Source organism: Fundulus heteroclitus, chromosome 2, assembly GCF_011125445.2.
Source record: "Fundulus heteroclitus isolate FHET01 chromosome 2, MU-UCD_Fhet_4.1, whole genome shotgun sequence".
Lineage (NCBI taxonomy): Eukaryota > Metazoa > Chordata > Actinopteri > Cyprinodontiformes > Fundulidae > Fundulus > Fundulus heteroclitus.
In genome coordinates, this window is record NC_046362.1 from 16,446,040 (window position 1) to 16,585,935 (window position 139,896).

The window sequence follows — 139,896 nt, forward strand, 5'->3', positions numbered from 1 at the left end:
CAGTTTTGCCCCTTCCTCTAGAGAAGAAATCATACAGCGTAAGACATTAAGCATGGAGGGCAATGATGTTCTGTCTGCCACGTCACAGCTAAGCAAGACCTGACTGGGGCTGGAAGGGGGGGGGGAAAGGAGCATCCCAAAATCCTTTAACTCCATGCAGACTTAATCATACGTATGCAGTGGCATGCAAGCATAGATGTCCAAAATGAGCCACAATACAACCTCACTAAAACAAAATGGATGACGAGAAGCGACAACGAAGATCCTTTGATGAGAGGTCCTATACTCTTGAGCCGTACTCATCTCTGTCTCCGATGTTGTATACAACACTCTTGTTTTTACTCTGGTCACCTGCAGATCTAAAAGAAAAATCAGAGATAAATAGATGACATAGTTATCCATATGAAAACATTAAATTATTAGCTCTCTTTCTAGGCATTAATTTGCCATCAAGATAAAGTTTAAGATAATGCTTATAACATGTATTCAAATCCCATGATGTTGTTCCATAATGTTGTTTTGTAAAATAAATCCTGGTCAAAGTAATTTGTCTGTTTCTTTCATTAGAATTTGCAAATAAAACCATACATTATGTTGATTTGAATAAAACTTTCCATAGACAAATTTCAATACACTAAAAAATGCATAGCATAAAAAGTCTTTAAATACATTTTCTTTAAAGTGACTGTCCTAATTGAACAGAGGCTATTTGATGCCAACAGTGTCACAGTTATTAAAATGCAGGTCATCTTAGTGCCGTTGGTGAGTCTCAAGAGACCCTAAAATAAAACAATATCTGTCTGGGAGGTCCAGTCTCAGGTTTGTCTGTTTTACTTCACCGATTTCCCAAGAAAAGACAAAAGAACACTACAAGTAACTCAGAGAAAGTGAGAAACTGAGAAGTATAAGTCAGGAGATGGCTACAAAAATATGTCCAACTGGCAAAATCCATCATGTATAAAATTGCACAAATGGGAATAGGAACAAAGAAAAGTGGTGAGAGAAGTCAGAAAGACACATACGATCACTCTGAAGTAGTTGAACACTTCCATGGCTCAGATTGAGATGACTGTGCATACAACGATTAGCCAATTTCTTCACTGATTCAAGTCGTATTTGAGAATAGCAAAGAGAAAGCAACCGTTGAAAAAAAGGTTCAAGGGAAATTTTACCAGTATTTCATCCCAAATGATTTTGGAGACTCTAATGTCAAGGTTATTTTGTCTGATGGGACAAACATTCACACTATCTTCACCTTTAAAGCATGGTGGTTGCAGCATCATCCTGTGGAGATGCTTATCATAGTAGGTCCTGAAAGGCTTGTAAATGTTGAACATCCTGGAACATAATCCGACTCAGTCGGCAAGACTGATCAAGAGTAATTGATTGGCAATATTTAAGAAAGAATCTGTTTTCATTTTGACTTTAAAAGTTGTTTTTTTGTTCAGTTTTTTTCTTGTGGAAAAAACTGAAATTGTGGTTTTATGTTAAAACCAATACAAGGGTCAACATCTAAGGTGCTGAATTCTTGTTATGGGCATTGTACATCAGTGACTTCTCTGACAAAATGCAGGAAGCATTACAATCAATTTCACATGAGACGGTGTGTCTCAGAGCTCGACATCGAAACAAAATTGAGTCATCAGCATGGAAAGACACTGGTTATAAATGTGAAATGTTTCAGTTGCATTCATATCATAAATATTGTGCCAATTCGCAACATATATGTCAAGGCAATTGACAAGAAAAAAAACATGTCCAATTAATTTCCAGTTACACAATGAATAAAATTAATAACAATGTGATTCAGACTTAATGACACATTTGATCTTTACAATAATACAAAGCAATCTAATTCGGATTATTCTGCCATATGGTAACAGTGAACAGACAAGTGACAACAGTTGATTACGTCAACCCTACTCCTGTACTACCATGTGATGACACTGAAAGGAATGGCTCCTTTTCTACTGGATTAAATACCCCATCACTACCAGAACTTGGTCTTAGTGGTAGTTGTCATCTGCTGCAACTGACTGGGGTAATTAGGAGACAATAACACAGAAAAAAACACAGAATACCGATGTGGGGGCATTTTGAAAGGAAAAGAAAGTCTGAGTACACAAAGGTAATTGCTGCAGTTGCTCCATTAGCTGCTCTGTCGAGGAAGGAAAACAAGTTAAACAGAGAATTGTTTGGCTCAAAGATTTATGGGAAGAAAAACAGAAAAGAGTATATATCCGCAGCATTAACTCCATCAATGGCTCTGAAATAGACAATTTCAAATAAAGAGTTGTTGGGGCAACTATATCCTCCATAGAAAACAAAGAGAGGGAACAGAAGGTTTAGTACAGGCAAAAATTCACTTCATGGCCTTGTCTCTGTTAGGTAATTAAGAAAGGACTGATCAGTGTGCAATACTTCAGTCTGCCAGTAACAAACACATTAAGTAGTCTTGCTGTAACATGTTTTGCTACCTTCCCAAACCTGGGTGAATTACGGCCCATTTTGAAAAACATTTCAATGTGGGACTAAGACAGCTTCGGGCCATTTCTGTGGGTTTTCTGAGGACCGAGGTAAAAAGAGGGGATGAAGTCAAAGCACTCTGTTACACGTCTGATACCGCTTGCGAGGGTAGTGATAACCCCGTCAACTCATGTAAGATTTAACTGGCTATGTGGCTTACCGGTTATTTCTGACAATGACGAGTGATTTGCATGAAGATCTGTCCGGCAGATTTAAGGTGAAAACACACTGGACTATTGGGATGTGGCGCTTCATCATTTATTTATTTTTTTATTTGGCATGATGACATACTGAAATGCATTGAGACGAAACAGGTCAGTGAACTTTGACCAAAGTTAGTTTTTTGAGTAGGTGATTTTTGAAAGTAGAACAAAATTGAGGCGGGAGGGCACATGCCAGTGACGGGGAGACTTTGTAGAATGAGAGATGTGCATAATACATTGCCTCGAAAAAGTATTCCCCCACCTGGGTTTTACATTCCAACCTGTATTTGTGAATGGTTGTTAATCTTATTTATGTGATGGACCTGCAGTAAATGGTTTATATATAAAATAAAGAGTTCAAAGAAAGTACAAAACTGAAAATTGGCACGTGGATATGTGTCCACCCCCATTGTTATGAAGACCCTAAAAAGTTGTGGCGCAACCGATTGCCTTCAAACGTCACATAATTGGTGAAATGAAACCCACTAGTGTGCAGTTTAAGTGTCGCATGATCAGTCAGCATGAAGACACCTTTTATAAAAGGCTCCAGAGGCTGCAGCACCACAGTACAGAGATCAAAAGTAACCCTGAAAGAGTTTCAGAGCAACTGTCCATAAGTTTACAATAAGCCGTACACTAATGGCTCCATAATTAGTTCATGGGGTTTAACAGTTTACCTTACCTAGCTATCATTCATGTCTTCAGTTTAAACTTGTAGCTTTATGAAAACAGAATCAGGACATCTATCCTTCCAAGCCTGAACACAGCTGGAAAATAAGGACATCCTGTTTTTTTATTGTGTGCATGAAAGGGTGAAGTGATGCAGCTACATTAAAAATAGCTCCTGCTATTGTCTGCGCGGTTAGGTTTACCATTTCCACCCATGTTCCTCCAACGGGAATGAACTGGCCTTTCTTCACGTAATCCTGAATCTTGGAGAAAAGTCCTGGATACCAGCTCTTTACCCACTGAAACTGCTGAGCCTGAGGCAAAGAAAAGGGTGAACATTGGACACAATCCCAGATATTTGGAAAATTTCATAAAACTTTTTTTTTTCTTTTTTTTAAATCATGCACGCATGCAGAAACCTGAGAGCAAGTGAAAACAAACTCCGGGTTGCTCTCCATTAAACTGACGGCCGTCACCCAGCTTCGGCCACATTTGCGAATAGTCTCCTCGTACGGCCACAGCCAGGCTGTGGACGAAGACGCAGTAGTATTAAATATATTTACTGGAAATGTGCTTTTTCTGTTACATTATTTATTTATTTATTAATTTTCTTGAACTACTAACAGCTTTATGGCACTACAGTACATTTTCAATAAATGGGGAACAATATGTAACAAGTTAATCAAAAAGATATACATAAATAATAACGCAGTGATAAATAATGTATACATGATTAACAAATATATTTTTAACACACTAAAAAAAATATAGTTTGACGTTATAAAATGGTTATTCACTTTTTCTCTCTTACATGAAAACCTCAAGAATTCAAGGGTAATCGCAATAAAATAAAAATGTTAAAAAGTAAATTAATTTCAACAATTTAAATGAAAAACTGATATTCAATAGTATTTTAATTTATTGAAATGTACAATTGTGCAAAAAATCTGAAATAATTCATGTATCAACGTACACAAAAATCTGTATATACCGTAAATAGAGCACCGAGGAGAGGTTATCTTGTAAAAGTAAGGCTGAGGAATGATTCACCTGCTTGTTAAAGACAAAAAAGTTCTGTATTTTTCACACTATAAGGCACACTTAAAATCCTTACATTTTCTCAAAAATTTATAGTGGGTCTTATAATCCGATGCGCCTTATGTATAATTACTGTACTAGTTGTGTTACTGACCGATTTTATGTGGTACAATGCGCTAAAAAAAATCTGTTAAAATGTGTAAGTATGACTTTGGTTAGCAACAAAGCCGCTCCACCCAATGGATATTCGAAGCATTATGGTACAGTGTCACTACCTTATTGAGCCCCTGAGCAGTCTACAAGACTGCCTGACTGTAATATCTAAACTAGAAGTGCATTCATGTAAGGCAACCTGTGCCTGGAGCACATGCTAGCAATAATAAACCTAGAAAGTAAATTCAATATAAAAGTTACGTTTATTTTGGCCTTATGTTAGAAACTACTCTGTCCTCCCGGCAGAGACGGATAGCTCTCCCTCTCAGGAGAGAGCGGCGTAAGGAGCAAAGTTTGTCGCTCCAGATTTAAGCAGAAGCAGAAAACTGTCCTGTAGATATGCTAAAAGAGAGAGTACTTTTTTTCAGATTGTGACAATGTCTTTTCTTTGTAACATTTCTAGTTACTATTGAAAAAAGATCCTCTGAAAAACATTTTCAAGAATATTTTGAAGTAAAGAAATAGTGATAGGAGTATCAGCACCTGTTTGCTGGACTGCTAAAGTTACAGTTGAGATTGAATCAGTAAAAAAAATAAAATACCTGAATCTATGTGGCAGTGACCCATTGCATGGACGGTGTGCTGGCTATCCCCGTTCCGCTGGTTAAAGAACTTGTGGGCCAGACTGTGAGCTTTGGAGAAGGTGCTGGGATCAAACGGGTCACAAAGATTCACCATCTCATTAGCAGTGAAGAGAGCCTGGTAGCCCCGTTGCTCCCCCTCTCCAAGCTCCTGTTTAAAATGGGGGCCAGATTTCAGGTTCGCCCTCATTAAGCACTATCTCTTTAAATGACTCATGCATTGTCCTGCTGTTTTAATCAAAATTACCTTAACAATGTCAACAAGCATCTCAAATTCAGTCAGCAGCTTCTGCACATCCCTGTTGAATATCACCAACTCTGCTTTCTGTACAGAAAACATCCTGTTTGGGTCTGGAGCTGCGATCATGGATCCTTGACCAGCGCCGAAAAGCCCATTACAGGCTACTTCCACATATAGGGTGACGCTTCATAGAAAGAGAGGAATATGAGAACAAGCCAAAACAAATGTCGAAATAGTATTTCAATCAGATTTCAGCCCTGTGCTGACCTGTGGGGCTCTTCATTTTTCAGACTGTCAGACAGGATATAACTTGTCTTTTCTCCCTCTTTAGTTAATCCCTGTAAGGAAAAAAATAAAATAAATATATTTTAGGCATATTATGTGGTTCAGGTGCATTTTTACTTAGGTTTAACATAGTTTGATGCAAAAAAAAAGAGCTGCAACATTACCTGAACTGGCTGCCCATCTCTCCAAACCATTCCCTCTCCATCACTTTCCCAGAGGAGATGGACCTCTTTTCCTCTCCAGGGTTCAGGGATCGTCAAGGACACTTTGAACCAGCAAGTCCACCATCTTCAGCAATCAAGCGTTGGTTAGTTTTGCATTTAAAAGATAACAGAAGCTAATAAAAACTAAAAGAGATCAGAGATGCATCCCTTACGTAGGTCCAAAGGTATCACCGACTTTATAAGGTGCAAAGTTCTGCTTGGAGGCTTCGGAAAATGGGATTCTGCTTTGAGACAGGAAGAAGCTGATGGTTTCCAGCGGACAGGACTCCCCATAAAGTCTGCAAAGATTGATCATTTATTAAGGAAAAGCTGACTTATTTAGACAGACATAAAGAGGCAGTCAAAAGCTCTCAATCTATTTTTTTTTTTTTTTTTTTTGCATTTACTATTTGTGACGTCCAGGTAATTTATTGGGACTTTACAAAATACTCCATTTCCATTTTTTTCTCAAAAACAACAAGGAAACAAAACAAAAATTGACAACCAAGCCATATTTTTTGTATCCCACTTTAGTCAAATACCTACAAATAAAATCTTATGCAGCCAATAGTCTTCAGAAGTCACCTGATTACATCTAAAAGTTTTAATGGATCACTGCTCCATCCATATAGCATAACTGAAAACCTGCCAAGACTTGGCTGTCCAAAGGAGAACAAGGAGAACATTAATCAGAGAGCCAAGAGGCTCATAGTAACTTCACAGATCACTCTGCAAATCTGGCCTCTAATGAAGAGTAGCAAGAAAAAAAATGAAAAAGGACTTACATTTGCAGTTTGCCTCAAGACAAAGTAAATGTATTGTTAGGTGCTCTGGTCAGACACACTATGACTGAAAAATACCTCTTTTGCAAAATAAAATAAAATAAAATTAATAATGTCTAAATCTGGATGCGTCAAGTTGATTAAAGTTGTAACAAACAAACAACAACAATGTCATGCAGCTGTAGCTACAGGAAAAGAAGATTTAAGAAAGTATTGACTCATATGGGCATAATGCATGTTCACGCCACACTGTTCAGATTTTTAGTTGTGAAAACAACAAGACGCTATAATTTCCTGCCACTTCCCTATCAGAAGCCTCCATCACAAGGAATCCCAATAAACTACAGTGAGGCTCGTGAGCGGAAAGGGACACAAATATGGGAAAACGTTCAAGGGGCGAGATTACGTTTGCAAACTCACTGCATGCAAACAAACTGAAATGAAGTGTCCGGTCTCCATTGTGATTGTGCAGAGACAGTCAGTGCAGCCAATGAACGAAGCCTTACCGTCCTCTCAGGTTGCAGTCTGTAAAGTAAACATCGGATATAAACTTCTCCGCTCTCTCCAGGAGAGTGCGCCTGTTCTTCAGTACAGGCAGGCGATACATCGCGGATCAAACGCATAAAACTCACAAAAAACGGTAAAGCTTTTCTAACAGGATTCCAGCTGGACGTGGACACACGCGCAACCCGGAAGTAAAAAGTACAGAAATTGGATTTTTATTCTTGCAAGTGCACACGTTGGCCGCTAGATGTCAGTGTTGTTCAACAACAAAAACAAGGCGAGATGACCGTTGTGTATTGTCACGGATAAGGCGTAAACAGCCGTAAAAGTATTTTTCTCTCTATTTTATTTGTATCAGCGATTTCAAAAATATGTCTGAATCACCCAAAGATCCATTTAGTATTACTGAAGTAACGCTCTCTCTGCAATGCTAACTCTAAAACAGGAGTGATTGCTTTAACTTAGAGAAGAAAAATTCCATGGAAACCCATTATTTAATTTGAAAAGGCGTTCCGACTTTATTTTTTGTATCTTTTTCTTTTCTTTAATTTTTTTTTTACAGAAGTTATTTACACTTAGCATGGCTTCACAGAAAACCCTGCTTTGGACAACAACTGCATACATTTAGCAAGAAACAAATACGTCTTGACACATGTCATGACACATCATTAAAAGACAAACATAGCAACAGGATATTAGCAGTGATATGTTGGCAACCGTAGCAACAAGGAGAGAAAAAAATCTATCAGATAGCTGCTGAATGATGCTTTGCAGAAAACAACAGAGTGCACTTGTTAGGAATTCAACTTATTTTATCAAATTTATCCTCTCGTGTTTGAGATACAGCAAAGATACAACTCTTGGACATGGTCTGTACTTGGAAAATGAATGCAGAGGTTACAAATTATGTCACCAGGGGTCAAACTGTAAAAGCTACAGAAAAGCTCTTTAATGAGCTGGGAAGTTAGTCTTGTGATCGGTCAGGGGTTAAAAGTCAGCCCACATACAGCCTGAAAACACAAAAGCCTTTTTTCCCCCCTCAGTGTTATTCACAGGGAAGAAGCTGTGTTTGTATCGAGCTGAGAACCCTTTTATTATGAAATCCGTGGAGCAATTCTAAGTACAGGGTTGGTGGAAATGTGGCACAGCCCATCCCTCTCAGGCCATGTCTGCCGACTCTTATTCTCCTATTGTTTGGGCAGCGGTTAGGCTTTCCACCATGTCGGGACAGCCCTGTGGAATAAATGTCTTGATCTGACTTGACCGGAGATCCTCACCAGTTCAGTTAGGGCCCCAGTCCCTTTGCCTGGAAGCTTCTGTGTTGCAGCCGCCCCTTCAGAAAACAGCCATACTGTGTCACGCAAATAAAGTGGGGGATTTGCTTGGACAGTTTTGCCCCTTCCTCTAGAGAAGAAATCATACAGCGTAAGACATTAAGCATGGAGGGCAAAGATGTTCTGTCTGCCACGTCACAGCTAAGCAAGACCTGACTGGGGCTGGAAGGGGGGGAACGGAGCATCCCAAAATCCTTTAACTCCATGCAGACTTAATCATACGTATGCAGTGGCATGCAAGCATAGATGTCCAAAATGAGCCACAATACAACCTCACTAAAACAAAATGGATGACGAGAAGTGACAACGAAGATCCTTTGGTGAGAGGTCCTATACTCTTGAGCCATACTCATCTCTGTCTCCGATGTTGTATACAACACTCTTGTTTTTACTCTGGTCACCTGCAGATCTAAAAAAAAAAAAAAAAAAAAAAATCAGAGATAAATAGATGACATAGTTATCCATATGAAAACATTCAAATATTAGCTCTCTTTCTAGGCATTAATTTGCCATCAAGATAAAGTTTCAGATAATGCTTATAACATTCAAATCCCATGATGTTGTTCCATAATGTTGTTTTGTAAATTAAATCCTGGTCAAAGTAATTTGTCTGTTTCTTTCATTAGAATTTGCAAATAAAACCATACATTATGTTGATTTGAATAAAACTTTCCATAGACAAATTTCAATACACTAAAAAATACATAGCATAAAAAGTCTTTAAATACATTTTCTTTAAAGTGACTGTCCTAATTGAACAGAGGCTATCTGATGCCAACAGTTATTAAAATGCAGGTCATCTTAATGCCATTGGTGAGTCTCAAGAGACCCTAAAATAAAACAGTATCTGTCTGGGAGGTCCAGTCTCAGGTTCGTCTGTTTTACTTCACCGATTTCCCAAGAAAAGACAAAAGAACACTACAAGTAACTCAGAGAAAGTGAAAAACTGAGAAGTATAAGTCAGGAGATGGCTACAAAAATATGTCCAACTGGCAAAATCCATCATGTATAAAATTGCAGACTGTCCTCACAAATGGGAATAGGAACAAAGAAAAGTGGTGAGAGAAGTCAGAAAGACACATACGATCACTCTGAAGTAGTTGAACACTTCCATGGCTCAGATTGAGATGACTGTGCATAAAACGATTAGCCAATTTCTTCACTGATTCAAGTTGTATTTGAGAATAGCAAAGAGAAAGCAACCGTTGAAAAAAAGGTTCAAGTGAAATTTTACCAGTATTTCATCAGAAATGATTTTGGAGACTGTAATGTCAAGGTTATTTTGTCTGATGGGACAAACATTCACACTATCTTCACCTTTAAAGCATGGTGGTTGCAGCATCATCCTGTGGAGATGCTTATCATTGTAGGTCCTGAAAGGCTTGTAAATGTTGAAAATCCTGGAACATAATCCAACTCAGTCGGCCAGACTGATCAAGAGTAATTGATTGGCAATATTTAAGAAAAAAATCTGTTTTCATTTTGACTTAGTTGTTTTTTTTTTTGTTCAGTTTTTTTCTTGTGGAAAAAACTGAAATTGTGGTTTTATGTTAAAACCAATACAAGGGTCAACATCTAAGGTGCTGAATTCTTGTTATGGGCATTGTACATCAGTGACTTCTCTGACAAAATGCAGGAAGCATTACAATCAATTTCACATGAGACGGTGTGTCTCAGAGCTTAACATCGAAACAAAATTGAGTCATCAGCATAGAGAGACACTGGTTATAAATGTGAAATGTTTCAGTTGCATTCATATCATAAATACTGTGCCAATTCGCAACATATATGTCAAGGCAATTGACAAGAAAAAAACATGTCCAATTAATTTCCAGTTACACAATGAATAAAATTAATAACAATGTGATTCAGACTTAATGACACATTTGATCTTTACAATAATACAAATCAGTCTAATTCGGATAATTCTGCCATATGGTAACAGTGAACAGACAAGTGACAACAGTTGATTACGTCAAACCCTACTCCTGTACTACCATGTGATGACATTGCAAGGAATGGCTCCCTTTCTACTGGATTAAATCCTCCATCACTACCAGAACTTGGTCTTAGTGGTAGTTGTCATCTGCTGCAACTGACTGGGGTAATTAGGAGACAATAACACAGAAAAAAACACAGAATACTGACGTGGGGGCATTTTGAAAGGAAAAGAAAGTCTGAGTACACAAAGGTAATTGCTGCAGTTGCTCCATTAGCTGCTCTGTTGAGGAAGGAAAACAAGTTAAACAGAGAATTGTTTGGCTCAAAGATTTATGGGAAGAAAAACAGAAAAGAGTATATATACGCAGCATTAACTCCATCAATGGCTCTGAAATAGACAATTTCAAATAAAGAGCTGTTGGGGCAACTATATCCTCCATAGAAAACAAAGAGAGGGAACAGAAGGTTTAGTACAGGCAAAAATTCACTTCATGGCCTTTTCTCTGTTAGGTAATTAAGAAAGGACTGATCAGTGTGCAATACTTCAGTCTGCCAGTAACAAACACATTAAGTAGTCTTGCTGTAACATGTTTTGCTACCTTCCCAAACCTGGGTGAATTACGGCCCATTTTGAAAAACATTTCAATGTGGGACTAAGACAGCTTCGGGCCATTTCTGTGGGTTTTCTGAGGACCGAGGTAAAAAGAGGGGATGAAGTCAAAGCACTCTGTTACACGTCTGATACCGCTTGCGAGGTAGTGATAACCCCGTCAACTCATGTAAGATTTAACTGGCTATGTGGCTTACCGGTTATTTCTGACAATGACGAGTGATTTGCATGAAGATCTGTCCGGCAGATTTAAGGTGAAAACACACTGGACTATTGGGATGTGGCGCTTCATCATTTATTTATTTTTTTATTTGGCATGATGACATACTGAAATGCATTGAGACGAAACAGGTCAGTGAACTTTGACCAAAGTTAGTTTTTTGAGTAGGTGATTTTTGAAAGTAGAACAAAATTGAGGCGGGAGGGCACATGCCAGTGACGGGGAGACTTTGTAGAATGAGAGATGTGCATAATACATTGCCTCGAAAAAGTATTCCCCCACCTGGGTTTTACATTCCAACCTGTATTTGTGAATGGTTGTTAATCTTATTTATGTGATGGACCTGCAGTAAATGGTTTATATATAAAATAAAGAGTTCAAAGAAAGTACAAAACTGAAAATTGGCACGTGGATATGTGTCCACCCCCATTGTTATGAAGACCCTAAAAAGTTGTGGCGCAACCGATTGCCTTCAAACGTCACATAATTGGTGAAATGAAACCCACTAGTGTGCAGTTTAAGTGTCGCATGATCAGTCAGCATGAAGACACCTTTTATAAAAGGCTCCAGAGGCTGCAGCACCACAGTACAGAGATCAAAAGTAACCCTGAAAGAGTTTCAGAGCAACTGTCCATAAGTTTACAATAAGCCGTACACTAATGGCTCCATAATTAGTTCATGGGGTTTAACAGTTTACCTTACCTAGCTATCATTCATGTCTTCAGTTTAAACTTGTAGCTTTATGAAAACAGAATCAGGACATCTATCCTTCCATCCATCCATCCATTTTCTGACCCGCTTAACCCCTCAGGGGGTCGTGGGGAGAATCAGGACAAAGTGAGAAATGTGGGAAAATGTGGGAGGAAACAAAAAACTACAAAATGCACTCCATGATTGTGCAAAGCGATTTTCTGTGGATGTCATAAAGTTTGATGTCAGAAACAGATTTAAAAAACCTCAGTTTCTGACATCAAAAACTTGTCTGCGAGTGGACGAGAGATCCACAAGCAGAAGAACATCTTAGTTTTGCAAAATATCTGTACTGTTTAGATCCCACAGTTTATGAACTGACATTTACAACCGTGGACTTAATGTCTTCATGTGTTTGAGGAGGACCCATATGCATGCTCAACAGAGGCTGTCACAAGGTGAAGCTGTGTTTATTGATGAACAAAAGGTCCAGTAACTTACAAAATAAAAGGGGAAAATCATCAGGGTAGCAAAAGAGGCAGAAATCCACAAAAGAACGGAAGAAGTAGTAAGGCTAAAACTGAACCTTATAAACTGAGGAGCAGCTGTCCGTCATCTGAAAAGAAACTTCACACAAATCATTTCAAAGCATGTTTCCAAACAGGAAATTGACAGCTTTCAGTGGCCACATATTTATGATTTCTCAACTTCTAAATGCAGATGAACGTGACATTCTGCATGAATCTCAGAAACGGATCTAAATTCAGCAATAACACAGACATCACTCTGCTTCTGGAGGCCAAACCAAACTCGGAAAGTTTCCTATGACCTGTGTCAGAGGAACATGTTCTTCTCAGAGTGTAGAAGACTTGTCTTTCTTTTATGTTTTAGATCATTTAATGAACATAAAGGGTCTTTGATAAAAAACAACAGCAGCTGTAGTTGCATAACAGCATAACAGAAGAATATCTTCAACCCCCCTCCCACACTCCCATCAGGTAAAGAGAGTATGGGGTGGATCTAGGCATTTTTAATTGAGATTTCAGGTGTTTTTGTTTGTTTTTCACCCCATTACTAATGCAACACTCAAGTTGAGGTTAACTCTCAAGTCTTCTGCCTCAAGTCAATAAAGACTGAAATAAACGTTTTAATCCAACAATGTTGTATAGAAACTGAAATCTAAACTGTTTTCCACAGACCTAATTTAACACAAAAGCATTTAACAATTACCTTGTAATCTTTAAATACTTAATTTAATATGCCAAATGATGATAATAAAACACAATTAAGAACTATAAACAGCACATTTTTCCAGCAAGAACACTGCTCCTGTCCGTTATCCTAATACCGGAGGGAGTGGTTTGGGAGAGGAAGGTCTGGGTGTCTCTGCTTTGAACCGTTTCCTCATGAGCAACAAGGAAAAATGGATGAATGACTCATTGATATGGATAAGGACCATCTTAATTGCCTGTGTTTGGATGAATGGTTCATGTTTCTTTCCTGTTTATTATCCAGTTGTTTAAATCTTAGCTTTTGCTCCCTTACACCATTTGAAGTGTCAATAAAGTGATAGTTGTTTTTTTCAGTTTCTCATCTCCTCTCACATCTTTAGTCCCAGGTTTTTATTTGCTACTTATCAAATTGTTGTTCATATCACATTGTGGGTTCAGGTCTTGCTGCATCTGTAGGCGTGTTTTTTTATGTTGTACCTTTACTTTTTTAATTCCCTTTTCATATTTAGTTCCTCCAATATGTGGAAGTTAATACAAATGTTCGTTGATTGTAAATAGTTTGAACTTTAGCTTTTATTTCCATCCCCAATGTAATAAAACTAGAAAGGAATAGCATGATGTTTACTCAGTTTCAAAATAAAATCCCCAAGAATGAGAACCATATTTCAGTCCCTATTAAGTTCTACTGCAAGCAATGAATTTTTTATTAGTCCTATTTTTGTTGTTTTTAACTTTTTTCTTCATTTCTGCTTTTCAAATGAAGATATGTTGTGTATCTTATGACAAAATGCCATATTTAAAAACTTTACATAGTTACTGAATGAAAATTGTCCATGATTTATGTGGTGTCTCATGGTCGCGTGACGCTGCACAATTAACGACCATTTAATTTAATTAACCATTTAATTGGAATTCTCTTCCAATTAATGTTGTATAAAGTGTTTTGTATGCTGTACATATATCTCTAAAAAGGCTTTTTGCTAGTGAATGAACCTGGTAAATTTAGACTGCAGATTTTTTTGGAGTTGAAGATGCACCAGGTCTGAACTACTTTGCAAAAGTTTGTGTTCATAATTGGAATGATAATAAGTAAATTAATAAAACTTCATCTCAACAAGTATGCATAGTTTGTATTTACTTTGTTGGCCATCACTTACCTTTTTCGCCTTAACAGGCAGCATATTAAAGCGACAATGAGAACAACTCCCAGTATGGAGCAGCTCAACAATATGGGAACCAGTAAACCTGCAGAGCAGAGCAGAGAGCAACAGAAGCAGAGTGGTTTGTGTAATAGTTGTGGTGTTACAGATTGTGTTTTATGTGTTTATATCTACAGCTTAACATGGAGGTTGATTATTGCCTTGACAGGGTTAGTGGTAAAGTGTCCTTCTGTAGCAGCATATCTAAAATCCAACAGTAGAACTAATGTGTTACAAAGATAGGATTGTCTATTTGTTAAATGTGATATTTCATTCAAGACAGCATATCAAAGAAAAAGAAAAATCAACATGTAAAAATCAACATACCGGTGTTTATCCAAAAAGAGTCGTCTGAGTGCCAGAGAGAAAAAAAAGCAAAAGAGAGAGAGCGAGAGAAAAGAAGTAACGGTAAAATACTAAAGAACAGACACACAGCAGCATCACAGAAAAAATAAAAGCAATAAGGTTGATGATATTATGAATATCTTTTTTGTATAAGAAAAAAAAAAAACTTATTGCAGCAAAACCTGCAGCCTGATAAAATGTGACAAAATGTGGGAAAATTTAATGGGTAGGAATATTTTTTTTCAAGGCACTGTAACTTAAATGAGACGTCCCCTAACTGTGGAAGTGAATTTGTTTGAAAGTTATTTATGAAATACGTTTTTTCTGCTATGATGTAATGTTTATGTGAAATAAATTGTACAAAATATTTCTTGCTTTTTAAACTTTTTAAACTCAGATTTGATAAAACTGACTCTGTCCAATCTGCTTTTTGTAAAACACCTTTTTATTGTGTTATTCAGTGATAAACTGTGAAATAAAGGAACAGATTTGTCATTTTTCATCTGAGTGTGGAGCTTTTATTGAGAGTAGTTTTCCACTGTATAACATTCGCTTCTTTGCTGCTAAGAGGAAACTGAAAAGTAAAAAAAAAAAAAACATGACAAAGTAAAAAAAAAAAAAAAAATTGGGAGAACACCAAAAACTTACATGAAGTGCAAAAGTTCCTTTGGCATCTCTATATGCCATCCTCACAAACACAGGTGCAAAGTTCTTACCCAAGATCCTAACCCAACACACACACACGGACACGCACACCAAAGGGCAATTTAGAGAGACCAATTATAGTCATGTTTTTTTTTGGACTGTGGGAGGAAGCCAGAGTATCCAGAGAGAACCCACATATGCACAGGGAGAACATGCAAACTCCATTCAGAAAGACCCGAGGCCAGGGATGGAAACCTGGAACCTTCATGCTGCAAGGCAACAGCGCTACCAACTGCGCAACTTTGCAGCCTTTAATAGAAAATGTCAATCAGATTTAGCCTGGTAAACCAGACCCAAAATGCTGATGTTAAAATGCAACAAAATAATTCACACCCTGTCATGTCCTTAATTGGTTTGCAAATATTAATCATCATTTGCGAGTGCATAATAAGTTATTTATAAATACAATGAGCAAAGTTGGGCTTGGAGAAGAGGAATGGGTCAAAAATCAGTCTTTCGTTGTGGACACTATTGTTGTTGGCTACAAAAGTGGCTGTGTGAGCCATGTCCGGAATCTCTCTAATCTTCCCACTCCATCGGCAAAAGCCAGGGGTGTGGATGACGTTGGCTGAGAGGTTTCGGTTGAGCGGCAGAGGAAAGGCGGTCATGCTTTGTCCTTGATCCCACTTGTTTCGTTGCAGTGGAAGTCTTGCTCTGATTGACCAGGGCTTTTGTCAGAGAGCGGTCCAACTCCAAAGCCTCATCAGCTGGACGTCTCCTGAGAATGTGTCTGATGGTAGAGAGAGCTAAGTCTGACTTGCAGTCCAGATAGCTCTTGAGGTTGAGCTCTGGGTAAACGGAGTCCCTGAGAGCTTCGACCAGCTCATTTTCAGCGTGGGACTGTTTGAGCTGATTGAAAACCCTCTGCTCCAGTGAAGTGTAGCAAAGCGTGTTTTCACCCATTCCTAGCTTTCCCACATAGCGGTTGGTCTGGCTCTTCCTCCAAAGAGATGGACTCTTAGTTTGCTGTTTTGGTTTGGCCAGAGTCACACTCTGCCGCTTCATGGGATCTTTCTTCTTGCCAGCCCGGAGTGTCTGTGAACCACTTGGTAGGAGCTGATACAGCCCTTCGTCTGCCAAGTCTCCTAGGTCGCCAGCCAGCAGCTGCTGAACAACTTGCTTCCTCGTGATTGGTGGTGAGACTGTAAGAGTACCATGCAGTCCTCTGCCTGCATCAGATACAGAGCCAATATTGTTAAAATGGCGCAAAATATTGGATATACTTTGTGGCGACGTTGGCTTTTCAACCCTGCCATGCAACAGCGCTGCTCAAAGCAATGCAGAAAGAGTGAGGGGTGTCTATTCCTAAATGCCTTTCAGGACAGGATTTTGAAAAGTGCCTCTAGGATAGTTTTGCCAAGAAAGAGAGAGAGAGAGAGAGAGAGAGAGAGAGAGAGAGAGAGAGAGAGAGAGAGAGAGAGAGAGAGAGAGAGAGAGAGAGAGAGAGAGAGAGAGAGAGAGAGAGAGAGAGAGAGAGAGAATCACTGCAAAGATGAGGAAATCATGCACATTAATACCCCACTTTATGGAGCTCATTGCCATAGAATCTGGTAAACCAGGCGGCCGCATGAATGTCGCTCAGTGCGTCAGAGCGATGGTTCATTCATATATCATAAAAACACTTTCATTATAAGCATAAATCATATTTAACATTCTTAGTATAAAACACAGCCAGAAGCAGGTGATGCCACATAAGCCACAGCCATTGGGGTAGGCTTTTACAAACAACCAAAAGCTGTTTTTTTAGCCATGTTAAAAGCAGTGCAATGTCTTTTTTCTTTCTTTTTCCCCCGATTACAAAGCATAAAAGATTGTATTTACCTTCCTTAAACGACACCAGGACTACTCGGCTGTCTATTAGCTGTGTTTTTCTGAAGTTGCTGTGCAGTGGTATAGCCACTGAGTCCTGGGCATTGGACGAGTAGAGGGCTGTTGTTAACGCCAGGAACTAAAAAAACCAAAAACATTTCCAAACAAAAACAAGTTATGAAAAAAAAATACATGAGTTAAGATCTATATAGTGTTGACTTTTCACTTTTACGTTGGATTTCATTCTAAAATGTCTATTCTGTAAACTGTGGAATTACCTGTTTCTGAGAAATGGTGACATGGTTTTTGAAAACTGTCCACAGCACGCTCGGATAACACGGCGGGGTCGTCAGTGACCCATCGTAGCGATAATACTCATCCAAACGTGTGGGTAGCAGCGCTCTGACGTTGAAACCTGGCACCTGCACTTTATGATCTGAGAAACAAACAAAACAAAACATCTAAAAAATCCTCTTTACTTTGTGTAAAAACCCCATCATGGTCTAATAGATGAGCTCATGGGGAGTTGCTTGAGCTGAAATGGACAGATCCTCCAGTCTCTGCTGTGGAGCTCTGCAGCTCCTCTCTGGGTTACCTCGCTGCTTAATGCCCTCCTGGCGGCCCTCTCTTAGCAAATTTGTTGTGGTACAATGTGCTTCCATTTGAAGATGGTGGACGTGATGGTGCTCCGGAGAAGCATGAAAGATTTCTATATGTCTTTACAACACTATCCTGACTTGTACTTCTCAACAACTTTGTCCCTGACTTGTTAAGAGAGCTGTTTGGTCTTCAAGGTGTGACTCTATCTTAGTTGCATTGCAGCTTCTGGGGCCTTTCAGAAAAGGCGGTTTTATACTCAGAGATCATGTGACACTTAGATTGCACACAAGTAGACTTCATTTCACTAATTATCGGACTTTTGAAGGTCCTTAGTTTCATATCAAAGTGCGTGGATACATGCTAATTTTCAGTTCACCTCCCCAACACAGACTATTTTATGCAGATCCATCAGATAAAATAAGATTAAGAAATATTCAAATTACTGGATGGAATGTAACAAAAATAGGTAAAAGGCCTTGGGGTGTTAGATATGTTATTATTAGACATTACATACAAAGATGTCTAGTGGATCAAGGATCTTTAAGCGCAGAACAGCTTTTTTATTCAGATAAGCAGACTCCATATGAATGTAAATACTTTTCCTGTTAGTTTGTTGGAAGTTTTTAACATTTAAAAATAAATTGACCTGAATGCACTGCACTGCTAGAGCAATGGTGAGCACTATAATATCCTTAAACTTGACATTGTTAAATTCGTTAATGTGTAAGATGACGATTTGACAATATAAAAGGTTAAGAAGTCATATTACAATGGTTTCTTTTAACAAATCTAATTTTGGATTTAAATTACCCACCTCTGTACTTGATACCATTGATAAACTTCAGAAACTGCTCGTAGGCAGGATTGAAATCCCCAACCTATAGAGAAAGCATAGTTAGACGAGTCAACCCCTCAGAAAAGCTAATCAGCCTCACTTTAAAAAGATCCACAAATTCTCACCTCAACCAGTACACCCAGCACAGCCAAACCATCAGACTTGTCTACTGCCATGGAAATGTTGGGGTACTTTTCCGAGTTGTAATGTACGACATGCATCTGTGGGAGGAAGACAATTTAAAAATCCAATGAAAAGAAGTGACTAAAGAAGACATTGGAACAGAAGTATGTGCTGCTACCTTTTTACTACAGTAGTGTTCTTGTTCAACAGGAATTATTTGCTTAATTTGAGTGAAGTGAATTGAGAAGTTAGTTTTGTGTAAATCGATGCTTTATAAATGGAGCAAAAGTAAACTAAACTGCTGTCAATTTTAATAGCTAAAACCAGAAATATGTGCTACAAGTTTTTGGACACAGATTCATGATCCTTGGGATGTTTAGTTTCGAAAATAAGTAGAATATCAGTAGCACACTGTAAAAGCATTCTGCTCGAAATAAAAGTGTTGCATGTCAGCTGCACTGCGCAGGACTGAAAGGACTTGGCAGGAGTGGTGAGAACCGCACATGGGATAGTGGTAAGTCCTCTCTCAGATATGGGCTCCGTATATGTTGAACGGCTACAGAAGAAGCCAGATGTGCGACCGAAGATCACACAAGCCCAGGACATGTACTGTTTGCATCACTGTAAATGGAATTATTAAAGCTTGGGGTCTAAAATCACCCCTGGCCTATCTTCCTCGACACATGTAAGCAGCCGTGCTCAGGGAAAAGACAACTTCACTCTACCCTATTTAATCAAGGTCAATGCAATTGTGTTTTCTGCATGAGACTATAAATGTTTGGGTTTGCGATGTCTGTTTAACGCCTGCTCTGGTCAGCCATTGAAGCAGAGTGTGAGAAGGAGGTGGGCAGATTCGGAGGAGAGCAGAGCTGGGAGGAGACAAGAGGACAGGCTGTGGCATAGCCAGAGGTGTGATTACTTTGTCTCTGCTCCTCTGGTTCTGCTCTGGTTCTCAATAAAGTGCTGGATCTCGATGGAATCACACTCTCCTTTTATTCCTTAAGTAACTGGGGAATCATGTCACACTATTTCCCACAACAATCAGAACAGTAGAAATATTAAAATATGCCCCACCAGGCTGAAAGACAGCTTGTTTCCCAGAGCTGTGCAATCCAGAAACATGCTTACACATGCACTCCCCCAGCGGAGAGACTATAGACCACAGGACCCCTGCAGGCTGGGGTTTTGCACTATACTGCTTTTTTATTGCACCGATATATTTACTATTTTATTGTTGAGTGTTGGTTAAGGTTTGATTAAGTGTCGTGCCATTTTTTAACAAGATTATGTCCCGTTTGCGGTAATGGCAATGACATATTTATTCTATTCTATTCTACTATGGAGAATGAACGCCAGCCTGTAATAAGTTACTGTCATTTCCCGTCTGTTTGAACACAAAGACAAGTTTGGCATTGAGGGCAAATGTAATGATAATGTGTATGTAGACTAACGTATGCATTTTTCACTGTTTCTGGGAAATGTTTCATTTCTCTTCATTCCATCCCATGAAAACGACCTGTCATCATGGACTTGTGGTCCTGGAGCTTGGAGAGACTTTAAAAAGATACATGCCGGCAAGAAACTGAAGTCAAACCTCAACACCTTAGATGTGGCTGCCTTGTAAAAGAGGCGGAGTAAAATAAAAAGCACACAGGTATGGTATTGTCCACCCACTTTAAAGCAAAGAAGGTGACGTATAAGAACGTTGTTTCTTTCCCCCACTAATCAAGCTGTATTGTCAAACTCGTATGCTTGACATAAACTGTCAGATTAAGCTACCATAAGAAAACTGAACAGACGGTGACTCATTTCTAGATGTGGTTAAAAACCACAACATATAATTGTCATCTACTCTAAACCTTTTAAACCCTGCTGGGATGAAACACTGGCATTCTGGAATGCAAGCGGACTTCTCTTCTGCTTGAGAATAAAAGCAGCAATGGGATACAATATGTGAATATTACTTCTAAAAATACAAGTTTTAGAGGAAATAATAGTTTTTTTTGTTCTAGTCCTACCATTTACATTTTTATTTAAAGTTTTAATGAGGTAAGATGCATAATAAGCTAGATTTGACACTGTCTTTGAGACTGCCAGATTGAAAATGTACAATGTCAGGAAACTGCAACAAAAGCAAAACGGGACGTTTCTTCAAAATGAGCCGCATCAACAATAAATGGTGTCATCATCTCTGATGTCAGTGCCAATCACAAGGTTATCTTTTTTGTCAAGAAGCATTAAATCATTTTCTAAGGAGATGTTGTCACCTGAAACATTAGTTAGACAAAGGTATTTTATGTGTACATCATGTGTTGTAACATCACACCAACATGTCTTAGTCCCTGTTTTGTTTGAAACATTATAACTGTCGCTAATAATTAGACTTCTTCTGTTCTGTTTGAAAAGTAAACTTTATCAGAATCAGAATCAGACTGATTCTGATACTTTACATTTAGAGCCTACTGAGAAAATAAGGTTGATGTGACACAATGTTTTGCATCTTTTGCTGTTTTGTCGTACAGTTTGTGTGAGAAAAACTCTCTCAACCAAAACGTTCCAATGCTGTTGAAAACTAACCTGACTCCGCCAGATGGATTTGCTCCGCATATACATCTGGAAACCTTCCGTTGAAGTAATTTTGGGAAGGGGAGAAAATACTGGTTAGCTATGTTGGTGATAGACGGGCCAAATAAACCAATCATATCAACGAAGCATATGACGTACTAACAGCGACGACAAAAACACAACCACAAGCTCTTGCCGAAACCAGTCGGGAGAAGAGCAAAAACATCTTTTCCTCTGAGAAAAGCCTCCAGAGCAGTGTTTTGCTCTTCTTTCAGCAAAGAAATACTCTGTAATTCCGATAAAACTTGCTCGATAGCCACGCTAACGCTAGTTTCATCGGCTGAAGCCGCCATGTTCTTTAGACTGAACTGTCGCGCTTTTCGTTGCGTCACACCTCAACCCGCCTCAAAGCCAACGCTGATTGGACGTTCGTTTGGTGAACTGCTCCAAATTTTCTTTAACGAAAAGTAGCCAGATTGATCTGCGAGTGAAACCTTGAAAGCTCGCGAGATCAGGATGGTCTCACGAGGCTATTTGAAAACCTGCTTTTCTTTAAAACCTAAGCTTTTTTTTTTTGCCATTGAAAACTTTAACCCAAAACTTTCTGTCAATCTGCTAATTGTTCATCAATGATTTCTTAGCAGAGATTCAGCCTTTAAATAATCCATACATGTTCAATAGATTTTACATCGGGTTTTTTGGCAAGACCCAGTTGCGACCATGTTTATTACACGCTGCAAATTGCTGGAACAACAGTGTAACTGTGCCCTATTAAATGAGGTTTAAAATGAACCGAGAGGGCGGGGATTAGAAAAGAAGAGCCTGCTCCAAAATCAAAACCTTCAAGCTTAAAGTCACTTTAATTAAAAAATATTACAAATAATTTAGGACTATTAGAAGTGGTACATTGAGCTTTGAAGCTAAATGTGAGGCTCTGTGCAAAAAGGCTCATCACCTATTTTGTTTAAGGAAACTCGGGCATTTTATAATTAGCCTCCTTCATCTTGTTTTTAGCAAACCTGTTTTATCTTTTTCTTTGGTGTCATGGTTTAGTCCTACAACTGCTCATACAACTTTGAAAGTATTGTCCAGACTGATTGGAGAGTCCCAACAATAAGTCTCATCCCTGTACAGCAGATTACCTCTTCTGATTTAAACAACAACTCCCATCACCTTCAGAGTTGTTCCCCTCCTCTGTGTCCTTTGATTTAATCTGATTTGAGTCTTGGGCATAGCCATATTTCATGGCTTTGGTTATGTTGAGATCCAAGACGATAATCCAAGACGATAATCCCCAAAACCCATCATTTCCTACATTTTCTGACCGCAATACCATATCAAAGATCTGTGGTCCATGCTTAAATGTTGGGACCATACAAAAAAAAAAAAAAAAACTATCCAACCTTTAGAATAGAGGCTCTATCTCAGTTGTTCTTTATCTACACGACTAAGGCCTGGAGTTGATTCTCTAAACAAGTTAGTTTAATCAAATTTAATTCATTATTTAACAAAGGGGCCAATTACTTTTTCCACATAGGGCCAAGTTGGTTAGATTTTCCCCTTAACGAATGAAAACACCAATTGATAACCAATATTTGTTCTCATATTATTTTTATCCAGTGGTAAAATTAGTTTGATGATATGAAACATTTAAGTGTGACAAAAAAAAAAGCAAAAACAGAATAAATCTGTAAGTGGGCAAAATACTTTTTCTGTATACTGAAGTCGACCACACCTGCTAAGAAGAGATGTCAAATTTATGTCTGAAACTTGTTGTTGGACACATGCACACACACGCACACACAAAGCGTGATCAAGGTGTAAATAGCTACAGGACAGTTAAGTATATAATGGTAAGAGTACATATATGTTAGCCTGTGTGTGTAATTATTACCCACTGTGGATTAGGGAAAATTCATGAAAAATTCAAATTAGTACACCAAATTTTTGTTTCAAATTCATTGAAGTTGTTTTTATCAAAAGGCCAAAATTAATATGACATATCACATTAACAAATTGCCGTCTGCCTTGTTGATAAACACTGAGAAACAGGAATTGCTGTCAGTTTACCTCCGCTGCGTACTGCCTGCTGTTCACCATGTGTTCAGATCCTGCGGGCCGACTGGAGGAGCCCCAGTGGAAGTGGAGCTGTGCGGCAGTGTAGCGATGACGCAGGCTGGAGAGATACATCTTCGGGGGTAATGATATTTGCACTGCAATTCAATTAAAATCAACGGAAGAGTGTCACCGCTGCTTTACCACAACAATCAAAAAGCACTTGTTCTATCCTCCTCCAAAGTGAGAAGGTCAACGCGGCCCCGCTCTGAGCCGTCGAGGTCGTAAGACTGCATCAGACGCAGTTAGCGCTGGAGTGATGCGTGTTACACGCCGCATGTTCATCTGTGTGTCATGACTGCTTAAGCATGAAAAACCCGCGTCAGCTCTTTTCCAACATGCGTCAGACAAGCATGTCACCCAGCTAGTGGTGTGAAGGTCCATCACACATGCAAACATAGGCATTTGTCTGCTCTCTGCATTCTGTCACCTGTTTGAAAGAAAAAGTTCAGCCACTGAGGTTTCTCGCGTTGAATCATCGCTGTGAGCAAGCAGACGTCACCTGCATGTTAAGCACAACTGTCACTGAAATTCCTGATGAAATTCCTGATGGCCGGTGTCAGACGTGTATCGAACCAGTCTTACAGAATCCAGCTCAAAGCGGCAACACCGCACAAGAACGTTTGTCGTCGAATTGAATGTGATTACCTTTAAGATTTTGTTAAAAATAGAGATCTATTATATAAAACTGTTGCCATTGCTGTGGGCTAAACTAAAAGGCAAAGCAGAATTTTTCCCTGACTAAATCTGGAGCTCTTTCTTTGGACGAAAGGACAGTTAAGATAATAAGAGAGTGATTACAGAAAATTACCGGGGCTGATTTGAAAGGAAGATCATCCCTTCATTTTCTTTCTGTTGAACCAGAAATTAGCTCTCCACATTTATGTGGGGCCATTTCCAATGAATACCCTGTCTAGTCCATCACTTTCACTTAAAGAGCTTCTCAAAGCAAACTAAGCAACAATTTTTTTGTCTGTCTTCATTATAAGTTGTTCCACTGGATTCAATGCAAATTTTAAACTGTTGCATACTTTATGCTGCTTTCTGCAGATTTATACTCACAAGAGTGTCCATTATTTCCAAGAGTGAGTTGTTCATCCGGTGCCAGGTTGTAGTTTTGAACCTCAATCGGTCGTAAAGCAGGATCGAACCTCAGCAGCTCTGACTTGATGTCTATTGGAGACTGGAAAGTGCCGCCACAGAAAGGGTAATGCTTGGACCAGTGATGTTCTCCTTCTGGTCCTGCAACAACAGCAACAACAAAACAGTCACTTGGGACTGGAAAAGCTCACAGCTGTTTCCATTCAAAGGACCAGTTGTAAGCGGAATTGGAATTGAAGTGGAATGAGACTCAACTTTTGTCTTTTTCTACTACATTTTCAGTTTAGGGATAGAAATTGTGACACTGTCGTTGAAACACACAGCTAGATCTGCACCGGAATGGTTTAAATCAAAGCACATTTCAGTTCAGAAACTCTCCATCCAAATTTTGATGCACACAATGCTCTTGCAGAAGCTGACAGATGTGCAAAGCTGGTAGAAGCAGATCCCAACAGAGCTGCAGTATGGGGTGGTTCTATCAAGTATTGACTCACTGGGGAGAATTTTATCTTCATCTAATAAGAGGTTTCTATTCACCGCAAGATGGCAAAAATGCTCATATTTTTTCCAGTCTTGCACTTTTACAAAGTGACCTCAGCTGCATGAGTAAGTCTCTGTGTGATGGCCCTGCAAAAGTAATTAGTCACGCTGCTTTGCAAAATAAAGTCTTGGATGTTGTGATTTCAAAGCTCCTCAAACTAGATCCTCAATCACAACTAAGGCCGACAATTTAGGATGAATTAATCTATACAGTGATATGAAAAGCCTTGAAAACCTACTCCCCTGCTCGGCTCAAAATTATTACCCATCAGGAATTATTTTGATATTTCACCATTGAGCACATGCCAGCTGACCATAGTTAATGATGAATGACGCAGCATGAAGTCTGCCGCCTAACAGACATCCGGATAAATGCGCATTGACTGTAACTGACGTGCCAAAGAGCATCAAACAAAAACAGTGAAATCACTGAATACGGGTTTTACGCAACGCTCAAAGTTCAACTGAGGCAATTCCACCCAACAATAAGTGAAATAATGCACAATTATGTTTTCAAATACTCCCTCTCCACCTCATTTGCGCTTTAATTTGTGACACTCAATCTGATGGTCCCTCGGCAGTGCCTGTTAGATCATATGTGCTTGTGGGTAATTCCTTAAATACAGCCTTTTCTGTGCAGAAGGAACCATAAATTAGAAGAGTTTGAACAGTTTTTTTTTTGAACAATCTATTCAGAACGATCACAATCAACGTCCCAAATTAAGATTTACTGTCGTCTGCTAGAGGGTGAAGTCGGTGTTGAGGTTTGGATAAATTGCATGACTCAGCAGCGGCTATGTTAACAGAGAGCGCTACCAAGCCTCACAAATGACTACACTGTTATGACAAAAAGCCTCTCAGGGCTCTGGATACAAGTGAGCGTGAAAAGTAGCAGCAGCAGTCCGAAAACATGTTGGAGTTTTTTTTATTGTTAATTGCTAATTGTTAAGTATTATTTAGTGGATTGGTTGCATAAAAGCATTACTGCACATTTTAAAATGTTTTACTTAAGCGTGTAGGTTTACACAGACTTGTACAACACACTTCAGGCCATTCTGCCCTGTCGCTAACACTAATTAGATCAGTAGAAATTATTTTTTTTTATCCCAATAAGCCCCTGGTACAATGAAAAATAAAGTGTTTCCTAGAGTTCGTTTATGCAATGAAGTGTAAAATGCTCTTGTTGTTCCTGAAAAGGTTAAGAATATTAGCCCCACTGAACAAAACTGTCATCCTTATATGATTTGCATGCTAAAATGGGGTTTCCTGTAAGTTTCATTGCCTGATTGCAAAAGATTGTTCAGACGCAGTGATACAGAGACAAGAGGTCATGACATGACGACAGTTTATGTAACAGAGTCATGGTCGAGAAGTCCTTATACGTTAAGGCATGACACAAAGGCAAGTCAACCACTAATGCAACGTTGTGAATGCAGAGTTTGTATAAGAACCCTACAATAACATGACGTGACGACGTTGATGTCAGTGGTTGTCTTGCTATGTCACAAGATGAACCCAGAAGGTTTTACTTTCCTTTGACCACAAAGCACTGCCTTTGACACGTCCAGTGGAGTCCTACCATCTATCGGTGAACACAAAACAAAAATTACCCTGCTGGAATAATCTTAGCACACGGTGCTGCGTGAAACAAAATTCTGAAACTCAATTGTCTTCCTGCTTGAAACAACAAAGAAAGTTGCAAAACTTAGAAGTTTACGTTATTTTATTAACTTGTTCTATTATAGTATATTATATACTGTGTTTTCATTCCACATAAAACAGATAACTTTTAATATCTTTTATTTTGTTTATTTTGTATAGAATTTAATTCTGATACATGCTATTTAATGTTTAGGTGTCACAAAAAAAATTAGATTTTTTTTTTATCCAACTTAGCTTAAAACTCCACAGAAGAACCAAGTTTAACACTTTTAAGCATTTTTAAGGAAAAAATGATTGCGATAAAATTAATTTGGGCCAGTAATCAGTTTTTGGATATATTAGTGATTCATGAACATTTACATATTCACTATAATATTGCAGAAGCAGATATAACAGAACAGAATAAACTAATCAATAAATGAATGCATTTGGATTTAGTATAGGCTTATCTTTTACAAGACAAAACAGACATTAAATGTGGGATTTCGTGCAACTTGTTGCAAAAATACGATCAGACTGACCTTTGTACGTCCATTTGACACCTGAAACAGACAAAAATAAATACATAATCTTATCTAACTTTTTGTAAAAAAAAATAATAATAAAAAAATTACAAAAGCGCAACTGGCAACACTGGAAACTGAAATAAGAATGGCAACAAAAATCAATCACACAGTCAAGCAACGACATTTCGTCTCACTTATATTGGTGGAGCAGAAGGATCCTCAGCTGTTGCCCATGTCGGACCTTACCGTGCAGGACGCCGAGGGAAGCCAGCTGCAGGAGCACGCAGGCGGTGAAGCTCAAAACGCGCATCTTGACCACCTCCAGTCAAGCGGCAGCTCCGCACAGCTCCGGGATCTTGGAGCGCCCCTCTCCGAGATGCCCTTTTATACCCATGCTGTTGGCGCAAACTGACGTCAGAACACCAACGAAACCGGCCGTCAGAGTCATCCAAGTCACCCGGAGGCTGACAGCCAGGCAGCGGCCACCACACAGGCAGCAGCGAAAGCGCTCATTTGGGTCTCCACCTCATTCTCCGTCTGAAGGAGCGCCGGAATGACGCCTGTCAGGTGCGGCGTGAGCGCACCGCACCGTCTGCAGCAACCTGTTTGTGTCAACGCTTCCAGCCACATCGCCTACTCTCACTGTATATTAAAGATTTCTATTCCAGCTTTGTTTTTTTTTCTTCTTCTTTGAACTGTTTTGCTTTTGACTGCGACCTGCTCTTGCAGATTATAGCTTTGTTCTCTAAGCAGAATCAAGATTTGTACTGTGCAATAAATATTTGACAGAAACCTGCTGTATGGTGCATCCTGTGGCCGACAGTTTATTTTAAGGTAAAAAAAAAGAAGAAAAGGTAATGTTCAGACCTGTATGGTTTCCACATGCCTGCTCAAAATGGACAAAAGTGTTTAACCTTTATCAGGACTTTGATGATATTCCTTTTTTTATATCTGTAGTAACCTCAGTACGAAATGACACTCAATAAAATTCAAAATAGAACAAGTCTTTCATAATACTATAAGAATGACCATGAATTGTGTCTTGTAACGAGTTTTCATTTTCGTTTTCCACATTTTGTCTTGTTGAAACCACAAACTTCAATTTGTTTTATTGGGATTTTAGGTGATGAATGAATGCAATTTGAGTGAAGTAAGGCTGCATGGTAAATGGAGCACATCACATCATGATATTACAGTTTAATTTTGCAATGGTCATTTATCATTCCACTTTGCTCTTCGTGTTCCATGTTCCCATTAACCCCAAAACTCTCCTTGGACTTTTAGCATCTTGATCACAAAGCAGTAGAACCAATGCTGGGATAAAAGACTAATAAATATCCTCTTAGAAGCCAAATATTGGAAAGTGACAATTAAATGCATGGTACCTGTAGCGCTAGTTGGAGAACAACCATATACAACCAGAGCTACAGTGTAAAGTGTTTAGAGCAATGCGTAATCATGTGTTAGAACAGCCCTCAGTTCACACCAAGATACAAACTAAGCAAGACCTGAAAGCCGATGGAAAGAAAAATGGGCAAAGATTTTAATTTCCAGATATACAAAGCTAGTAAAGAGACCTGCTCCAAAGGGCTGATGTTGAAGCAAAAACGTGGTTCTACAAAGAACTGGCTCTGTGAGGTATGTACAAACGCTGGCCACACTTTCCAGGTTTTTATTTGAAAAGCGGTCTTAACAATCATGGATCCATTTCCATCTACTTCACAGCTATGTAGTTTTTGTACATAGCTGTGTTTTAGTGTTTCGCATAACATACAAATTAAATGAACTGCCCTTTGGGGTGATAATGCAACTCATGGGAGGGTGTGGGGGGGGGGGATTCCAGAGATATAAATACTTATAAAAGTATCATATGTATGCATGTTATTGTTAATGATTTTGTGTGTTTGGTTTTCAATACCAGCTTCTCTTTTCCATTGAACATTCGGTCATCTTGCACAGTGTACTTTCGTTTTCGCTTTGCAGGACTTCTTTTATCCATTCTTTCATGTCCACTGCCTGCATCCATGAGTTTTGTTCACTTTTGACAACAGAGGTAAATTAAGGATGGGGAGCTTGAATGAAAAATATGTTTCATCAGGCCATTTTTCAAAGTGTGTCAAACACAACGGGACACTGGAGCTCTAAGAAAGTTTCGAACACGTCCCACAACAAAAAAACAATACGTTGTTGCTGTTAAGTTATAATTAGCCTCAGCCCACTAACTTGTTACAGCCCCTTAAGACATTAAATTTTTGTGGAATTTTTTTTGTGTGTGTCTCTTCAAAAATAATGGGGGAAAAAATCAACAAATAAAAACATGGTTTTATGTTCCTGCATATTGAACACTGTTTTTCTTCTGTTTATTACTTAGTAAATCAAACTGTGCATTGGAATGAAACCAAAAGTAAAATGGTGGTTCACCAAAAAAAAGTAAGTACAGAGGACTCCTTGTGCTTTACAGCCTTCACTTACGCCAGACAGCACAGCGCAAGGACAAGAGACAGGATGAGGAGCCTTGTGGTTTTGGAACTATTTTCTCGGCGTATTACATAAGCTAGTCAATAAGGCAAGGTATAAATTTATGTTTAATAACCAGCTTACCTATTTTATTCTTCTTCTGTAGTGGTCTGCACATTTTTGATCAAACAGAAAGAAAAAAAAACTGCTAACCAACACATGAACTGTTTGAATTGAAAAAAATGTTTAGAAGGATTAGCAATAATGACTGAATTTTGTCCATTTTTAATTGCTACTCATTTGTTAGAGCTAACAAGAACTGTTCAGAAGAAATACCAAAAAAACAAAAAAAAGGGGGGGGGGGATTGAGAATTTGTATATACAGCTGTGTATTCTAAGCCAGAAATATTATTTACTCTCTCCAACTTGTGCTGAGCTGACTGAATAATCTGTTGCACTGTAATTATGAACATTTTATACTGAGCTCATTCTGTCTGAGTCTGACTGCTGTAAGCTACAGCTGACTGGCAGCTATGCAAAACAAGGCAGTGTTTTGGAAAGAAGCTGAAAATATTTATTTTGGTTGGAATCTAAATTGACTATAGTCAAAAGGAATAGAAGTTCACACATTTTATAATTCATTATTAAAGGGAGTAGGTCTCTCGTAAAAAGGTCAGTTAAATATTTGGTGGATTTTATGATTCTCTTTATAGAAGCTATTTTCACACAGAAACTCTGTAGGAATTAGGAGACCTCATCTGACGACTAACTGAGGTTTTACTTTAAGGACTCTTATTTGCAGTTGATTTTTTTTTCTTTTTTGTCCAAGAGACTCCTGCAACCTGCCCAGTGATGGTGGCCATACGACACACGTTTACTGTGTACGATTATACCAAATATGATCACCGCATCCCTTTCAGCTACAGAGGCCAGGGAGGAAACACTTACCATTTTTTTATCAATGCAAAAGGACACATCTGGACCTGTTCACCAGAACACTTCAACCCCAGAAAAGCTCAGAACATTTAATCCATACATATTGGGGAAAATAACAGAATGTTTTATTTTTACTTGACTAATTTTGCTTTGTAGTGTGTCAAATGTAACTTCATAAATATTGCTAAGAGAACAATTTACTTTATTTTTCTTATTTCTATTTTCTTTAGACCTTGGCAAAGTTAGCAAATTAATGTTTTATGCAAAGACCATACAGGTTTTTTTTTTTAATCCAACTGATCCAAGCAAATAGTTATACCAATGAAGGTGCATGAGAAACGTAGTTGTTATTTAATGTCATCATTTCATAATAATAGATATGAAAAAAAAATACTCATCATCATACCAAGAAAAAGTCTAGATCATAAAAACAGATGAAAATACAGTTATTATCCAGGTGTAGACAAAACCAATGTCATTAGAGACCTTTGCTTTTGTACATAAGCACTTTTAATATTGTCGTGGTGTTATGTTTGATACAGTTTCTCTCAGAATGCAAATTTTGTTAATTTGTAATTGTCATGATTGGTTTGTAAAGGACCCAAATGCAGAGGTTGACTGAGGTGAAAATAGTGTTATATAAAGTAAAGGGAAACTTACAGAGGAGGTTTCAGGGTGAACAGGTCATAGAGCATGGGCAAACGGGAAAGTGTGACAGAGCAGCGGAGAAGCATAAAGGTTTAACAGAAGAATCCAACAAGGAAGAACAATGAGAACCAATAAGCATATATACTGAGGGTCAAGTGAAGAATGCCACTGAATGCAGGTGAGGTAATCAGAAGACCATGTGAAGCAGCTGGCACAGACTGAGGAAGAAAGACTAATTAACTTTAATACGGCTGAACTAAGATACAAGGAAATCAGGTTATGGTCAATAAGATTCAGTTTAAAACCTGAGTAGATAAGGGCCAAAGTTTGAAGAGTATACCAGAATGATGTTAGCTGGGAATGATTTAGGAGATTTTTGTTGAGTTCTCTTGCGCTTGCTTCAATAGAGTTATCTATGTGCTTAACATGGGAGATTAGCTCTTCCTAGGACATTGGTACACCTTGTGCTGCAAGTTCATCTTAATTGTTTATTTAGAGAGTGAATGAAGAGACTAAGGTGGATTGGACTGAGAGGCGGAAGAAGCCATTTCATGTAGAAATCCTGTTATAAGCTGATGAGTTTATCAATACATAGTTTAAAAGGACTGTTCACTAAAAGTTTTTAAGACTGATTATGTTGGGAAACCACTCTGGGCTAGTGGGTGGCGGCAAGAAGACAGCACAGGTCAAACAGCCCAAATTTTGGTTTATGGTTGACGCATGTACATTCCGCAAGGAAATAAGACATGCCGGCACAAATTTTCCTGCATTTATATACTTTGTGCGGTTTTTCTCCACTCTAGCCAACATTCTCCCAGACTCTGGGGGACAGTTTAGGATTGCCTACGACACTACACTGATGTAACAGTAGAAAACATAGGCATTTTTAATGCCCCCTTGTGACTTCCAAGAGCGACAGCAATTTCTTTCCATGAATTGTTTACAATCTGTTGATTGTGGTGATCTTTAAGGGCCGAATCATAATGGCGAATATTCACCAGTACAAGCGTTTGTTCATCTGCCATGTTTTTTTGTGGAAAAAAATAGCTAAATAATTTCCTAGCCCAAACTTTGCAGAAAAGTTTGGAAACATGGGCTCTCCACTGTATCCTATTCCTGTTGGTGTAAATAAATAAAAAATAAAGCACAGCTTCTTTCTGCCTGCACAGGGACCACAGTGGTGTGTGGGGGGGTGACAGAAGTGTAGAAGGGAGATGAGACTGTGATCTGCTCTAAAGTTTGCCTAATGGAGTTAAAATTTAGAGCTATATGACTATATTTTTTCCTCAGCCTTGGCGAGAATGACAAGGAGGATCTTTAGGTAAAATGCCAAAGACTTAATCTCAGCAAAAATATTTTAAAGGGTTGCTCAATCCAAAAAAGTACTAATATTCAGGCTGGGTAGATTTTCTGTATTCAAATTGAAAAATGCAAAGCATTGAGTATTTCAACTGATGACCTGTCTAGCACTGCAATTAACTTCAGTTTCGATTGACAGCGCCATCATTAAGGAGATATGGGTCCAAAGGGCAATAATGAGAATCCACCTCCATTGTGGTTTATAGCCCTCAGCCCTCAGTCCAGGAAAGACAGCACACAGAGCAGCAGCAATATGAAGGAACTTCTGCTTTTAGGGGTTGCTTTGTCAGTACTTCACATCGGCAACTCACAAAAAAAAGGTATGGCTGTATTTTTATTTATTTTTTTGATTAAGATTTAATTTAATTCAACAATTTAATTAGGTTTTCTAGATTTGAAAACTACTTTTTAATATGTAGACCAGGTTATCAGCATGCGGGCACATTTAAGCGAGAGTATGAAAAGGATTTTAAAACTCAGTCTTGTTTATGTTGTTCACGCAAACTAAATGAGCTAAGTTCAACAAAACTGTAATCTAGGAGGTAAATCGTCCCTTTCAGTCATTTCGGTGTGACCTGGGTGTTATTTTTTCTGACACATGGGCCGACTGAAATTGTAGACATGGAGTAACAGGGCAAAACAAGTAAGTTCAGCAAGAATCTGTTGATCTTGCAGTTAAAAACGAAACATCGCTCATTAAACAGCTATTACTAGAGTGTCTTTGTACCTTTGTGTCATGTCCATGTTATGACTTGAAGCTCAAATTATAGTATTTTATGATTGTTTATGTTGCTGGCAAAGTTATAGATATTCTCCCTTCTGTGTTAAGCTGACCAGACACTCATTCCACTGTAATTCAAAACCTTTAGAAACTGAGCTCCTTCTCTTTGCACCTGAGCCTAAGCTGAGCTGAAACTAAACTGCAACTATATTTGAATACATATTGTAAACCATATAGTCCTCAATTTTTCTTATTTTCATTTTCATAAAGTAAGCATGTGAGGTAATTTGGTAAGGATCCCTCCAAAATTCGCTGCAGTTTTGCAAAAAGAACTGCTTGAAACACACTTCCTTTCTGTGAAACTCATAACGAGCAAGAGGGCTGAAAAATAAATGACGCTTTTTATTGCTGCTGTAAAAGAGGGAGTGGGTGTCTGGTGGTGCATGTTAGTTAAACATTAGTTATAGATCTACTAATGGTTCCTGCTTGAAAGTGTATTATTCTGGAAAAAATAGAACTCCCTTGAAAAAGAGATTGTTAATCTCAATGGTGACTTTCCTGGTTATTTAAAGGTTTAATAACAATAATAATAAAGAATTTGACTGTTTTGTAAATAAAATGATCCTTAAAAACTATTGTTTCCTCATGCAACAGAATTCTGCAGCCTGCCCATGGATCCAGGTCAAGGCACAAACTTCTCGTTTGCTGTGTATTATGACCATAAACAAGACAAGTGCATGCCTTTCTTTTACCAAGGCCAGGGAGGAAATGCCAACCGTTTTAGAAATGAGAGAGAGTGCCTAAGAAACTGCTCGATCAATTCAGAGAAAACCTACCCCATGGATGGTGAGAAGAGTTTTCTATACTTTTAAGTGCAAAATGAAAATTTTTGATTAAAATGTTTTACCCCCCCCCCCCCCCCCACACACACACACACACACTCACACACACACAAACACACACAAAGCTTTCTGACATGTAACCATGAATCATAGCAAATGTAACTGCCAAGATTATCTGTAAGCAGAATAAGAACATCCTTTTAGCTGTTGGTGGACTTCGGAGTAAGAAAGGCCTGATAAGGGTTTTATGGCCTAAAGAGCCATGAATGGGAGGGCCAATAGTAAGACCTCTCAACAATATTCCACCAGAATAATTTTTTTTGCAGCAGGTTAAAAGGTTGTAGGATTTTTCATTTATTTTCTGCAACTAAGCCTTATATCTTCATTTTGTAACATATTTGCGCCACCAAGTGGTGAAAACGTAAATATATATATATATATATATATATATATATATATATATATATATATATATATATATATATATATATATATATATATATATATAATAGATAGATAGATAGATATAAACATTTGTTACTTTTGGATCAATAATATGAATATGTATATAATTAAACCACTGCTGTTATAACAGTAAATCTTGAAAAACTTGAATGATATTTTCTGTTAACAGCAACCGCAGCATGTCATTTTACAAAGCAGATGGGAGGATGTAGTGGGAACTACTTGAGATACTACTATGACTCCGCTAGAGACAAATGTAAAAAATTCATTTGGACCGGCTGCTTCGGAAATGGAAACAGATTCTTTGACTCCAAAAGCTGCAACGACACCTGTCTTGGCATCCATGGTGATATGATTTTTTTCATGCACAAAAATGTGTATTTGTGTAGTTCTCCCTTTTCAACAAATGCTAAACTTGATCATTCTGCTTTTTAGATGATAGTGAGGAACTTGAGGAGGACGAGCCGGACACTCCCATTGGTAAGGGGACACAATGAGAAATATCTTCATCATAACTGAATAAATGCCTGTTTGCATTTAAGGTCTAATTGATTGCCAACTCAGAGCTTGCACCAATATTCTCAATATTTATCCCAATTTACACATCAGTTTAACAGCTGTCATCTCTAACAGCTATCATCTGTGGAGTTCTGCTTGCCCTCGTCGTTTGTTCTGTCATAATAACTGTGGTTGTCCTGGTAGTTAAGTCAAAGTAAGTCTCCTTTTGTTTGCATTTTACAGTGTCTCTTTCATATTCTGTCACATCACAACCACTAACTTCAATGTCTTTATAGAAGAAATTTTCTGAGAGACCAAAGTAGTGCGCAATAGTGAATTGAAAGGAAAACTATAACTGGTTTTCAAATTTGTTTAATTTTTACAAATCAAATCTGAAAAGTATGATGTATTTTTATTTTATTCTATTCAGCCCCATTTACACTTACACATCTAACAGCTTTATGTGCAACAAATTGCCCTCAGATGTTGCCTTAATTATTCAACCTGTTTATTTAAAATAGGTATGAACACAGTCATTCAGTGAAGGTCCTAATTCTCTAACACAACTCTGGGTGTGTTAGATAATTAGTGAACGTCATCATGAAGACCAAGGAACACAGCAGAATGAGAATTGAGCTGACCTTGTGGAGGAGTTCAAAGCATGATTAGGTTATAAAACAATATTCCAAGCTTTGAACATCTCAAGGGAGAATTGTTCAATCCAGTATATGGAAATGGAAAGAAAAAGGAACAGCTAAAACCTGCCAATACATAGGTCAGATCAGATCCAATGCGGGGACGGATCAAGATAAATACACAGCAATCCTGGAAGAAATCTGTTTGAGGGTGCAAAAGATGTGAAACTGGATTGAAGGTCCACTGTGGGGCAGGGCAACAACCTTAACATACAGTCCAGCCGCACTGATTTGTTAGGATGGCCTAGAGCTAAATCTGAGAATCAGAAGCAATAATTGAACAGTTTTTTGACTGGACACTCCATTCAATTTGAGTGAGCTTGAGCTATTTTATATAGAACAATGAGTAAAAATGTCAGTCTCTGCAGACGGTATTTGATTCAGGAGGGCTATTCAGAAGGGGCTAAATATTTATATGCATGCCAGACTTTTCAGATTTTTATAAATAAATAAAATATCCAATACTCTTTTCCTTCCTTTTCACAAATATCAACTTCCATCGTATAAAAAATTATTATAAAATACCAAAAATTTTATATTGAAAAGGTCCATCCTTGTATTTGACCATCTATTGCTATAAAATATCCAATACTCTTTTCCTTCCTTTTCACAAATATGCACTTCTATCGTATAAAATGTTATTATAAACTACAAAAAACTTTATATTGAAAAGGTCCATCCTTATATTTGACCATTTATTGCACTCCTTTAGGAAAAAGAAAGAAAAGAAGAAGGCCGGGGGGAAGAGCAAGGACCCCAAAACCGAATTGCCTCTTCAGGAGGGTGTGATTGAAATGACATAGAAAATCATCTCCACAGCAAACCATAGCATTTTTTTTACCTGGCTGCAATAAAGAACAATTTTTTTGTGTCCTGGAACAAAATACATAATTTTTGTCACTGAGGACTACATTCAAAGTTCACTTTTAACGAGAGAAAAAAACAACTGGTGTTTCCAATTAGAGTTCTGTTTATGTTATGTTATTGTTCTTATTTTAACATGTAAAGGGATATTCTGGATTTAAATTTTCTTCCCACAGATTAAACCATTTTTCCCATTTATAAATCTAGATGTTTACCATGTAATCAAATCAAAATAATTGTAACCTAAACATGACATGCAAAATAATCAGAAATCAGCATACTTAGTAAAACAACAAAAACATCGGCTTTCTTTGAAAATCGCACATTTTACAATGTCTTGTATTTTGTTTTAATAAAACCTTTTCATTCTTGGCAGTTGTTTAAAACACACAAACAGTAACAACCTTACATATATGGACAATGTGTTCTCATGTAGTTTTAAATGTTTGCTGGTACATTGGTTATTGTTTGGATTTGAAAAACTTATTCTGATTTTGCTGAATGTTGTAAAGGTTCTTGCAAACATCTGAATGTGAATCTTTCCATTACTGAGCCAAGATGCTGTAAACATGCAACACTTGTCTTTATTATGAATTTGTCAAAATCTGTATTCTCCGTTTTGTTTACCAAAGTCCACTCAGGACTTGTTTGGGGTGCTTTATATACTGTTTGGATTGCAGCAGGGCTCAAGTTTTCATCTTCAATAAATTTTCTTTTTAAGTTCGTGTTTATGCCAGTGTCAATTCAATCATTATTATTGTTGTATTGTAAATATTATTATAATTACTATTTAAGTGTTCAAAATACCTCTACAATCGGTGGTGTGGTAAGATCAACCATATTCTCTATCATTCCCAAATTAAGAGATAATTTGGAAATTAAAGGTATTACGTTAAAAAGATAACATAAAGAGCTCTTTAATGGTCTGTTTAAATTGATTGTTTTCTCTTTATTGAATTGCACGTTTTGACTTTGCTTGATCTTTCTTAAAAAGATCAAGCATTCATGTATTAATTGAGTGAAATGAGGATTATTTTAGTGCAGTCCAAGTGTCAGACAGGCTAAGGAGAAAATAGGTTTGTGGAAAGAGGAAGTTTCGCTTGGAAGGAGAGCAGCTGCTAGCTACTGGAAATCTGCCGAGAGGAAAAGAGGAAGTGGAACCGGACGGTTTGGTTTAATGACCTGCTGCCTGGGGTCGGAGAAAGAGGAGCGAGGACTTTTGACTCGGCCAGAGAGCTGCGTAGGATGAAAAGGTTATGAGGTGATAAGGGTGCAAGTGTTCGGTGGAGGGAGGGGGAGGGGGGGGGGGGTTGAGGTTTGCAACCTCCCAACGGCTCTCTCAGCACATAAAAGAAGGGTGATTTGGGTACTCGTTGCTCAGTTTCCCTTCTCAGAAGACACGCAGTGTGGAGCAGAAGAAAGGAAGACCCAAGACGGAAGGACAATCGTTGAGCTGTAGGAAGAACACGGTGCCCCTGTCTCTGAGAACAGCCGAGACTGAGTCAGATTATCTATTTTTCGTGTTTTTCCACAAATTGGGGCCAACAATCTGCAAATCCTGTCAAAAAGAACTGCTGTGGTTTTGACCTGGTTGATGAGAAGATCCTAGATTTCCAGAAGATGTGAGTTGCACCCATGAGGTGTCACTTCTGAAGCTAAACCAACTTGTCGAGCAGAAGAGATGGACCTCAGACACAGACATCAAGGCAAAGGGCTCCAGGCATGAGTCTTTGTGAACGGGACATTAGTGGGACATCTGTGCTGCCATCAAGAGAGGACACGTTGTTCGGCTGAACAACTCCTTATCCAGCAATCAAAGTCACTCTGGGATTCCATCTGGGGTTTGAGTCAGTTTGCTCCTCCAAACTTAATATCCTATCCTGAACGTATTAGTAAGCAGCCTTAGATAAGAGATAGGACGTTGATTAAATATTAATTTGTAATCTGTTAAATTGCTTAATGCTGTTTTATATCCCCTGCTAAAGCGTACTAATTAAAGAAGCATATAAAATTTTGTTCGAAGTTGTGGACATTCAATTATTGAGTCAACATTTTTCTGAGTTCTTCTATGATTGTAAAACAGACATGGTGTATGGTTTCTAAAAATATTTTGGAGGTCTTAAAAGGTTACCTGTAGACTCAAAGAAATGATTCAGGGAGCCAGTAAATGTGACAGTAATATTTAGGTATACATACTAAATAAACATGTTGAATATCATCATTATGAGTATTTTAGTTGACTACGTCAAAAATAATGCGTATACCTCCAACATGATTCTTTGTGTAAAATATCGATATGTAAATTAAGTTAACTTCTTCAAAATAAATTGATACTTGACGCACAGATTATATGGTTTAAATATGTGTGATAATAAGTGTACATTTCAATATTTTTTTGAGAATACACTATGAATATCAATTAGTTTTAATAAGTGCAATTATTAAACAATTAATTGCACTCAACTCAATTATTTTGGAGACAAAACTAACCACTTTAAAAAATCAAGTAAACAGAGTGGAACCGACGCAGATAAAATAATTAAAGCACTTATTAAATATTTCAAATGATACAGAATTAGCTGGGAGGATTTAGTGTGTATGTGTGTGTGAGTGTGTAAGTATAGATATGATTTAGTTTCAGTAAGATATAAAGATATATAGGAAACTATATTTCTAAATTACATCTCCGTCCAGTGGATGGCGGTAATGCACACAGTATGTAAACTGCCAGAAAACACAATAGAAGAAGAAGAAGAAGCGTCATTTGACAAATGCATTGTAATTCAGACCTGTTTGATCTTTGATATCCTGAATTCCCTTTCCTGTAACAGCTTTGAATGCTGTAGGTTGTGTCCGCATACACTGTTAAGACAAGTGGGCGTGTTGCTGAGGTATGGTGGACCAACGCAACGTCATATTGAACACTATGGCTTAAGAATGGGATGTCACTTAAGGTCATATCAGAGTCCAGTACTGAGCTGTAAGATCCCTCTGCCTTTTAGATTAAATATGTTAAAACTGGAGGTGGTCAATTCTTAACATCTGTCAAGGCTGGTGAGCGAATCCTCTGGACAATATATATTTCTTGGTTTCAATTTCGACTGTTAAGATTATGAGTTTGACTTGGAAGAACGGTATTATTTATGTTTAAACATGTTAAAAGATGGGAGCCAATGGGTTGATTATATGTCACAACGTGCTGCCATATTATGTCAGAAGGGGAACTTTCAGCTCAAACAAGCAACGTTTTATTTAAATATGGCGCTTACAAAGGTCAGAAAGCATTCATTCTAAATAAATGGTAAGACCTCTTCGACGACAAACCTGGCTAAACAGCCACATGCCGTCCGTCCGTCCGTCTTCTTCCGCTTATCCAGGGTCGGGTCGCGGGGGTAGCAGCTTCAGTAGGGAGGTCCAGACGTCCATCTCCCCAGCCACTTGGGCCAGCTCCTCAGGAGGAATCCCAAGGCGTTCCCAGGCCAGCCGGGAGACATAGTCCCTCCAGCGTATCCTGGGTCTTCCCCTGGGCCTCCTCCCGGTGGGAAGTGCCCGGAACACCTCACCAGGGAGGCGTCCAGGAGGCATCCTGACCAGATGCCCGAGGCACCTCAACTGGCTCCTCTCGACGTGGAGGAGCAGCGGCTCTACTCTGAGTCCTCCCCGGATAACTGTAGCCTCGTGAGACCATCCTGATCTCGCGAGCTTTCAAGGTTTCACTCACAGATCAGTCTGGCTACCCTCCGTTAAAGAAAATTTGGAGCCGTTCACCAAACGAACGTCCAATCAGCGTTGGCTTTGAGGCGGGTTGAGGTGTGACGCAACGGGAAGCGCGACAGTTCAGTCTAAAGAACATGGCGGCTTCAGCCGATGAAACTAGCGTTAGCGTGGCTATCGAGCAAGTTTTATCGGAATTACAGAGTATTTCTTTGCTGAGCTAACGAGCCTTTACCTGCAGCAGCAAGAGCAGCTTGGCTTGTGGTTGTGTTTTCGTCGTCGCTCTGTTACGTGCGACGACGAATCTGATTGGTTCATTTGGCCCGTCTATCACCAACATAGGCCAATCAGCTAACCAGTATTTTCGCCCCTTCCCAAAATTACTTCAACGGAAGGTTTCCAGATGGATATGCGGAGCAAATCTATCTGGCGGAGTCAGGTAAGGATAACTGAGCTCCTCACCCTATCTCTAAGGGAGAGCCCAGACACACTACGGAGAAAACTCATTTCAGCCGCTTGTATCTGGGATCTCGTTCTTTCGGTCACGACCCAAAGCTGGTGACCATAGATGAGGGTAGGAACGTAGATCGACCGGTAAATCGAGAGCTTCGCCTTTTAGCTCAGCTCTCTCTTCACCACAACGGATCGGTACAGCGCCCGCTTCACAGCAGACGCTGCACCAATCCGCCTGTCGATCTCCCGCTCCATCTTCCCCTCATTCGTGAACAAGACCCCAAGATACTTGAACTCCTCCACTAGGGGCAGCACATCCTCCCCCACTCAGAGTAGGCACTCTACCCTTTTCCGGTTCAAGACCATGGTCTCGGATTTGGAGGCACTGATTTTCATACCGGCCGCTTCGCACTCGGCTGCGAACCGCTCCAGTGAGAGCTGTAGATCACGCCCTGATGAAGCCAATAGGACCACGTCATCCGCGAATAGCAGAGACGCAATCCTAAGGCCACCAAAACGGATCCCCTCAACACCTTGGCTGCGCCTAGAAATTCTGTCCATAAAAGTTATGAACAGAATCGTGACAAAGGGCAACCTTGGCGGAGTCCAACTCTCACCGGAAATGAGTCCGACTTACAGCCAGCAATGCGGACCAGACTCTGACACCGGTCGTACAGAGACCTGACAGCCCTTATTAAAGGGTCCGGTACTCCATACTCCCGGAGTACCCCCCACAGGATCCCTCGGGGGACACGGTCGAATGCCTTCTCCAGATCCACAAAGCACATGTAGACTGGTTGGGCAAACTCCCATGCCCCCTCCAGAATCCTGCTGAGGGTGTAGAGCTGGTCCAGTGTTCCACGGCCAGGACGAAAACCACACTGCTCTTCCTGAATCCGAGATTCGACTATCCGACGGACCCTCCTTTCCAGAACCCCTGAATAGACCTTACCAGGGAGGCTTAAGAGTGTGATCCCTCTGTAGTTGGAACACACCCTCCGGTCCCCCTTTTTAAATAGGGGAACCACCACCCCAGTCTGCCAATCCAGGGGAACTGCCCCCGATGTCCACGCAATGTTGCAGAGCCGCGTTAACCAACACAGCCCCACAACATCCAGAGCCTTAAGGTACTCAGGGCGAATCTCATCCACCCCTGGGGCCTTGCCACTGAGGAGCTTTTTAACAACCTCGGCAACCTCAGCACCAGAGATGGGAGAACCCGACCCAGAGTCATCAGGCTCTGCTTCCGCAATGGAAGACGTGTTGGTGGGATTAAGGAGGTCTTCGAAGTATTCCGCCCACCGAAACACGACGTCCCGAGTCGAGGTCAGCAGCACACCACCCCCACTGTAAACAGTGTTGGTACTGCACTGCTTCCCCCTCCTGAGATGCCGGATAGTGGACCAGAATCGCTTCGAAGCCGTACGGAAGTCTTTCTCCATGGCCTCTCCGAACTCTTCCCACGCCCGAGTTTTTGCCTCGGCGACCAGCCGAGCCGCCTGCCACTTCGACTGCCGGTACACATCAGCTGCTTCCGGAGTCCCACAGGCCAAAAAAGCCCGGTAGGACTCCTTCTTCAGCTTGACGGCTTCCCTCACCGCTGGTGTCCACCAGCGGGTTCGAGGGTTGCCGCCGCGACATGCACCGACAACCTTGCGGCCACAGCTCCGACTAGCCGCCTCAACAGTAGAGGCGCGGAACATGGTCCATCCAGACTCAATGTCCCCCGCCTCCCTCGGGACGTGTTTAAAGTTCTCCTGGAGGTGGGAGTTAAAGCTCCGTCTAGCGGGGGACTTCGCCAGACGTTCCCAGCAAACCCTCACAGTACGTTTGGGCCTGCCCGGTCGGACCGGCTTCCTCCCCCGCCAACTCACCACCAGGTAGTGGTCGGTGGAGAGCTCCACCCCTCTCTTCACCCGAGTGTCCAAGACATACGGCCGCAGGTCAGATGAAACGACAACAAAGTCGATCATTGAACTGCGACCTAGGGTGTCCTGGTGCCAAGAGCACATATGGACACCCTTATGCTTGAACATGGTGTTTGTGATGGACAATCCATGACGAGCACAGAAGTCCAACAACAAAACACCACTCGAGTTCAGATCAGGTGGGCCATTCCTCCCAACCACGTCCCTCCAGGTCCCACTGTCATTGCCCACGTGAGCGTTGAAGTCCCCCAGCAAAACGAGGGAGTCCCCAGGAGGGGCACTCTCCAGTACCCCTTCCAAGGACTCCAAAAAGGGTGGGTAATCTGAACTGCTGTTTGGCGCATAAGCGCAAACAACAGTCAGAACCCGTCCCCCCACACGAATGCAGAGGGAGGCCACCCTCTCGTTCACCGGGGAAAACCCCAACGTGCAGGCACCGAGATTGGGGGCAACAAGTATGCCCACCCCAGCTCAGCGCCTCTCACCATGGGCAACTCCAGAGTGGAAGAATGTCCAGCCCCTCTCAAGGAGACAGGTTCCAGAGCCAGAGCGGTGCGTCGAGGTGAGTCCGACTATCTTTAGTCGGAACCTCTCAACCTCGTGCACAAGCTCAGGCTCCTTCCCCACCAGAGAGGTGACATTCCACGTCCCAAGAGCCAGCTTCTGCAGCCGAGGATTGGAACGCCAAGGTCCCCGCCACATGTTTTTTTTTTATGTTTTTCACAAGGACGGAAGCGCTGAGGCGTTTTCCTCTGAGGCTTTTCAAGATGAAAACCAGCGGCGAGCCGGTGCGGAATGTACGTCACTTCCTAGAGTTATATCTGTGGTCAGCATAAGTTACCTACAGGCCAGCTGACAGGTTTGCTAGGGCCTGGGACAACACAGTCTTTTTGGGGCCCCCCTCTACACCTGCCGCCAACACACACACACACACACACACACACACACACACACACACACACACACATAAAAAAGTCAACTTAACTGTATGCTTCATTCTCCTATGCCTTTTATTTTATTCAATAATCTGTTGTTTACACAGATATTGTTTTTGTCCTCCAAACAAGTCTTAGATGACTTCACTTCATAGGTAGGGTTAGACCATTTTGAATCTGCTGGCAGTTCATTTGCCATCTCTGAGAAAGGCTTCTTTTTTTGCCATTAAACACACATAATTCACTCAATCAGAATCAGTCATTTTTGTTGGCCATAACGTGGGGTCATTAAAATTAACTGCATGGTCCATCTCTGAGCCACTATGCTCAGACTCTCCGATCGGGCAGCAAGCCCCTCCACCACTGTCTCTGTTATCGGTAGGGATGGCTCTCTCTGCCTGCTCCTCAAACACACGCTGTCTCTCCCTCTGAAGCCAGATGTTGCGATGAGATAACTGCTACGTTGTCATCCTTTTTCTCTGTCCACCAAGCTCCCTGCCTCAGCTGGCTCCCCTGCTGCACTGTCTTTCAGACTGAACCTGGACCTCAACCATCTCTCTGCTTTCTGCTCTTTTCTTCTAAGTTCAAAAACGCATTGCTTCTTACCAGGCTCTGGATGGGCATCATTCCTCTGCAATTCCGTTCCTGGATCTGTTCCTGACTCATCCTTAGTTTTTTTTTTTTTAAATATGTATTCATAAAATCCCTCAAGCCTTTGTTATCATCTTCTCTTTTTCCCTTTCTCTTTTATTTTCTGTGAGCTGGACTTCTGAAAACCTGACATTCTTAGTTTGCAGCAAAACGAACTTTAAAAGTTGCAGCCAGCTGTTGTCCTAATGGTCAAACCATTTTATGTTGGGGTGGGGGAGTTCTAATGATCCCTTACTTAAAGAAAACATATTACATACACATATTGCAGATATATATCTATATTTAGTTACTCTAATATTAAATATTTTTCACACAAATACTTTCTGAAAAATTACTTCTCCCTGTAGTTTAATGGTCAGAATGTCAGTTTTGGGCCCCCTCTGTCCTGGGCCTGGGACAATTGACCCATTTGCCCCCCCCCCCCCCCCCCCCCCCCGTCCCCCCCGCCCACCTTCCGCACCCCCGTCAGCACGTGTGGTCACCTACAGTGTACGGCAAGAACAACAAGGAGGATCTTTAAGTACAATGCCGAAGACTTGATCTAAGCATAATTATTTTTAAGGGTTGCTCAATCCAAAAAAGTACTAACATTCAGGCTGGGTAGATTTTCTGTATTCAAATTGAAAAAATGTAAAGCATTAAGTATTTCAACTTATGACCTGTCTAGCATTGCAACTAACTTCAGTTTCGATTGACAGCGCAATCGTTAGGGAGATGTGGGTCCAAAGGGCAATAATGAGAATCTACCTCCATTATGGTTTACAGCCCTCAGCCCTCAGTCCAGAAAAGACAGCATACAGAGCAGCAGCAATATGAAGGCACTTCTGCTTTTAGGGGTTACTTTGTCAGTACTTCACATCTGCAACTCACAAAAAAAAGGTATGGCTGTATTTTTATTAATTGTTTTAAGATTGAATTTAATTCAACAATTTAATTAGGAATCGGTTTTCTAGATTTGAAAATTGCTTTTTAATATGTAGACCAGGTTATCAGCATGTGGGTGCATTTCATGCTAGAGTATGAAAAGGATTTTAAAACTCAGTCTTATTAATGTTGTTCACTCGCACTAAATTCAATTCAGTTGAATTCAATTTTATTTATATAGCGCCAATTCATGAAACATGTCATCTCGAGGCACTTTACAAAGTCAAAATCAATCATATTATGATGAGCTAAGTTCAACAAAACTGTAAAAAGGGAGGTAAATCGTCCCTTTCAGTCATTTTGGTGTGACCTGACCTGGGTGTTATGTTTGACACTCGGGAGTACTAAAAGTTCCGGCTTGAAAGTGTATTATTCTGGAAAAAATAGACCTCGCCTGAAAAAGAGATGGTTAATCTCAATGGTGACTTTCCTGGTTATATAAAAAGTTTAATAACAATAATAATAAAGAACTTGACCATTATGTAAATGAAATGATCCTTAAAAACTATTGTTTCCTCATGCAACAGAATTCTGCAGACTGCCCATGGATCCAGGTCAAGGCACAGACTTCTCGTTTGCTGTGTATTACGACCATAAACAAGACAAGTGCATACCTTTCTCTTACCAAGGCCAGGGAGGAAATGCCAACCGTTTTAGCAATGAGAGAGAGTGCCTAAGAAACTGCTCGATCAATTCAGAAAAAACCTACCCCATGAATGGTGAGAAGGGTTTTCTATTCTTTTAAGTGTAAAATAAAAATACTTGATTAAAATGTTTTACCCCCACATTCACAAATACAGAAACAAACACACACAGCTTTCTGACATGTAACCATGAATCATAGCAAATGTAACTGCCAAGATTATCTGTAAGCAGAATAAGAACATCCTTTTTGCAATTGGTGGACTTCGGAGTAAGAATGGCCTGATAAGGGTTTTCTGACCTAAAGAGCCATGAATGAGAGGGCCAATAGTAAGATCTCTCAATAATATTCCACCAGAATATTTTTTTTGCAGCAGGTTAAAAGGTTGTAGGATTTTTAATTTATTTTCTGCAGTGAAGCTTTATATCTTCATTTCGTAACATATTTGCGCCACCAAGTGGTGAAAATGTAAATAAAGTCAAAGACCTTGACATGTATATATATATATATATATATATATATATATATATATATATATATATATATATATATATATATATATATATATATATATATATATATATATATATACTGTATATAAACATTTGCTACTTTTGGATCAATAATATGAATATGTATATAATTAAACCACTGCTGTTATGACAGTAAATCTTTAAAAACTTGAATGATATTTTCTGTTAACAGCAACCGCAGCATGTCATTTAACAAAGCAGATCGGAGGATGTAGTGGGAACTACTTGAGATACTACTATGACTCCGCTACAGACAGATGTAAAAAATTCATTTGGTCCGGCTGCTTCGGAAATGGAAACAGATTCTTTGACTCCAAAAGCTGCGAGGACACCTGTCTTGGCATCCACGGTGAAATAATTTTCTAATGCACAAATTGGGTATTTGTGTTTTTTTCCCTTTTCAACAAATGCTAAACTTGATCATTCTGCTTTTTAGATGATAGTGAGGAACTTGAGCCGGACACTCCCATTGGTAAAGGGACTCATCGAGAAATATCTTTACAGTAACTGAATAAATGCATGTTTGCATTTAAGCTCTAACTGATTGCTAACTCAGAGCTTGCACCAATATTCTCAATATTTATCCCAATTTACACATCAGTTTAACAGCTGTCATGTACTTAAGTCAAAGTAAGTCTTCTTTTATTTGCATTTTACAGTGCCTCTTTCACATTCTGTCACATCACAAGCACTTACTTCAATGTCTTTATAGATGACATTTTCTGAGAGACCAAAGTAGTGCACGATAGTGAATTGAAAGGAAACCTATAATTGGTGTTCAAATTCATTTTTTTTTTTACAAATCAAATCTGAAAAGTGTGGTGTATTTTTATTTTATTCTATTCAGCCCCATTTACACTTACACCCCTAAAAGCTCTCTGTGCAACAAATTGCCCTCAGATGTCGTCTTAATTGGTCAATGCAGGTCAACCTGTTTATTTAAAATAGGTATAAACACAGTCATTTAGTAAAGGTCCTAATTCTCTAAGACAACTCTGGATGTGTTAGATAATTAGTGAACGTCATCATGAAGACCAAGGAACACAGCAGAATGAGAATTAAGGTGACCTTGTGGAGGTGTTCAAAGCATGATCAGGTTATAAAACAATATTCCAAGCTTTGAACATCTCAAGGAGAATTGTTCAATCCAGTATATGAAAATGGAAAGAATAAGGAACAGCTAAAACCTGCCAATACATAGGTCAGATCAGATCCAATGCGGGGACGGATCAAGATAAATACACAGCAATCCTGGAAGAAATCTGTTTGAGTGTGCAAAAGATGTGAAACTGGAGTGAAGGTCCACCTGATAGTTAAACATTAGTTATAGATCTACTAAAGGTTCCTGTTGGAAAGTGTATTATTCTGGAAACAAATACTACTCCCCTGAAAAAGAGATTTTTAATCTCAACGGTGACTTTCCTGGTTATAAAAAGGTTTAATAACAATAATAATAAGGAACTGGACCGTTTTGTAAACAAACAGAGCCTTAAAAACTATTGTTTCCTTATGCAGCAGAATTCTGCAGACTGCCCATGGATCCAGGTCAAGGCACAGACTTCTCTTTTGCTGTGTATTACGACCATGAACAAGACAAGTGCATACCTTTCTTTTACCAAGGCCAGGGAGGAAATGCCAACCGTTTTAGCAATGAGAGAGAGTGCCTAAGAAACTGCTCGATCAATTCAGAAAAAACCTACCCCATGAATGGTGAGAAGAGTTTTCTATACTTTTAAGTGCAAAATAAAAATTCTTGATTAAAATGTTTTACCCCCACATTCGCACACACAAACACACACACACAGCTTTCTGACATGTAACCATGAATCATAGCAAATGTAAGTGCCGAGATGATCTGTAAGCAGAATAATAACATCCTTTTTTCCTATTGCTTGAATTCGGAGTAAGAAAGGCTTGATAAGGGTTTTATGGCCTAAAGAGCCATGAATGGGAGGGCCAATAGTAAGACCTATCAACAATATTCCACACAGAATACCAGAATAATTTTTTTGTTGCAGGTTAAAACATTGAAGTATGTTTTTAATTTATTTCCTGCAATTAAGCCTTATATCTTCATTTTGTAACATATTTGTGCCACCAAGTGGTGAAAACATAAATGTTACTTTTGGATCAATAATATGAATATGTATATAATTAAACCACTGCATGTTTTGACAGTAAATCTTTAAAAACTTGAATGATATTTTCTGTTAACAGCAACCGCAGCATGTCATTTAACAAAGCAGATCGGAGGATGTAGTGGGAACTACTTGAGATACTACTATGACTCCGCTAGAGACAAATGTAAAAAATTCATTTGGTCCGGCTGCTTCGGAAATGGAAACAGATTCTTTGACTCCAAAAGCTGCGAGGACACCTGTCTTGGCATCCACGGTGAAATAATTTTCTAATGCACAAATTGGGTATTTGTGTTTTTTTCCCTTTTCAACAAATGCTAAACTTGATCATTCTGCTTTTTAGATGATAGTGAGGAACTTGAGCCGGACACTCCCATTGGTAAAGGGACTCATCGAGAAATATCTTTACAGTAACTGAATAAATGCATGTTTGCATTTAAGCTCTAACTGATTGCTAACTCAGAGCTTGCACCAATATTCTCAATATTTATCCCAATTTACACATCAGTTTAACAGCTGTCATGTACTTAAGTCAAAGTAAGTCTTCTTTTATTTGCATTTTACAGTGCCTCTTTCACATTCTGTCACATCACAAGCACTTACTTCAATGTCTTATAGATGACATTTTCTGAGAGACCAAAGTAGTGCACGATAGTGAATTGAAAGGAAACCTATAATTGGTGTTCAAATTCATTTATTTTTTTACAAATCAAATCTGAAAAGTGTGGTGTATTTTTATTTAATTCTATTCAGCCCCATTTACACTTACACCCCTAAAAGCTCTCTGTGCAACAAATTGCCCTCAGATGTTGTCTTAATTGGTCAATGCAGGTCAACCTGTTTATTTGAAATAGGTATAAACACAGTCATTTAGTAAAGGTCCTAATTCTCTAAGACAACTCTGGATGTGTTAGATAATTAGTGAACGTCATCATGAAGACCAAGGAACACAGCAGAAAGAGAATTGAGGTGACCTTGTGGAGGTGTTCAAAGCATGATCAGGTTATATAACAATATTCCAAGCTTTGAACATCTCAAGGAGAATTGTTCAATCCAGTATATGAAAATGGAAAGAATAAGGAACAGCTAAAACCTGCCAATACATAGGTCAGATCAGATCCAATGCGGGGACGGATCAAGATAAATACACAGCAATCCTGGAAGAAATCTGTTTGAGGGTGCAAAAGACGTGAAACTGGAGTGAAGGTCCACCTATTAGTTAAACATTAGTTATAGATCTACTAAAGGTTCCTGTTGGAAAGTGTATTATTCTGGAAAAAAATACTACTCCCCTAAAAAAGAGATTTTTAATCTCAACGGTGACTTTCCTGGTTATATAAAGGTTTAATAACAATAATAATAAAGAACTTGACCGTTTTGTAAACAAACAGAGCCTTAAAAACTATTGTTTCCTCATGCAGCAGAATTCTGCAGACTGCCCATGGATCCAGGTCAAGGCACAGACTTCTCGTTTGCTGTGTATTACGACCATAAACAAGACAAGTGCATACCTTTCTCTTACCAAGGCCAGGGAGGAAATGCCAACCGTTTTAGCAATGAGAGAGAGTGCCTAAGAAACTGCTCGATCAATTCAGAGAAAACCTACCCCATGAATGGTGAGAAGAGTTTTCTATACTTTTAAGTGCAAAATAAAAATTCTTGATTAAAATGTTTTACCCCCACATTCGCACACGCAAACACACACACAGCTTTCTGACATGTAACCATGAATCATAGCAAATGTAACTGCCGAGATGATCTGTAAGCAGAATAAGAACATCCTTTTTTGCTATTAGTGGACTTCGGAGTAAGAAAGGCCTGATAAGGGTTTTCTGGCCTAAAGAGCCATGAATGGGAGGGCCAATAGTAAGACCTCTCAACAATATTCCACACAGAATACCAGAATTATTTTTTTGCACCAGGTTAAAAGATTGAAGGATGTTTTTAATTTATTTTCTGCAATGAAGCCTTATATCTTCATTTTGTAACATATTTGCGCCACCAAGTGGTGAAAACATAAATGTTACTTTTGGATCAATAATATGAATATGTATATAATTAAACCACTGCTGTTATGACAGTAAATCTTTAAAAACTTGAATGATATTTTCTGTTAACAGCAACCGCAGCATGTCATTTAACAAAGCAGATCGGAGGATGTAGTGGGAACTACTTGAGATACTACTATGACTCCGCTACAGACAGATGTAAAAAATTCATTTGGTCCGGCTGCTTCGGAAATGGAAACAGATTCTTTGACTCCAAAAGCTGCGAGGACACCTGTCTTGACATCCACGGTGATATAGTTTTCTAATGCACAAATTGTGTATTTGTGTTTTTTTCCCTTTTCAACAAATGCTAAACTTGATCATTCTGCTTTTTAGATGATAGTGAGGAACTTGAGCCGGACACTCCCATTGGTAAAGGGACTCATCGAGAAATATCTTTACAGTAACTGAATAAATGCATGTTTGCATTTAAGCTCTAACTGATTGCTAACTCAGAGCTTGCACCAATATTCTCAATATTTATCCCAATTTACACATCAGTTTAACAGCTGTCATGTACTTAAGTCAAAGTAAGTCTTCTTTTATTTGCATTTTACAGTGCCTCTTTCACATTCTGTCACATCACAACCACTAACTTCAATGTCTTTATAGATGACATTTTCTGAGAGACCAAAGTAGTGCACGATAGTGAATTGAAAGGAAACCTATAATTGGTTTTCAAATTCATTTATTTTTTTACAAATCAAATCTGAAAAGTGTGGTGTATTTTTATTTTATTCTATTCAGCCCCATTTACACTTACACCCCTAAAAGCTCTCTGTGCAACAAATTGCCCTCAGATGTCGTCTTAATTGGTCAATGCAGGTCAACCTGTTTATTTAAAATAGGTATAAACACAGTCATTTAGTAAAGGTCCTAATTCTCTAAGACAACTCTGGGTGTGTTAGATAATTAGTGAACGTCATCATGAAGACCAAGGAACACAGCAGAATGAGAATTGAGGTGACCTTGTGGAGGAGTTCAAAGCATGATCAGGTTATAAAACAATATTCCAAGCTTTGAACATCTCAAGGAGAATTGTTCAATCCAGTATATGAAAATGGAAAGAATAAGGAACAGCTAAAACCTGCCAATACATAGGTCAGATCAGATCCAATGCGGGGACGGATCAAGATAAATACACAGCAATCCTGGAAGAAATCTGTTTGAGGGTGCAAAAGATGTGAAACTGGAGTGAAGGTCCACCTGTTAGTTAAACATTAGTTATAGATCTACTAAAGGTTCCTGTTGGAAAGTGTATTATTCTGGAAAAAAATACTACTCCCCTGAAAAAGAGATTTTTAATCTCAACGGTGACTTTCCTGGTTATATAAAGGTTTAATAACAATAATAATAAAGAACTTGACCGTTTTGTAAACAAACAGAGCCTTAAAAACTATTGTTTCCTCATGCAGCAGAATTCTGCAGACTGCCCATGGATCCTGGTCAAGGCAAAGACTTCTCGTTTGCTGTGTATTACGACCATCAGCAAGACAAGTGCATACCTTTCTCTTACCAAGGCCAGGGAGGAAATGCCAACCGTTTTAGCAATGAGAGAGAGTGCCTAAGAAACTGCTCGATCAATTCAGAGAAAACCTACCCCATGAATGGTGAGAAGAGTTTTCTATACTTTTAAGTGCAAAATAAAAATTCTTGATTAAAATGTTTTACCCCCACATTCACACACACACAAACACACACACAGCTTTCTGACATGTAACCATGAATCATAGCAAATGTAACTGCCGAGATGATCTGTAAGCAGAATAAGAACATCCTTTTTTGCTATTGGTGGACTTCGGAGTAAGAAATGCCTTGATAAGGGTTTTATGGCCTAAAGAGCCATGAATGGGAGGGCCAATAGTAAGACCTCTCAACAATATTCCACACAAAATACCAGAATTATTTTTTTGCAGCAGGTTAAAAGATTGAAGGATGTTTTTAATTTATTTTCTGCAATTAAGCCTTATATCTTCATTTTGTAACATATTTGTGCCACCAAGTGGTGAAAACATAAATGTTACTTTTGGATCAATAATATGAATATGTATATAATTAAACCACTGCTGTTATGACAGTAAATCTTTAAAAACTTGAATGATATTTTCTGTTAACAGCAACCGCAGCATGTCATTTAACAAAGCAGATCGGAGGATGTAGTGGGAACTACTTGAGATACTACTATGACTCCGCTACAGACAGATGTAAAAAATTCATTTGGTCCGGCTGCTTCGGAAATGGAAACAGATTCTTTGACTCCAAAAGCTGCGAGGACACCTGTCTTGGCATCCACGGTGATATAATTTTCTAATGCACAAATTGTGTATTTGTGTTTTTTTCCCTTTTCAACAAATGCTAAACTTGATCATTCTGCTTTTTAGATGATAGTGAGGAACTTGAGCCGGACACTCCCATTGGTAAAGGGACTCATCGAGAAATATCTTTACAGTAACTGAATAAATGCATGTTTGCATTTAAGCTCTAACTGATTGCTAACTCAGAGCTTGCACCAATATTCTCAATATTTATCCCAATTTACACATCAGTTTAACAGCTGTCATGTACTTAAGTCAAAGTAAGTCTTCTTTTATTTGCATTTTACAGTGCCTCTTTCACATTCTGTCACATCACAAGCACTTACTTCAATGTCTTTATAGATGACATTTTCTGAGAGACCAAAGTAGTGCACGATAGTGAATTGAAAGGAAACCTATAATTGGTTTTCAAATTCATTTATTTTTTTTACAAATCAAATCTGAAAAGTGTGGTGTATTTTTATTTTATTCTATTCAGCCCCATTTACACTTACATACCCCTAAAAGCTCTCTGTGCAACAAATTGCCCTCAGATGTCGTCTTAATTGGTCAATGCAGGTCAACCTGTTTATTTAAAATAGGTATAAACACAGTCATTTAGTAAAGGTCCTAATTCTCTAAGACAACTCTGGATGTGTTAGATAATTAGTGAACGTCATCATGAAGACCAAGGAACACAGCAGAATGAGAATTGAGGTGACCTTGTGGAGGTGTTCAAAGCATGATCAGGTTATAAAACAATATTCCAAGCATTGAACATCTCAAGGAGAATTGTTCAATCCAGTATATAAAATGGAAAGAATAAGGAAAAGCTAAAACCTGCCAATGCATAGGTCAGATCAGATCCAATGCGGGGACGGATCAAGATAAATACACAGCAATCCTGGAAGAAATCTGTTTGAGGGTGCAAAAGATGTGAAACTGGAGTGAAGGTCCACCTGTTAGTTAAACATTAGTTATAGTATAAAGGTTCCTGTTGGAAAGTGTATTATTCTGGAAAAAAATACTACTCCCCTGAAAAAGAGATTTTTAATCTCAACGGTGACTTTTCAGGTTGTATAAAGGTTTAATAACAATAATAATAAAGAACTTGACCGTTTTGTAAACAAACAGAGCCTTAAAAACTATTGTTTCCTCATGCAGCAGAATTCTGCAGACTGCCCATGGATCCAGGTCAAGGCAAAGACTTCTCGTTTGCTGTGTATTACGACCATGAACAAGACAAGTGCAAACCTTTCTTTTACCAAGGCCAGGGAGGAAATGCCAACCGTTTTAAAAATGAGAGAGAGTGCCTAAGAAACTGCTCGATCAATTCAGAGAAAACCTACCCCATGAATGGTGAGAAGAGTTTTCTATACTTTTAAGTGCAAAATAAAAATTCTTGATTAAAATGTTTTACCCCCACATTCACAAATACAGAAACACACACACAGCTTTCTGACATGTAACCATGAATCATAGCAAATGTAACTGCCAAGATTATCTGTAAGCAGAATAAGAACATCCTTTTTGCAATTGGTGGACTTCGGAGTAAGAATGGCCTGATAAGGGTTTTCTGGCCTAAAGAGCCATGAATGAGAGGGCCAATAGTAAGATCTCTCAATAATATTCCACCAGAATATTTTTTTTGCAGCAGGTTAAAAGGTTGTAGGATTTTTATTTTATTTTCTGCAGTAAAGCCTTATATCTTCATTTCGTAACATATTTGCGCCACCAAGTGGTGAAAATGTAAATAAAGTCAAAGACCTTGATATGTATATATATATATATATATATATATATATATATATATATATATATATATATATATATACTGTATATAAACATTTGTTACTTTTGGAACAATAATATGAATATGTATATAATTAAACCACTGCTGTTATGACAGTAAATCTTGAAAAACTTGAATGATATTTTCTGTTAACAGCAACCGCAGCATGTCATTTAACAAAGCAGATCGGAGGATGTAGTGGGAACTACTTGAGATACTACTATGACTCCGCTACAGACAGATGTAAAAAATTCATTTGGTCCGGCTGCTTCGGAAATGGAAACAGATTCTTTGACTCCAAAAGCTGCGAGGACACCTGTCTTGGCATCCACGGTGATATCATTTTCTAATGCACAAATTGTGTATTTGTGTTTTTTTTTCCCTTTCAACAAATGCTAAACTTGATCATTCTGCTTTTTAGATGATAGTGAGGAACTTGAGCCGGACACTCCCATTGGTAAAGGGACACAATGAGAAATATCTTCACAGTAACTGAATAAATGCATGTTTGCATTTAAGCTCTAACTGATTGCTAACTCAGAGCTTTCACTAATATTCTCAATATTTATCCCAATTTACACATCAGTTTAACAGCTGTCATGTACTTAAGTCAAAGTAAGTCTCCTTTTATTTGCATTTTACAGTGCCTTTTTCACATTCTGTCACATCACAACCACTAACTTCAATGTCTTTATAGATGACATTTTCTGAGAGACCAAAGTAGTGCACGATAGTGAATTGAAAGGAAACCTATAAATGGTTTTCAAATTCATTTTATTTTTTTACAAATCAAATCTGAAAAGTGTGGTGTATTTTTATTTAATTCTATTCAGCCCCATTTACACTTACACCCCTAAAAGCTCACTGTGCAACAAATTGCCCTCAGATGTCATCTTAATTGGTCAATGCAGGTCAACCTGTTTATTTAAAATAGGTATAAACACAGTCATTTAGTAAAGGTCCTAATTCTCTAAGACAACTCTGGGTGTGTTAGATAATTAGTAACGTCATCATGAAGACCAAGGAACACAGCAGAATGAGAATTGAGGTGACCTTGTGGAGGTGTTCAAAGCATGATTAGGTTATAAAACAATATTCCAAGCTTTGAACATCTCAAGGAGAATTGTTCAATCCAGTATATGAAAATGGAAAGAATAAGGAACAGCTAAAACCTGCCAATACATAGGTCAGATCAGATCCAATGCGGGGACGGATCAAGATAAATACACAGCAATCCTGGAAGAAATCTGTTTGAGTGTGCAAAAGATGTGAAACTGGAGTGAAGGTCCACCTGATAGTTAAACATTAGTTATAGATCTACTAAAGGTTCCTGTTGGAAAGTGTATTATTCTGGAAAAAAATACTACTCCCCTGAAAAAGAGATTTTTAATCTCAACGGTGACTTTCCTGGTTATAAAAAGGTTTAATAACAATAATAATAAAGAACTGGACCGTTTTGTAAACAAACAGAGCCTTAAAAACTATTGTTTCCTCATGCAGCAGAATTCTGCAGACTGCCCATGGATCCTGGTCAAGGCAAAGACTTCTCGTTTGCTGTGTATTACGACCATCAGCAAGACAAGTGCATACCTTTCTCTTACCAAGGCCAGGGAGGAAATGCCAACCGTTTTAGCAATGAGAGAGAGTGCCTAAGAAACTGCTCAATCAATTCAGAGAAAACCTACCCCATGAATGGTGAGAAGAGTTTTCTATACTTTTAAGTGGAAAATGAAAATTCTTGATTAAAATGTTTTACCCCCACATTCACACACACACTCAGCTTTCTGACATGTAACCATGAATCATAGCAAATGTAACTGCCGAGATTATCTGTAAGCAGAATAAGAACATCCTTTTTTTGCTATTGGTGGACTTTGGAGTAAGAAATGCCTGATAAGGGTTTTATGGCCTAAAGAGCCATGAATGGGAGGGCCAATAGTAAGACCTCTCAACAATATTCCACACAAAATACCATAATACTTTTTTTGCACCAGGTTAAAAGATTGAAGGATTTTTTTTTAAAAAATGTTCTGCAATGAAGCCTTATATCTTCATTTTGTAACATATTTGTGCCACCAAGTGGTGAAAATATAAATGTTACTTTTGGATCAATAATATGAATATGTATATAATTAAACCACTGCTGTTATGACAGTAAATCTTTAAAAACTTGAATGATATTTTCTGTTAACAGCAACTGCAGCATGTCATTTAACAAAGCAGATCGGAGGATGTAGTGGGAACTACTTGAGATACTACTATGACTCCGCTACAGACAGATGTAAAAAATTCATTTGGTCCGGCTGCTTCGGAAATGGAAACAGATTCTTTGACTCCAAAAGCTGCGAGGACACCTGTCTTGGCATCCATGGTGATATAATTTTCTAATGCACAAATTGTGTATTTGTGTTCTTTTCTCTTTTCAACAAATGCTAAACTTGATCATTCTGCTTTTTAGATGATAGTGAGGAACTTGAGCCGGACACTCCCATTGGTAAAGGGACACAGTGAGAAATATCTTCACAGTAACTGAATAAATGCATGTTTGCATTTAAGCTCTAATTGATTACTAACTCAGAGCTTTCACTAATATTCTCAATATTTATCCCAATTTACACATCAGTTTAACAGCTGCCATGTACTTAAGTCAAAGTAAGTCTCCTTTTGCTTGCATTTTACAGTGCTTCTTTCACATTCTGTCACATAACCACATCACATCCACTAATATGAAAATGGAAAGAATAAGGAACAGCTAAAACCTGCCAATGAATAGGTCAGATCAGATCCGATGCAGGCACGGATCAAGCTAAATACACAGCAATCCTGGAAGAAATCTGTTTGAGGGTTCAAAAGATGTGAAACTACATGATTAACAATAGAATCGAAACAGATAAAGTGCGTAGTTAATGATTAAAAAGATTATGGGAGAGGACATACAAGGTGTAATGAAGTGGGTTAACTGAACTTTCTTCTGTAGCATAAAACCAATAAATTTTTATTAAACACACCTAGGATGTTAATTGTTTTAAGTCAGAGCTGTAATTAATGAGCTATAAGAGGGTCAACCGCATTCAGACAAGAGTTTCTGGTCTGGACACATTGAGTTAAGACGCTCCTAATTTAAAGGATTTTGTAAACAATTTTTATATATACATAAACATCAGTTAAATTATTTTTGTAATGTTTAGATGTTTTATACAGAAAAGGCAATACCAAAGATTGATTTAGGTTCCCCTATATTTTGGCCAATCTTGAATTTTAAACTGTTTATTATGAATAAGCATTCCTTTTCCAGAAGAAGACCCTGCCTGGTTGGAGGCCAGAGGTAAATACTGAGGCGGATGAAGAAGACAACTACATAGGGTCTACATTAACTGATTTACATGATGTTTATACAGATTTTTCCGCTGTGCTTAGGGCCAGTGTTTATTCTCTCTCTCTCTTTACTTAATCACGCACATATAGAATAAGTTGGGCTGGCTTGCAACACAACACTACACTACACTACCCAGGAGGCTACCGGAGAAATGGCGTTCCCGTCCCTGGAGGGGGGGGGGGGGATCCACGTGCTAGCCGAATGGAGCCTCCTGATTACTTATAGGGTTTTTATGGGGTAACAAGGGGGAGTAATCGTTCTTGCATAGGGACAGCCTGGGGGCTGTTGTCCCACTGATCCAGGTCTGGTTGATCTTCTTTGGTGATGTGCCATTTAGGCACATCATGAGGGGGTCTGTAAGGATATCCTTGGATCGGTGGGGTGGACAGCTTGACCGGGAGCTACATGGCACATTTAGATAGCACCGACACCAAGATTGCCACTAATCTATCAGATAACACCCTTGAGGTGACACATTATATCTACAGATGACACAGTGAGGAAGCGTACAGCCCTTGCATGGGCGTGTACCTACAGTAGATCCCTATTTAATGTTTGTATAATGAGTGATCGGGGCTTCTTGCCGATCAGGAGCCCATCAGCGCTGATGTGTCTGTAACCATTTCTCTGACTGTGGTAGATTAAATAATCTGAAATATACTTTATGGTTTCCAGAGTTTTGCATCTGAAGTAGTCTCTAAGTGGTGGTCGCCGATTAAGGGTAAAACGGGCCGGGTCCATTTGAGGGTCTAACACTGAAGTGAAGGTCCACTGTGAGGCAGGGCAACAACCTTAACATACAGTCCAGCCACACTGATTTGTTAGTATGGCCTAGAGCTAAATCTGAGAATCAGAAGCAATAATTCAACATTCTTGTGAACGGACACTCTCCATTCAATTTGAGTGAGCTTGAACAATTTTACATAGAACAATGAGTAAAAATGTCAGTCTCTGCAGAAGGTATTTGATTCAGGAGGCCTATTCAGAAGGGGATTTATATTTATATGCATGCCAGACTTTTCAGATTTTTATAAATAAATAAAATATCCAATACTCTTTTCCTTCCTTTTCACAAATACGAACTTCTATCGTATAAAAAAATTATTATAAAATACCAAAAAAATTATATTGAAAAGGTCCATCCTTGTATTTGACCATTTATTGCACTCCTTTATGAAAAAGAAAGAAAAGAAGAAGGCCGGGGGGAAGAGCAAGGACCCCAAAACCGAATTGCCTCTTCAGGAAGGTGTGATTGAAATGATCTCCACAGCAAACCATAGCATCTTTTTTTACCTGGCTGCAATAAAGAACAATTTTTTTGTGTCCTAGAACAAAATACATAATTTTTGTCACAGAGGACTACATTCAAAGTTCCCTTTTAACAAGAGAAAATCCACTGGCATTTCTAATTAGAGTTCTGTGTAAGTTTTGTTATTGTTCTTATTTTAACATGCAAAAGGATATTCTGGATTAAAATTTTCTAAACCATTTTCTCACATTTATAAATCTAGATGATTACCATGTAATTAAATCAAAATAATTGTTACCTTAAACACAACATGCAAAATAACCAGAAATAAACAAACTTAGTAAAACAATAAAAATATTGTTTTTCTTGAAAATCCCACTTTTTACAATGTCTAGTATTTTGTTTTAATAATTTTTTTTCATTCTTAGCAGTTGTAAAACACACAAACAGAAACAACCTTAAATACATGTACAATGTGTTCTCATGTAGTTTTAAATGTTTGCTGGTACATTGGTTATTGTTTGGATTTGAAAAATGTATTCTGATTTTGCTGAATGTTGTAAAGGTTCTTGCAAACGTCTTAATGTGAATCTTTCCATTACTGAGCCAAGATGCTGTAAACATGCAACACTTGTCTTTATTATGAATTTGTCAAAATCTGTATTCTCTGTTTTGTTTACCAAAGTCCACTTAGGACTTATTTGGGGTGCTTTATATACTGTTTGGATTGCAGCAGGGTTCAAAGAAGGTAAAGTTTTCATCTTCAATACATTTCCTTTTGAAGTTCGTGTTTATGCCAGTGTCAATTCATTAATTATTATTGTTGTATTGTAAATATTATTTGATAACTATTTAAGTACAAAGCAACAACTCTGCAACACAACAATTAGCCATTACATTCTGACCAGAAAACAGAAAATATAAATGTGAATCTTTGTGGTGTGATGTTCTGCATTGTTGCATTTATTTGGACGTTCGTCTACATTTTGGCTTTTACGTATAAAAGAACATAACAGGAACTTAGATGAGTCAGTTCAAACCAACATCAGGTTTTTTACTTACAGCTTTTAGGATATTGGAGCCTTGTGGCATTAAACAGTCAATGAATAAATATACCATAAATATTCTATTTACATTATATAAAGGTCCTTTGTCTTCATATTATCCTCTTTTTTAATCTGTCTTATAGTCAATAATAATGAACAATATTAAAGGGAAAGATAACCAACCCATAGCCTTTGTGAAATCTTGATCAGCGTTTGGTTAGTGATTGTGTTCATGTACGATTTTCAAATATTTTGGAACATTTTTAAACTGGACAAAAACAAGCAAAATTTATATAAAAAAGTAAAATATAGAAGGCCATGGAAATAGATGAATAAATAACCTAAAAAAAAAGCCCTGCGATAGATTGGCAACCTGTCCATGGTGTACCCTGTCTCTCGCCCATTGACAGCTGGAGAGGCACCAGCACCCTTCGTGACCCCACAAGGGATAGACATATTTGAAAATGGATGGATGGATGCAACCTAAAAAAATATATATGATCAGACGCACATTTAGGTCGAAACAAGAAAGAAATTGAATCAAAACAAAAGCAGAAAATTAAAACAACAAGTGAGAGATATAGAGAAAAAAAGAATGCAAATAAGTAGAAATAAAAGATACACATTACCCAATTTACCAAAATTAAACAAGGATGTGCAATTATATAACAGTACAGATATCATTGAAGAACTTTATTTGATATCTTTTGGTATTCAAAAAGTGATTTTAACTGAATGTACATTTGTACTCAAGAACAGTGCGTAGAAAGTTTCATGGAATGAGTTTCCATGTCCAAACAGCTTCATCCAGGCCATGCAGCATCACCAAGCTGCAATGCAGTGAATCGGACACAGTGTGTAAAGCACCCAACTCTTCAGCAGTGGAGGCGTGTTCCCTGGAGTGACAAATCAGACTTCTCCATCTGTCAACCTGATGAACAAATCCTGGTTTGGAGAAACGCTATTTGTCTGACTATATTTTGCAAAGTCAAAGGTTTGGTAGAGGGGGGATTGGGGTGTGGTGTTGTTTTTCAGGAGATGGACTTGGCCCCTTAGTTCAAGTGAAAGTAATTCTGAATGTTTCAGCAAACCAAAAAACCTGGTTTTTGGAGGGTTTCTTGCTCCCAAGTTTGTGGGAACAGTTTTATGACTGTGAACCAGTGTACAAAGTAAAGTTCATAAAACGTTTGGTGTGGATGACCTTTACCACCCTGCACCGAGTCCTGACCTCCACTTGATAACCCCTGGCTTTGGAATGAGTCTGAGAGCCAGGCCTCTCGTCCAACATCAGTCTTACCTCAGAAACGTGCTTCTGAACGAATGGTCCAAAATTCCCATAAACACACCAAAATCTTGTGAAAAGTTGAAGCTGTTAAAGCTGCCAATGGTGGACCAACGCAACGTCATATTGAACACTATGGCTGTCACTTGAGGTCATATCAGAGACCAGTACTGAGCTGTAAGATCCCTCTGCCTTTGAGATTAAATATGTTAAAACTGGAGGTGGTCAATTCTTAACATATGTCAAGGCTGGTGAGCGAATCCTTTGGGCAATATATATTTCTTGGTTTCAATTTCGACTGTTAAGATTATGAGTTTGACTTGGAAGAACGGTATTATTGATGTTTAAACATGTTAAAAGATGGGAGCCAATGGGTTGATTATATGTCACAACGTGCTGCCATACCATGTCGGAAGGGGAACTTTCAGCTCAAACTAGCAACGTTTTATTTAATATGGCGCTTACAAACGGTCTGAAAGCATTAATTCTAAATAAATGGTAAGACCTCTTGGACGACGAACCTGGCTAAACAGCCACATGTTTTTTATGTTTTTGTTTTGTTTTTTGTTTTTTTACAAGGACGGAAGTGCTGAGGCGTTTTCCTCGGAGGCTTTTCAAGATGAAAACCAGCGCGAGCCGGTGCGGAATGTACGTCACTTCCTAGAGTTATATCTGTGGCCAGCAGCGGTAGTTACCTACAGCGTAAACACCAAAGATATCGTTACCGTGCTACCTTACAATGTGCGTGGGTGGAAACCGCCAGGGGCCTGTTTCATGTGAACTCTCAGTCTGAAAGGTGCCACAGCTCTAGCGCTCACCTAACGCGTCGGCGTTGGCGGAGACAGGAAAAACGTGCACTCGCTAGCCGCTTCGGGTTAATTGGCTAACTATTGTTAGCTAGCCGGGGTGCAGTTGGTGTCGCTGTAGGTTGTTTTTATCTCTCCCCCCTCCTCGCAAGAGTCCGGATCCTGGTAGCGCTGGTGCTGTTCTTGATCATAGAGCCGTGAAGCTGATGGAGTGCCCTCATCTGAGCTCTAACGTAGGCTGTGCCACCGATTCCTCCAGGTTCCCTAACGGTACCCCGTCCTCCTGGTGCTGTAATGGTAAGAGCCGTGTTTTGTCTCGGTTCCGCGTGCGAGCTCGTGTAAAGGTGGTTTAGTTAGTGAACCATGGGGTTCTTTATCCTTACGCGCAGCTCAGACTCCTCGTAAGGGCAAATCACAATCTGTGATACCACTGGGGGGAAAAAAGGTCAAATCCACAGCACCCCCATTGTTTTACAGTCATGTTTCTTTATGTTCAGTTTGCAGGTCGAATAAAAGCCCGTGGGTTTGCCTTACCTGTATGATGGTTCACTGTGGGCGGTAAGTAGCTTTTTTTGTTGTTGTTGCTATTAAACATATATATATATATATCAGTTTATCTGATGTCTAATACTTGTAATATTTTTTTTTTATAAAGTAGTTTACGTTTGAAACAATTGCAACATAAAAGACAAAACAATGACAGCAAAAAAAAAAAAAAAAAAAAAAAAATGTCAGGATAGAGTGTAGGCCAAATTATCTGATCAGCTCAAGGCATAATTTAAAATCAACAAAATAGTTGGCAAGGTGTCATTTTTGCTGCGTTTATAAATAAATAAATACATCTGTAAAACTCTACTCATAGTAATATCCATCTGTATATTATATTTGGTACATATGCAGCTGTAAATTTAGTTCACAGTACTAGTTATCAATATATTATACTCATAGGACAAATCTATCAGTAAAATTCTGTTTATAATAGTATCCATCTCTATATTTATTCAGTAAAAACCCATGTCCTGTACTTATGGAACCATTGTTTATCCTGCACTTGCTGCTATTGCACTTCTGGTTAGACTTAAACTGCATTTCGTTGCCTTGTACCTGTACCTGTGTAAATGACAATAAAGTTGAATTTAATCTAATCTAATCTAATCTAATTTTAGGCCATTGGAAGTCTTAAATACACTCAGATATAACAGATCTTAAACCATGTTTAATAAATTAATTGCATGGACAGTTTCCCCTGCAAAACCCTGACTGGCTTTTGCTTCCAAAACTTGTATTTTTTTTTTTTTGCTGCATCTTTTTGTGGTTGTTCATTACCAGCACAGAATCTTACAAAAATGAATAGATTTGTTTAATCATTACTATTATGTGAAAAATATACAATCATTTAATTTCAATATTGAACAGTTTTTCTTCCTTGCATGTTGTGTGCACATCTCTGAGGGGGAAAAAACAACAACTCAACTGCATAATTTTTCAAATGTCGCTGCCATGAATCAATCAAAATTCAGTAACCTGTCTCACTCGTATGACTTACTAGGAAGTGTCGGGTGGCGAAATCAGATGCTTTGATTCCATATCAGATAAAAACTAGTTTTCTTTGAACCATTAAACTTAAATAAAAACAAAAAATGAGGCATTTAGGAAGAAGGCAGGGTCTTAATCCCGAAGCATATTCTAATTCCTTAATCAAACATAGAATATTCCCATAAGGATAATCTCAACGCACTGTTAAAATCATTCCTAATTCAACAAAATATTTAAATATACTTGGTGTGGACCTTATAGGCGGAGAGTGGTGATCTAGTGGTTAGAGTATTGCGATTTCTTCTCGGAGGTTCTGGGTTCCACTGCCACTCTGGGTCCCTGAGCAAGACGCCAGAATGCTCACCAGGCGTTGCACAGTGGCAGCCCACTGCTCCCTAAAGGATGGGTTAAATGCAGAGGACATGTTTCATTGGAATATATGTTGCAATGACAAATAAAGATTATTATAATAAAAAATGACAACAATGTAAAACAAAGGTCTTTACTTTCTAATTATGTTTTTCATAACAAAATGACTAATCGTTTTTATAGATATGTCAACGGGCATGCTAAGAAACACTTTGAAGAGAACCAAGGCCCCGGTATTTGTCAAAGGAAGAGTGAAAAACAGGAGAAGGATAAAACCCATCATTCTGTCTGCATGGACTGCAGCAACTTCAGTGTATTTTGGTGAGTGCTCCCGCTGACAAACGTCGTCACGTTTTACGTTTCTTTAAATCCCAAGAGTTGCTGATGCTGCACAGATTTCTCAGAAATTCTAGTTGGTTTAATACTTGTGACTGCTTATAATTTTTTGTATATATAGTTACAGATGTGATGACTTTGTTGTCAATGACACCAAACATGGGCATGTGCAGAAGGTGAGAGAACATCTGCAGAGTTTGGAAAAGTAAGTAATAATATTCAATAATAGTCTTAAAAAATTCTATTCAATCCATTTTTTTATTCTCTAATTACAGCTCCGAAAATATTTGACTAAATAAATCTCTGTAGGATAAGATGTGGAGTTTTTATGTTTCAGTAAAAAAAATAAAAAATTCTCACATACAGTATACTGTTAAAAACAATATCAACCTAATGCTTTTTGCAGTTCGTTGATTTTGGGGGACAGACAGAGGAAGAGAAAACTTCTAGAAATCCCAGCTGCAGATGGAAAGCTGTTAAAAGACAATGTAAGTAGTATTAATATTGGAACGTAGATCCTGTTCTATAAAACTTCCACGTCAAAGCGCACTCACTGACGTGCTAACGCTCGGCTTCACCTCTTTCAGGAAGGAGTGGCTGTGGGGGCGACTGGTCTGCGCAACTTGGGCAACACGTGCTTCATGAATGCCATCCTGCAGTCTCTCAGGTAGGGCTGAACAATTAATCGCATTTTCAATATAATCGCGATTTAAAAAAACGCTATTTCTAAATTGCAGAGTCTGCCATTTTTGGCTATTTAACAATTAGTGAATCAGACGCATCCATTAGGTGTCAGTAAAATGTTTAAAGTGTGTTTGCCTCCACATGGAAGGGAAGACAGTTGCAGCAGTGAGATAATCTAACTTTATTACTTGTTTTAGAGTTTATATAATCATACATAGCATTAAGTACAGGTCAATCAGTTTAATACATAAACTTGTTTGTTGGTTGGACTTTATGTTCAACAAGGATCGATGTCCAAATCAACTAAAAGCTGTTCTCTTGAATAATATTCTGATTAATAGAAACATTAACAGTTCTTGTTTTAAATAGTCCTTGTTTACAAACATCTTTATTTAGAGGCCATTTTTGTTGCTTGTGGTTAACACAGAGAAAAGTCAAAATTGCAATTTTGGTTGAAATATATTGTAGGCAGAACGCAATCATTTCTGCTCTGAGTTTAGATGCTGTGGGTCTTTTAGCAACTAATCTGCACAGCGAGGAAACAGATTGATTTGTTGTTTGTATATGTTTAAAAAGACATGATAAATTAAACTGGGGAAAAAATCGCATTAAATTTCAATATTAAGAAAAAAAAACGCAATTAGATTATTTTCCAAAATCGTTCAGCCCTACTCTCAGGTAAGCGTGTGTGGCCAGCTGGCTTTACAACGCAAATCAGCAGTTCTGGCCCAGTAGAGCCAGGGCCCCATGACCAGTCAGCCTTTATTAATACAGTCTGTGGCACAGGCGGGGACATTACAGAGGCTGCTTAGAAACAGGACACGGTCAAGGCCAGGTTTTCCTACTGATGAGTGCTCTTGCCTCACAGTTACAGGATTATATAATGGATTCAAAACACGCCGAGTAAAAACAACGGAATGTGTAATTTCTTTCTTCTTAAATGTAAAGTTTTTTTTTTTTTAATTGATTATTTGGCTCTTTTTTTATTTATTTTTATTAAATTCACTGTATTCGTGCTACGTTTACTGCTTTGACAAAATGTACTCCCTTTGACAGCAACATCGAGCAGTTCAGCTGTTATTTCAAGGAGCTGCCCGCTGTAGCCCTGCGCAGCGGCAAGACGGCAGGAAGAAGGATGTACCACACCCGCAGCCAGGGGGACAACAGTGTGTAAGGTCCTCTTCTGCAGGAGGGAGAATTTGTTGGGCCTAAATCTGCCATTTTACTCCAAGTAAAACAGCATAACCAAATTACTTTTGGCCAGTCATGTAAAACAAACAAAATAAGTTGTTTTTTGGTGCTGCGGGGGAAGAAAAAAAAAAAAAAAGCACTGTACTACTGAGTAAAATGTCAGATTATCTTAAACAATAACTTTGTTTATGCAGCCTAGTATTAGGTTTTATGTGGTATTGTTTCGGACTAAGCAACATTGTAAATAAGGCTGTTTTCTGTTGGAGCAGCTCCTTGGTGGAGGAATTCAGGAAAACTCTTTGTTCCCTGTGGCAAGGAAGCCAGACCGCCTTTAGTCCCGACTCCTTATTTTACGCCATATGGAAAATCATGCCCAGTTTCAGGTAACAATGTACAAAGAAACCAAATTTAATCGCTAGCACTCTTACACAATATGTATCGTTATTTTTACACAGCTGTGATTGAAGTCTTTGTGTGTGTGTTTTTTTTTTTTTAACAGGGGCTATCAGCAGCAGGATGCTCATGAATTCATGCGTTACCTGTTGGACCACCTCCACAGGGAGCTCCAATACAGTCGCAACGGGGCGTCTTACCCCGTCTCGCCTCAGGATGGCGTCAGACTCTCCACCACAGACAGTAAATGCTGCATGTGAGTCTGTTTAAGTCTGTTTAACTTATGTACGTTTTCTTTTAAGTCGTTGGGCGGAAGCAATGAAGCATTGCGAGATTCTCAAGGTACTATATAACCTCGAGTGAAAACGACAGTAATTAAACCAAAAATGTATGATATGATGTAATTGTGTGTATTGGGAGCAGAAATTCCCAATAGACATGGTTCCTTATGTTTGCAGTAGAATTTCGGCTACAAATTCATGGAACCGTTCTTACCATCCCAGTGTTTTTTTTTTTAAATGCTTACTGCACAGAATGCTTGCCCTTTTTGCTGTTCTGCTAGCTATAGAGTAATAATACATGTATAACAGGCTAGTTAATTAGCTCGCGTAGAGATCCTGCATGCGAACAGACACGGCGCGTTCATGGCCTGGCGAGAGTAGTTTCAAAGCAGTTACTTTAATGACAAAGATGGATGGGGCTCCTTCTGTTTCCACATCATGACTGATTGTGTTATTTGCAAGTGGAAATATTTCCAAACGGCCCGATTTGTGTTTTTTGTAAACAAGGGAAAAGTGTCGGACCCCTTTTGCAGCCAGCAGACTGGCAGTGCTCAGCAACTTTGTGACGCATACAGCTGGTACAACCTCCGGTCACTCCGGTATTTCCTCTGGCATCTCATCAAAATGACTTTATTATTTCTTGCCGTTTTGAAACCTGACTTGTGTTAAAACCATGACAAATGTTGGCTCTGTGCTGGAATATTTATAAATTTATAAATGCAAAACTGCAGCTGTAACACTTTACGTCAAGATTTCTGCATCCGTTATGTGGTCATGAACTTTTTTTCCCCATTTAGGTTTTATATTATTCATCATTAGCTATATTTTTGTCATTTTACTTTAATGATTTTATTAATATATGAAGCAGTTTAGATAATTTGTTGGTGCATAATTGCATCTTTCAGAATCCAGCCTAATATGTCTGAACGGCTCATTTGCAAAATCTGGCATCTTTTGTGTATCCTCTAATGAGATCAAAAGAATCCCTCGGTGTTAACTAATATCAACGTCTGTCTGTTTCTGTGCAGAAACGGGACTTCCAGCGTCGTCACGTCTATCTTCGGCGGTATACTTCAGAATGAAGTTAACTGCCTGATATGTGGGACCGAATCGCGAAAGTTTGACCCGTTTCTTGGTAAGATGAGCTTTTTTCCATCCCTCAGATTTTCATTTATTTTGGGAGGACAACTTTTATTCATCAAACTAAATATTTTTTTTACCCTTCCCCATTGTTGTTGTCTCAGATCTGTCTTTGGACATTCCCAGTCAGTTCAGACAAAAGAGAAGTAAGGACCAGGAGCCAGGTCCTACCTGCACTTTACGTGGTAAGTTTGTCAAAGATAACCGTTTATTAGGCATTCTTTTTTTTTTTTTTTGCTGGGTTTTAAAGCACCATTGTTTTTTGATTTGTTGCAGACTGCTTACGTAGCTTCACTGACCTCGAAGAACTTGATGAAACAGAGCTATATTACTGCCACAAGTGTAAAAAGCGACAGAAATCGACGAAGAAGTTTTGGATCCAGAAGCTGCCAAAGGTGGGAGGCAGACATGTTTGTTTTGGACTTAATGAGTGGGTTGGTTCTTTTATCTTTATCATTCAAAGCTTGTGTGACAAAGAAGGTTTTTTTTTTTTGTTGTTGTTTTTTTTGCAATGTAGGTCTTGTGCCTGCACCTCAAACGGTTCCACTGGACTGCCTTTCTGAGAAACAAGGTGGACACTTATGTGGAGTTTCCACTGAAAGGCCTGGACATGAGGGGCTTCCTACTGGAGGTGAGCTCAAAACAGCGTAATAACCATTAGAATTTAATGTAGTTTTTATAATTTCAGTGTTTGTTTTTTTTTTGTTAAAAAATAGATGCGCAGATCATGGGTACTTATCTCACTGCCATTTACAAACACTGAAAATCAGTCTCATAATAGAAAGAAGTGACTCTGCATCAGAGTCATTGCTTTTTAAAAAAAAAATTTAATGAAAATATATAGGTTCTGGTTGTTGTGAGATTGCTATGGAAGTTTTGTGAGAGGAGTCAGCTGAGGTGGCTTGATCAGTTCAAAATGTCCTCTGGATGCCTTCCTGTGGAGGTAGTAGGTCAGTGTTGGTCTGTGTAGGTATACCAATGAAAAAAGACAATGTTGGCTTGATATATGTTTAGAAACACAACCGCAAACTAAACCGCATTAAGAATAATCCTGCTGAACATGTTGGTACCGGTATAACATATTCAGTAAGATTTTTGTTTTTTGCCACATGAGTTGGAAATGTTGGTTTGAAGGCTAAGAATTGCCGTCAGTGGATAAATAGGATTCGGCTTTATTTGTGTGCTTGTGCTCGACATTGCTTCCTATATTTAAATTTTGGTATAAAATTCAACGTTTAAATCTGTGCTATTGTGTCTGTAACCCATACCATTGATTTTTCTCATACAGTTCTTGTTTTAAGATTTATTCTGCTAATTGTGGCCCAGTATGCAAAATACCTTATTCTTTAATCTCAAATTAAAATAAAAAAAAATGCTTTAGATTGTATTCAATTAGTTGTTTGGTTTGGAAACAGTATTTTGAGGTAAAACCTTTGTATATAATATCTTGTGCACAAAAAAGTCGGAAGTATAAAAGGAAATCCCAAAATATGACTTTTGCAAACATTTTGCCCTTTGAAAAAAATCACTAATAGTTTATTTAAATTTTCCTTTTGCTTCTTTTTGCTGTGCAGCCTGAGAACACGTTACCAGGAAGTTGCGTGTATGACCTCGCTGCTGTCGTGGTGCATCATGGATCTGGGTGAGTCAAGGTTTTGCATCATTCAGGCTTAACTTCATGACTTATGCAAGTCATTATGTTAGCCGTGGAAAAAGATTAGGGCTGCAACTAACCATTGTTTTAATAATCGATTAATCTGACAGTCCAAATGTTGCTACTTCAGTGTTCTGTTACAATATTAGGGAATTAATATTTTTGCTTCACATAAAGGAAGCTTATTCTGACTAGATTGTTAGTCAATCATTTAATAGTTAACGTTGTCTATATGAACAGTAATTTAACAAAACAAAAGTGAAGCTGTAACACTGGGCTGTCAAATGCGGTTTGATTGAGCCTTCCCCTTGAACTCGTGCACCTAGGGGGGAAATAATTGGGCATAACAATGCAACCAGAGCAAAAACACCACTTCTGACAATCAAATAAACCACCAGCCCATTTCAGACTGTTTCAGCACAAGCTGCATTTTATGTAAATACTGCATGCTACATTTGTTCTTCTACATATTTTTCTTCCAACAACTTATTTATTCTATTAGGTTTTTCAAATTTTTCTTTAAAGAGTCAAAAGGGCTGTTGGATATTTAATACTTTTTTATTTTTTCTGAGGGTTTTACATGTTTGAGTGTCCTTTAGAGACTCTTATGTCTTGTTTTTCTGTAAGAGTTTTTAATTCAGGTCTGCCTCTTATCATTCTGAGTGTCTCGCCAAGATTTTATTATGGTTACATAACAACTATAAAGACTCTTGATACTTGAAAGGTTAGTTTAGAGCCCTGCTCCTCTCTCCTATACAATACCTTCACTCAGACCTTGTCTGCAAATGAAAACTTAAAGTATAATCAACAAATTATTACCACCAGAATGAAACTGTATTCTGATTGAGATGTCAGAGAGTTCCCACTTTGAATAAAGCTTGGTGCAAGTAAACGCACGTCATGGTCAGATTATTTGATTTTGAGCCCAAATAAACAGTGCTATCAAGATACCTTCTTTTTTTTTTTTGATCCCAACACATTTTAATCTGATCAGAGGTCATTGGGCATGTAAACATATATTTTTTTGGTTTTGTGAAGTGCGCTCTATCTTTTGAGGACTTGGTTCGAATCGTATATTGCGTCTTCATTTGTTGAATTTACTTTAAAAAAGCAGCATTTGAAAATACCGCCTCCGCCTCGCTTTGTTTACATCGCTCTGCTGCCAGCCAGCATTGACGGCCGCCTGCAGGGGAGATAAACGGCTCAGCGACGTGACGAGTGACGTATTAATCACGCAACACAACGAATCGATGATGAAATCCGTTGCCAACACTTTTAATCGTCGATGATTATCGATTCGTTTTTGCAGCTATAAGATATGATATTCCTTGTCTCTGGGCATATGCCTTACTTCCAATGTGCTCATTTCAAAAGCAGCTTAGGAAGCATGGCTGGTTCTAGGCTTTAAAAGTGAAATCTTTCCACGAAAACATCATTTAACCAAAAATTTAAATCACTGAATTTTATTGATGACAGCCTGCTACAGGTTTTGTGGACCGCTGAAGTTTAGAACTGAAATCACCAAACGTTAAAAATGTGTTCAGATATTTGTTGCTATCTCAGTTATGGCCTCTAAGTGGCAGCGTTGTGCCACCGCTGTACCGTCAGGATGTGCGCCCCCCTGTTACCCCAGCAGCAGTAGACGAATCTGTTTAAAAAAAAAAAAAAAAAAAATATCCTGAAGGTACAACGTGATGCGTGTCCGTGTGTTCACAGGGTTGGATCGGGGCATTACACGGCATACGGCAGCCACGAGGGCCACTGGTACCACTTCAACGACAGCACAGTGACTCTGACCAATGAGGACACGGTGAAGAAAGCCAAGGCCTACATCCTCTTTTACGTTGAGAGGACTGGTCAAGGGGCTGTAGACACGACCCCCACTGACCACAGCGCCACAAATCAGCCCGATGCGGGCACGGCAGCCACGGACTGCGCTGCGGCAGGCGTGGTTTCTGGGGGCGAGGTCGCAGAGGCGTCTGTGATGGACGCCGCAGCAACGCAGACAAACGTCCTGGACGAGAAGGCGGCAGACACGCAGACCGCGCCGGAGGAGGCCGCAGCCGACAGAGACGCCTCGGAGCAGACCGGGACGGAGGAAGCTCGCCACCCTATACCAGCCGCTGCGCCATGATTCAGGCGGCCATGACCCGCTGCCTCAGATTTAGCTTTCCTTCCATTTTGGTTTCACCTCAACGTCACAGTGCTCGACTGTCCGTAGAGTTTATCCTCCCCCGTTCATCACGCCCGTTTCTTGAGTTGATGACGTGTTTGAAATATTCATGTTTGACTTGCTGCTTTTTTGTATGTTTTTAAGTGTTTTTGAATTTAGTTTTGTTTCTGTTTCTTTTATAATTTGTAACCTTGTCATAGACTTTTCTGTGTATGTAATAGATTCCAAAGGTTATTGTTTATAATAATGAAGTAAAGCTTGAACCTTGGGAAACCTCAGGCGGTCCAGCGTTCAGTAGAAACTGTATCACCGCAGTGTCATTGTGAATATATCGCACTGTTCTGTTGTTTCCTTTTTTTTTTTTTTGAAGTTTCTAATTTTGTATTTTCCAACACTTTAAATCAAGTTGCTCTCTTTTTCCAGGTGTCGGTGGGTATTTAGTGTTTATACTGCCATGTATTTGAATTGGAGTGTTTTAATCGGGCTTTTAGTTTGTATTTCCCTTCTTCTTCACCACCAGCCGTATAAAAGATGTGATCCTTTTGTTTTGTCAGTATTGGTGGTGGAGAATCATTTTAACGTTTACGTTGCTCTAAATGATCAGTCACAGGACCTAATGAAATTCACCGTTAAATATGTATCGGCTAGTGCTGCCATGACTGAATGCAATGAAAATGTTCATTCATACATTAGTGTAATGTTTTTTTTTTTATTATTACATCTGAATCCTGTTTCTGCTCTAACCAGGGGCTATTGTGTCTATATATCCGAGGTTAAAGACCTTTTTAAAGGCATTTTACATGCGTCTTAATTACAGTATCATCAAAGCTTTATTTCAGAATCTCAAAAAAGTAAAACTGACACAGTGGTGTGTCTTAAAAGTTTCAGTTTTGTTCCTCTCGATGAATATGGCATCTAGCTTCTTAAAATCCAGAATTCAGTTTTCTCAGAAAATTAGAATATTATAAAATACTAATACTAAAAGGCTTCCTTATGCAAAAATGTGGGCTTATTAATGTATATCTCTGTTCTATACAGTATTGGGTAAAGCTCTCAAAACATTTTTGTATGAATTGCTCCATCAGTGCAGGGCTGAATGGAGGAGATCAAACCGTAACTCAGCCGAGGTGTTAATGAAACTCTGGTAGCTTTACAAGCAGCCTTCAGGTCTTCTGCATTGTTGGGTCCCATTCCTCTCATCTTCCTCCTTCAGATTCTCGTTGGGGTTTAGATCAGGAGAGTTTGGCAGTTTCAGTCAAGCAAAATTATACCATGTTCATTAAAGCAGGCACTGGTACTTCTGCTAGGAGCCAAGTCCCTTTGGAAAATAAAGGCAGCTCCAGTAAGCTGGTGAGCAGAGGGAATAAAGAAGTGCTCTATATTTTCTGGTAGATGGCAGCACTGAATTAAGACTTCATAAAACAGCAGAGAACATGGCTGCGCACGTCATCACTGACTGGAAATTTCTCACTGGACTGTAAAGCAACTTGTATTTTGTGCCCCTCCACTCGTCCTCCAGACCTCCCCCTGTTTCTGCCACATCAATTATGTTAGTCTCATGTAATATTATAATTGAAAGAGAAACTGAATTTAGGTCAGTATTTGTAAACCATAATAAAAATTACCTTAAAATTAAGAACTTAAGACGTATCACTGTGCAATAAACCTTTGAGTTACACTTTTTGAATTCAACACTGAAATTAATTTCATACATATTTTTTACATTTTTACTTGGCTGCACCTTTAAAATCTAAAAATTATATATATATATATATATGTATATATATATAATACATATATATATGTGTGTGTATATATATATATATATATATATATATATATATATATATATATATATATATATATATATATATATATATATATATATAGATAGATAGATGTATAGATATGTATAGATATAGATATATCTTTAGGCTGGAAAAAAAATTATTGTCCCTGACTTTTAATGAGGGACATTTATTCAACATTTGAATTTTACAATAATTCTAATACTATAGATTGGCTGTTCTGCATTTGCCTCCTTTACAATTGCTCCACTTTTCCTATTCTACCTTCTGATGCTAACCAGCCCTTGACCTGGTGGAGTGAGGCTCTGGAGCAGAATGACCTTATTTTGTGCCGGGCTTTTTTAAAATATATATATGTGGCTTGTCTTTGGCCGCCAGCAAAGATCTCTGTCCACGCCAGTCGCACATACACACACACACACACACACACACAGTTGCCCTCTGCACACGTGCCAACCAGTGAACCCTCTCCCTGTGGCAGGAACAAGCACTCCTGTATGCAGAGGAACAGCTGCTCTTAGTTGCCCTCTCACAGGTGGCTGCGAGCTCGCTTCTCCATCCCTCCTCTCCATTAACGAAACAAGTGGGGTTTTTCTTCTCTTTCATGTGGACCTTGATTTCTGTGTGCTAATAATTTGTTCCCATTATGTTGTTCTGGTTGCCTCACAGGTCTGGTTAGGAACATTTTGCCACTGTACATCATGTAATCAGCCTCCCACATTGGCATTTCCTATTGTCTAGATGTTTTTTTTTTTTTTCTCCTATCAGCAGACTGGTGATAACGAGTTTAACAGGACATACTTGGAAAGCCGTGTTGTGACATACGTGTGGGCTAATGGCATTCTGGCATGAGTACATCCTCTGTGCTCCAGTTGAGCAAACACACTGAGTCACAGTTTAGCAGGTCGCCTGAGGCAAAGTCCTACGTAGCGCCGCGTGTGCCTGTGACTCTAACTCACATGTTGAACAGTCCAGCGTGGAGCTAGGAAGTTATTTGTCTTTGTTATTATCTTGAATGCGACCGTCTCAGAAGGGTTTGTGTCAACCATCCAGTGCTGCTGCTGTTTACTCCTGTAATTAGGATTTGCCGGCTTTATATTGTAAATGGTAACTGCTGAGGAAAAATTAATTAAGATTTAGGTTGCTTGTTGCAGGAAACTTTCATTTGACCTTTTTATCTCAAACACACACATACACACACACATATATATATATATATATATATATATATATATATATACATTCAAAAACATTCAAAAACTCTAATTTGAGGATTATTTTTTGCCAAATCATCAAAATGTGTAACACTGCTAGGCTCGCATGTCTCAGAAATGATTCTGTGTGGCCCGTGATCACAATTCAAGGATGGTACAGCCAGCACAGGTGGTTGAAGCAAACAAACATGTTGTTTGTGGTTGATGCAAACAACGCTTTTTGGGTACATTTGCACTGATATGAGATCTTTCAAAACCTTCTTTGATACAACAAAAGCATTTCCATTAATGACAATTTTATGCTTTAATTTTACTGACTGCACAGCATGGGACTTCAAAAGCAAACTTGGGCACAACATTTCATTAAACATGGCTAAATAAAGTGTTTTTAAATAACTCGTGACACTTTTCTTTAATCCTACGACTTTTGTTGAAATGTCATCAATTTCATTTTTCATTTCCTTTTTGGTAGAGCAGGTACAAATTTGAAAACTTGTGATAAAACTGTTTTTAGTTTTTGTGTTGTTTTGTATGTAAAATACAAAATAAACAACAAAAATGTCACTTGTGGTTAATTTAAACCAGACAATTTTGGCCAACATGCCACCGCTGATTTAACTGCATCCAAATTTGACAGAGATATTCTTTGAAACTCTAAAAGGTTTTCACAGCTTGTCAACAGTAATCCATCAAGTAACTTTAATTTGGGTTGAATTATCATATGTATGTTACAGTATTTTATTTCAACATTTAAAAAAGACATCAACTTTTATCTCTATGGTATATCTATAACAGTATATGACCAAAGTGTTAGCACAAGGTACGTTACTTAAACGTTAAATGCAAAGAAAAACAACCGAAGAAAACCAGATAATATATTTTATGAAATACCAATTACAAGCACAATAAAAGCTAAAATATCCTGTTCACCCAGAACTTAAAGTTAGAGAGCATAAGTGGGTTTTAAGCAGATTAAAAGTCATTGTCTGTGCAGCTTTAACGTGCAAAGGCGGGTTGTTCTACAATTTAGGCACCACCGCTGAGAAAACTTGGTCACCGATACTTTTCAGCCATTAATTACGATTGTCTAACCACAACCAGTATGAGGTCTATGAAGTTCTAGATAGAGTTTAAGGCTGGAACAGTTGAGACAAATATGCACTATGTTATTAAGACTTTTAAGTCAATGCGATCATAACAAATCAACAGGATGCAAGTTAGACTTGAGCAAGGATGTGGTGAGATTATAGGAAGGAAACAAGCTTACAGTATTGTAAGTTAAATCTAGCACAAACATCAATTACTGTTTCAAAACCCATTGATGTAATTTAGAACTTTAGTTTACAAAGGAGCCTTTGCTGATAAAATCTCTTCTGTACGACAGAGTTGATCTGTCAACTTCAGAACCACTGTCAAAAATCAAATATGTTTCTAGTATAATAATTAAATTAAACAATGACAACATGATCAATATTCAGGTTAGCAGAATATCCAATATATAATAATTTTTGCTTCATTTTGAGTCAGGTGTAGAATGTTTATTTCCGTCTGTCTTTTTAAACCTTTTAGATAATTTTGCAACCCAAGAAGGATATTACAAATGTTTTCTTGGAATGGGCAAGTAGATTTAAAGGCTGTGAGCAAAAAAGCAAAAACTGATCATTTGCCTTTTGAAAATAGTTCCCAAAGAAAGCATCTATGAAGAAAAAGATGAAGAAGCCTTTAATGGAGCCCTGAGGTACAACACAGGTTTAAGCAGATGTTAGGGTTATTATAAATAACCCAGTTATCCTAGAACGAAAACCACACAACACAAGTTTAGACTGTTCTATAGAAGAGGACAGAGGATAAACCCAAACGGAGAACTTTTACTCCCTGACAGTTTGGGATCGTCTGCGCCGGGCCATCTCTGTCCTTTTGCCTTTATTGTCACACATCAAAAACGGGTCAGGAGGATTCAGGAATTTTTCAACATGAGGGTTGAAAACAAAGAAGGGAGCAAGTTTTATTGCGGATGGTGATCAGTCACCAGCTTCATGCACAGCTGGATAAGGCAAGGCATTCCTTATCTGGGAGGACCATTTGTTCTCCCTGTCTAAGGTTAAAAACAACAGAACCTTCCTGAAAGCAAACTCCTAAAACAAACCAAATGCTGTAACTTGATAAAAATAAAATTATTACATTCATATTTCCCCAACAGCAGACATAAAATAAGAATATGTACTAAAAACAACACATTGCATCTCATATTATCCAAAACTAGCGTGAATCAGTACTTTTGACTTTGATCTACAATACCAAAGTCAAACGAACAATTGAAACAATTGATAATTGATAATTGATAACAAGCGATTTTACAGCACCATCTGCTAAACAGAGCTCATTAAAAACCTTCAAGAAGATATGATTCAAGTCCAGTCTGAAATTTTCCCCAAATACCACTTAAGTCCAGAAAAGACTAAATGGTCAAAAATGAGAAATTATTTTGATATAAATGTTTTATATCACATTTTTGTTTGTGGATGGAAGGATGGATGGATGCATGGATGGCATTTCTGTCTTCCCTCAATACCATGTCTTCCTCTTATGGAAGATTGGGTAAATATTCTTCTGTGATCCCTCATATTGATCCACAAAGAAGGAGGACGTTATGGCTTACTACTTGAAAGTTCCTTGATGCTTCGGCAAACAAAATAAAGTTTAATTTTGCTGAAATATTTTTTTTAAATATTTCATCTACCATTATTTTGCAGAAGGTAAGGATGCCAAAAACAGTGGAAGTGGTAAGTTTTCCTAAAATCCCTTTTTTTATGTATATTGGTATATTGCCCCCATTTTAAGAATGCGAGTGGAATAAAAAATAATTTTGTTTTAAAACGTTTTGTTTATCTTTAAGAGGATTGACAATAAATCTGTAAAGCACTGTATGTGTGTACTGAGGTCAATTAATTACTCTTGTTTTAGTTTGTTGTACAACAGGCTGGATTTTCCATTAAGATCCCTTTTCCTTTTCATACCTGCAAACTTGAATATTGTCATCATTATTTAAGATGTGTTTATGTTTCCATTGCTCGTTTATTTTTTTCTAGTGCACATTTTGCACAAAGTTATTAATTGGTCTCTCTTTAAAAAAGAACCAGCACTAAGCCACATTAACAACCCTGTTTTCTCTTTACTCATACAGCCTTCTGGTGTGAAACTGCACCCCTATTTTAAATTTAAAGTAGCAGCAACGATACAGCAAAGATCAATCAGAGGATAAATTCTAACTCGGCTCATTGTCATAACATTTAAAAGTAGACTGAGCAATTTGCAAAGAGAAATTTTCACATGAAGTGTCGGAGTTGTGCCTTTTACACGTGCGCCTGTTGGTGTGTAGCTCTGAAGTTTCTGCGAAGTAGGCCAGGACAGTGTAAACATCTGGCCCAGTCCGGGGCTTTCTGCCTGTTGAGAGCCATGACAGATGGGAAGGGAGCGCGCGGCTCAAACACTTCCATCTTTGAACGGATCGCAGTTGTCTTCCCAAAATAGCCGTCGCCTCAGCGCCTTATATGTGCAGGGCCCCTTCAGCGTGTGCCTGAGGGGGGCATCATGTATCTAGGCCACACAATACAGGCTGAGGGTTCATTGTTGCTGCTTACCAGCAGGTCTGTCTCTGCCCCAGGGACGAGGCCTCTCTGCACGTCTCGGGACTGTTCGCCATGCATCTCAGTCAGCTCAACCGCGAGTGTCTACTCCACCTTTTCTCCTTCCTGGACAAGGACAGCCGCAGAAGTTTGTCGCTCACGTGTCGTCAGCTGCGCGAGGTCTACCTTGACCCCTGCCTCTGGAACCTACTCCACTTCAGCTCTCCCTGTCAGCTCAGATGGGACAACTATGTGCTGGGACCTTCACTGCGTCACTTAACTATATGCTGGTATTCCAGTAGAGTCCTGCTGGTGTGCAACATTGAGGACTGGTTAAAGAGCTCGTTCCAGAAGGACATCTGCAGCAAACACGAGAACCTGGTCAGCACTTTCCTGGCCCATGTGTGTCACATGTGAGTGTTCCTCCTGTCCTTTATAAAGATTCACAATAAGCTATAAAACAGGCATGAAGACTGTATTTTATACATTGATCCAGAAGGGCATAAGCACAAAGGGATTTTAGGTCCCAGTTAACGTGGATAAAAGGTTATTTTTTCTGATATCAGCTACGGATTTAGGTTGTCTGTCGTCTGTATTTGGTTGTGCAGCGAAGCGTAGAGTGGACGTTTCAGAGCAGACACAGAAAGTCGTCCCGTGTCATTTACCATACGGATTAAGACATCGGCAAGTATTTCCAACATGGCCTTTTTGCAGCTTTTTAAAAAGCTGTTTAATTTGTGTTCTGAATATTGGGGCCTAATTCTCAAAAAAGCTGCTCTCAGTCACATATTTTCATGTTTTAGCAAAACGATTGAGAAATTTTGATTGAAAATGTTGGCCATTGTTTACATTTTTAACAACAGCCAACTTTAAAGCATTTCAAGCTTGTGCTCCTCTTGGTGAAATCTTGATTCTCTTGGAACCCATCAGCTGTCTAACTCTTTACTCGTACAGGATAGACAAAATCTCTGCATTCAGCTCAGCTATATTTCTTCATAGTTAGAAGTGACAGCATCAAGCTACAGCACCATCTATAATAACCCATCAACATTTAATTTTCCTGTGGGGATAAAAAGAGTATTTTTGAATTTGAATTTGAATTGAATTTGAATTCATTCATTCTATATACGGACCCACACCCTTGACACACAGGAAAAAAAGGCAGGCACAGCCTCTTATCTTTATGTAATTGTAAATATCACTGAAATGAGGATAAAAGCACGACTATTAACACTGGAAGATAGATGAACAGAGGAGCTATTGATTGTGAGGAAGATCTATCATGTGTGACAAAATAATACATTGGAAGCAAAGATGAGAATTTCTACTTTGCCATGTTTGAGTTTAAGTAAATTGTTTACAAGACATCAACTTCATTCTTAAAAAACAAATCGGAAAGGGAAATCTGGTGGAATGGAAGTGGGTTTAGTGGAAAAGTAGTGTTGGGTGTCATGCTAGCGGAACTTAATAGTGAATTTATAGCAATGCTGACATGGTTGGAAAAGTTAGATGATGAATGGAAGAGGTCCCGGGACAGAATCCTGGGGAACACCGGAAGTAACAGGTGTTGCCTTGAACCTAAATATTTCTAGCTACACAAAGTTTAAAATAAAGCCATCAAAGTAAAAGGCAACATTTTTATTTTAAGAACTTTCCCATCTGCTCAGTATTGATCAAAGTAACTACAAATTTGAACTTTTCATACTTACATTGTGTGTGAGAACTCAAGCGCCACCTGTTGGCCCAGCAGCAGCTTTTCTAAAGCTGTGCCAGCCTGCTTGGCTTCTGTTATAGCCCAAAACGGAGGTCATATTAACAATACTTGTAAGAAGTTTTTTTTAAGAAGTCTGAACTCGCAGTTGTAAGCACAGGTTGAGATCCCCCCCCCCACACACACACACACACACACTAAACGCTGAAGGCTCCAGGGAACAAAGTCATTCGAAACAGATGCTGTATCCACAGCTGCCTGTTGAAACAAATAAAAATAAAAACACAACAGCTGTAGGACACGAGACTAATTCTATAACCAAACACGACTGTTGGCACACGTCTAATTATATTTACTGAGATAAGTGAAACTTGCATGGGATAGGTCATTGACAATTAGCTCTTTTGGCTCCTGGCCTTGTGTGTGTGGCCCGGCCCCATACAGGAATCAGCCCACAGAGGCGTAATGAGGTCTCTGGATAATTTCTTCAAGGCAGCCAGTAATAACTGCTGATGTAAGGGGAGCTCAGCCACTGTGGCAGGCCAAGGCAGGGCAGACTGCATGTCCTGCATTGTGAAATTTGAGAAGCACGACACGAGATCTGAGAGATGACTCAAAACTGGAAGCACCTCCTTTGTCTGGGGGCTTGTGTTTCAGTGCCTTTCAGGCCTATACTCGCTGCATGCTGATAAACCCTCCTAAACAGTCTGAAAAGGGAGAGGAAACCGAGCGCACGTGACACGGTGGGAGGGCGAGCGGAGGAGCTGTGAGAGTGATAAAAGAGTGATCTGGCCACAGATGCTCAGTCAGCTGCAAACTGGAGATTTATGCAGGCAGGTGGAGCCTACAATTGGCTCTTTGTTGCTGTTTGAGGAACGAAAATGTGCGTCTGCCTCTGCCTGCCTCCTCGACGCTGACGCCACGTTTGTGTCTATCTTTATCTCCCTGGGAAAACCAATAAAGGCCAGCATGTCTGCAGACTCCTGTACATTGTTGTGAAATCAGACGCTTCTTTTGAGCAGATGAGTATGTGGTAAATCATTTGTCAGGGACTCATTTCTTGTTATCTTGGGGTTGTGGAATTAATTGCATAACGTGAGGAAACATGCTTGGTGCGGCACGCGGAGTAGATCTAACGGTGGGTGGTACTCGAAGCTTCGCCCCGACCTTTTCAATTGCATATCAGCTAGATCCGAGCTTTGATCCGTTTGCACCGTTTGGTTAAATTGATGCTGACGCTGACAAAATACGAAGAATCAGATCCCGTGCTTGTATTTTAATTATACTTCCCGCTGCCAGCGTAGACAAAGTTTTAGCTTCACACGTTTGACTCTGAGATCCTGCAAATTCCCCAAACCCTGTCAGAGAAGAGGCTTTTCCTCCAAAAGACGGATGATGGCTGACCATAAATGTTCGTCTTAGTTTCTCAGAAAATCTCATGGGATGATTTGGCCAGGCAAAACAGACTTTAGTAAACCCAATGGCTCATTAGAGACATGATTACAGGTTGGTGTTGTTGTTGGTGTTCGTCGGGGACCAGACAGCTCACTAAGCTGTTTTGTTTTAATTAGCGCTGCATCTTGTCTTAAACATAAGCTGAATGATGGAAATGTCGATGATGGAAATGTCGCTCAAACTATTGACCCGTTGATGCTAACAGTTCAGAAAAAAGGTCTTAAATTATTTTTAGGACAACAAATAATAATTCTGTTCTTATAAGGTATTACGTGTTTAATGGACTTTAGATCAACAACAACAACACACGAGATACATTGCTTTTATAAACCAAATCTAAGCTAAAATGTTACATCTGAAACCAGAAAACAAGAAAAATCGAATTATATTTACACAGATGGGTTCCCATAACCTTAAATCAGTATTGCACATAATCCCATTTTGCTTGTTTTTTTTCTTCTAGAGTGAGAAAACTGAAAACTATATTCAGTTATTTCTAATATGTTATTCAATTAATACTAATGTAATTGTAATGTAATTGCAGAAATTAGCATCTACTTACAACCCTGCAGAGAAAAGTGAAGACACAGTTGGAAAATGTAAGAGCTCATTGCTGTGCCCAGGGTTATATCTAACTATATATAGGCCTTGCAAAAGCATCTATTGCCCTTCAACATTTATATTGTATCAAATTACCACCACTTCATTGTATGCGTTTGAGATTTTATATGATAGATCAACAGAAAGCAGAAGTAAATGTCAAAAAGTTCAAGGAGTATGAACACTTTTGTAAGGCATATGTGAATCTGTCAGAGAAAAGAAAATGCTGCATGCAGAGATGTTTGGCAGGACAGAAACAAAACCACACAAACCCTGTGTCGAGTGTCATGAGAGAGCGTGTTATATAACAAGGGTTGATCATATCTTTATTATTCCTGTTTTAAACGCCGGGTTAGTTTATGATCTCCGCTGAAACACTTCGTCATGAGAGAAGAAACAAAACTCTTAATGCCACGGTTGGATCTTGCGGCACATCCTTGTCGTGTTTTGCTGTCCATACCGTCCAATCTCGCCGCCTAATAAAGTGATAACAGTCTTCCCAAAAGCGCGGCTGGGCACATGACTGAGCTTCTGCATGTTCAGGGGTTACTGGGGCAGCGCTCTCGCTGTGCTGGAATATGTTTGGCTCACATGTAGGGGAAGCAGTAAGATTATGTAAGTCTTTATGTAATCTGCATCAGCGAACATGAATGACACCCCCTGATCCGAGTGTCTGCCTACATCCTCTATGGAGAGGGCCTGCAAGTGGGCTGCACTCCACTAATTCTCATTTTTCAGAGTTTTTTTTTTTTTTTTTTTTTTTTTTGAAGGTGGAGCAGTGAAGTTGCTCTTTGTTTTGCAATAAACCTTTTGCAACTGTTCTGTAGAATATTTCTAAAGTACTCTTAGAGGGTGAGCGAGTGGAAACACAAAAAAGCCTCAGTGGAACAGAGCTCACAGAAGGGATACATTGGAGGATGAATTAATCTTCTCTATGATTGTACAGATCTTGTTTCTTCACCGTTTTCATCCACCTATTTTCCCTGAGACCATTTTGGACCACAGCGACATTAAAATGGGAAAAAAGCACACAAACCCAGACAGCATTATTTTTTTTAAGACTCGACTTAGTCCAGAAAGATTCACCTCCCCTTTCTGTGTGATATCTAGGAACTGACCCAGCACTCTCAACGGGTGTGTGAAAACAAGACTCTGACTTGCTGTCTGTGCCGCAGGTGTCCCAACCTTCTCACCCTGACGCTGTCCGGCTGTGCACACATCACCGACCACGACGTGGTCTCTGTGCTGCGGAGCTGCAAGAAGCTGCGCAGCCTCCGCCTGGAAAACTGCGTCCGCATCACAGACCGCAGCCTGCAGGCTGTGGCGGTGCAGGGGGACAACCTGGAGGAGGTAAGAGTGGACTTCTGCAGGAACATCACTCAGGCGGGGCTGCAGAGCTGCAAGGAAGCGAGACCGGTCCTCCGACTGAGCGCAGAGAGGAGCGCTGATATGATTCCTGATAGCAAGCCTGAAGAGAAGGAGCCGCTCAGGAGAGCTCTGCAGAAAGTCCTGCTGTACTCCTGAGGGATGAGGACTTGACAGTGATGACTATGTTGTTGTTTTCTTTTTTGTATCTCTCATAAATTATTTTGTTTTTACATTTAATACCTTTGTGTACGTCATATATTCATTTTTATACATTTTGTTTCTTAAAAAAGACCCACTGAACTTCCTTCAAAGTCTTATCAAGATGTGGCCTTAGCTCTGTTTCTTAAAATCCTCCTGGAATATTATTATTATTTCACACTTATTGATGTGGTCTTCACTTTGAAAAAAAAAAAAGATTCCACTCTCATATTTGTATGAATAAACTAACAGGATCTAGATTTGCTTTGCTAAGACAAAGACCAGATATTAATAAAAAAAGGTTATTTTGTTCCAGCAAACACACACACACACACACACAAAGAAAACCCGGAGTACCCTTTCCTCTCAGTGACAAACAGATTTTATTATGGTTTGTTTTGTTTGTACAAAAACATTTCAAATTAAAATGAGCCATTTCATGAGGACAAGTGTGTCAGCCCATTTCTTGCTAATATAATTTCTTTTTTGCAGTGACTTCCTGAAAGACTTCTGTTCCCAACCAAGACATGTTGAATAGTAAAATTTATTAGCGCTGATTTGTAAGTAAGTCTTGAACAAGACCTACAAACCAGGTACCGCCTCACTCTGAAGCGGTATGGAGGAGATGCACGTGGGTTGTCACTTTTATCCCCGTTGCATCCCTTCCTATGGCACGGCCCTTATATATGTGCTGGGCAAAGTTCTGTTCAATGGCTCATAAAACAGTAAATATACTCACCAGCCACTTTATTACGTGCACCTTGCTAGTACCATGTTAGACCTCATTTTGTCTTGAGAATTGCATTAATTCCACGTGGCATACAGCAGGTACAGTAAATAACCAGCACATCAATCATTTGTTTGATTTGTTTGGGTTAAATCTTTTTAACGCAGCGATTCACACTAAGTTACCAATAGCGACAGCAGCCACCATCAGTTCTTCTGTGTTTAATATACGGCGGCCCCACGACTAGCCCGTTGCACTCCACCAGCACATGCTATACATACATTGATGTTAGTAGTCGCTAAAAGCTGCCGCCGACACTGTTTTGTTGTTGTTAGCTGAACCGCTGCTTCTGGATATGAAAACTCAACACCAACTGTCTGTGCATTTGCCGTCTTGTGAATCCACCATTTTGCTGGTCCATCACTCCCTTCAATCAGCCACTAAGATGCTCAGGACACCGGTCCCCCGACAACTGACACTGGACACCGCTGGCTTACTGGTTATTGGTTTCTCCTTCACTCTTGTTTGGTTTCTTTTTTTGCTTTCTTTTCCTGTAGTTTGTTTGTTTTCCTTTTAATTTTGAATGTTTACTTAGTCGTTTAGGTGTGATGCATAGTGATCAGCTGTTGTGTCTTAGCTGGCTGTTTACTCTCTGCTGCACCGCTCTGTTAATTACCGTCAGCAGACACACCTGCCGTTATCACAATTATCTCCACTAGCTGCACCTGTTACCGTGCCTTTTAAGTAGCAGCCGTCCACAGCCATTCTCTGCCAGGTTGCCTTCAAGCCTTAGCGTGAATTCTTGTCCTGTTGCAGTTTCTGACCGGTTTCTCTCGTTTTTTTGGATTCCCTGTTTGCCTTGCCCTTGCTGGCAGAACATCGTCTGCTTCCGGACTCTGGACGCACCCTTGGGCTGATCTTCACCACGATTCCTGCCCTGCCCTCTGGATCGGCCTGCCTTTTATTTCCTGCCTTCTCCGTGTACGAGTCCTGCCCGTCTCACGGATCTGCTCACTGCTCCATCCTATTCTGCCGCCCCCCCCCCCCTGCTGTAGGCAGCCTGCTCTCAGCCCAGCCTGTCATCTGCTCTGTTCTGGACTGCTGCCTTCCAGCATCATGTTCATGTTATTTCTTTCCCCTTTTTAATAAACCTCTTAAGTGCAGCACCACGTTTTGGTTTGAATATCGGGTTCTCAGTCTGAATAAGCATCACATTTAGAGCGAGTGTTATTACCTTAGTTAAAGATATTTTTGATGGAAGGATTTAAACTTTAAGTATTTTAGTAAATTCCTGTATTATGGGGAGACGTTTGTGTTTATTCCATATATGTTACAAAGTAAATGCACTCATTTATTTATTGTGCTACTATACCACACTTCACCAGGTAAACATTCATAAAACATTAATTGACAAAGACTGAGAGCTTCTTTTGCTATTTATTCCTGATAATCAGGTGGTGCCTCAGCGGGGTCATTTTGATCTAAATGGCTAACTTTGTTAATAGTTGCCTTTGGCACAAATTATTAGTTATTCAAAGCTGTTGCTCAACAAAAATATATGAGCTCCAAAAAACTTTCTGTTCACTTGTTATTTAACCTGCCTTGGGTTCAACAAGGTGTCAGAAACGTTTCTCATGGACTTGTGTCCATGTTGACATGATAGCACCATGCAGCTGTTGCAGATGACCGGCTTTGTGACACGGCGCATTGCTCTGCTGAGAGACGGACATCTTCAGCAATAAATCTGTCCATCTGTCCGTCCGTCTCTCTGCAATATCTATGTCTTTCAGTCTATCTGTCCGTCCAAACATGTCCATCCCTCTGTTTATCTACAGCAGATGTTCTGGTTTAAAACACAACGTCTTCGTGTTCCTCTATAAAAGCCTCACTAAGACCTTAATGAATAGACGTCTGTTCTGTGCTGAGAAATAAACTGTTCTGAGGCTAGGCAATAAAAGCTTATTGGTAATAAAAGGGGATAAAAAAAACTCTGTTAGCTGAGTGTTTACCAGAATAGATAGTTAGGACTTATGATTTCCACCGTGAGGCATATCCGACATCCTGCTGCACTTAAGCACAAAAAACAGTACAGAGTGTAAGACAAGCAACAACAGGAAACAATCAGGGAGTTACACTAAAGGGTGTTTTTAGAGGGTTTTGAAGGAGGCACACACCCGTCGCCTGACATGAAAATCATTTCATTATTGTGCTCTTAATAATGCATTTAAACTTCTCTATTCTGGGAGTGGTAGAAATAAATAGCAAAGAATTCTGAAAAACAATAACTTTGCCTAAAGGTTTAAATTCAAACAGGTTATACATCCAGGCTCTGATTTACATCCCAAATTATGTTGAGTAAAAAAAAAAAACTCAGGTAGATGGTTGTTCAAATTGGCTGGTTTCCTTGCTAGGACCCTGCTTTGTTTCATTGCTTTTCGGTGCCGTTAAGCTAGATGCTGATTTCCATTACTTGGTTGGAAACCATGTTTTGCTTGATTGTGTCCATTTTTCAACCATCTATCTGTTGACTCGGAGTGAAACTGAAGATACAGTTCTCCTTCTTCATACTGGACCAGCCATGCACCAGAACCTTGGCAGCATGACGGTGCCACCACCATGCTTGACAGACAGTTGTTACATCATTATTGGGTTAAAACCCTCACCTTCACACATCCATACATATTCCTTGTCATTGTAGCCTAACAGCTCAAACCTTTAATCAACTCTAGAAGGCAGTCTATGCCTTCAACTTTAAGTCCTGTTTGATAAGATCTCAGCTTTGGAGGGGAAGTCTTTCTTGGTCAGCAGGCTCTTCGCTGGACAGTGTTAATCAGGCGCGGCTTGTCAATGGGTAGGGTTAGGTAGTGTGCAGATAAAAAGTATAGACAAAGTAAACATAAATTACTAAATAAAAAGTAATGATCATATCTGTTCTACCATAAAAAGTGTCAGACTTTTCAGCAGCACCAATTTATTCCAAGTTTTTTCTTAATGTACGTCTCCTAATTTTAATGTTTCAGTGCCCCGGGATGGCAGACTAATGAGTGTGTCTGTAACTTTGTAACCTTTTAGCTTCCATGTGACTCCATGCTGGACTTAAAGATCCTCTTCAGGACCGTGGCCAATGAGTGCTTTTTGTGTTATTCTTCATCCAATCAGATTAATTCATGACACGTGTCAGTAAGTCTCACCCCTGACGGCTTAGATGTGCAGGCATGAATGTCACCCACACGATGCAAATGAAGGGTCAGACCGTAACAACAAAAAGACAGAAGATAATGACAGTGAAACGAAATTCAGCCAAACGGACTATGAGTACATGCCAGGAAACCAGATTTTTTTTTTTTTTTTTTTTTTTTTTAAAAGGCTCGACCAAGTCCGCCAAGAAGAGTAATCAATTATTCATAAGTATGGCAGGACCTTGTTGATGGCTGTGTTGTTTCTCTGCAGCATGCTAAGCGGTATTTGTCCAGTTAAAAGCAGGAGGGTTTGTAAAATCTGAGCCTGTTATCTCATTTTGAACCTGTGTAGAACTTCATGAATTCAAACCTGTGTTTCCAACCTTTTCTTTTTTGTTTTTATTCATGGAAGTGATTTGTTGTATCAGCATTCCACTCTGGGAAAAGAAAGGTTCAAATGCATTGTTAAAAGACAAAAAAATATGGCATTCCTACCCAAGATATACATATGTAAACTTCTGACCAGCACTGCATCTTCTGTTATTCAGACACACGGCTCCACTTCACTAAACTACAAAAACAACAAGAATTTAGGTCAATAGTTCTGTCTGGAAATCAAGTAAATTGCAATATAACCGACTAAATGTGTTATCCTTGTTCTATTTGAATAACTAATTTAATTTAAAAAAAAATCCAACTGGAGCAAACAGCTTGCTCTAATCATAACAATTAGCAGTTTCACACAGGCCAATCAGTATCTTGTGGGGAAATGAGCGACCCTGATGGTAATGGTGGGGATATGACCCTTTTTTTCTCTTTGTGAGGAAGCAAGTCAATGCAAATGAAAACACCTTTAAAAATCATAAATCAAAATTTATTGGTGATTTGTTTTTCAAACACAGGTGTCAATATAATGTATAATTCAGCAATAAAAAATCACATTTGAACAACTAAAATACCTTTTTCTTTCAACTTTCTAACCTAATTTTGTCTTGTAAGTGAGATGTTCACATTTTTCACAGAAATACTTTGTTTGGATTTGACTGCACTGAATTATCACAATAGAAAACGTGAAACAGACTGAAGCAGTAGGGTGATGTGTCCTGTTGGGATTTCAAAAGCTTAAAAATCATCTGACTTGACCAAAAGACAGTCAACCTGATGTTTCATTGATAATACTCAATTCACATAGGGGTAAAAACATTAACGATAAAAGTGAATAAACTTATATTAAACAGAATATTAGCTTTTTTCCTCCCTGTCCCTGGTGCGCTTGTTGAGAATCACAAAGCCAATTGAAGGCTTACTCAGCACATATCAAAATGGAAAGCGTGGACACTTATCCAATGGGTTATGTAATCAGATTTCAGTAAACAATCAGATTTGTATTTATATTTGAACCTTTCACTTATACACAGCTGCTTTTCTTCAGGTCTCTTTAAAAATGTTCTTGCAGGACTACGATCAACTCAAATCAACCTCTTACTCCACACAGGTGGAGTCTAGTGGTTTTAAAATATGAGGGAGTTTATTAACGGGAGGAAATAGGTTTTTTATTGAATTAAATTTTCTGGAAATGGTGATGTGCAAACAACATGAATGTTACTCTAGACTGACTCTAGATTAGGGCAAAGGGGCCTAATCAACCCTTCAAATCTGATCTATATTGTGTAATATTTCTGGAAGATATGTTGTTTTTAGATTCTGAAACCTTTTTAAACCGTTCCTTTTAAATACAACCTTGGTTGAAGCTAATTCCAACCAAGCTTCTATACTGGACATAGGAGGAAGCTGGAAGGCAACTTTCCAATTGCATGACAACTCCTCTACCCTATGAGCCACAGTCTCGTTCCCAGTAGGTATGAGAACTAGTCTGTAAAACTCCTCATTTTAAATTTACGAAGGACTGAACGACTCTGGATGAATCTCAGATTTTGATCTGTTAATTTATTCTTGCTTGCAATGCTTATGCAAAAGTCATAAAACTTTGTCTCTGTAAAACCTTTGTAAAGTGTTTGTCTATCTTTGTTTTCAGTTATTTATTTATTTTAAACTTACTGCAAGTTTAGATCTGCAATTAGCTTAACAGAGGCCCGATGTACTGTATAAATTGTCTAATAAATGACAAAAAAAAATAGGTAAGTACAGAAAATCAAGTATTTTATTCAAAGAGAGAGGGTTCTGTGGTGTTTTACGACGTGGGCCCGTTCCCCTGAGGAAAATTGAGCTGATAAAGGCAGGATGTTGGCAATAATACAGGGAGGAGGTAGGGACGCAAAGAACGGAAAAGGGATATGGGTAGGCATTTGAGTCCCAAACGCTAAAATCACTAGTTTCCTGGCATGCTTATGCGGTCAGCCATGGAGGCATTTCAAGAATGAACCCCCTAAACACTCACTTATGTTGAGAGTTAAGATAAGTGTGATGTGATTCACTGCAGACAAGAGAGAAGTAAACAGATAGGATTCCATCTGGAAGATTTTCACCTAGTAGAGCTCTTCCTGGCTGCAGAAAAGTACCATTTCATTCCATGTTTATATCGCAGTGATAGCAACATTAATACGTATCTGTGCTACTTTGAACAAAGCAGAGCTTTGTGCTGTCAGAGCTGGGGCTATAACCTGACACTAGTCTTTAGATTGCGCTCTCCTGACGTAGGGATGGCAGTCTAGACAGTCTGTCTGGGGGTGGGGAAGGGGTAAAATGGCATTTTAGTTCTTATCACAGGGAAGTATTGATAACATGCAATGCCCTCCGCAGTTCTTGCTCTCCCTGGTAAAGATGCATACAACTAAACCTAAAAAAATAATTGTTGTGGAGAATTGGCGACAAAAAGATGGGGGGTGGACTGGACCTTTTTACACAATATCCACACAGACACCAACAGTGTTACCTAATATCCCTCACAATATATACCATGATGCTTATAAGAAGAAGAAAAAAACAACAACCTATGCACAGATTCTGTGTGTGATGGCTTCTTTTATGAGCCTCTATGGTTTTACTGACATCCTTCAAACTCTTGGTTCCATCTATAAAGAGATTTATCTGTTCTAGTTAACAAATTAAACAGCAGTCTGCATTTATCCTCTGACCATATGAACATTTAGCTCCATCTTTATAGTTAGACAATAAAGAAAGGTTGTTAAATGTTGGTGTTTAAAATACAACAACATAGATCCATCCATCCATCCATACATTTTCTTTACCCACTAATCCACGCTGCGTCGTGAGGGGTCTGGTGCCTATCTCCAGCAGTCAATGGGCGAGAGGCGAGGTACATCCTGGACAGATTGCAAGTCTATTACACCATAGATACTCATTCAAATTGCCCCTTCCTCTTTAACTTTTATGCTTTATCCTTTAACTGTTATTATCCTAAATCAATAAAATAGACTGCTAATACTAAATATTAACCCCAATGTTATATGCAGGTGTTGCTTTTCATAAAATACCTGGTTTATTTATGTTTTTATGTAATAATACACATTTGTATACAATACCAAGGCATTAGGAAAATATCTAATAGCAATACTATTGCTGAAAATTACAATGACCATTTTGATTACCATTAACTGTCATTTTCCAAACACCTTTGTTACCTCACTGTTATCCAGCGTTCTCCTTACTATGGATTAGCTTTGCTATCTTATCTAGTAAAGATATGCCCTGGTGTGGCATCATGAGCAGTAAGACATTGTCCAGGCTTCTAAATATATTATTGAGAGTACGGATGCCTGAACATCAGTTGTGAGACTTGAAATATTACATCCAACCATTTATTGCATCCAAACCCTCCTTTGCAACTGGGATGTTGCATACACACTGATATTACGGTGACCATTGCTATTTGATATATTGTGCAGCTCTAGAGAACCATGAAAACAATTGATTAATTAATGGTACACTTATGCTGTGATTAATTACTGTTGTTTTATAATACCTAATTGTGTACTAGTCTTTAAGACTCTTTAAAAGTATTCATAATAACTTAAAAAAGCCAGGTCTGTAGGTTTGTTACCACTTCCACTATTACGTAACAGTGAAAAGAAAACAGAGAGAAACAAATAAACAGCTGTTAGAAACAAACAGTTTTAAGCAGATTTTGTCTCTGCAAGTATTTAGTTAAAAATAGCTTTACCTACTGACCTTCTGCCCTTACTGCCGTGTCTTTGAGTGTTGCCAGCAGATGTGCTGCTTCCAGTTTATTACAGTGCCACGTTCTTTTGTGTAGCTGTATTATTGAAATGTCCGCAACAGTGACGTTCAAGATGTTGATCTTGTGAGATGTTTTTTTTTTTAATTGTGCTAAGGTATTAAGTGTACTTGACGGCTGCAATGTAATCAGTAATTATGACATCATGAAACACAACATATTCTCCATCAGCATCATTATTTAAATCCAGTTTAAAGATTACAGAAATGGTTTCCACTTCTACTCTTTGAGGTTTTTTTAACGATAATTTCAGCCTTTAGTACATCCACTTCCAAAATATAGTAAACAGGAGCAAAAGCGTGTTTTCTTTGCCCTGTGCTTGCTGTTTGTTTTGCCGGTTCTGATCAGCTGACCAGTCAGCCTGAGTGGTCAGCCGTCCCAGAATCCTGCAGGTGAAGGCTGCCACCGCTCTCTCTCCCCTACACAGCAGTACTGGGAGGCTTGTCCACCCTGGTTCCTGCTGGCTGACACAACAAAAGACACGCCTCATTGTGTTATGATATGATATGTACTTAACAGATTAAGTGGATTATTTTCTTAAAATCTATTGTTGAGGGTTTTGTTTTTTTTCCTGTCTGGGTTGCAATTACATACTTCTGTCAGTCTGGCCCAGGGCAGCTTTGGCTACAATGTAGTTCACGACTGTCAGTGTGTGAATGTGCGAGTGAATGGGATAATGACTGACTGTAGTGTGAAGTGCTTTGGGGTCCTCTGGACTGGAAAAGGTGCAATGCAAGTACAGACCATTTACCATTTATATATATATATATATATATATATATATATGAAGTTTTGTACAACACATCTCAACCTATAATTGTAGCTACTTCTTCATCAATTTACATTTGATTATGGGCACTCAACTAACAGTAACATCAAAATATTTTGGCTGTAGTCAACTGCTCAGGGGATTTTGACCACAATGAAATCAAATTCTCAGAAGATAAATTCCATCAAGTGACAGCTATTAAAGTCTCTAAAGCTCTGATTTCTGTTCAGTAGTTGTGTTTAGTTTGAATCCGAGTGGCAGCCCTCTTAGCACTGTATTTCATGTGTGTACTTTGGTGCATGTTTGTGTTATGGTGGCACCTTCTTAAGCAGGTGTGAGTCTGTCCTCAGGCTCCCGTCTGCTGCAGATGGAGGCAACAGTTTAATAATGTAGGAGAGCTTTGAAGCCCCTCTTCTGTCCTGGGATGCTATATTCTCCACATTTCCTCCAGGAGTAACTCAAAGGCTTCGTGCCTCAGGCCTCAGTCCTTAAGTAGCTCTCTTGAGCCTATCTTGTAGCACAGGCCTTGCTCCTGAATTATTAAGTTAGATCTCGTCATATTTATTCCAGAGGTGATTCATGCTGGGAGAACACTGTCTATTTTGCTCTCGGAGGGGGGAGGAATTAATATATATATATATATATATATATATATATATTATATATATATATATATATATATATATATATATATATATATATATATATATATATATATATATATATATATATATATATATATATATATATATATATATATATATACATAATTTTCCTGAATTCCTTAAAACATTTTGTTTCCTAGTTTCCTAAAAAAAAAAATGTTTTCACCAGCCCTGTGGTCATGTTTTGTGAGGTGCTGTTAAAATCAGAAGGCCATACAGCAGAGAAGGAGACTGGCTGATGAACAGCGGCATCCTAGCACAGAGAAACGGTAAATCAACCCAAGGACAAGTGAGGTCAGTGAAAAAAAAAGGCATTTTGCAGGTGTGAAAACATGTCAGCCCAAGGAGAGAGAGAAAAAAAAAGCCCTGAAACGAAGAACACGGGAGTTGCACCACAGATGGAGGTTTGACTCAGTCATTAACAGTCTCTCACCTCCCACTTACATGTGCTGCGAAACCTCATGAAGACTTTATTCTGGTTTATATGCAGAGTTTGGAGGGAAAACTCGTAGCCAGGCCATTTTTTTTCCCTTTTTTTTTTTTACATTGTGGAAATGATGAATTGGAATTCACCTCTGAGCTAAGTTCATTTTGTGCTATATTAAGCTGTCTTTGCAATGCCTCAACTCCCACAAACGTAATTGCTGCTCCATTGTTATCACATATAGAGCCTCATGTAACATATCTCCCTGAAACTGGAGGTCTCAAGTAATCCAATCACCTCACTAATGGCTTCCAGGAAATGAATGGCTTCCTTAATTTTGTATTTGTCAACAGAAAGCCCCACAGGGCATCACAAAAGTATACCAACCCCTGTAACTTTTTTTTAAATATTTGTCGTGTTACAACCACAAACTTTATTTTATATGGGATTTTATGAGCCTACCATACAAACACAAAGCAGTGCATAACTGTAAAGTTTAATGAGAATTATGCAGAATTTTTCCTTTTTTAGCTAAAAATTAAATCATGAAATTATGGAGTGAATTTGTATTCAGTACCTCTGAGTGAAAGCTGTGCGGAACAATCTTTTTTTCTGCAGCTACCGCTAGGAGTCTTTTGGGTGAATTTTATCAGCTTTGCACACCTAGATAGAGGTTTTCTTCTTTATAAAATAGTCAAAGCTCAGTCAATTTGGACGGAGAGCATCTATGAACAATAAATTACACGTTTTGCCATAGATTTTGAATTGTATTTGTCCATTCTCTCACCTGAGCAGTGGCTCACTGCAACTCCACAGTGCTCACGACTGCTCTTCTAATTAATGCTGTCCTTGGCCAGTCTTTCAACCTAGGTGGCTGGGCATTTCTAAGGGATAGAATTGAACAGTGCTCTGGGAAATGGACAAAGCTTGGCATATAATTTTAAAAAAGCAACCCTATTTTAAGCTTCCCCAATCCTTTGACTCTGGCCTGTCTGTTGTGTTCCTTGCTCTTCATGATGCTTTGTTTATTTATTGCAATATTTATTCCTGGAGCTTCTTTAGAACCAACTTCAGATTAGACTAGCTTGTTCTTTTTTCATTCACTAATTATTGTGTGTAACTCTGCCTGTGTCTTTTCTACTGACACACCAAACGTTCCCCATTGTGGGACAATAAATAAATGCCTTATCTCTTATCTTATCCAACAAATCTCTGAAGTCTTCAAAGACCGGCTGCATTTCTAACTGAGATTAAACTACATACAAGTTGACTACTGTTTTCTGATCACCTATTAAGAGACTTTTGCCGGTGACGGATAATATTGTAGTGTCAGAGTAACAGAAGCTGAATACAAATTTGCATGTCGCACATTTCAGATTTCTGGTTGTAAGAGATATTGAACACCATGGATGATTTTCCATTCATTTCATGGTTGTGCACTACTTTGTGCCGGTTTATCACAAACATCCTAGGGGTGCGTTCGCACCGAACGTGAACAAGGCAAATGGAGCGAGTGATTTACATGCCGTCGGTAAGCGAAGGTGTGATCAGGAGGGAGTTAAGGGTTGGCGATGCAAACAATGCATTTTTTGCAATGCGAATGCCGTGAATTGGGTAAATAGAGTGAAGCGAAACTGTGAACATTGCGATGGATTACAGCAAAATTTCGCTCGAGTCCAGCGCAATGCAAGTCCTCTTACTGGGTATTTCCCCGCGTTGTCTGTGCAAATTGTTTAAGAGAGAGAGGCAAAATGGCAAGAGAGCAACAGCAGATAATCATATCGTCAAATTTTCCTTGTTCTCGATCAGTGTGAATGCACCTTAATAGAGTACATTTAAATTTGTTGTTTAAATTAGAAAATGCAGAAGTTTAATTGGTATGAATACTTTTCCAAAGCCCCCTAGTTTAACTATTTTCTTAAGCCGTAGATTTAATAAGAGAAAAAAAACAGGTAAGTCCACTATTAATTTAAGGCAAAAGTAACCTCCTTTCTGGCTGTTATTTTTATTTTTTTTTAAATCAACCTGTTCTCAATTAGCCGTGCCCTTTTATTGACGGACAGCCGCAAGCTCCAAAAATCAACCTATTTTCCTAACAATATGTATTTATGCACACATTTGTCTTCCTCCCTTGATACTTCCGATATGATCTAATAATTCCAAATTTGATTTCCCTGTGGTTCCTCTTTAACTTCTTTTGGCCTGGGGCACACATGAAATTTGAGGCAACAGCACTCCGAATTGGGGCTTGTGCTCCCCTGTGAGCCAGAGGAAGGGTCTATTTGTAGAAATATTTCTCTTTCTGTGTGTCAGAGCACCAGCAAAGGCTGCTGAGCTCTGGCCAGAGTGCATGTGAGGTTGTAACTGGAGCACCGCAGAGGAAGACTGAGGGGGCTCTGACGATGTTCCACTGCTGAGCTTCAGGCAAGGACAAAATTAAAAGCAGAGCTGAAAGTGGGAGAACACGCTGTGCCGATGTTACACACAGGGTGTTGTTTCTGCACTGGACTGGTGATTAGACGGGCAGCAAGACAGTCCTGCGTGTCTGCCATCAATCACAGCCCCTGCAAGAGGCGTCCTGCTCGTAGCGGGCTGCCCATCCAACAGGTCGCCCTCGACACGCGATGTAGGAGGGCAGTCTGCGTCCTGACGTCAACGTAGATGGAGCCGCACATGACATGTGCAAAAAGGAGTGGGAGGCTGAATGAAGCACACTCATGAGTCACGGTGTGGACACAAGAACGCTACTTAGAAAGACGGGCTTTCAGCTTGAGCTCGTAATGCATTCACTCTTTTGTTGTCAGTGCTATCGTTGGGAGGAAAACGCGGATGGAAATGATCCAAAACAAAAAGCAGTAACATCTCAGTGTCCTTGGCGAAGGAAAGTAAAGCTGCTACAGCGGGATGCACAGTCTTTATTGTATGGCGATCAGAGTTGAATATTTACAAGCAACGGTTAATTATCTCCAATACTTTCACCACATACAGAAGAATAAAGCAAATTCAGTCTTATGGTGTGACTGGACACATGCATCTGTTCACTGATAAGCCACAATTTCAGAAATGCGGCTGCTCATTGGCTGTAAATGGTGACCAGGTTGTTGAAAACACAAAAATCTGATCAGATCTTATTACGCACTACTAGGGGAGACCGGGGCTAGTTGTCACACTTTTTACACTCATACATAAATATTGGAATCAAAACACCGTATATAAAAAACATATGTACCAGTTGAAAGACCAAAGTCTCAGGTATATATTTTGTGTTCGGGTGTATTTCATATCTTATTTCTGTGCAGATTTATAAGCGATCTAATGGAGATTGTCACCATGTGACAAGTTGTCCCTCCAAAGGATAAGTCGTCACACTATATGGGGTAAGATGTCACATGGGGTTTTGCAACCAATAAAATAAGGGCAAAATTAATTTTGTTATTTTTTAAGGTTAAACAAATAAATGACAATAACTCACTTTTACTACTTATGAATTAACACGAAATAATATGCAACGTGCATTACGAAACTGACACTTAAACTTTGAATACAAACAAAAGAACAAAAGAAAATCTCACGAGTCAGACTCCTCATCTGAGTTGCAGTTTTGGCATAGCTCATGTAGATTGAATTGCCAGGAGCACATGCATCATATGAAATAACATGAAATAAAACAAAATATTATGAAACATTGATTGATAGCTGTCTGACCCTGAATTTCCGCTGGTGTGAATGTTTTACAGTATCACCCCAAAGTACGGTAATTGACATTAAAGTCCTTCGCTGTAGTCCTGTTCCTGTTGTGTGTGTGTGTGTTCTTGTAGCTGAGTGAGAACACTTTTTGCTCATTTTACTAGTAAAGTGAGAACGTTGATATAAAGTGAGGACCTTTTGTCGGATCTCACTTTTATTGGTAGCAATGGGTTAGGTTTAGCATTAAGGTGTCAATTAGGTCAGGGCTAAGGTCAGGGATAGGCTATAGAAAGTCTTGAAGATGAGGGGAAGTCATTACCTATCAAGCTCAGCCTCTGTGGCTATGATCACTTTTCCCTTTGGCCTCCACCTTGGGGAAGTAGTTGTCTTGCAATTGAAGGACTGTGGACCCGGGCAAGGCCCCTGGGCTAGGCACTGAACTCCAAGTTGTCTACTGATCTGTAATTTGATTATGGATGTGTGAATGTTTCTTGGGGTTATTGGGTGACCATGGCTATAGTCTGAAGTGCTTTAAGTGGTTGGAATGACTAGAAGAGTGCTATATAAATTCAGTCCATCTCAAATCATCTCATAAGTAATTTATGAACACATCTCAACCATATTCAACTAATTTTAATTCAGCCTCCTTAGTGCTGTGCTGTATTTCTTTGGCACTTCCCAGCTAAACAGCGATATGACTCAATCTTCACCAAGTCATTTTCTTTTTTTTCTTCTGTAAAGCAGTATTAGTGGACATTTTTATGAGTGAACTTATTGGCCTTTGACTAAATTTCACAAGTTTCCAGAATAGTGTATGTCAGCTATGACACGTCTTTGAAAGCTCTCAACAGGCTTCACATCCAGTTTCCCTATGTAACTTTTCACACCCTTCTCTAAAGCTTACAACAAAAGTCACATGTTTCTTACCTTGCTACTGAGACATGCGATGAATGTTAAGATACTTGCGAAAAAATTCAATAAATGCAACTGAATATGAAAAACATAATGTGTGGTCAATCATTAATTTCCAGCACGCTACAAAATGTTATCTTTTTAATAACTTAATCAGGACGATTTGAAACTGTTTTCCTATCTCCCTTCCATATGTGTGAAGTGAAGGAGAAATGATACATGGTTTTTCAAAATTATTCACAAATACATTTTAAAAATCCCACACAGTGTGGACCTTCCCTGAGTCATTACTGTGTAGGCCTGTCTTTCAGTACAATCACAACTGCAAGTCTTCAGGTTATGTCTTCACCTGCTTAGTACATTCAGGGACAAGATTGGGAATTGTTTTCCCCAATCTGGAAAATATAGTACGGTCAGTCAGACTGGATGAAGAGCATCTGGTTGGAGACGTTTTCATGTCTTGCCACATATTACAATCAGGGTTTGTCATTGCTGACGAAAAGTATTACCTGAGCTTAATGTTGCCACCACTATGAGTCGCCATCAGGTGTGTTACAATTAATGTAGCTTATCTTACTATTTGAAAAGGAAATTTCATGGCTTTCCTTTTAGCAAACAACTTAATCTTGCAGCTAAGGGCCAGAATTGTGGGGTGCACAAATAGTTGTTCTATCAACAGAATATCCCAACTAATCTGTGACTTGCTGCAGATTCTCCAGAGTTTCCATGGAGCTATAGGTCGAGGCGGACAGCAATAGCCATGTCTCCATCCAATTGTTGTGCAAATTTTGAGCTAACTTTTAAAATGTCGCAAAAAAGAAAATGCGAATTAGGCGTGCTTCCATCCACTGGTTTGTAGCGAGTTAACCAGGCTACACAACACATAATTTCATCAGAAGTTGATGTTATGCAGGGCTGTAGTAAACAGGAAGCAGAGATTCGGCTATCAGGCAAGTTGTAATTGTTCTGTCATATCAACTTGTACCGGTGATGTCTCCTGCAGTCTAGAGATGTTGAGAAAGAAATGCAATTCTATGCGCAAAACGGGAAGATCAGGCAAGACACCGACAGCAGGAGCAGCAGATCAATCATGTGAGGTAAATGTTCGCTATGTCTGAATTTATTCAGCAAATGTGTTTCTATCATTGTTGTGCCCATCAACTCTTTCACAAAATCCCCCGCAAAAATTTTTTTTTTTTTTATGAAATCCAGAAAATTGTTTTGCATTTTACTGTTTCCATTAACTTTTTCTCACGCGATATTTCAAAATGCACATAAAAACATTGATGAACAGTCTGTGTTTTAGTAGGTCTGCAGTTGTGCCATGATCTTTGCATTTTAGTTGAAGAATGGAACAGCGCTTGCTGACATGATTAAGGTTTAGGATTTTGTTTCAGAACCTGATTATTTTAAACCTCTACACAACTTTCTCCCTCCTGCCCTACTGGCCCGTGTTCCTCGGTTCCCATAAAGCTTTTTTTTTGACTATTGTTAAAAAAAAAATCTCAGATCCCTTCACAGAACAGTTGCATTTATGCTGAGATTAAATTACACACAGACGGACTGTATCTACTAATCCGGTGACGTCTAAAGGCAATCAGCTGCAATGGATTATACATTGGGGTTGTGTATTAAAAGGGGTTGAATACATAATTCTGAGCATTGTGGGAGATATCTTCCTGTTATAGGGGAGTTTTACCTTCCACTATCACCATGTGCATGCTCAGTAAGAGGGATTGCTGTAAAGTTAACTGTTTGTAATTGACTGTTTTTACGTGCATTGCTCCAAAGTCAGTGACTGGATCCAGTTGGCTAGATGTCCTGAAATGGAAATCCTCTCACCAATTGGCATTATATACTGAATTAAAATGTATAATTAAATCGCATGGATCAAACAAGAACATACTGACTTTGAATGTGTCCATATGAGTGATGGGGTGGGCTATATATTTCTGTATATAAACTAGATCAATTTGTTTTGTAAAGTGCTTTGAGATGACATTTGTTGTGAATCGGCATTATATACCGTAAATATGGTGAAGGGTCACCAAAGATTTTTACATTTTTTATTTATTAACTTCTTTGTTATTTAACTGTAACTGAAGGATGCCACACTTTTACAAATGTTGACATGAATAATTTGTCATGTATTAATATGTGGCAGAATTATTTCTCAAGGATCTCTGATACTAAAGACAAATAGATGTTCTTGTAACTAAGCATGTTATGGTTGATCAGTAGGACCCCAGAACCCTTACAGTGTCACATATTGTGAGTTTATTCACGCGATACATCAAGAGCTCCAGTGCTCGCTTGGGCCAAGATTAATGTTTTCATGAGGCATGAACAGAAGTGAGCCACTAAGACCAGAGACTCAATAATCAAAGGTCACTACATGGTAAGTACTGAGCTGCATTACTTCTCAATTGTTTCCACATTTCAAAAGGTGCGCATCTGTCGTCATTTTGGGTGTATTTGCGAGCAGTGCTCATCATATTAGTTACTGTAAGTCGTAATGATGTAAAAACTCTGCAAATTTGAATACGTCGGAACTGATGTGGAAACAAAAAACGTTTTCAAATTCAACTTTCCTCCTATGAAAATGCCGGCTAGTTAAACTGGTGGCTCTTTGTAAAAGAGAGAAAGAAAGGGTGGATAGTGATGTAAACACACCGGTGCACGTGGCTTGCCATACATTTGTGAGTAGACGGAAAAGTATACAAACCCACTGACCTTCTCAGAGCCCATCCTTCTCTGCCGGTTTCTCTTCGCTAAGGAACACAAGCCTTAATGCCGTGCCCACGCACCTGCAGAGCTCCGCCGCCCTTCGGTTTCAGGTAAATTTGGCTGAAATATTGAATGGAGCAGTTTTTTCTGGATGCATTCTGAAGCCACTTCCTCTCCTTTGCCATCATGTACGTGTGTGTGTAGGGATAAGCAAAGCCTTACATACAGGGGAGTTTCCATGACATCACAATTCCCTCACACATAATTACTCACTTCCCTCTGTTCTCCTGCCTCTGTGTTAGAGAGCTTTGTGTACAGCATACAACCGTGGTGCTGTTTTTGCCTGAATTGCAGAGTTTAAAGATGTTTTCTGTTCTGGTAAAAAGAAAAAAAATGTTTTTTTATGTTTTATGGTCTTTGAGTTTACAAAGGGAAACCGCAATCATGTGCGCAGACACAGAGAAAGTGCTGTAGGTGTATCTGGAAAAAAATAAGCCACAATCTCACTGCTTGGTCACGTTTTATTGATTGAATGAAAATACCAAAGAGAGGATAGGCCTGAATCTGGCATGAAGTCGTCAGAAGAAGCCTGTTAAGTATAAGTTCAGAAACTTTAATGCTTCAAGGGAACTCAAAGCATATAATTTAAAATCCCTGTGATGGGGGAATAAGATTTATTGCAGGGTAAATGGATGTAACAGGACTGAATTCGGCTGTGGTTAGATCCATAATTAGCTGAATAGTCATTAAGCTGTTAATCTTATCTCCTGCCGAGCCGAGGTCCAAACAGTTCAGGATGATTTCAGACCTGCTTCAGAAGTCGGTGGGCCACTGGAGGGTGGGGGTGAGGACTGGGAGTGAAATTACATGACAGCATTTCATCCCTGCTAAGAGATTTGTTTCCAAAGTCCACAGAGTAAGGCTCCGCCAACAACAACTCCCTCCCACACAGTCACCACTTCTCCTATAGCTGTTTTCACGTTCATTTGAGCCTGACCCAGTCAACGTCTCCAGAGATATCCACGAGTAAACACGCACGCAACTGCTCCGCTCAGGAAAACCTGGAAGTTTCCATACTTTCCACACACCCAGTTCACGAGAGAGGAGAAGGGGGACTGTGTTAGGGATGCAGCCTTCTGAGTAAAGAGAAGGTCTCAAGACTTAACGACACACTGACATCATACCTGGCTTTGTTCAAATATGGCTTCCATTTACTTATTTTATAAGTTTTAATAAAATTATTGAAGAGCTCACTTAAAGTATGTTGCATTTTAACTGGACTTGGTTATTACGTTCCATACAACGCTCTGAGATCACTTGTAAATCACCTATACATCGCTTAGATATATTACATTTAAGTTTATCACATTTATTGTGCTGACTATAAAGATAAAAGTCCTGTCACTCTTTCTGAGATATCTAAGTATTGGCATCTAACATGATGATGGGATACAAATAGGGTAAATTTAGGAAAAAAGTTTAAGAAAAAAGGCGCGCTTATTCAAGTAAAAGAGCAGAGGCAGAGGATGAAGCATGGGCCTGTATGATATTTTCACAATATGATAATCTTGCAGAAATGCCACGGTTCTGAAACAAAACAAAAAAAAAAATCAAACAAAACCTTATAAGATGGTCTCATTTATTGAATCTATCACAGAAACTCTATGGTTATTCCTAATGCTACAGAAACCATCTTATAAAAGCAATCTATACAGTTCTAATAATGTTATCTGTTACACTTATTGTTCGTTTGGTTTTGATTAACAGACTTAAGCAAAAAACAGAATAAATGAAGGGTACGTTCAATAGTTTTCCACAGCTTATTGCACAGAATATCACTCTTCTGTTTCGTCTCTCCCGTTTAGCTAAGAATAAGATAAAAGATCCTGTAGGTTGACGTTTACAGCTCATAGCTAGCCCACTAAACTCCCCTTATACACCCCGACCATTCATTTTAAATGGATCAGCCCACAGTAGAATAAACACAATCCTGTGAGCTACATTCTTGACTACTGCAGGTAGATCAAATAGATTTTGATAAATGAATGAATAAGTGAATAAATAAATAAAGGCTGACTGTGACATTGTCACCAGAGGAAGAAAAACAGATTTTTTTTTTTGTGTCTGCAGATTATATTGTATAAAACACAAGTATCTTTAAATTCTTTGCCCGTCGTAATCAAATTTGATGAAATAATTACATTTCAGACTTCAGCCTGACACGGTCATTCTAAAAGTGTAAAGCCAGCTTGTTGGAAACAGAATAAACTGAATACATTTGTATTGTCTGTAATTTCTTGCCTGTGTTAAAAGTTCAATCTGAAAACCTATGAGAACTCTGCTCCCTGTCAGAGCTCCCACACACCCAACTTGTTTGAAAAGCTGTTTGAAAACTCGACAGTTTAGTTTTCATCTGCACTAATGCTATCAAAGGTGATAATTGCAAAGTGTAACACTTTCCGTTTCTTCAGGCAGATGTTAAAGGCTGTTTTAACAAGTTTGTGACCAGAATAACAAGTAAAGCTCATAGGCATAATTTTATTCAGATGTGCCAAGTTAACCTCTTAATGCCCAAGAATTTTAGCCTAAACATTGGCTTTTTGATATCTAAAAATAATATGTTTCTCTTCAAATATCTATTTTCCTTTCTCCTGACAGATATGTAATTAAGGAACACATTTTTCAGTCTGTTTTGGGTATATTAAACCCTATGTTTGGACCAAAAGTCTTCAGAAGTTAAGGGAATTTGGATCCATATTTAGGAAAAATGTCAGGTGTGGCTTTAAAATGTTTTTGTAGGTTCAAACATAAAGAAAATCTGTCAGAAATTAGTAGATTAAACCGTCATACTGCAGCAACGCTGTCTGTTGCATTATTTCATTTATTATTGTGCTGTGATCAAAATTATTTCAATATTCTTTCGTCAGCTCAGGTGGACCGCAGGCTCTGTTCTACCGTGGTTCTGTTGGTTATTGCATTGTTTAACCTCAATAGAAACTTTAAGGTCTTCATACTTAACAAGGATTTTCAGTTTGGAGTTTCTATGAACTCTCTTGAAGAAAGAATAAAATAATGTTTTGCTTTAACAAGAAAGACATCAGTGAGGAATAATAATAATAATACTAATCTTTATAGTCATTGTGATATACATTCCAATGAAACCTGTCCTCTGCATTTAACCCATGCCTTAGGGAGCAGTGGGATGCCACTGTGTGGCACCTGGGAAGCATTCTGTGGCTAAGGGTCCTGCTCAGGGACCCGTGGCAGTCTGTGGGAGTTAAACCAGGCTTTCTCAGAGCGCAAGCGCACTGCTCTAACCATTAGGCCATCACTCCTCCCTAGGAAGCAAAGTAAAACAAGTAAAACTGTGGGGTACATTTTCTTTTTGTCCCCAATTTTGTTTTATTGATAAATGTCTTATTTCTGTAATTCTTCAATCCTGAGTTTTGAGTCTTTAAAATTAGGCTCTCTAAGACAAACACAATGATGGAAAGTAATTTTTTACTATGTACATTTTGCAAAGGCCTGTGGATAAATCCATGAAACCATTCGTTATTTTAACAGTACATTTCTCTGTGCGAACAAAAGCAGATAGATGGATTCATAAAGCTGGATGCATGTAACATTATCCGTTATAAATATTACTCACGTCAACAAACACATGCTTGTTTTCCAGACTGAACTGTAGCCAAAAATGGATGTTGAGATTTCCCACCACTATATAATAACAGCTTATAGATGAAAGCTAACAGATATAATAAGGAAGATGCTTAAAAAAAAAAGAATATGAAGATTTGTTTTCTTTAATGATTCTACTTTAGGAGCAAACAGAACAACAGCTCCTAACTTGAACAAAAATATAGGAGATGATATCAATACTGGCCTAAATAAAGAACATAAGCTTTTCAGTACTTCCTGTTCACATTGAAATCATTCAGTTGTGGTCTATGTAAAGGGGAACTGCAATGCTTTGGTCTGAATTCCTTGTTAATTTACCCCCACATTCCCACGTTTTACTCCTGTTCTGAGGTGCATCTGAGAGCAACTCGTTTTGATGCCGTTTCTTTAAATCTAAAGGAAGCACTCCACACCTCGCCCTCCTCCAGGTCACAGCGCGTTCCACTCCACGTCATTCAGCCATTTTTGTTGTATGTTAGGGGATGGTGTAAAGAACAACCAAACCTCATTACTTATCCACTTGTAGTTTAGCCATCTTTCAACATGGACTAAAAAATTGCTCTGAGGAATGAAAATGGCGGGTTCACGAAATTGTAAAGCCGGAAGTCCATGACCTTGTTCAGCAGTTCTGCAGCAAATACTGTAATGTGGTACTAGCAGTTCACAAAAACTTAGTAGAAAAAACAAAAAAGAGAAAAAAAATTACCCAAAAAGAACATAAAAATATCCACACAGTTCGTGGACAGACTACATTCAAAATGTCTGCATTTGTGAATGCTCCAAGTACACAACAAAGTGTATTTAAGAGCAAAAAAGTGTTTTTTTGCATGACCTGTCTCCTATAAAAGATGACCAGCAATCTGCATGTTTCCACAGGTATCTTGATGATTTATTTCTGGTGATGAGTCTTTAAGGTTGCCTCATTGCCATCACCCCGATCTTAAACTCCCTCCTCACGTTCTCAGGTTAAAGTCAAGATTCTGGCTGGGTCACTCAAAAAGGTTAACATTACTTTCAGTCACAAGAAAGAAGCTGTTGAAATTTAAAGAGTACGTTTAACCTAACTCTCCCAAGGGTATGAATAAATTTGGGTTTGACTAAATTAACCAAAATTAAAGTCTCAATAAAAACACATTTATAGGGTGTGATTACTTTTTTAAGGCACTGTAACATAAGATTCCTTGGGTCACGAGATCAGTTTCATAATTGACGTTTAAAGCTTTTTGGTGAAGCTTAGTTTATTCCTGTTAAGTTCACAAAATACTAGAAAGAGGCTTTAAAATCACTGTCCGAAACATTCATTCCTCTTTTTTCTTTTTCCCCAAGACTGTGAGTGCTTTCTCGGGTACATGGTGTACTGACAATAAAAAGGAGTATATATATCAGCGGGAAGCATTGCCAGAAAAATAATTTGTTCCTATCAGCGTATTTGTGAAAAGAAAATTCTCCCTCAGCATGTTTTTTTTTGTTCCTTTTATGAAATGAAACTGTATGAAAAAGGATGACTGAGATGCTGCGAAACCGACCAACCTGATTTGTGAAGTCATCACGTTAAAGTTTACTGAGGAGAACAACTTCTGTGTTGTGGGCAACTCATGATGACACAGGAAAGGCATGGAGTATGACCAAAAAAAAAAAAAAAAAGCTTACTGTCAAATGTCTAAAGGAATTAGAAAATGGTGTGTGTGTGTGTGTGTGGGGGGGGGGGGGGGTGTAAAATGTGAGACAGGGCAGTGAGGGGGCAGAACCAGGATTAGAGTACTGTACACAGTGATGGGAGGTATGCGTGAGCCAGAGAGAGTGAGAGCGATTCAGCAGGGGGGGGAGTGGGAGAGTGTCACGTGTATGCCAGAATAAGCTCAGAGCTGCAGATGGGAAATCTCTGGACTGAGCAGCAGCAGCAGCAGCAGCAGCAGCAGCGGCAGCAGCAATAAGTCGGACCCCTCAGTCCCTCGTGCTTCTTCCACATGTAGTTTTTGTAGCAACAACACTTCAGCACCTGTCCTCCCCCTCACCTTATCTAACCCCGTCCTCCTTCAGGCTTTGCTTTCCTCCCTCCCCTTCTCTGTCACAAGCACTCCTCCAAAGGGTATTCGTGATACAATAAATACTCCCCTCGTCTCACCTTATTTCGAATGACTTTATCTCCTCCGTGCACACAGCGCCAGTGTTAGTAACTGTAACTGTGCTTTCACGTCTGAGAAAGCCATTACTCACAGGCTCGTATCCTCTCACCCAAGTCCTGCAGGCTCCCCAAAGTTGCATGCACGGCTCGGCCTAACGTCGCCAAAAATGTGCCATCCTGGTGTTTCTGACTCAAAGCAGGTGATGGCGGACGAGATGTCTGCTCCCTCAAGCCCTCTCTGACTCACACTGATACTCCTCCTCTTCAAAAGTCATAAAAAAAACATTGGTAAGAAGCCAGGTGGGTTTTTTTCTTCTTCTTTTCACTTTAAAGGTTGGAATGACATTCAAACGAAAGAGCTGGACTCCAAATTGGGTCCCTATGATATTATGTAATAGTTCAACTGTATTGAAGCTGAACTTAAAAAAGGGAGAAGGGGGGAAAAAATAGATAGGTTGCGTTGACGCTTTACTTTTCCTATTGGAGAAGAAAGCTGAAACCTCACAGCTGGGGCAGGGCCAAGGACACGTGTTGGCCACAAACAGCCCCTGCTATTAAAGATCTGTTGGGTTTGGACATTTTCTGAGGTCAGACTCTGTGACCGCGCCGTAAAGTAACTCCAAATGGACGATGAATGCTCGTCCGCTGCTCTGCCGCAGAGGTGACCATTAGAGGCTGTGAAAAACGGACGCTTGCATTCGGCCACCTGTGTTAGGACCATGTGACGCCACGCATCAGCTTTTAAAGTGCTCTACGTCTCAAACATAACATCTGCAAAAAAAAAAAAAAAAACACTGCTTCTGCCGGTTAGAAGGAAAATGAACGGCAGACGATGCATTAGCTGTTCTCCCCTGTTGTTCAGTAAGACAGCCCACTCATGACTCCGCATTTACTTTGTGTGTGTGCGTGTGTGTGTGTGTATATACACACTTTTCCTAATGAGAGGTATGTGTGCAGTTACTAAACAGACACGCGCGGTCTTATCAGGCCAGTGCAGCTGTCACATATCACAAACAACCTAAGTAGAAAAGAGCGTCAGGGTCGCTTGGAAGAAAAAAAGAAAATGAAGTATGGAGGTTTTTGGGTGTGTTTTGATTTCTTTACCAATACAGAATAAAGTCTAATCATTTTGAATGAAGTGGAAACAAGTTATTAAAAAAAAAAAAGAAAAAAATAAGGTGGAATGCTGAAACTGCACTTCGGCTATGCCGACGCATACCAGCCATGCTGACTAAGAGTGTTTCATCCACAGGATGTTTATGTGCCAAAAGAGAGAGAAAAAAATCCTGGCATCCTATTGTAACGGCTAAAGTTACAAGCTCATTTACAGAAGGCATGACTGTCGCAGTGTGTTGGTTTGGTTTAATGGTTCCACTTTCATCTCATTTGTCAGTCATGTTCTGGGCAGTCATGTCCAGAGATGTTTCTATGGCATCTCTGGACATGACTGGACAACCTTTTTTTTCTCCAAGGTTTTTGCAGGGGAAAAAAATAAACTGCGAGACTTTGTTAAATTGTTCTTAAAGCTTAAAGTTACTGGTCGGATTTTGCTTGAAAATCAATCAAACCTGTGTAACAAACACTTTGTCCTCCATGAAACAGATTGCCATGGTCACTGTATCATTGCAAAACAATATTTAACTGGATAGACTTCATCCTCACAACAGACCAACTTCAGTATTCTCCATAAACTAAAAAGCATGCCTGTGGAGTTGGGTTCAAAGTACAACTATTTGTGTTTTTTGTCATTACTTCTAATTAGACCTTAAGCACTGAAAACGTTGCAAAAATCTGTTTATATATGCACATATATGACCGAAACAGTCAAACCGGGGGTTCGAACCAGCAACCCTCCGGTTACGGGACAAAAGCATAGCTCCTGAGCCTCTGTTTCTGTCAACAGAAACATAACTTGCATTATGGATTAGAGGCGCAAATGCAACAGAAAACGTTTGTTTTGCAAAGTATCTCTGCGGAGAAGGCCACAGACTTTCTTCAAGGACAGCAGATTGCCAAACCAATGGTTCTACCCCTGCTGTGCAACAACTGTTTCAATTTGAACTTCACTTTGGCTGAGATACAGTTGTTGCCTCCTACTCACCTCAAATGATTTGCTTATTTCCCCCGCTGGTTCCCGTTAATCTCTCGTTCTAACCCGCCCGAGGCTTTTGTGACACAGTTCCTTGATTGAGATTAGGAGAACATTGGGAGTTTCTAAGACCGGCAGCAGGTTGGCGCTTCATTTTTGATTAACTGAATAAACATGACGAAAAAGCTTCCGTGTCACCCTAACAATCAAAATGCACAAATAAAAATAAAAAAAATAAATTAAACAATATGTAATTAGGAGCAACAACCTTGCCTACGGGTCAAAATTTACCACATATGAGTACGTTGAGTACTTGCCACGCTTTCACATACAACGTTTTTGAGAGGTGGAAAGACTTCTTTTAGACTGAGAAACATTTAAATGATATGTTTCTAGAAACCTAAAATTATGCCGGCAACTGGGCTGAACAGGGCTGCAACATACTGGACCGGAAACCCCAGGGCTGATCTCTAGTTTTCACTGTTCACATTTTGAAGTTAGTCTTATAAGAAAGTAACATTTTCAGATCACTGAACATAAACAAAAAAAAAAAGAGAAAACTGTGACAAAGCAATAGATTTTATGACTTGAAGCATCTTGAAAAATGTCCATAAAGAGGGAACATGTATAGTGGATCTAAAAAAAAGTGTCATCAGTGTCATCATCTGAAAAGGGATTTTCTAGACAAATAAAACAAAAAAAAAAACAATCAATATGTTAAGAAATATTTGCTGACCACTCAGTTTTAACATCCAGCGCTCTTGGTTAATAAGGTAAAATCAGTTTTAGTGATTCTGACAAACCAGATAAAGTGGAGCTTTCTTAGAAGTATTTCTCTGACCCTTGCTCGGTTTCATCCTTTAGTTACGTATAGCCAGGGTTTGCAGAGAGGTTACAGAGGATCAACATGTTTTCGTTGTACTAAGGCATCAGTTGGGAGGAGTGTACGGACACAATTACAAAGCATTATTTTATATAGGCAGTGCTGCAGTGAAAAGTCATTGATAACTGAAGAAAACATTTGCAAAGACTTCCATAACAGATACTGGGTGTTTTTCTAGATTAATGAGAAGACTAAACGGGAAACTGGTTACGAATCCTGCCACACATTTAGCAACAATTGTAAAAGAGCTTGATGGATTCTATGTGACAATTGTTTGTTTTTGTTTTTTGTTTTTTTTACCATATCTCTGGTGTACAAGAAAATGTTCCAAAATAGACATTTGACCCTGGCTAAAAAAATTCCATAACCTTATGGGAGAGTATGTTGTGCTTAAATAAATACATTTTTGGGAAATAGTTCCAAAAGAAATGTTAGACACAAACATCTCGTCCATCACGAGGGAAACAGCCATGGCGTAACATGGTGGTTGCTGGGTCATGCTTGGGAGTTATTTTTTCTTAGATTAATTTTTAGATTAAAATGGTGCTATTTACAAGTGCACGCTCTCTTCCCTTTAGATATTAACATTATGGTAAATGGAAGGGGTGTTTAAAATGTCTTTGTTATGACAACTTGACATTAACAGAAACAAGGTTAAGTTTAGGGCTTGATTTGGGATTAGGTTAAGGGCTTGGGGTTTTGTTAAGTTAAGGGCTTGTCATAACAAAGACATTTTAAACAATGTCAACTTTGCATTAAGAGTGTCATAATTTACCGAAGGACAATTAATGACAACAGTCCTAAACATTCATAAAGAGTCATTTATGTTCATAACAGGTGTTATGTCATGTTTATGACAGTGTAATGTCAGTCTTATGTAGACCCCTTCAAAGTGCTTCCCATCATGCCCTATTCTTTGTATTGCATTCGTGGAACCTACCATCTTGTAACAGATCCCTTTGTTCCATCACAATAGTATGTAAGTATAAGTATCATATACTTTGAATACCGTTGTTTTACTGATAACCATTCTATTGTGCTTTTTTTAAATGGGCTTTTGCCATTATTTGTGTTTTTGTACCATGATAGCTGCTGGTTCCAAGCCGTTGAATTCAGCCCTTCATCCGCTTGTTTCCTAGGCTAAACAATGCCATCCTGCTCAGCTGTTCTTTATTACCCAAACATGACAAATGGTAAGGTTCCCATGATGCAGCATAATATGGATGCCCTGTCAAAGCAACTAAAAATATACATCTAAATTAATGAAATAAATATTTCAACAGAAGGAAATAAAAGTTTTGGAACAACCAAGCCATAGTCCTGTGTGATCTTATCAATAAGAACAACTATTACAGTAGCCGGTGATCACATATAAGTACAGGATGTCACGGATCGGGATGCTGGTCTACTCCCAGCAGATAAAAGCGAATGCTGAATTAAAAATGACTTTGATTTAGACAAAGTTTTGATTTCACGTTGTGCGGACGTATGACCAACCTGGTTATTACGGCTTTTTTAGTTTTGGTTTTATGTGGCTTCTAACAGACCTACTCGGTTTTAAAGTTGAATTGGGCAGGATATGTCACATCAAGTGAGCAAAAGGTGTAAAACATTTAACACCATGCCATTGTTTTTCACACATCCCCCCTGTAAACTTGTATTTTAACCAGGCTGTGTACATCGTAAAAAAAATGCTGCAGCAGGAAAGTATAAAGGAACTGTGGTCTCCAAATGAGGCTGGATGTTTGCCGAAGGAGAAATTATCAGCCCCCTATTACATCACTTTTAGACAGAATCTCACACTGAACCGCCCACGTGACGATCCCATAAAAAAAGTGGTAGCAGAGGGAGCGTGGGCCGCTCCTGCATTGGACACAAATTTGGCTGCTATCCTGCCGTCAGCCATCCCAGCAGCTCTCCGCAGGGAGCCTCGCATGAAGGCCGGTCAACCTGTCAAGACATCCAGTGTCATGCGATAACTTCACAATTATCTGCTTATCCCAGCCCACATGCTGGCAGATGAATCTCCCCCTAACAGCCACTGAAAAGAGCTGTCAGTGTGCCCCCCCCCCTTTTTTTCCCCCCCTCCCTACCTTTCATAAATCCCCTTATGCAACCCCCCCTAACCTTCACATTAAGATTACATTGTGGTGGAGCTGCGAACTCAAAAGTGTTACATCATCTGGAATCAATAGGAGCGCATTAGCTGATGGGAGAGATAAGCTGTGGTTGCTCTGGCTCACGAGAAACTGTCATTAAATGTCTTTTTGAAGTGGAAGACAAGTCTTAAGAAGCCAGTTTCTGTGAAGTGTGTGTGTGTGTGTGTGTGTGTGTGTGTGTGTGTGTGTGTGTGTGTGTGTGTGTGTGTGTGTGTGTGTGTGTGTGTGTGTGTGTGCGCGCGCTGGCTCAAATTCCAGCCGAGTGCAGGAATTATTCAATGTGCTGCGAAGGCAACGCTTGTGGTAAGCTCCCAGCCCTCTGCATCATGCGTAGTCCTCCTCATCTGTGCGTGGAGAGCGCAGGCTGGAGCGCTTACATAATCTAGTTAAAATATATCCTGGTCACATGTAACGTTCAGCCCTGCAGATAGATATTCCACTGTCGTTCGGGCTGCTCGCTGGCAGCCATTCAGATATTCGAGAGAGAGAGAGAGAATGAACGCAAACACACACTGGCGGAGTCGGGAGGAGATTTGACGGTGATTAGGTGCCAGATTTTCTCAACTGCATGTGAAGAAGTCTGTAGGTTCTAAAAAAATAAAATGGTCTGGATGAGGCACATGTGACTGAGTGAAACTGGACCAGGAAGGGACAAAGGAGAGGGGAGGGCGCACAGCAGGACGCTGGAACTACACACACACACACACCCGTGTATCACTTCTTCTCTGGCTGCACAAGTTTGATCATTAACATTAAATCCTAGTGCAGCTGAATGCAGGCACGTCGTGCTGCAGCGCTCTGACCGCTCTCCGTTGGGGCCGAGTCTCTGGCGTGTAGGTGGGGGTTGAATTGCGGGACTATAGCGTTTACTTCAGCAGGACATTTCAGGAGGAGGAAGCTGGTGAGATGGGTAAGCCGTGGCTAGATAAACAAGAGATTCCAGATGTGAGGCTTAGGCTAAAAGGGAGGATCCAGTCCGTGGTAACGTCAGGTATTTGTCTGAGGATATTGTGAAGAAACCAAACATACGGAGTGCATGTGTGGAGCGTTTAAAGAATATGGAGTGGCTTACAAAAACTGTCAAACCCCTTAAGTTTTTTTTTTTTTTTCCTTTTTAGATTTCGCAATATCAAACTTCAGTGTTTTTTTTATTTTTTTATTTTTTTTGAGGGACTTTATGTGTAAAACCAACATAAAGTTCTACATAAATGTGAGACTGAGACTCAATTTGCTCTTTCTTCTTTGCAACACAGTCAATCCGACGTATTTGGCCGCATCTGGAAACATCTGTTTTCAAGTCGTGCAACAAATTCTCAGTTGGACTTTGACTGGGCCATTCCAACACGCAGTGATTAGATCTGAACCATCCCATCATAGCTCTGGCTGTTTCTCCGGGGCTGGAGTCCTGCTTGAAAAAATAATCCCTGCCCCATTTCCCAGGTCTTTTGCAGCCTGGAGGGAGTGTGTGTTTTCTGTCTTACACAGCATTTTACATCTGTACCAAAACGTGTAATGTTTATCTCATCTGACCAAAGCGCCGTCTTTCACATCCGCTACTTATGGTCTTCTTTCTACAACAACTTTCTGCCTGTCATTCTTTTATAAACACCCTGGTTTGTGGTTTGGGGGGCAAACAGATTCTACCACCTGAGCTGGGGATCTCATTAGCTCCTCCAGAGTTACCATGGGCCTCTGGGCTGCTTCAATTTTCTGCTTCCAGAAAATTGTAAAGGTGCGGAAAGCCTGAGTTCCTTTAAATCAAGATTAAAAACACATTTGTTTAAGATTGCCTTCAACTGTTCTAGTTAACTGAATCACCGCTTTTTTGTTCTTTTTTCTATCTACATTTTATGCCTACTTGCTTTTATTCTGTTTTATTTTGCTATATTTTAATCATGTAAAGCACTTTGCATTGTCTTTGTACTGAATTGTGCTATATAAATAAATTTGCCTTGCCTTGCCTTGCCTTGCCTTCTCCACTCAAGCTGTAGATCATCCAGATTGACTCCCATCTTCTCTGACCCATTTCCCATCCCTACAGAAGACAATCACTCCCACAGCATGGTGCTGCCACCACCATGTTTCAGGGGGACTGTTTTAACGATTTCGCTTCATTAATGTTCTCTGACAAACCTCTGAGACCCGTACGGCACATATATGGAGAGATTGAAGTAAACCCAGAATGACTTAGGTAATAATCGACTTCTTCAGGCAGTTTCTTGCAATGAATTTAATTAATTTAGGGGCAACAGAGTAAGGAGCACAAATTTCAGCTTTTTATCAAGAAATTTTGAAAACTATGCATCAGTTTCCTTTCACTATACAATTCTGCACTACTTTGTGTTGGGCCATCGTTTAAAATTCAAATAAAATCCATGAAATGTGAGGGAATATGACAAAAGTTAAAGGGGTACGAATACTTTTTACAGGGGACTGCGTGCAGTTTGAGCCACTGGTTGCAATCGAAAAAAAAAAGCGGCTGGTCAAAAGAGGGCTCTGCAAACGTTGGCGAGCAAAATTGTGTAATCCTATTATTCCTTGCCAATTGGTTGCAGCAAGGATGGAATATTATGAAGCAATCCTTTTGGCCAGCCGGCAAATGTCTTCACGGTCGGATCCACGCCTGTGATCGCTCACAAATGGGCACATGAAAGGTGCCCCCGAGTCGGAAACACGGCAAACACAACGCGCATCCATTTGCACACATGGACCGGTAAGGTCCGAGTCAGGGCAGCAGCAGAACAGACGACGCAAAGCCAGCTGAGTCATGTGCAGATCTCACAGCAGAGGACAGCTGCCTGTAAGATAAGACATACATAAACATGCTCCACTTCTAGCAGCACCCAAACACTCTGGCTGGAGCCCGTATCCATTTGCAGCACACTTAATGGTAAGGACACTCTGCACATAACATGAAGGAAAACCGAGGTCGGCTGAGGGCATCGGCTAGAGGTCCACGTGGAGGACAGCGTCACCGACGGGGAAGCTTTGGAGACGCCAGACAGAAAAACAGAAACTTAGCCAGACTTAAAAGTCAGTTTAAAGCCAAACTCTTATTTCATATGTTGAAGTGTGGGACTGATGTTTCTCCGCGCACACGTGATGCATCTCTGCCCCCTTTGTCTTGAAAGGGACGTTTGGACGGCAACAGAGCGTGCCCCTGTAACGAAAGAGGGTGTGAGTCTCTGATTGAGATTTCTTTTTTTTTCTTCTTTTTTTTCCATGAATGAGAGCTGGATACATCCTGACTCTGAGGGGTACACGCTGTTCATGTCGCGTGACTCATCCCAGACCCTGATAGGAGAAGAAAACGTGCAGACAAAGGAGCTGCCTCTGCGAGGAGACTGCAAATTATTTTGCCGTTGTTCCTTGCGCAAATGACAAATTGGTGACATGTCAGCCAGCTGAATGGCGCCGGATTATTGTTAATGCGCAAAGATTCGAGGAGATCACACCGAGGGTTTACTGAAGCATTCAGGACAACATGCGGTTAATGCAGAGAAAGAACAAAAAAAAAAAAACACACACTTTCAAGAAGTGGAAGATTAAGTGTCTGTCGTAACCGACTGGATTACTCTATGTTTAATGCTGTGTGTATAATTTAGAATGCCTCTTTGATCCTTAATCGCACAGTTCCTGCACTTTGAAGGGAATGTGATATATTCCACTGTGACACGGATGGCTTGAGGACAACAAAGGAGAATAAGAGTTAGCTGGGGAAAGCTGCAGGAAGTTCTCTGTCGTCACAAAGTCTGGGGTCAACGGAGGATCTCAGTCTGGGGAGCAGAACGACCGGAGACCTCTTTTTTTCTTTTTTTTTAATAGGATGTTTAAAAGATTGCAGGACTATTAGAATCCAATATGAGTGAGTTGGCTGCTGTGTCATCTCGACCACTTTATGCGTGGTTTAGTGTGTGCGTCTGTATGTGTGTGTGTGTGTGTGTGTGTGTGTGTGTGTGTGTGTGTGTGTGTGTGTGTGTGTGCGGATCGCATTCTTCACAGCAGGATGTGATTAAAGGCACAGCAGTGCAGAGCAAACCCTCTGTCTACATCCTGGGCTGCCGGGTCCTTTTCATTGTGATGGAAACGCATAAAACAAGAAGCATTCGCATCGCCTCCTCTTATCTGCCATCACTTTGGGCTTTTATGTGCCACAACCGCCACTGTGCCACAACCTGCTTGCGGAAGACAAGCACGGAGGTCATTTTGTACATTTTAAGTCAGGCAAATCTCCGATGGCTGTCGTCGCGAACCATCTGGGCAGCGTGCTTTAAACGTCTAACAGAGCTCCTTTACGTAACCGTCGTTACGCCGGGAGGTGGAGTGGAAAGAGCGATGTCCTTTTGAATCCCGCTCATCCTCACCGTCAATTGAGAGGGACGGGGAAAAGGAGGCTGGTTCTTGTGCCGTTTGGAGTGGGTGTTCTCAGGGCAAACGTGATCCCGTTCGCAGCGAGAGGGTTCGTGACTCACTGGCTCCGACTCTTGTCTGGCTTCCAACAGAGATCGCTCCTCCTTATCCCACCCTCTCAGCCAAAACAGGTCCCATGAGTCACGAATACCGCCGCTATGCCTCAAACTATTTTTTTTGAAAAATGCACGTGGATCAAAAATAACTCCTGGTTAGATTTAGGCTTGAGCCTTATGCGTTAGAACAAGGGCAAAGTTCAAAGTTAAAACTATTTTAATATCACTTATGTCAGTCACAACAGTGGAGGATTTTTTTTTTTTTCTGGCATGATGTATAAATCATGTTTTTATGTATGTATTTATTGGACCATGAGTCCGGAATAAAGTTTATCTATCTATCTATCTATCTATCTATCTATCTATCTATCTATCTATCTATCTAAATCAGTATTATAATAGACTTCAGTTGTTGGGAGTTCAGTAAATACCATCAGGGAACAACCTGCCCTGAACTGTTACCTTAATCCCAGCTGGTTTACATTTCATTAAAGCTTTAGAAGTGCCATGCTTGTCATAATAAAAACATGCTTTCATAAAATTAAACTCCTCAAGTAAAAATCTAGTAAAAATGTTCAAGTAAAAATCTAAGGCTTTAAAAATATTCATTTATCGTTACTTTTTTTTTTTTTTTTTTTAATTGAACATAAATGGAGGCGATCAGATGTGAGACTGTTTGTTTGCACTTCACAGTTATTTATGATTATTTATATCCCTAAATGGAGGTTAGAAATGGTTCACCGCCAGTAATCTTCCTGTGCGAAACGGACTGAGATCAGAATGTGGAAAGTGTTGCCAGTCAGAATAGCTGTCTGATATGAAAGTGAAACAGCGGCATGCTTTTCTGTCACATATTTACACTGACTGGAAATACTCAGAGTAAGGGCCAAGACCAAAAAGTGAGCAGAACATGGAAAGTATTTCCAGTCAGAATAACTCCTGTATCCAATAGAAGAGCAAGGCGGCGACAGTGTTTTAGTTTTTTTTTTTTTTTAAATCGGACAGTTAATCTGACTGGAAACTCGCTACATGTTCTGATCTTGGTATGTATCACACAGAATGATTATTGATGGTGCACCAGCCCCTACCACAATATATAATATGACTGATAATTATCTTATCTGTGAATAGCTATCCAATGCATACAGTATAATTGTTAATTATAGATGTTATTATGACCTTTTTGAGATTGTAGTTGTTTTAGGACGGTTAATGCCATCTTTGGTCTTGGCCTCACTACAGCGAGCTGTTAGCTTTGTCACCGGGACCACAAGAAAATTTGAATTCATACTGAATGAAGACACCAGACAGTTATTCAATGCAGGTATGTGTCGTAAAGCTAATAATTGACAACAGCCAAACAGATGAATTGACCAATCACCTTTGCTTCATTACAAACTTCCAAAAGAAAAGACATGGAGGATAAAATTCACCAACCATAATGGATGACAATGAATCAGGAACAATTTTTGGTGGTTACTTAGATTATTTTTCATTACGTTCAGGGAATGACATTCAACCCAGCTTAACCCTGTTTCAGTTTCAAGTTGGAAAGCAAGTGGGATAAGCTAACTGATTACCAGGGCTTAGCTATTATCTGAATAACAATGCATGTACATTTTGTACTGTCAAACATAAAGAAAAGGTTGGATAGATAGAAATATTAAGAAACTATAGCTATACTGCCATTTATGATGTAAAGGTTGACATTGATGAGACAGTATCAACTTTCCCACTTTTCGGGACCTTGCGGCTCATTTTACCTCCGTAAAAGAAATGTTGATGGTCTTAGTCCTGAGTTTAATGATTAGACTCGAATCCAAGCACTAGTCTGGTTGGGTATATGTACATATGTTTTAATCCTCTCTATGCTGATATGCCAAATCAAAATAGCGATGCCCGTAACATTTAGGAAGTTATACTTGGTTATAATGGCTTTTTGCGGAGAGCCAGGCGAAGAAGGCAACTTTTGGTGACGGAGTCGGCTTTTGGGACGTGGATAAGACAAACAAACGTCTAATCAGGGCTTACAGATGCAGGAAACAACGACAGATGTTCAGGTACATCACACTGCTAAGCAGAATCATCACTGGAAACCTTGTGGCATGGTAGGGAAGCTAGTATTTTTACGAATGTCTGAATCTGCAAAATTAGTCAGCTGACTGTAAGGAGATGACACGGTCTGCTCATGCGCTCTTTGTTATCTGAGAACCGAGCCAGGGAAAAACCAGGCCGAGCCCATACCTCGAACTGGTCTAGATTTAGCGCAGTTCGGTTTGCAAACCATTTACACTCGAAAGCTATCTCAGTTAGCTCGGACTGGTCTCGGCACGGTTAAAAAAAGGGTAGTGTAAACGGGGTAATTGACAGCTGGAGATAGGCACCAGCACCTGTCGTGACCCCAATAGGGATAGACGTGTTAGAAAATGGATGGATGGATGGATGGATGTTTGTCCTGTGGAACTCCATGTTTCATTGTGATGGACTGGCGACATGTCCAGGGTGCTCCCCAGTACCCAAAACAAACCCAATTACCAGTAAATTATCTGATTGGTTGAATTATGTGTTTGGTTACAATTTGACAATAAATCAACTCCATGATTATTTGCTTTGTCTCTTGATTGAACATTTCTGTCTTTTTTTGATTTTCCAGTTTAGTTTTACAACTGTTACTCAAGTAAAAAAATAAATAAATAAATAAATAACCGTTTTATTTATTTATTTTACATCATGAGGGAAAAATAGTCTTAAAAATTAAAAAAAAAATGCCAGGACCAAGTCTCAGCTGTTCCTTCAAAGCTCTGGTTTGGCTTTTTTTTTAGTTAACATTATTATTTATTTATTTCATTTCCACCATTGCACCCTCGGCTCACCTACCGCCTCCAGCCAGGCCTCATCATCATCACCGAGACGCTCATGACGCCGGATGCCTGTGCAGCGTGCGGTGACCAGGGGCCAGCCCCGGCTTGACTTCTTCTTGCCCGGCTGCCGAAATGGAAACCGATCCGCGTGTCCACGTGTTTGTGTCATTTCCATGCCATTTGCATATGTAAACCGGCCTCGCCTATCGCTCCGCGGCTCCGCCGAATCGGCGAAGGCGATTCGTCGTGCGGGGCCAGGCGCCGCGGCGAATGGAAGAGCCGGAGCGCGCTGGCGCCGCCCCCCCTTCAGACACGTTGCTTCGGGAGAAGCAACACGGGGCTGATCACTGGCCGTGGCCGCTGCTTCCACGCACACACACGCCGCACACGTCCCGCACATCAGCTGCTCTGCTCCGACGCTCCTCGCCGGATTCACAGCCGAACAAAAGGAGGGAAGAGGACACGACCGGCCGCCGCATCCCGGGGAAGGTAGGTAGGCAGACCTCCACCTGTCTCACCGCGCCGATCCTGCCCGCATGTCTGTCTCCCTGTGGTCCGGTGAGACGCCCATACCTGCTGCCTTGGGAATCATACTGGAGGAAATCCTCAGTCGTAGTGACAGGAATATATTGACGTCCACATTCGGGGCTGATGGTTGATAAGCTATAGATTGAACGATATTATTATTATTTTACGGCTTCTGGCTTTATGCGGTCTGAACAGCGTGCTGCCAAATTTACTATGACCGATGAGGAAGTCTATTGTGTCTCCTACTCTGATAGGCGGACAGCCCCGATCACTCACTTTATCTGATATATTTTTCCTTTACTTAATGTGAACGATTACAACGTTTCCTAATCTTGGTAATACCCTGATATAATAAAGCCTTATATTGGTAGCTGATGGGCATAAGCTGTATTTAGGGACCCTACCTGCCCAGGTGTATCTCATAAGGACTGTAATGTGTCACGTCTATAACAGTATATATATATATATATATATATAATTTCTTAGCTGAAATAAAGAAGTGCATGCTTTGGACTCCTGTGTTGAGGTGTTTTTAAAGGCCATCGATCTTTGTTACAAGCCCATAGTGTCGTTTCATTACATAAGCAAATCAAATGTGTGGTGAAACAAGTCCTGGCAGCAGCTTGATGCTAAGCTTTTTTTTTTTTTTGCCAGCTACACATGTCATTTGTTTCATAAAGGACAAGTGCAGCTCTGCCTGGGACACTTCTTTATCAGCGGCGCAAGTTTGGGGGGGGGATCTGTTTGTGAACCCGCGTCACGAAGCAGCAGATTTTGATACCGGACCGCTCCGGATTAGGTGAAAGATTTCCCCTGACCGGTTTGAGTTGCACTTGCGTGTTGTTATGCGTTAGTAGCCCTGTTTTGTGTAACTGTTTGAGTCCTGGTCCGGGTACTGTGATGGTTGATGCACAAACAAATGCATGCATGCGTCTGTGTGTGTTTGTGTTTTTAGGCCTGTGTCAGATTCTGCTTCCACCCTCACCCTTCCACCACAGGATCAGAATCCTAAAAAAACAAAGAGCCAGTGAGCCTCTACCCTCGTCTAGCCCTCAAATTTCACAGGAAACCAGAAACGTACCAGACGCCGACAATCTGACCAGAAAGCCCTGCGCTGGAAAAAAAAAACGCTGCTCTCACTTCCTTTTTATCGCCAAGGAAACACGCCGAAGCCCCGGCGAGCAATTAGGCGTCCAGGGCAAAAAAACGTTTTTCTGAGTGGCTGGCAGGGGGGCTGATGTTTTATCCCGTCTCTTCTTCGCCCCTCCTAAGAGGTCAGCGCTCCGATCCAGACCCCTGCCCCCTCTAGGCGGAGGCTCACGATGTCTGGGGACGAATGTGGCAGCAGCTGGGAGGCAGAATCCAGGCGTGGTGGGCCGGCTATCAGGTTCCTCGCCGTGATCAACCTTGAGTAAAATTATCAGTATGTGCACATAAAAAAATAAATAAAACAAAGGGTATACTGTTTTAAAATCACTTTTTATTTAAAACAAAGGAGCAGCTGTTGATTTTTGATATATATATATATATATATATTTTTTTTTTTTTATATTGCGTAAATAAAGGGAGAAACAACACCATGTGAATTAAGCATCAAGTGCCTAATTGTGCCGGAAGTTGCACCTTTTTATGCCGTCTGACTCTTTCAGACGAGCACAGCTAGTAACGCTCCGGTCTGGTCTGGGCTGGCTGTTTATCGGGTCGTCTGCCTCGTAAGCGGCCTGCTGCTTTACGAACTGCCAACTGTTATAAAACTGCTTCGCCGTGATAAGGGCGACCGGCGTGGGGCTTCTTTACGCTCCGCGCAGTGTGGTTCTGGGATATGAGGTTTATACCAGACAGCTTAGCCGGTCCCTTCCTGGATATCAGGCCTTTCTTTCAGCCATCTGGTCGGCAGTGTGAAGCAGAAGGTGGGGTAAATCTCTGCGGTCTATACAACAGGTCGCTCTCGCCTTACTGCGACCGTAGGAACGCTATGGTTGAACTTATTTTTATTTTATTTTTTGCAGTTTTGAAACTGTAACTTTAAAAAAAACAACCTTGGAATGCCATGAAACCTTTCCCTGGCCCGTGCCTGATCTGGGCCCAGCCCGCCATGTGTAAAACTCAAACGGGTCGTCGCCGTCCCCGTTTTATGTTTGAACGTGCTGGGTCTGTGTTTGGTAGCTCAGGTGTTGCCTCTGCGGAAACAAACGGGTCACTGCGGCCTCACTGCCGCCGTCTGCTCTGGAGCCTCTCTGACCTTAATCGTGTCTACTTGCTTGGAGGACCTTTTTTTTTTTTTATTATTCCTGTTGTTATCCAAGCTAACCCACAGTGCTCAAACAAGGACGCTCCGGTGGTTATTTTGGCTCCGGCCTTGATTTGTTGATGTTTTAGCCGCACGTCTCGTCGCCGCCGCCGCCGCCCACGACTCTCCTCAACCTCTCCATTTCATGAAACCTTCTCTCCCGGCAGGTCAGTGATGGTCAGTGCTGGTTAGAGCCTGCAGCTGAGGATGTCTGCCACAGATTCGGACAACTCCATCGACTGGCTGGCCAGCGACACCGAGGAAAACGAGAGCGAGCCGGAGGCGGACTGCGTCGCCAAGAGGGAGGCCCCCCCGTCCGGGGGCGGCGTCGGCGAGCCGAGGGCGGGGGGCTGGAGCGAGGCCTCCGGCGGCAGGGGATCCCCCGGACCGTGTAAGTCGCAGCGCGGAGAAAAGGCGAGCGGCAAGAGGCCCCACAGCTCCGCGGGAGAGCAGTGCAAGGAGCGGCAGCTGACATCCAACACCTCGGCGAAAGATCAAGTTTTTATCAACAAGGTGAGCGGCTCTGTGACTAATGTTTGGTTCTCCCGTGAAGGTGGTTGACAGTGTCAGCAAAACCAGGACGTGCCCTATCACCCAGATCCCCCCCCCCTACTCCAACCCCTCACCGCTGCTTTTACTGTCATTTCCAGTAAGGCTGACACGCCCCCTTTAACAGCTCCTTCTGGCCTCAGGAAGCTGTGTCATTTGATAATAAAGTCCTTTTGACTTCTGTTACTCAATCTGTGTCGCAAACGTCGTTTTTAAGCACATGTTCAATCACCTGACTGTAAATCAATCTTTATTATCGTTTCCAGTGCGTGGAGCTGCAATGCTACATCCACCCGCTGTCGTCAATCTTGAATGGCCTTCGTTCGGGGAGATACAAAGAAAGTAAGTCAGTCAGTTCATTCCAGTCATTTCATACCAGTCGGCATATTTAACTTGGCTAGGTTGATCTCCTGGCTTACGCTGATCTTTACCGATCCCGATTTTTTTATTTTCTAATTACGGAGAACTATGGCACACAAAAGAGAAAAATGTGCTGCAGGCACACAGACAGTTATAATTTTTGAATACAGCGATAAAATACGTGCTGGTTGGTTGGTGTGGTTATGGATAGAAAATGTTGGGTCTCTCATATCTGGATGATTTTTTTTTAAAGAAAACAAAAAGACACCAATCAGAGCTGCTAAAAGGCAAAACTGGCCGTGTGATTGGTGCACCTATAATGGAAACATCTGGAACCTGCTTTTTTTTTTTTTTCTCTCTTCGGCCCCGGCAGTAAATTAAAGCAAAGCCTGTTTGGAACCGGACTGCATGTTGGTGAAAAAGCGGCGTTTCTCCTGTCCGGACGTTTTCTCTAGAAATACAATGGAGGGAAAAGACAACATGTAGATCTCTGTTGGGAAAAAAAAAAAACGTGTCCCTGAGATGCAAGAGTGTGATGTCTGGAACATGTATTGTTTTTGGACTCTCTAAAAAACCCACAAATATTCATGAACCCTTCTCCGTTTTGTTATGCAACAGAGTGCGTTTCGGGTGAAGGCTCGCTTGGGGGAGCGCGCTATTGCAGCAGATAAATAAAGTACTCGTCGATGTCGTTTTACCTAGCAAGAGTAAGAAACTTCGCTCTTTACACTTCTCTGCAAACTTGGCAGAAGTGAGCGGGAACATACCGTACCACGCTTTACCGGAGGAGCAGCTGCTGTTTGTGTTTTTTTTTTTTTTTTTTTTTGGGAGAGCAGCGTTACGTGTGTGCCGTTTAGGAAGATAACGGCCGTGTCCAGACAAGCTCTGAAAGCGCTTAGTTTTGGGTTCTCGGTCAGACCCGAACCTTGTGTGACCCAGCGCAGACGCAGGGGGGAGGCTGTTCCCTTCGTACAGATCCCATCTGTTGCGCAGACTCGGGGGGGGGCTGTTGTTGACGTGCCTCACGCTGCAACTTTTCTTCCTTTTCCAGGGCTCAGCAGTTTCCAGGAGAGTGTGGCTATGGACAGGATTCAAAGGATCATGGGTGTTCTGCAGAACCCCTTCATGGGGTGAGTTTGATCCACGTTCCTGCCTCGTTTATTTCTCCCTAAATACTGTACACAGTGGCAAAAGTGCGAATACCTCCTTGATTATTGCGACCACGTACATAAATATCTTTTAACTTGATTTTATGTTCTGGACCAGGGGTTTGCTGCCTTTACAATCCAAAGAACCCTCAGTCCAGCTAAATAAAACCCATCTAGAGTACATGACCTTTTGAAAAAGGGCAACCTTTAATTTTTTTATGTATATCTACTACAGGATCACCATTTTTAGGTTGTAAAATAAAGAGAAAACATGCAACCTTGGCTACAATAGGACAAATTACTTCTTTGGGATGTTATTTGTAGAAATTATGTTAAGAAAACATAGCTTGTAATATATTGGAAAGAAAAATGGATGTAAAAACATTACTGGCATTCTGTTGTATAAATTCAGCGCAATTATACCATGAACAAAAGCGAAACTTCAAAAACCTGCATTTGTTATATATTTAACAAAAAAAAAACAGTTGTTTAGTCATTTTTATCCTGAGTAATTAAGAACCATTGCTGGAAGGTTCAATGAGCCACTTGCGGCTCAGGAGAAATGTACACATCTGACAGAGCGGTGTTAAATCCATTATCGTGCAAGGAGTGTGACTGCAAACCTACTTAAACATTGCTAAGCAAGTACCCTGACAAGTCATGAATGAGGAGCATCCATCTGAGAAAAAGCCAAGAGGCCAAGAGTCACAAATCTGTCCCAGACCTGAGAGTGGCAAGGGTAGCCTTTTTTTTTTTTTTAAAGAAAGCAGTAACAAGTCCTGTTTATACTGCAAAAACAGGGCTAAAAATAAGTCAAATTTTCTTGAAATTTGTGCATTTTTCCTTGAACTGAGCAGCTAAATAAGATTATCTGCCAATGGAGTGAGTATTTTGACCCCTAAACTAAGATAATTAGATATACTGCACCTGAAATAAGATGATAGAGATGAGTTGTTCATATTTTAAGTTCAGAATATCTCATTCCATTGGCAAACCATCTTATTTACGTGCTCAAATCAAGGACAAATACATTAATTTCAAGAAAATTGTACTTATTTTTAGTTTAGTTTTTGCAGTGTAATGTTTAATCAATGATGGGGAAGATGGTGCTCTATACAGATGACCAAAATTTAATTTCTTGATCAACATGCAAAATACAATGTATGGTGGGAATTGGGGATGAAGTTAGATAAAAGGAAATTCTGGATGAAAAGTTAATAAAAGAAAAGTTAATAATCCTAAACATACACTGGATTGTGTGTGAACGACTCAGTCGAAGCCCAGACATAAATCGAGTTGCAAATCTGTTGTGAAACTTTAAAATTGCTCTTAAGTTCCCCCAGCCGATCTGACTGGGTTGGAGCGATCCTGCAAATAGGAATGGGCAAAATGTTCCCTTTCTAGACACGCAAAGCTGCTTTTACAAAGCGCCGTATGTGCCTGTACCCTCCTCCTGCATTTTGCTCTCCAATGCACGCGTCTCGTTTTTCGACAAGCTTCACCCGGCTTGAAAAACCCGCAACGCCCGAACCGCGTCTTTCTGCCAGAGTTTAAATCTGGTCGAGGACGTGGAGTAAAGCGCACCCGGCCGCACGGAAATACTGTCTGCCTTCTGAGTGGTCTCCATTATGTCCGTGACACATGGCTCACAGCGGGTCGCTGCTACCCCCCCCGCACACACATCCAGGATAAATTTCCTGCAGAAAAGGCCCGGTCGCTCTTTAGCTGGCCATCTTGTTAAAAATGCATCATGCTCCTCGGTGGGAGAGGGACGCTTGTGTCTGCTTGATTAGCTCTCCACCGGCCAGACAGCGTAATGGAGTATGATATTACCCCCCCTCCTCCTCCTCCTCCTCCCTCTAAAGGAGAAAAGTCTGGAATAACATTTTGCGTCATGAAAAATTATATCGGTACAAATAAACATATGAATATTTTTTGGGGGGGCCGTCTCAGTTTGAAAGCCTACCGGGTTTTTTTTTCCTGCCGTCTACAGAAAACAAAGGCGCGTTAATATTGAATGCACCCCTGATATTTAAGCCGTGTTTCCATCGGGTGCATCAAGGTACTGGCACAGGCTAATTGGAGACCTCTCCCAGCAGCTGCTGCCTTCATACAGGAGACAAAGAGTGGGCGTGGCCGCCTCCCTGCAGACGGCCAGGGCCGAGCCTGGAAGGTGGACTCCCCCCCCCCCCCCCCTCCCCTCCTTGCCTCCGTCTGACCGCTCCTGCTTTCCGCCCCGCGTCACCAGCTGGTCGGCCCCCGCCAGCCCCACAATCAGCCGCTATAATCGAACCGGCCTCCTTTTCAGTTCCTGAAAGGTTCTCCTTTCACATGAATTTTACATGTTTCCAAGAGGAATATTAGCAAGAAGGTCACGCTGACGTGACGTCGGTTAATCCCGTCCCTACCATCTGGTTTTGTCGGGACTCTTCTGAGCTCGCTCTGCTCCTCCTCCCACGACATCATCTAGTTTATTTCCACAATGACGCTGTTGGACACCGTTGTGGCTTTGGTGTTTATATTTAGACACAAGCAGAGCTATTACACGTCGAGCCACGTGTGAGCTCTAAACATGTGAGAAATGTACTCGAGACTTGTTTCCTCGCTCGCACGCGCGCGCTCGCTCTTCAAGGCTGCATATTTCCTGAGTATGTCTGATCAGGAGATAGCAGTTCTTCGAAGCAGTTGGAGAGATTGTTTGTGGATCAAGATTCATGCTTGATAGCAAAAGTAAACATCGTCTTTCTTTTTCTTTCTGCGTTTCTTTTCTCCAGGGAGAAATATGTTGATATCATTCTGAAAATGGAGGCGATGTTAAAGAGCTGGTTCCCTCACGTGAAACTTCCAGAACGACTCGCCACCACCCAGACAGAGGGATTTGTGCCCAGCAAAAGACTTAAGGTAAGGTTTGAAAAAAAAAAAAAAAAAGCGGGGGTAAGGAAACAAAAAAAAAAAAAAAAGCAACCCTGTTGTGTAAGAGCTCCTCAAGAAGACATTAGCCGATGCCAGGAGTGACAGCGTTGTGACGGGGGAGACAAAAATACCCATTGTTATTTAATCACAGCTCTGTGACAAGAAAAGAGGGATTTAAAGCTGTTTTTTTTTTTTTTTTTTTTTTAAACAGAGTCTCAGGTTCACTTAGAACAATGACACAAGAGCAAAGATAAAACTGGAGGAGTGTCCCTCTTGGGCTCGGCAAGCTCTCAGTACGCCTGGAAGAATCCTTTGCATTTAACCTCTGCGGATTTATTCCTGACATTAATCTAACCCACCCATAAGGAAGGAGAATAGTTGCAGGTTTTTCTTGTCACTGTAAAGATTAAGTTTTATGCCATCGTTACCACACAAGCTGCCACTGTTGTTGTTGTTGTTACCTTGGGGAAAAAAGTATTTACACCCTCTGTAAAAATGCCCTGTGTGGCACAAACGCCATCACTGCATTTCACCCTGAAACACCCCCACCCCCCCACAAGGTGGCAGTGGCAGCAGCATGCTGTGGGGATGTTTTTCTTTACCTTGGACAGGGAGGGTGGTTACAGTGGGGTGGAAGATGGAGGAGGCTAGTTACAGGACAAAATCTATCAGAAGCAGGAAGAGACTTGAGACTGGGGGGCAGAGATTCATCTTCCAGCAGAACCACGACCCAAAACATGCAGTACAGCCAGAGAGTTACACGGTAATGTAGACTCGTGTCAGAATGGGCCGGTCCAGACGAGTGTGTCGACAGAAGCTCTCAATCCAACCGGTCTGGTCTTCATCTATTTTGCCAAGAAGAGCAATGAAAATAAGTTCTTTTAAAACAATTCAGAGAAAACTGGACAGGTATGTCAGCGGCACTTTATGGGTAACATTTTGCAAAACCAATGTACGTTTTTGCTTCCATGTGAAAGTTATCGCCGCTTCTTGCACGTTCACATAGCCTCCAGTCTCAGCGTTTTCTGGAATAAGGCAGATGAGTGTTAATCCTCATAAGTCATGACACGTCTAATAGAATTAGCTACTCACCTTAATTTAAAACATCTGCAGTCACAGCAGTAATTGAAGTTATTTTTAAATTAAATTATTACAGGAAGGTTTCCCCCCCCCCCCCACATATACCAGGGGTGTCAGTAATTGCGGGTGGCAGTGAATATTTTTGCAGTTTCACTTAGACTAATAGGAGAACCCTTTTAAAGAACTTGTTCCTAGCATAATTTTCTAAATTAATTCCACAGCAAATGATTAAACAAGACGAAAAAAGATACTTTTTATACATTTGAATGTTGTGTTGCTAAAGAACTAAAAGTCTCCGTCTTCCCTCGCAGCCATCTCCGACGACGACGACGTCTGCGGCTGGGAGCTCCGTGTCTCGCGCCGATCCTCCAGCCGGCACCAAAGCCCTGAGGGTCTCGGACCTCACTCCCCCCGAAGCCTACTCCGCCAACAACCTGAAGTGGCTCCACACGTCGCCTATCTGCTCCCCCACAGCCGAGGAGGCCCAGGCCGGTCCCAGGCACCCGCTGTTGCCCAGAGACAAGGACCTCACGCAGGACAGTGCCGTCTCCTCCAGCACAGACGGCCGCGATAAGACAGACTCCGGGCCCAGGGGCCCGCCGCCGGGCAAAATCAACGCACCCTGCCTGGAACGGCTCCTTAAATCCACAGACAGCATCATCACACGCAAGGAGACGGGGGCTTTGACGGGCAGCGGCTGGTCCTAGTCCACACATGGGGGGTCGGGGTCGGGGCGTCCAGCTATGACCGCCATTCGCCCCGGCCTCGCCTTGGCCCACCCTGCTCAGAGCCAATCAGCTCGCTTCGCTCATTCCAGCCTCCAGGATAGACGGGAACGTTCAAATAAGAAAAGGGGACGTCACGGAGTCGTCTTCGGCGCGGAGCGGTGCGACGGCGGACGCGGCGTCGTCTCTTTGACGTGACGGGTGTCCACCTTCGTTTGCCCTTTTGTTGACTCAACCTCGTTTCTCTGTTTTGCGTTCTTGAGTTGGCGCGTGTGAGCGTCAAAAGGGTGAGGCGGCGCGTGCGCAGACAGCCAGAGCAAATGTCAGAACTGGACTCTTCCCACCCGGCTCACAGGTTTAAACAACGCAGGTTTCCCTGGAAGAGAAGTGTTAGGTGGTAGGAAGGATTATTCCAGATATCCATACATGGTCTACATATTGTTGTGCTGAAAATGTGGCTGAAAATGTGACGTTAACGCCCCCCCCCCCCCCCCCCCCCCCCTTCCCCGCCTCCCAATGACTCCACTCTTAGGTTTATTGATGTGACTGTTACTCATTTCTACTCTTCATTGATGAATCCTTTTTGGTACAACTGTTCTACCTCATCGAGCACCACGTCATGGTTAGTGAGTTGGAATGTGACCACTTTGCTCAGAGTCTGGACCCCCCGGCCAGGTCTGCGTTGAGCCAAACGAGGCCGTGCCGTACAAACAGAGGATGCTCTCTCTCTCTCTCTCCCTCTCTCTCTCTCTCTATGGGGGATGCTCTTGTGGCCTGACTGGTGCCATTGTAAAGAATGTCAACTGCAGATTTGTTTTTCTGAGGCTCCCAGAGGAAGGCAAACAGTGCCTGTAAAGTCAAGCTGTGCCTGTAAGCCGGTTTGATGAAGAAAAAAAAGAAAAAAAAAAGAGAAGCATTTAGAGTACCCTCACCTCTGTGGGATCAACGGAATCAGGAAATGTCACTCTCCCGCCATCTTTCCTGTATGAGTAAATTATTGCCAACTACTAGCTGTGGTGGAGTAGAACAACTACTATCATTTTATTTTGCCACAGAGCTAGACGCCGTGTTAGACCGCCTGAGAGGGACAAGGGATTTGTCTGTGTAAATCTTACTGCGAAGGTTGTCGATTTACCCTGAAAAGTGGCCTTTATAGTGTGAAATTTTATACTTTCTAAATAAACGTGGTTATATTTGTTTGATGCAAACCGCCTGAGATTATTTATATTTTTATTTTTATTTTTTTGGCCTGTGAATACAGGTAGTTGCTGTCGGTGTTTAACTCTGGGTTCTTTAAAGAAGATATATTGTTTCTGCCAGTTTGCAATTTGTCACATTTCGCTGTTCAGTTTTCCATGGCTTTAAATAATAGTTTCAAACCGTAAAACAAAGCCTCTTTTTTTACTCAAATGATTTATTATGTAGTCAGCCCCCCCACCCACCCCCCTAAAAATGGCATGCTCATTATTTGGTCAGATATGTATCTGCTCAGCCAGCCCAGGTTATGGATTTTGATCTTCTATTTTGGTTTGAAGTGAATAATTCCTACCATTCACGTTAAAGAGTGGGTTGGAAAGAATAACTCTAAATCTAGATTACTAAACAACTAATGTTAAAATTAACAATTTTTAGTTTTACAGCACATCAAAAGTTTCCAGTATCCAACTTCATAATGTCTGGCACTTTTATTAACAGGAATTTGGACCATTAACCAAATATATGCTTAATTAACAACACCATACAAAAGTATCTTTCATCTTATATTCACTTTATAAAAGTTTATTTTGCTCAGTGAGAAAGTTAACCTAGCTAGCAGTTGCTAGCTATGTTAGCAGATGCTAACCAGCTACAGGTTAGCTATGTTAACACAGCTAGCACCACCTGTGCTAGCTACTGTGCTAGCTACAAATGTAAAAAAAATACTTTTTTACATTTGAGTTGTCAAAGCTTGGAGCTGAGGAGGAAGTTACAGCTGAGTCAGGAATATTCTAGCAGCAAGTCTGGGAAAAAATTAGGTCACTGATCGATGTGATGGCCATCTACCAATACTTACAAAATTAGGAGACACTAATGTATTTCCCCTACTTTTATTAATGAAACATGATTATAGGAAAGTGTTTTAGTGTCACTGGTTGAAAGAGATACAAATACTGTAGTTTAAGTTAGCCAACTTCATTATATTTTATATGAATGCAGCCTAGACTCGGGGCCCTCTCCAACTACAGGGGTGGGGAAAATCTCACTTCCGAAGAGCAATGAGGCTTCTTGTCTTTTCCCTTAGCCAAGAAACTGGGTCACTATTTTTGACCTGTTATGTTTCACCTACCCAAGTTCTGTCCTTGCAGCGTAAGCCCAGTATTTAGGCCAAATAAGATACTGGCTGTTTATTTGAGTTGCAAATGGCAAACAATTCAACATTTCCTTTCTGATTTCTGTCAAGGATCAACTACTGGGGCACTCGAAACCTGGCACTTGGATGGACCTTGCCTTTTGAGGAAGTATTAGGATTTACTGATTCAAGCTCAGTCAATTTCGGCCGCTGTAAGTCGATCTGCTATGGGAACTGAAATCTGCTTTTTCAAGAGTGCAGTCACATTAACTAACTCTGTATCACTTCACATTCTCACAAAGCTCGTCTGCTTTCTCTTGCCTGTAGACAATCCTAGCTATTTCAGAAAACTTGATAAATATGTTGCTGGATAGGATTAATACTAAACCACACATACTGTTAATTACATGAAGTTATGTGATATAACTTTTTTCAAATGTTTTTTTTTTTAATGTGAGAAATCCCTATAAACATCTCAATAACGCTGTAGATATGGATCTTTTAGTAAACGCATTGGAAACCACTCTGTATTTTCAGATTATCAGCCCCTTTACATCCAATAAAATCCATTAACGTTTTGCCATCAGATGTCACGTCATTGGCAAATAAACAGTCTAATACAGTACATGATAAATACAGCTGTTCTGTATAGGTATTCTTTTTAATGGAAATCAGAAGTGACTAAATCATAAAGACCAATGAACAGTGCAGGTACGTCTGGGAGAAAGTTAGGTAATAAAACATCTTGAGTTTGAGACTATCATTACAAAATTAAGTTAAGTGGTATCATTATTTTTTGCAATGCAAAGGTCTCCATCTAAAACTAACTTGTAATCTAAGATGTTAAATGATTTCAAAGTGAGGTAAAAAAACAAAGTAGCTAAATAACATTATACAAAGATAGTTTTTTTTTTAGGCAGGGAAGTTCCACTGACTGAAGCTAGATAGCAAAAAGTAGTCCTACCCAATTACGAATGCTGACTATATGACAAAGGATCAGTCTGTTGACAATTATTATAAGGACATAAAAAACATACACTGTTGAATATAAATCAGAAAAATAGTTCTCTATCTCTTATCTTGGAAAACAGTTGGAAACTCAGTCTAAGCCTCCACTGTGGACTATTTGCCCTATGTCCCTTTTTTCCATTACAGCTTATTTATATAAAAGTGCTCTCTGACTCACTCCGTACAGTCACGTGTCACTTTTTCTAGTCTAAAAGAGGCTGATTGGATTGATAAACCACAGCGCATTGTTTTTAAGCGACTGTCCCAGATCCCATCAACCAGGGCAAAGCTAACGGTCCTGGCTCACGTGTACAGACGACCGACCCGGTCGTATCCGTGTCGAACCAGAGCTGGCACGGACTGTCTGGAAAAAACAGACGCTTTTTTGAGTTGCATCAACAGAAAAGGAATCTTTCTAATGGTGCTGAAAATAGAGGGTGTCAACAAAAGCATGTGCTGCACTGTAGAAAAATAAAACTGAAGAAATATTAATATAAGCAAGATTGGGAAACGGCTTAAAATGCCACACAAAATATGGTGTAGAATTTATTTGGTCTTGTGTGCTCTAAAAATATTCGTACTGCAAACTTGGGTGATTTTATTGAGAGTTAATGTGACAGACAAAATAAAAGTGCACAATTGGTGAATTGTTTTCAGTTTTTTTTATAAATATCTGAACGGTAAGGTAGTCATTGGCTTCTTTGCTTAGACTCCCTTAAATAAAATCCAGTGCTATCAATTGCCTTCGGATGTCACAGAATTTGCAACCAGCGCTCAACTGTGGGTAATCTAACCTCGGTAAGAATGCAACTGTGCTGTGAAGGCTTCAGAGGTTTGATAGAGAAGGGATCAAAGCCTTGATAATAATCAAGGCTTTGATTTTAATTGGCATTGCAACATACATTCCAGTCCTCTGCATTTAACCAATCCCTGAAGGCTGATACATGCACAAATGAGACGTGCAGAACGTTCAATTTATGCTCCATCTGCAGCATTTATGCGCCATGCAGCTTTTCCTCCAAAGTAGCACTATTCTCCTAGACTCTAGAGGGCAGCGCTGTACTCCCAGGACAAACGTACTACACACCACTACACATAGAAGTAGGGAACACAGTTGTTTCCAACATTTTATAGGCCCTCTTTCTTTCTTCCAAGAGTGATGGCGATTTCACTCCTGGAATTTTTAACATTGTTTTGATCATGGTGATTTTTATGGGCCAAATCATAAAGATGTCTATATTTTTTTATGAACCTCCACTAGAGGGAGCTCTTGCCCATCCGTCATGTTTTTTTCTGCATGGGACTGTCCATGTAGTTAGGACTTTTCCTAGGTGAACACAGCGGAAAGTTTTTGGCCGTGCTGAGAGGCATGGCAGTCAAAATGACGTAATATGGCCCAGTGGATGCGTCAGGCATAAACCAGCCTTTAGGGAGCAGTGGGCTGCGACTGTGTCGAATATTTTGGGGCAAAAATATATTTGTTTAGATGTCCAACATTGTTAGAGACATACCACAAAAAGTCTTGAAGCTGCAATCACAACAACAGCCGGTTCTACAAAACACTGACTCAGGAGGGCTGAACACAAATGCATGCCGCACTGTTCAGATTTAATTTGCTAAAAGAAATTGCCAACCTTGCAATATTTTTCTTCCACTCCACAATTACTTTGTGTTGTTCCATCGCATAAAATCCCACCAGAATATATTAAAGTTTACGGTTGTAAACCAAAAAATGGAGAAAGATGTAAGGGGTATGAACACACGTGCAAGGCAATGTAATTCACTTTTCTAAACTACCATTAATACCTGAAACATCCATAAGACAAAAAACAGTGCAACGTCAGCTACAAAAACCTGATAAGTTATTATCACTCTGCTCCTCAGCTCCTTTATTCAAGTGTGTTCAATTGCACTGCACTAGATTTTAATGTGTAACATTATCAACCAGGAAGAGAAACTGTATTGCTTTTCATTTTAAAGCTTCACCATGTTTTTTTCCCCCTTACCTTTAGAAAACTGATTGATGTCTGAGCTTCTTTTGTCTCAGCGTACGGCCAATACTACAAAGACTGATCATTACTGGAGAAGCGCAAATGAGAGAGTCTTTTGTTAAAAGCGTTCAAAAGGAGAGTGGGAGAGGGAAAAAAAAGGGTAGGAGGACAGGTTCAAGGTTCCAGGTGCAAAAGAGTAGATGGAATAATAAATACAGCCTTATTCACTCAAGCTCCTTTTCGCTAATTGGCCTTTACTTTGAGGGTAAAATGAGAACAGTATTAGCTTGAATTACAGCCAACATGGTGCTGCTTCACTCCGCTACAGTAATTTAAGGCACAATACCGTAGAAATGTGCAGACGCAGTATGTGCAAGTTCACTCTCCAAAACCAACCCAGTAATATAACTAATGGAGGGCACCGTTGTGCAGCTTTTATCCTATACAAAAGGTCTCAATTTGGCATATAATTGCATCATTTTGTGCCGCTCACTTTTTAAAAGTCCACGGCAAAGTGCAGGTCAAACGCTCTATATGCTCTGTTTCTTCAGTTTTTGCTCTGTCACAGCCACGGCAATCATGGAAAAAATGTCATACTCTCATAACATGACCGCCAAGCTACAAGCCTGGACCAGGGCCGAGCACTGCCCTAACCAGGGCAAACCCGGCCCATACCCCAACCCACCAGACCAGAAAACCCATGGACCAGTCCATCAAGAGAGGGGGCCAACAGAATTTGAACAAACCAGCCACCTAGAATGAAATTGCCCTGGTCCCCAACGGATCCCTGCCCCAACAAGATGGACCTGTCACCTGCCACAAAACCAGCCATTCATTTTCAACACTTTCTATGGCCTTACCCTGACCCTACTCCTCAGCTTTACCAATAACTCACCCTAACCCTAACCTAAACATAATTGACACCATATGGCACGGTTCCACTGACCCACCGTTTTCTCCCGCTCTTCTCGGCTCCACCACGCACGCGTTACTTTTGCCCATTTCGTGATTCCACCGGCCTTTATAGACCCAGAAAGAGGGAGACGCTTCCTGGGCGTAATGTTTATATACATGCAGGATTGTCTTGGATATATTTAAGGATCAATCCACCGTGATAAATATCTGGATCACACATCTAATAATAAAATAAAGCAGATCTTGGTCTTACTCTTTAGCAGGGTCGCAAATAAAAGGGCTGGCCCTGGAAAAAAAAATCTGCTCTTGAAACACACAAAAAAAGTGAGCGGAGCCGTGTGGAGCGTGACTATTACGAGCCAGTGGAACCCTGCCTTTAGAGCTAACCCCTAGCCCAGAGAGAAGTGAGGACCAAAAAGAGGTCTTTTTACATCAAAGTCCTCGCTTTACTAGCAAAATGGGCAAAAATGTTCTCACTCAGCTGCAAGTACAAACACACACACACACAAATACAAATACATAGCATCACATATTTCCTTAAAAGAGCTGCGGGCCACTTCTGTCCACTGATACGTTGCCATCCGTGAATCAAAAGTGTAATGTTGGGGTGAACAAAAATAATCTGTAAGTTGTTGGATAAAGGAGCTCTGCTCAGGACATTCTGAAACTTTTTAACAGAGCTCCGTACATTTTGATCCCTTCCCTGCAAAGCAAGGAACTGACTCATTGTGTTATTATGAGCAGCAAGTGATTCATTCACACTCCACAGAGATAATGGTCTCATCTGTCAGATGACCAAGCACCTTTAATTAAGAGACGCGCGAACTGAAAATATCTTCCCTGCTCAATTGTCAGAAAAGCAGATTATACAAATGATGAAACAGCAGCAACCATCCAGAGCAGCTCATGCCGGTGGGGTTTGCCAATCACCAACCTGGTTTGGATGGGGTAGTCTGGTTCTTTGTGGATGACTACGGAAGCAGTGCAATGGGTATATTCTGAGCTCCTGGAGCCAAATAATCACCAAGTGCATCTATGATTCAGACAGGAAATGGCCTCTGGCATTCAGAGAAGTGCAATCAATTTTGCTGTCTCCAATAGGTTACCCCTTTCAGGACACAGAAGAAAGAGCCCCATCACCTTAGAGCGTAGGCTCGCTGGCTTTTTGTTTGTGTGTGTGTGTGTGTGTGTGTGTGTGTGTGTGTGTGTGTGTGTGTGTGTGTGTGTGTGTGTGTGTGTGTGTGTGCCTGCGCAGGGACCTGACCTTAATCCCACATGCGGAGCATTAACATGTGACAGTCTATTACAGGTGAATAATACTTTCCGGTATTTGTTTGAATCTTTTCCTCTTTTAATTTCTTTTTCTTACTGCGGTTCAGTTTTATCAATCCAACGTCGCCTCTCCACTCAATTTGTGAGAGCTTTTACACAACATGGACAATAAATGCCTCTGTGGCTTTCAGCTATGTGAGCAAAGGCATCGTACGACTCTGTACTATCCGTACAGAACACATAATAAATGGGTTTTTCACAGTTGGATGTGAATTGAAGGAGCTGTAAGTAAGACATTTATTGTAAAATTAACCTAAATCTTTCTCATTTGTCACCCGGAATGGAAGTAACATCCCCTATAAACAATCAGTCCTCTCCATCAATAATGTCTTAATCACAATTTTCTCCTGTCAAATCTAGAGGTACGGTCCGGAATAACTTCTGTTCAGAGTGTAGCCCGTGTTTACTTCCTGGTTCCTGAGCCAATAATATGAGAGTATTTTGGCAAAAGAGCAACAGCCTGCAAACATGGAAGCCAGTAAGAGAAGCAGACCAGAAATAGAACATAATACAACATTATATAGGTCTATTGTGTTTACGTAAAAATTCAGTGGAACAACATACTGGTGTCCCTAAAAGGCATTGTGTATGTGTTGTTCCGATTTTAACCACTTGGTGTCATTATTACTTATTACTTGTTCCTTTAAACTTTGAAAAGATCAATAGAGACATTTTAGTTTAGTTTGAATCTAGAAGCTCTTCAGATCTTTAGTCTCTGTTGACCTCAAAGTCTTCAGAAATTTTTTTATCTATACTGGAGTGACCTGATCTGGATTAATGGATTAATTCAAGGGAATGTGGAGTACATCATCATACTAACATCTCCCTTTTTCATTGAGGAGCTGATGTGATTTCAGTAGGCCATCGCTAAATGTGTCACGACTGGGTCCAAATATAACAAGAAGACAGTCTTGCCGCTCTTTTTTTCTGCTGATTGTTTTGGGTATAGTACAACAAATTACACACCTCCAGTGTGTTCTGCAAGGTACACCTGAAATCTTTGTGAAGACTTATAACATTTTGATCAATATGCCGTGCAGAAAGTCCAGACAGAACTCTGCCAAAAACAGATTTTGGACTTGCACGGTTTATTTTCTAATTCTCACCCATCCCTTCCAGCTATTGATAAATCTGCCTTGCATTAAGCATTAAGACATATCACTTTTGATAGATAATGTTCCAAAATCTTCCTTCTACACATCTGATACTCTAGAACAGGGATTCCCAAAGCGGGGGTCACAAGATGATTCAGTTTGTGAAATACCCTTCAGATTTCTAACTTTGCAGTGTTAACATAAGTGTATACCTTATTGTGGAAAATGGTAATTTTCTTTCTAAAAAAAAAAATCTGAAAATGCCTGGATTTTTTTGTGGAAATGTACTCCTCTGTGGCCAATAATTTATTTTTGCTTTGACCTACAATGGCCCTAATTCAATTTTCTTTTTGGAAATTATGAGAATAAAGTCATAATATTACCATAAGAAAGTCATAATATTAGGAGAATAACATCTGACAGTTGCTTTAATAGTCGCTTTAAAGTCTTGATACTGATAATAGTTTGATGCCAGTCTCTGCCGCTGTTATTTTGGGGGCTGCAGGCGGAAAAGTTTAGGAACCCTTGCTCTAAAACATGTAACCTGATCTCTCGTTTAGTCAGGTTGCAATGGAAAAACAAAACAAAAAAACTCCCTGCCATGATTGGTGCAATCTGGAGACACCATGCACTCCAAATATATATGTCACTGCCAGGGGGTTTTCCACAAGTGCTGCTGAAATGTTACAGAAATTATTAAACTTTACATTAGTTAATCTCTATGTTAATAAATATTCACTTACCTCAGGATGCCTGAAAGTTTGGCACAAACAGCAACACAGCCCAGCCTATTTTCTGAATAATGCTTGAGGCACTTACATGAGCTTCAAGCTCCAAATGTCCTGACAATTATATCATTTTACATACTTCATGGATGTGACAGGGTTGGATGTTTCACAAAATGTGCTTCATCTGTCCAGGATCAAAAAATCTGTCTTAAAGCACGCTAACAGCGTTACATATAGGATTCAGCTGCCAGTCAGGCACTGAGCAATCAGTCATGAAAGCACCAAACCACACATGCAAACCCCTCCAAGTAAACAACAGAAAGCTGGGGCGATTGCACCAGTTGTGGTAATTTCTACATCATATTCTTGAGAATGGGTGAATGGCCTCACTGTTTCCGATAAATTTTCTTTGATATTTTAGAGGGAACTTTTAAACATTTGGCTTGTATGGAACAATTAGAAACAAAATTGATTGGTTTGCTTTTTAATATTTTTGACCCGATGTTATGTTTACTGACAATAATAGTTTTAATTTCTGTTTTTCACCCAAATTTGTGCTCCTACAAACAAAACAAAACAAAACACTGTTGTCAATCTTATGTCTTTATTTGCTGATCAAAAGTTATTCTTTCAAAAGTTGTATCTGATGCCAATCCGCACTGACGGTTATCCTTGTAGCTGCAGATTCACAGCTTAAACCAAAAGCCACAGTCTCCCAAAAAAAAAAAAAAAAAAAAAAAAATCACAGATTTTGTCCTGAAGGGGAGCAGTCGTCATCAGTAGTAATGAGCAACACTTGTCACCTCCCTCGGGTCTAATTGTGCAGGTACCACTGAGTCAGATCACAGAAGATGAAGCACAGCGGGAAATTAGATCACCACCGCAGATATGCCACTCAGTGTTCAAGAGAACTGCAGACCCTCCTCAC

General features: G+C 39.8%; 5 protein-coding genes across 17 annotated transcripts; 4 read left to right on the forward strand and 1 right to left on the reverse strand.

Annotated features, from left to right (window-relative positions):
• Positions 1 to 15,030: 15,030 nt before the first annotated feature.
• On the reverse strand, positions 15,031 to 27,984 carry ca12 (carbonic anhydrase XII). The gene is made up of 9 exons (XM_012857045.3): positions 27,624 to 27,984; positions 27,393 to 27,413; positions 24,631 to 24,810; positions 23,524 to 23,666; positions 18,891 to 18,986; positions 18,745 to 18,808; positions 17,609 to 17,766; positions 17,343 to 17,469; positions 15,031 to 16,690 (listed from the first exon to the last, which is right to left on the reverse strand). The coding sequence occupies exons 1-9, from the start codon at positions 27,685 to 27,687 to the stop codon at positions 16,041 to 16,043; spliced, it is 1,503 nt and encodes a 500-aa protein (XP_012712499.2). The 5' UTR covers positions 27,688 to 27,984; the 3' UTR covers positions 15,031 to 16,040.
• Positions 27,985 to 32,964: 4,980 nt separating this feature from the next.
• Positions 32,965 to 58,951, forward strand: si:dkeyp-73b11.8 (BPTI/Kunitz domain-containing protein). Of its 11 annotated transcripts, none has more exons than XM_036149429.1 (20): positions 32,965 to 33,097; positions 34,153 to 34,344; positions 46,816 to 46,992; positions 47,080 to 47,115; positions 48,159 to 48,353; positions 48,861 to 49,037; positions 49,125 to 49,160; positions 50,203 to 50,397; positions 50,902 to 51,078; positions 51,166 to 51,201; positions 52,245 to 52,439; positions 52,947 to 53,123; positions 53,211 to 53,246; positions 54,288 to 54,482; positions 55,072 to 55,248; positions 55,337 to 55,372; positions 56,416 to 56,610; positions 57,110 to 57,286; positions 57,374 to 57,409; positions 58,211 to 58,951. In XM_036149429.1, the coding sequence occupies exons 1-20, from the start codon at positions 33,031 to 33,033 to the stop codon at positions 58,249 to 58,251; spliced, it is 2,553 nt and encodes an 850-aa protein (XP_036005322.1). In that variant the 5' UTR covers positions 32,965 to 33,030; the 3' UTR covers positions 58,252 to 58,951. The 11 variants fall into 11 exon arrangements, with proteins under 11 accessions (XP_036005322.1, XP_036005361.1, XP_036005353.1 ...); XM_036149468.1 differs by having other exon boundaries at positions 56,419 to 56,610; XM_036149460.1 differs by having other exon boundaries at positions 54,291 to 54,482.
• A 3,559-nt stretch (positions 58,952 to 62,510) lies between these two features.
• usp3 (ubiquitin specific peptidase 3) lies at positions 62,511 to 73,120 on the forward strand. The gene is made up of 15 exons (XM_036149508.1): positions 62,511 to 62,971; positions 63,172 to 63,232; positions 64,763 to 64,900; positions 65,037 to 65,120; positions 65,322 to 65,403; positions 65,503 to 65,582; positions 66,656 to 66,769; positions 67,060 to 67,173; positions 67,290 to 67,439; positions 68,493 to 68,599; positions 68,709 to 68,789; positions 68,881 to 68,999; positions 69,122 to 69,235; positions 70,179 to 70,246; positions 71,975 to 73,120. Exons 1-15 carry the CDS (start codon positions 62,881 to 62,883, stop codon positions 72,390 to 72,392), a joined length of 1,821 nt encoding a protein of 606 aa, XP_036005401.1. The 5' UTR covers positions 62,511 to 62,880; the 3' UTR covers positions 72,393 to 73,120.
• Positions 73,121 to 78,783: 5,663 nt separating this feature from the next.
• Positions 78,784 to 86,301, forward strand: fbxl22 (F-box and leucine-rich repeat protein 22). The gene is given in 3 exon segments (XM_012871478.3): positions 78,784 to 79,105; positions 79,108 to 79,492; positions 84,021 to 86,301. Coding segments are annotated over 3 exon segments (795 nt in total). The 5' UTR covers positions 78,784 to 79,044; the 3' UTR covers positions 84,370 to 86,301.
• Positions 86,302 to 120,306: 34,005 nt separating this feature from the next.
• LOC105932359 (circadian-associated transcriptional repressor) lies at positions 120,307 to 130,779 on the forward strand. 3 transcript variants are annotated; one of them, XM_021320966.2, is made up of 6 exons: positions 120,307 to 120,471; positions 122,964 to 123,309; positions 123,612 to 123,687; positions 124,757 to 124,835; positions 127,628 to 127,754; positions 129,158 to 130,779. In XM_021320966.2, the coding sequence occupies exons 2-6, from the start codon at positions 123,004 to 123,006 to the stop codon at positions 129,551 to 129,553; spliced, it is 984 nt and encodes a 327-aa protein (XP_021176641.2). In that variant the 5' UTR covers positions 120,307 to 120,471; positions 122,964 to 123,003; the 3' UTR covers positions 129,554 to 130,779. The 3 variants fall into 3 exon arrangements, with proteins under 3 accessions (XP_021176641.2, XP_012726939.2, XP_021176642.2); XM_012871485.3 differs by having other exon boundaries at positions 120,307 to 120,467; XM_021320967.2 differs by lacking the exon at positions 120,307 to 120,471 and adding an exon at positions 121,216 to 121,305.
• The last annotated feature ends 9,117 nt before the right edge of the window (positions 130,780 to 139,896 follow it).

Excerpts from the sequence above, each read along its gene's own strand:
- ca12 (XM_012857045.3), bottom strand. The coding sequence starts at position 27,687 with ATGCGCGTTTTGAGCTTCACCGCCTGCGTGCTCCTGCAGCTGGCTTCC. Across the intron at positions 27,414-27,623 it reads TTCCCTCGGCGTCCTGCACG|GTGTCAAATGGACGTACAAA; the intron begins GTAAGGTCCGAC and ends TGTCTGTTTCAG. Across the intron at positions 16,691-17,342 it reads CCTGGTGTCGTTTAAGGAAG|GCAGAGGACTGCATGGTACT; the intron begins GTAAATACAATC and ends TATCTGATGCAG.
- si:dkeyp-73b11.8 (XM_036149429.1), top strand. The coding sequence starts at position 33,031 with ATGAAGGAACTTCTGCTTTTAGGGGTTGCTTTGTCAGTACTTCACATC. Across the intron at positions 49,161-50,202 it reads TGAGCCGGACACTCCCATTG|CAGAATTCTGCAGACTGCCC; the intron begins GTAAAGGGACTC and ends TTCCTCATGCAG. Across the intron at positions 56,611-57,109 it reads GAAAACCTACCCCATGAATG|CAACTGCAGCATGTCATTTA; the intron begins GTGAGAAGAGTT and ends TTCTGTTAACAG.
- usp3 (XM_036149508.1), top strand. The coding sequence starts at position 62,881 with ATGGAGTGCCCTCATCTGAGCTCTAACGTAGGCTGTGCCACCGATTCC. Across the intron at positions 66,770-67,059 it reads AGCCAGGGGGACAACAGTGT|CTCCTTGGTGGAGGAATTCA; the intron begins GTAAGGTCCTCT and ends CTGTTGGAGCAG. Across the intron at positions 67,440-68,492 it reads ACAGACAGTAAATGCTGCAT|AAACGGGACTTCCAGCGTCG; the intron begins GTGAGTCTGTTT and ends GTTTCTGTGCAG.
- LOC105932359 (XM_021320966.2), top strand. The coding sequence starts at position 123,004 with ATGTCTGCCACAGATTCGGACAACTCCATCGACTGGCTGGCCAGCGAC. Across the intron at positions 123,688-124,756 it reads TTCGGGGAGATACAAAGAAA|GGCTCAGCAGTTTCCAGGAG; the intron begins GTAAGTCAGTCA and ends TTCCTTTTCCAG. Across the intron at positions 124,836-127,627 it reads CTGCAGAACCCCTTCATGGG|GGAGAAATATGTTGATATCA; the intron begins GTGAGTTTGATC and ends TCTTTTCTCCAG.